Here is a 144,179-nt window from a genome sequence, read left to right as displayed (position 1 = left end):
TGCAGTAAAGCTGTTCTATGCAGCCATCCCTAAGTTTCTGGTGCCCTAGGCCATGGCCTATGTGGCCTTGCCAGAAATCCGGCCCTGCTGACTCATATATAAGCCGAGGGGAGAGAGTAACTGTTCGGCTCAATTTTTGTGCTGAAAAATTAGGCTTACTGTATATACTTGACTATAAGTCTAGAAATTTAGGTCTGACTTACTAAATAAAAGTATAGGGGTCGACTTCTACACGAGTCACGTGCAACAATGAGTAATGTGTGTACTAATAGTGACATTCCCATTTACAGCAATTTACGCTGTGGTAAGTGACTTTCTTGATAAAGGAAAGGCCATGAAAACACAGGTCTGAAAGTCCTGGCCACAACAATTAACAAGAAAAGGGGCATAGGTAAGAAACTGGGTGCAGGAAGGGGGGTGAATAATTGCTGCACCTGGGGGCCTGGAGGGGTTATTGGCTGCACTTGAGGAACAGGAGGAGTTAATGGCTGCAATACTCTATGCAGTGCAAGTGTTAACCCCTTCTGGTCCACAAGTGCAGCTATTCCTGGTACCAAGTGCAGCCATTAACGTTGCTGTGTAGACTTATACTTATGTCAATAAAAAATTCCAGCTTAAAGAGACTCTGAAGCGAGTCTAAATTCACTTTTTAACTTGTAGCCATGTTAAGACCTATAAAATGAGGGGTTTATACCCCCCCCCCCAATCCCCCCTGCAAAATCCACGACTTTCTGGGTCGTGGATTTTGCTGCTCATGGAGGCAGAGCTTTCAGGTGCAGCTCTGCCTCCATGTGTGTCAATCGCTGTGCGGATCTCCGCCTCTCCCCCTCCCTCTCTGTGAAGGAAGATTGAGAGGGGCGGGGAGAAGCGGCGATCAGCGGGGATTGGGGATTGACGCGCCAAGAGGCAGAGCTACAACCATAAGCTCTGTCTCTATGAGGAAGTGCTCTCCAAACACAGCAGAGGGTTGTGTGTTTTACAGAAAAGAGCCTGTCTACGGCAATTCCTCCCCCCATCTTCAAGTAATTTGACCTTTCAGTTGTCAGCACAGAAATTCAGCAGTCCTCTGCAGACACAGCTAATATGTAAACACAGGATGTTAAACCTTTGTCTGCTTTCATGAAAGCAGGAAGTAGACACACTGCAGATTTGAAATTGGTTTCAGTTTCCCAAGTTTAACACCTTATTGATTAAAGAGGAACTGTAATTAAAATAGCGTAACAAATACAAATGCTTATTTTGTTTATTTTTTTTTTTTCAATATTCATTTATAAATTATTTATTCTGTGTTTGTCTATTGTAAAATCTTTCCTCTCCCTGATTTACATTCTGACATTTATCATATGGTGACAACATTTTTAGTCCAGTCAGGTGCAGCTCTGTGGAATGTTTGGTTCCTGAGAGTTTTGAAGCCAGTATAAAATATATTTTGTCTCCCAGAATGGCCTCAGCATAAATTAGCATATTCACAAGAGAGCTACTCCAGATACATCCCATATCCCGAACCTTGCCGAACCAGGGACACAACACCCGTAACAAGTCTGTAGAGCTACTAGGCCACACCTTACTGTCACACGCCCCAGCATCATTCTGCAGCACTAGTCATATGTTTCCAATTCCCGCCAAAAAGAAAAAAAAAAGGATTTTACAAGTTTCTTATCTGATGATTTAGTAGCGTGTAGCTAGAAAGGGTTGTATTCCAGGCTGAATCGATCTGACTAGCATTTAACATTAAAGAAAAACTCCACAAACCTTAGGCAAACTAACCCCGACTTATCATCTACTGTTGATAAGAAGTTTTCTATTAAACAAAAATGTTCAATTTGCAGTCACGTGATCATGTGATCATTCTTCTGCCAACTCCCAGCTCTGGAGGAGTGTTAGCTGTGCCTTATGATCTGTGTGATGTAATACTCCATGAACTCCAGTAGAGCCAGGATGTGGGCGGGGCTGTGATCGCTGAAACAGGTGCTGATGGAGAGAGAACCAACTACAGCTTCTGAAAGCAGATTGGAGCTGTCACATGATCAAGTTTAAAAAAAAAAATGAAAGCAGAGCCCTAAGCATTTATCTCCAAACAATTTGAGTATAAAGTCAAAAATTGGGACATCACAGATAACTGTCCAAAATACCCACGCCCACAGTAAATGTGGTATATGTTTAAAGGTGCCCATTAACGGTACAATTATTTCATCAGATGCGATCTTTCAACTCAATTTTTACGATTAAAAATTTTTTAGAAAGCTGCACAGAATTGATGTAAAATGATTCTATGGTCGATTGGGAAAGAAAATGTAATCAATCCAAATGATGGATTTTACGATCGAATTGGAAGAGAGAAAATGCCAGAATTGACCCGTTTATGGGAACAATCGATTACTTTCGCCTGTAAAAAACGCGACGTAAGAACGCATCTGATTAAAAGATTGTACCGTTAATGGGCAGGTACTTTCTGTCAGTGAATGGCGGTACACTTAGGCGGTTTTTGCTTAGAAACAGATCCCTTTAAAACAAATTCCAGAGGTCACCTTGGACTTGAAGAAACCCCATCCAGCCATGAGCATCAGCACTGGGCAGCATCCCCCTGCAGCCAATCAGATGCCAGTTTACTCATTCCCTTCTAGTGAAAAGTGATTGATGATTGGCTGATGAGGGTTTTCTACACATCGTTCTTGGACTGTTTGCTGACCGCGTGAAATTGAAGCCATCGCACACAACGCAGCCTAAAATCAGGGCTATACTTACTTAATAGTTAGTTAAATAATCCCATAATCTCCTGATATAATCGTGAGCTGCAGCAAAGCAAGAATTTCACTTCAATAAAAGACCAGCAAAGGCAGAGGCCAAAATAGCAGAGACCCATCTGTACAAAATACCTGGAAATCAAACATGGAAGTTATCTAACACTGAAAGCAGATAACCAGCATGGTGTATTTATCACCAACAACACAATAATCCAACGCACACGCTTGGTAAAACACTAACAGTCTGCTAACAGGCACACATTCCTAAAGCTGAACATACATGTGTTGACTTTCAATGGGCTTTCCAATTTGATCGACTTGCTTGTTTGATTAAAAAAAAAACAACATCCTCAGTCAAAGGAAAACAAATCGCTCCCAGAAGCACATCTGACGATTGATTCTGTAGAAAGAAGCGCAGTGAAGATAAGCGTCTCTGCACTTGCGGCAGAATTTCGATCCAACGCAAAACGATCAAGAGGTCTCAAACCGCCGAATATAGATTTAGACAATCGGCATACATCCTTCTAACCTGACCGATTGAAATTCTTTGGACTCTACAACTTGATATTGATCATTTTTGGTCTGTCGCTTACAGAAATCGAGAATTCTGACGGTTAAGGTGGCCATACACTTATCGATTTTTACGGCCGATGTCCAGCCGACGCAAACACTCAGATCAATCTGCTAGAAATGAATGCAGCGGACAGCCGATTGATCGTTTTTCAGCCAATTCAATCAATCGCTCCAGATGGAAGATATTGATTAAATCGGCGGCAGTTTAATGCCTGGTGTGCACCTGGTATGCATCATGCAACTTTCCATCAGATTGATGGTCGAACCGATTATTTCTGACAGGTTCAATCCGATTTCCGATTGATTTTGCTATCACTTCTATACAAAATTGATCAGGGGAAAAAAATGATTGAAACTATGGCCGGATCTGTCTGCCGGACGATTGAAACTATGGCCGGATGCCTGGTACACAAGACGCAATGGAAAATTGCGTCTTGTGTACCAGGCATTGGAGCGGCGGCAGATTGATGGCCCATAGCTTTACATTGGATCTGATGCCTAGTACACACCATGCAATTTTCTGTAAGATTTACCTGCCAGATAGATAATTTCCAATATGTTGGAAATTATCTATCTAACCATCTATCTGCCTAGCAATTAGGCATTGTTCTACTCAGCAGGAGAGAACCAGAAGACAATGCACCAGAGATAATGACCGGTCTCTACCAGTACTTTACAGAAAATTATCTAATTACAGAAAATCTTACAGAAAATTTAACAGAAAAATCTTACAAAAAATTGTATGGTGTGTATTAGGCAAAACAGTGCAATGCTGTGGTTTGATAGATTTTTATTTCATACTGAAATCTATTTAAAAAAGAAATGTTTTTAGATATATACGGATCTATCTGTTGGTTGAATCTGGTTACCATCTATATATTGCCACCTTTAGATCATCTACCATGCAAAGGAACATGAACATATCATCTACTTTCCCTTCCCAGATGAACTATTATTGCCATGGACAAATCTCCACCAGCAGTGACTGGGAATCAGAAATACAGATTAGCCTAGGATGAGAAGCAGAGAATGCTATGGACCAGCTGAAATAGTAACATAGTAGCATAGTGTGACACCTGAAATAGTAACATAGTAGCATAGTGTGACACCTGAAATAGTAACATAGTAGCATAGTGTGACACCTGAAATAGTAACATAGTGTGACACCTGAAATAGTAACATAGTAGCATAGTGTGACACCTGAAATAGTAACATAGTATGACACCTGAAATAGTAACATAGTAGCATAGTGTGACACCTGAAATAGTAACATAGTATGACACCTGAAATAGTAACATAGTATGACACCTGAAATAGTAACATAGTAGCATAGTGTGACACCTGAAATAGTAACATAGTATGACACCTGAAATAGTAACATAGTGTGACACCTGAAATAGTAACATAGTATGACACCTGAAATAGTAACATAGTAGCATAGTGTGACACCTGAAATAGTAACATAGTAGCATAGTGTGACACCTGAAATAGTAACATAGTAGCATAGTGTGACACCTGAAATAGTAACATAGTAGCATAGTGTGACACCTGAAATAGTAACATAGTAGCATAGTGTGACACCTGAAATAGTAACATAGTAGCATAGTGTGACACCTGAAATAGTAACATAGTAGCATAGTGTGACACCTGAAATAGTAGCATAGTGTGACACCTGAAATAGTAGCATAGTGTGACACCTGAAATGGTAACCTAGTAGCATAGTGTGACACCTGAAATAGTAACATAGTGTGACACCTGAAATGGTAACCTAGTAGCATAGTGTGACACCTGAAATAGTAACATAGTAGCATAGTGTGACACCTGAAATAGTAACATAGTAGCATAGTGTGACACCTGAAATAGTAACATAGTAGCATAGTGTGACACCTGAAATAGAAGCATAGTGTGACACCTGAAATGGTAACACAGTAGCATAGTGTGAAGATTCTGTCCCACAAATGATCAAAGCCAAGGGATGAGCATCCCCAGGTGAGGCGTTTCCAGGGACGCCTCCCTAGAGCAGGACTGCCCCTGGACATGAAGATGCTCGCAGATCAGATTGCACCGATTAGTTAGGGAAGAAACTGGGGTACTCACGTATCTTCTCAACTTTTTCTCCGGAGGGGACTTTCTGAGCCATCCACAATAGACCACTTCTCCTTCACTCATCCTGCCTGATAAGAAAGGGAGCCTTGTGTCCAGATCTGTCATCCAAGGCTGCAGCCTCTATATGTCAATCCCAGAGCATCACCATGAGAATAGCAGATCAGTCCCCTGCAGCTCAGAGCCCATCAGGGGGAGCATGAGAATAGCAGATCTGTCCCCTGCAGCCCGCAGCCCATCAGGGGGAGCATGAGAATAGCAGATCTGTCCCCTGCAGCCCGCAGCCCATCAGGGGGAGCATGAGAATAGCAGATCTGTCCCCTGCAGCCCGCAGCCCATCAGGGGGAGCATGAGAATAGCAGATCTGTCCCCTGCAGCCCGCAGCCCATCAGGGGGAGCATGAGAATAGCAGATCTGTCCCCTGCAGCCCGCAGCCCATCACAGTGCCCCCTCTGTGCCGGGACACAGTGCACTCTCAGTTCCCGGTCACTGGCTGCTGCCTCCTCTCTTGTCTTCAGCTCCAGCTGCACTTGGGAAGCAGGAAACTGCCAGTGTCACAGTGTGTTTCCCTGAGCAGCGCACTGGCCTGGCCACACCCTTCTCCACCGATGGGCGTGGCCGCGTCTGACAGCCTCCAGCCGCTGCAGCGCAAAGTGGATACATAATAGCAAAAGTGGGGCTGTGATCAGCTGCGGGGGGCGGGGTCACAGCTGGTGCTGGCCGCTCTGTAGATAGTGACAGGCAGCAGGATGGAGCTGATAATAGTCACATTATAGGGCTGACTTACTAAACTCCTAGGAGTTCTTGCTCGGCAATCTGTAATGCTAGGTGCATGAGTTTTTCTGGCAGATTTACTGTTAGATCAATTATTTCCAACATGTCTGATTTGTTTTCTGATCGTTTTACGATCAATTTCCAATAGAAGTGGACGGAAAACAGACGGAAATCGAAATCTCTCCCCGATCAGATTTGATCATAACATGTCTCTTGGTCGAATCTGCCCATCATCACTAATTGTATGGCCATTGGCCACCTTACTAAAAATCTACTCAGCAGCATTGAAAAGGTTTGGTGTTTCTTTAACAGTTTCACAGCATCAGAACTTTGTTTTTCTTACACACGCCTCATTTTTAGCTGCACAGAAGAAAACTGCCTGGGCATTTTCCCCTGATGCTGTGCAAAGCATGATGGGATTTCTGATGTTGTTCTCATTCTGCTGTTTTGGTGCAAATTTGTTTTTTTTTCATTTGGAATTTGAGATTTGAAACCTAGCATGCGCAGCTGGGAGGGGTGATCAGGACACAGGACAGTTGGAACTGTGCCTCATGCTCCGTCACCTCCTTTTAATTAAAAAGATGGCTGCCCCCAAGAAATCCCAAACCTTTGCCTGTTCTTTTAAAACAGGGTGGGTAAAAGATTATATTAAATATCTATTTTAAATATCATAACTAATGTAATTTAATAACAGTATGTTTGTTCAGGCTGAAGTTCCCGAGTTTTGGTTCACCAGGGGCTGGCTGGGAAATCTGTTAGTTACTAAGAAGATTAGTGACACAGGCAACCTGGCCTCCATTCCTTCACCATCTGTGGCATCAACGAATGGTACCCGATAGAATTGCCTGCTGCATGGCTTTCAGTTTCTCTCATCGGAACTGACCGAATGTACAGGTCTGAACAGATCCTATTGCCTTGCATAGGATCCGTTCGCCTGCCAATCCGTTCTGTTCCAATTTGCTTTGGAATCTATTAAAAATCAACGTCCAGTGTGTGGCACTGATAGATCCCTATCTGATGAAATCTCGATCAGAGAGAAGGATCTATCTTTTGGGTCAGGGACGGATCTAGGGGGGGGGGGGGGGGGCAAGCGGGTATCTTGCCCCAGGCGCAGTTTGTTGAATTCTTAAAGAGACTCTGAAGCGAGAATAAATCTTGCTTCAGAGCTCATAGTTAGCAGGGGCATGTGTGCCCCTGCTAAACCGCCGCTATAGCGCCGCGAAACGGGGGTCCCTTCACCCCCAAACCCCCCACTGCGACACTTGGTCGTAGACTTGGTCGCTCCTAGAGGCAGGGCTAACGGCTGCAGCCCTGCCTCCAGTCACATCTATCAGCGGCGCATTGCCGCCTCTCCCCCGCCCCTCTCAGTGAAGGAAGACTGAGAGGGGCGGGGGAGAGGCGGAGATACACGCTGACAGACGCGCGTGGGGCAGGGCTGCGGCGGTTAGCCCTGCCCCAACCAGGAAGGCGGCAAAATTTGGATGGGGAATGGCAGTTTAGGCGCCAAAACCTGACCTTGCCCCAGGCGCAACTTGGTCTAGATCCGTTCCTGTTTTGGGTTCGTTGTGAGAAAGTCTGCCAGTGTATGGCAGGGCTTTGACACAGCAGCAAAAAGATCTCACACAGGCTGTCCTCTTCATGCTCTGTCCAGAATGACAACAAAGAGGGACTGTGGTGAAAATAACATAATGAATAAAATAGCTTATTTTTTACATTATTCATTTATATACTACTTAGTCAGTGTTTGCCCATTGTAAAATCTTCCCCCTTCCTTTAGTTCTGCCAGATGATCTGTACTGAATGTTCAAAGACAGGAAACTCTCAGGACCATGGTCATGACATCACACTGTGGGAGGGTTTTCACCATTTTAACATGCTGTTCAGCCCCGGTAACTGGTTTAGTCGAGTCCAGCCTGGGTTTTCTGCACATGTGCAGTAGAACCGGACTGACATGACTGAGCCAGTTACCGGGGCTTATCGCGGCTGAACGACAGACCACGGGAGGACGGCGAGTGACTCACAAGTGTTTATGCGGCTGGAGTAAGCCCTGGGTAAGTATTGATTCTTTGTATTTTCAGATCTTTGGTTTACTTTAAGCTCCTTTTTAAAATTCTGGTCAGTATATTATTTCATAAATATAAAAAGAAATAAATGATTCTAAACAACATTGAAGGTTACTGTATATAGGGGATATGATGACTGTACCTTTAATAGTGGAGAACAAAATGGTACAACCAATAACAATGGGATTTCTAGTCTACTTGTTTTAATTTGGGAGCTAGACTAGACTTTGGGAGGGCTCTGGTGGCTAAAATTGGTACTGCAGCTTAGTATTTGAAGGTATACAGTATCTGTCTGCACGTGTGCCATAATGCAAATGGGTCTGGATGTGCCTTTTCAGAGACATAAAACGGATTTGCATACTCACTCAGACTACTGAAGTGATGCATTATGGGAGTAACTTCTTGCCCATTTGTAGTTGAAAACTTTTAAATGTCTTTTGTTATAGGACAGCCAGATGTATTTTATTAAGGTCATGGTGACCTCCCACTCCCAGCTGAAAGAGGGATACCTTTTAATCTTTAGTCACTGGGGAAAAGCTCATCACCCAAACTCTAGTTTTTGTTTTTTTTCTTGAGGTTTTGGGGAGATTAGGCCCTGCCCCACTTGGGTTAATTAGTTGCTCTCTGTAGAGGAAACTGATCGGGTAACGCCTCTCCACCAGAGGTGGACTAGAATACTTGATTAGTTACATAGTTACATAGTTATTTTGGTTGAAAAAAGACATACGTCCATCGAGTTCAACCAGTACAAAGTACAACTCCAGCCTGCTCCCTCACATATCCCTGTTGATCCAGAGGAAGGCGAAAAAACCCTTACAAGGCATGGTCCAATTAGCCCCTAAAGGGAAAAATTCCTTCCCGACTCCAGATGGCAATCAGATAAAATCCCTGGATCAACATCATTAGGCATTACCTAGTAATTGTAGCCATGGATGTCTTTCAACGCAAGGAAAGCATCTAAGCCCCCTTTAAATGCAGGTATAGAGTTTGCCATAACGACTTCCTGTGGCAATGCATTCCACATCTTAATCACTCTTACTGTAAAGAACCCTTTCCTAAATAAATGGCTAAAACGTTTTTCCTCCATGCGCAGATCATGTCCTCTAGTCCTTTGAGAAGGCCTAGGGACAAAAAGCTCATCCGCCAAGGTATTATATTGCCCTCTGATGTATTTATACATGTTAATTAGATCCCCTCTAAGGCGTCTTTTCTCTAGACTAAATAAACCCAGTTTATCTAACCTTTCTCGATAAGTGAGACCTTCCATCCCACGCATCAATTTTGTTGCTCGTCTCTGCACCTGCTCTAAAACTGCAATATCTTTTTTGTAATGTGGTGCCCAGAACTGAATTCCATATTCCAGATGTGGCCTTACTAGAGAGTTAAACAGGGGCAATATTATGCTAGCATCTCGAGTTTTTATTTCCCTTTTAATGCATCCCAAAATTTTGTTAGCTTTAGCTGCAGCTGCTTGGCATTGAGTACGATTATTTAACTTGTTGTCAATGAGTACTCCTAAGTCCTTCTCCAAGTTTGATGTCCCCAACTGTATCCCATTTATTTTGTATGGTGCTAGACCATTAGTACGTCCAAAATGCATGACCTTACATTTGTCAACATTGAATTTCATCTGCCATGTATGTGCCCATATAGCCATCCTATCCAGATCCTGTTGCAATATGACACTATCTTCCTGAGAGTTAATGATTCTGCACAATTTTGTATCATCTGCAAAAATAGCAACATTGCTCACTACTGCATCTACTAGGTCATTAATAAATAAATTGAAGAGCACTGGACCCAGAACAGACCCCTGTGGGACCCCACTGCTAACAGTCTCGCATTTTGAGTATGATCCATTGACCACAACTCTTTGTTTTCTGTCCATTAGCCAGTTCCCTATCCATGAACACAGACTCTTCCCCAGTCCTTGCATCCTCAACTTTTGCACCAGACTTTTGTGGGGAACAGTGTCGAAGGCCAAGTATATCACATCTACAGCATTCCCAATATCCATATTAGCATTCACTACCTCATAAAAGCTGAGCATGTTAGTCAAACAGGACCTGTCTTTAGTAAACCCATGTTGATGCTGAGAAATAAGATTATTTTCTACTATGAAGTCATGTATAGTATCTCTTAGTAACCCCTCAAATAGTTTGCATACAACTGATGTTAAACTTACAGGTCTATAATTTCCTGGATCAGATTTTTTGCCCTTCTTAAATAATGGGAAAACGTGGGCTGTACGCCAATCCACTGGGACTCTGCCAGTTGCAAGAGAGTCACAAAAGATAAGATAAAGGGGTTTATCTATAACTGAACTTAATTCCCTTAGGACCCGAGGATGCATGCCATCCGGGCCAGGTGCCTTGTCTATTTTTAATTTATTTAGTCTTGCCTTCACTTCTTCCTGCGTTAAGTATTTAATATTACAGTTAGAAGATTGAGACTCTTCCGCCTCTGTAGTTTGCAACAGTGCTGTTTCTTTTGTGAAGACAGAAGCAAAGAAAGCATTTAATAACTCTGCCTTACCTTGGTCATCCACCATTGAGTTCCCATCCTCATCCTTTAGGAGTCCTATACAGTCAACCTTTCTTTTTTTAGAGTTAATGTACTTGTAAAACTTTTTTGGGTTAGATTTGATATCCTTAGCGATTTGTTTTTCAGCTTCAATCTTTGCCTGCCTAATTTCTTTTTTACAATTTTTATTGCACTCCTTATAATTGCTTAGTGCAGCCTCTGTCCCCTCCTGTTTTAAGACCTTATAGGCATTCTTTTTCCTCTTCATTTTATCTTTAACCTTTCTATTCATCCATAGAGGCCTTTTTTTATTCCTAGACATTTTGTTTCCATATGGGATATACATACTACAGTATTGATTGAGTATAAGTTTAAAAGCTTGCCATTTCCCTTCAGTGTCTTCCCCTTGTAGTACATTATCCCAGTTCACCAAACTTAGTGCCTGCCTAATTTGAGTGAACTTTGCTTTTCTAAAGTTCATAGTTTTAGTGGTCCCGCTGCCCCGTGGCCTATAAGTCACCAGCTCAAACGTTATCATGTTGTGATCGCTATTTCCCAAATGTTCTTGAACCTGCACATTTGATACATTATCTGGTCTATTAGAAATGATCAGATCCAGTAACGCATTCCCCCCTAGTTGGTTCAGTTACCATTTGAGTCAAGTAATTGTCCTGTAGTGCTGCCAGAAATCTGCTGCTTTTACCAGAATAGTAGTTATCGTACAGAGGTGCCAGAGTAGAGTAAAACATGTTAAAAAACAGTTTAATACAACAGTAAAATTGAAGGTGTGGTTAGAGTGACCAGATTTTTGAAGGCTCAACCTGGGACGGGGGGAATGGGGGGGGGGGGGGGCGGCTAAAAACAGGGGATGTGGCGCGCGCAGCGCGCCGTGGTGAAAAATGTGTTGTCTGCAGCGCGCGCGAAAAATGGGCATGGCCATGACATTCTATGGGCGGAGCTAACATAATGATGCAACAGCGAGGCATAAGAAAGCAGTGTTTACGCCGTGATGTGGTCAAACGTGGATTCACATCATAGGTGTGCAGAAACTGTGTGATGCTATTTAATAGTATGCCATAACCCCAAAGCAGCAAACACAGCCAACTATGACCATTAAATAATAAATGCAGCAACAGTTACCCCAGACACCACAAAATAAACGCAATGGGCAACATTTCAGCACAAAATAAACGCATTGCGGGCAACATGTCAGCACAAAATAAACGCATTGCGGGCAACATGTCAGCATAAAATAAACGCAATGGGGGCAAACATGTCAGTACAAAATAAACGCAATGGGGGCAAACATGTCAGTACAAAATAAACGCACTGCGGGCAACATGTTAATACAAAATGAACGCACGGCGGGCAAACATGTCAGTACAAGATAAACGCACTGCGGGCAAACATGTCAGTACAAGATAAACGCACTGCGGGCAAACATGTCAGTACAAGATAAACGCACTGCGGGCAAACATGTCAGTACAAGATTAACGCACTGCGGGCAAACATGTCAGTACAAGATAAACGCACTGCGGGCAAACATGTCAGTACAAGATAAACGCACTGCGGGCAAACATGTCAGTACAAGATAAACGCACTGCGGGCAAACATGTCAGTACAAGATAAACGCACTGCGGGCAAACATGTCAGTACAAGATAAACGCACTGCGGGCAAACATGTCAGTACAAGATAAACGCACTGCGGGCAAACATGTCAGTACAAGATAAACGCACGGCGGGCAAACATGTCAGTACAAGATAAACGCACTGCGGGCAAACGTCAGTACAAGATAAACGCACTGCGGGCAAACATGTCAGTACAAGATAAACGCACTGCGGGCAAACATGTCAGTACAAGATAAACGCACTGCGGGCAAACATGTCAGTACAAGATAAACGCACTGCGGGCAAACATGTCAGTACAAGATAAACGCACGGCGGGCAAACATTCAGTACAAGATAAACGCACTGCGGGCAAACATGTCAGTACAAGATAAACGCACTGCGGGCAAACATGTCAGTACAAGATAAACGCACTGCGGGCAAACATGTCAGTACAAGATAAACGCACTGCGGGCAAACATGTCAGTACAAGATAAACGCACTGCGGGCAAACATGTCAGTACAAGATAAACGCACTGCGGGCAAACATGTCAGTACAAGATAAACGCACTGCGGGCAAACATGTCAGTACAAGATAAACGCACTGCGGGCAAACATGTCAGTACAAGATAAACGCACTGCGGGCAAACATGTCAGTACAAGATAAACGCACGGCGGGCAAACATGTCAGTACAAGATAAACGCACTGCGGGCAAACATGTCAGTACAAGATAAACGCACTGCGGGCAAACATGTCAGTACAAGATAAACGCACTGCGGGCAAACATGTCAGTACAAGATAAACGCACTGCGGGCAAACATGTCAGTACAAGATTAACGCACTGCGGGCAAACATGTCAGTACAAGATAAACGCACTGCGGGCAAACATGTCAGTACAAGATAAACGCACTGCGGGCAAACATGTCAGTACAAGATAAACGCACTGCGGGCAAACATGTCAGTACAAGATAAACGCACTGCGGGCAAACATGTCAGTACAAGATAAACGCACGGCGGGCAAACATGTCAGTACAAGATAAACGCACGGCGGGCAAACATGTCAGTACAAGATAAACGCACTGCGGGCAAACATGTCAGTACAAGATTAACGCACTGCGGGCAAACATGTCAGTACAAGATAAACGCACTGCGGGCAAACATGTCAGTACAAGATAAACGCACTGCGGGCAAACATGTCAGTACAAGATAAACGCACTGCGGGCAAACATGTCAGTACAAGATAAACGCACTGCGGGCAAACATGTCAGTACAAGATAAACGCACTGCGGGCAAACATGTCAGTACAAGATAAACGCACTGCGGGCAAACATGTCAGTACAAGATAAACGCACTGCGGGCAAACATGTCAGTACAAGATAAACGCACTGCGGGCAAACATGTCAGTACAAGATAAACGCACGGCGGGCAAACATGTCAGTACAAGATAAACGCACTGCGGGCAAACATGTCAGTACAAGATAAACGCACTGCGGGCAAACATGTCAGTACAAGATAAACGCACTGCGGGCAAACATGTCAGTACAAGATAAACGCACTGCGGGCAAACATGTCAGTACAAGATAAACGCACTGCGGGCAAACATGTCAGTACAAGATAAACGCACTGCGGGCATACATGTCAGTACAAGATAAACGCACTGCGGGCAAACATGTCAGTACAAGATAAACGCACGGCGGGCAAACATGTCAGTACAAGATAAACGCACTGCGGGCAAACATGTCAGTACAAGATAAACGCACTGCGGGCAAACATGTCAGTACAAGATAAACGCACTGCGGGCAAACATGTCAGTACAAGATAAACGCACTGCGGGCAAACATGTCAGTACAAGATTAACGCACTGCGGGCAAACATGTCAGTACAAGATAAACGCACTGCGGGCAAACATGTCAGTACAAGATAAACGCACTGCGGGCAAACATGTCAGTACAAGATAAACGCACTGCGGGCAAACATGTCAGTACAAGATAAACGCACTGCGGGCAAACATGTCAGTACAAGATAAACGCACTGCGGGCAAACATGTCAGTACAAGATAAACGCACTGCGGGCATACATGTCAGTACAAGATAAACGCACTGCGGGCAAACATGTCAGTACAAGATAAACGCACTGCGGGCAAACATGTCAGTACAAGATAAACGCACTGCGGGCAAACATGTCAGTACAAGATAAACGCACTGCGGGCATACATGTCAGTACAAGATAAACGCACTGCGGGCATACATGTCAGTACAAGATAAACGCACTGCGGGCATACATGTCAGTACAAGATAAACGCACTGCGGGCAAACATGTCAGTACAAGATAAACGCACTGCGGGCAAACATGTCAGTACAAGATAAACGCACTGCGGGCAAACATGTCAGTACAAGATAAACGCAATGCGGGCAAACATGTCAGTACAAAATGAACACAATTTGGGCAAATATGTCAGTACAAAATGTGGGCAAACACTTCACCTGCAAGAAAAAGCATTTACTCACCTGGCAGAAGACGTCCCCTCACGCAGCCGGCCTCTGGTGTGTGCAGCTCCTCCTGGCCTGGACGATCTTCAATCTCCCGCTCAGCCTCTCACAGGCAGAGCAGGGCTACGGCAAGATGGCGTCCGGAGGCGGAGCCCTGTACTGGAGACAAATAGTCTCCAATACAGGGCTCCGCCTCCGGACGCCATCTTCCCGTAGCCCTGCTCTGCCTGTGCCTGCCGGAGGAGAACATTGCAGGCTGGAGCGGGGCTGCGGGGAATGAACTAGCGCAGCGTCTAGTAGACGCTGCGGCTAGTTCACTGTACGGTGGCCAGAGTCCCGAGGCCGGGACGTCCCGCTGCTAAAAGCGGGACGTTTCCCGGGACCTCATGCAGCCTGGGACAGCGCCCCCCGAAGGCGGGACGCGTCCCGGGTAAAGCGGGACGTATGGTCACCGTAGGTGTGGTGGACTTGCCTCCCCAAATAGACTCAAACAGTCAATAACAAGTTGAAAAATTATTTAATTGAACTCTCCAAAAATGCAACGCATTTCACGGGCATTCACCCGCTTCATCAGGCAATCAATAGGAGTCACTGTCAGCAAATCTCAGCCAGCAAATGTGCCTCCATGCTCTGTTTTTGCTGGCTGAGATTTGCTGGCAGTTACTCCTGTTGATTGCCTGATGAAGCAGGTTAAGGCCTGTGAAACGCGTTACATTTTGGCATGTACAATTTCAGAACTTTTTTTTGACTGAGTCTATTTGGGGATGTAAGTCCACTGCTTCCTCCCATTTTAAATGGTTTCTAACGTGTTTTACTCTACTCTGGCACCTCTGTTCAATAACTAATCAACTGTTTTTGGGTTGCTATTACTAATATTGTCCCTGTTTGAGACAATTCCCATTGTTTCAAATCTCACCGCTACCGCAGTGCACCACTGTAAAAGGACCCTTAACCTCCTTGGCGGTAATCCCGAGCTAGGGTCGGGGCGGAAAATGGCAGCTAAGAGCGGCGATCCCGACCTCTGCTCGAGGTAGCCGCCAGAGGCTGTGTGCAGGGTATAGCGCGCAGCTGGCGTTTCTACATACCTCCCGGGGGATCCCGACGCCATTCTTCTTCCTCTTTTCCAGGGGCTGTGCTTCCTGCTGGTGAAATCGCCAGCTGTCGTCATGATGACAACCGGCAATTTCTCTTTAGAGTTGCAGCGCCACCCGGAGGATGGAGGCATAACTGCAGCGCTGGAGCCTGGGAGGTGAGTGATTGAAAAACTGCTGCAGATCCCCCTGGCAGCATGATCTATTCCAGGTTTTAGGGTGTGAAAGGATGCAAACAAATTGCACCGCTTTTAGACTGCCAGACAAGTGCACAGCTTAAACACCAAAAATCACGATCAGAATCTCAAACGTGCTGCAATGCCGAGTGATTTTCACCATAAAAGTGAGTATGTTTTTAGCAGCAGTTTGTGGAGGATATTGAAAAGTCTAATACAGGCCAATCACACAGGAAATAAAGCATACAGCGCATTAGCTATTGGCCAAACAATGAAGCACGTTCATTGCGGTGCCCTTGCATTAAGCTAATTGCAACAATTCACAACAATCCAAAAACACAAAGGCAGCTGGTGAAAAAGGGGCCTTTAGAATACCTTGCACCTTAAATAGGAACTGTAGTGAAAATAAAATAATAAAATTGTTTAATTTTTACAATATTAATTTGTTGATTATTTAGTCAGGGTTTGGCCATTGTAAAATATTTCCCACTCCCTGATTTACATTCTGAATGTTATCACTGGTGGTGACAGCTTTAGTTCTGCCAGGTGATCTGTATGGAATGTTTGTTACTGAGAGTTCTATGCTGCTTGCAATGAGGTTCACAGATAGTGATGCTCGGATACCACTTTTCAAAATCCAGATCCGATTCGGATCCGGATACCCCGATATCCGATCCGGGTCGGATATCCGAGTTCAAAATTTTCTGATCCGAATGCAAATCGGATATCAGACCACAGTATCCGGGCTATCCGGGCAAATTCGGATATCCGGATAGAAAAACCAGAAGTGGCATTTAAATTGCTTTAAAAACGTTTTTAGGGTATATGAGGCATGTAGCATCATTATTTTGTAAAGGGGAACACTAATTGATGATGTGGGGACTTAAAATCCCCCCCCCCCCCCCCCCACAAAAAAAAATAGCTGAAAATTAACATCAGGCCTAGGTTCCAGACAGCAGTCGTGCAGCCCACATTGTGTCCAAAGTCCAACCGCACAACTGGGACATGACAGTTTTCACCCCAGACACCTCCAAACAATTACGCAGCAATTGTGTTTTGGGTTAAATATAGGTGGTATCAGTGGCCTGTGGCACCCTGGCGGTGGGAGCTGCACAGGCAGCAGGAGCAGGGCAATGCAGCAGCAGCAGCAGGTGTAACGTGTGCCAGGAGCATGCCGGACGTGGCACGTGCCAAGTGCCAGTCAGACAGCAGAGGAGAAGACACTAGTGCACACTAACTGTCACACTGGCACTGCTCACAGCACAGCAGTTCTGTAGAAAGCTAACACAGTAGTACTACTACTCTAACAACTACTAGCACTGACTGCAGTACTACAGTACTAACTAAACAATAGAAGAATCTAGCTAAACAATAGAACAGGCGTGACTAGATTACAGAGAGCAGATACAGGACAGGTATAGCAGTAAAGCTGGGCCTGCTAACTACAAAATAGTACAATAATCTATCTAACACAGAAGTAGTAGTACAGGAGTAGGACAGGTGAGAGCACAGGTAAGGTACAGACTAGAGCACAGAGCAGGGCAGGCTGCCTTGCCTAGGCACAGGGCCTAGCTGCTGGCTGCAGCAGTGACAGTCTCCCTCCCTAGTCCCTAATCACACAAACTAAACTGCCTAAAATACAATCTATCTACAATACAAAGCAATACAGGTGAATATCAAGTGTTGGAGTGTAAAAACGGTAGGTGTATTGAACAATATATGCACTTGCACAGACAAAAAGCACTGGAGCAGTCTCTCTCAGTACAATCAGTCAGTAAGTCGCAAGCAGGACGAGTAAGGCAAGATGGCGCCCGCTATTTATAGAGGGGGGCTTGGCCAGGCTCCCCCTCTGTGATTGGCTGCAGTCAGAGGGCTGGGAGCCCTCTGATTCGCTTGTGAGGACTCGAGGTGACGTCTGATGTGACGCTATCCGAGCGGATGACGCTATCCGAGCTCGGATAGCTAGGATATCTCCGGATAGCTGCTTGCTATCCGAGTGCGATCGGATAGCACAGCCCGGATAGCTAATACTATTCGAGCTCGGTATTCGAGCTCGAATAGTGAAAAAAGAGCTAGGATACCTGAGTATCTCGGCTATCCGAGCTCGGATGAGCATCACTGTTCACAGACAGCAAACGATCAGGACCATGGTCATGACATCACACTGTGGGAGGGGTTTCACCACAATATCAGTCATACAGACCCTCCTGAAGATCTATTCAAGGAAAGGTAAACATTTCTCATGGGAAAGGGGGAACTATTGGCAACTGATTGGGATGAAGCTCAATCCTTGGTTAAAGTTCCTCTTTAACTTTGGTGTTTCTTTACTTTGTGGTTTGCCCTTTATAATTGATGCAAAAAGTCAATTACTGAGTGGATTCTTGCTGAAGTAAGTCCTGTTATTATAGCTCTAGCACGTTTGTGGTGGTTATTGCGCTATATGACGAGTTCTCTCTCTGGGATCGGCGGGCCGGACGGCAGCTGTGTGCAGGAATAGGACCTGTTACATTCGCGGCTCGGCATTAAGTACATTTGTGCGGTTTAATTATGCAGCAGAGATGGAATAAAAGCTCTTAAGCAGAAAGCAAAGTATAACAGCTGCCTCCTAATGAGGATTTAATGCTGAATGCATTTTATAGGCAAGAGAGTCAATTATAAGTTATCACACATTACAGTGCGGTAGGTAAAACACTGCGCTCGCACGCCGGGGAGCTGTTCTCACCGAACGATAAAGGAAATCGCAGCATAAAACCTCACCCTGTGCAAGCTGAGTATCCACGCCGGATATATCTCAGACTCACCAGGCTGGCTCTGATTGGGTACCAACAGGGATGCGCTGAGCTCCCCAGAGACAACAAGCGCACTGTTCACTATCTCGGTTGGGGGGTTCAGAACACCTCTGTTGGTTCCAAAACAGAGGTGGCCTGGTGATGCACCGAGCTACCTTTTTTTTGCATGTTTAACGTGAACCAGAGACGAAGCACCCTCATGTATTTCACCATATATATCAGTGGGAACATTAGAGAAAACACCTACCCTGCTCTCGGCTTCATCCTTCACTGCTCAGCCTGCTTGTTAACAGCACTGATAAAATCCCCGACTGAGCATTCACTCTGGCTTTGCTCAGGAATTATTATAGCTAAGTCTGTCTTCTCTGATGTCTTTTCAAGCCCAAGCCTTCCCCCTTCTGGCTCTGCTGTAATGACTCAGCTATGATTCCTGAGCAAAGCCAGACTGAGTGCAGAGTCGGGGATATTATCAGGGCTGATAACAAGCAGGCTGAGCAGTGAAGGATAAAACAGAGAGCAGGGTAGGTGTTTTCTTCAATGTTCCCACTGATATATACTGTATGGTAAACTACATGAGGGTGCTTCGTCTCTGGTTTACTTTAAACTTTCACTTCTAGTCGCACCCAAGATATGCATATGCATACAATTTGCATGCAGACTAAAGTATTATGGAAACCAACATCCTCCATCAATGGTAATTTGGCGCATCGGATTTGAAAGCAGGGTGCTCATGTTGTCTATAAGTAGGCTCTGCACACGCAACCAGCCAGTTATTTGGGTGCACTGCCTTTCTCTGCTGTGTACAAAAAATATCTGACTCAGGCTACGTTCAGTGGGGCCTTGCATCGGACCCAGGGCTGTGGAGTCAGAGTCGGAGCAATTTTTGGGTACCTGTAGTCGGATTCAGTGGTTTCATAAACTGAGGAGTCAGATGATTCTTGCCAACTCCACAGCCCTGCTAAGTATTAGACTAAGGAGTCGGAGGAATTTTGGGTACCTGGAGTCAGAGTCGGTAGTTTCATAAACTAAGGAGTCAGAGTCGGATGATTTCTGCACCGACTACACAGCCCTGGTTGAACCGTGCAGCGACAGATCCATTGCCATTGGTAATCCCAAAAAATCACACTACAACATCCAGCAGAGGAGGTAAGTGCAGGACCAAGTAGCCAAAGTCCATACAAGTATCCAAAGAAGGTCCGCTGACCACTTTAACATTTTATTTATTGAGCCATCAACATATACACACAATCGATCATAAAACCAATGTTCATTTCGGGGCCACACAGGGTCCCTTTGTCAAGGCACAGTTATGGTCCTGTGGATCCTGTGTGGGCCCGAATCGATCAACGGTTTTATGATCGATCGTGTGTATATGGTGATTGAGCAATAAAAGTTCCTGTTAAAGAAGGTCCTTCTTTGGGTACTTGGATCCATTGGAATAATGTGATGCATGCAATACATGTGATGCATAGCGTGCACGTTAAAGGATACCTGTAGGGGAAAAAAGTGTGCATGAAAAAGAGGCACCATGAAATTTGGCCATCCAATTTTGGCAAGTAGAATATTGGTATATTTACCGATATTCTACATTTTTAAATTGGCCATTATGATAGTGAAGTATGTGTAAATTATACAGATATTTTACACCATAATCCCCTAGACCCTCCAGGCCCGATGTAGTCCGGTGCCAGCTGTGGTACCAGGAAGCTCCTGTGCCGTCATGAGACATGGGCAGATGAATGTTTATTCCAGCAGATCATCTCTCAGTGATGAGTGGACGCTGCCTGGAATGAGTTGCCACTTTGGAATTCTAATAAGTTTTCTGGCCAGATCCTGCCGGTAATCTTCAGCCAGAGGGCAGGACGAGTGGCCAGACGGGGCCGTCTGTAGGCATTCTTCTCATATCTTCTACCTGGAATGTGGCATCAGCCCAGGCATTCACATGTGACCGCTCTCTCCGGAGCTACAGCCGGGATCCGGGCAGCTATGACTGAAGGATGCGAAACAGCAAAATACCGCTCAATCCTCTGGTGCGATCGCCCACACAGGGAATATTCAATAGGGGTTGGTGGTGCAGGACGGGATGCCGCACACCTGTAGACTCAGACACCAATCTGCTGAAATGAAACCATCCATTTTATAGAAGCAAACTGAACGGATATAAAGCACAGAGCATCACTAGGACTGGTCACTATGCCACTGGAGGCTGACCTGTTTCCGACCCTGCTGGGATCTTATTTGTAGCCCCACTAAGGACCCATCAGGGTCAGAAGGGTGTCAGTAGTCCAGTGGCCAGTCCTACTGACACTCTGTGCTTTTATATCTGTCCAGTGTTCTACAATAAGATGGATCATTGCATTTCAGTGGATTAGCCCTGAGACACACTGCAGAGCATCTTTGCTGCAATTTTTACTACAGTAAAACCCCCATTATCCGCCACCAACGGGGATTGGCTGATGCCGGATAAGTGTAGTTTCTAGTTGCTTGAGAGTCAATGTTAAACATAGGCCTAGCTAAGAAACAGTCCTATACCACACACTGTATACTAACCATAAACTCTATTCATGGCGAAATACAGTGATTAAAAACAAATTTAGACAGAGGACAGATTTAATGTAAAAAAGGGGTTTATTTCTGAACTAGTCACCTTAGCCGGTTTGAAAAACAAACTAGGTCTGTCATTACTTCGGCGCGCGCGCCCCCGTGACGCCCGCCGCGCGCACACATACACACTGGTCCCATCCTCCAACTCTCGGCACCGTCGGCAGTGTCTCTGCGTCTTGTCCCTGCACATGCTCAGTGCTAAAAAGCACTGACACGGACAAAAACGGACGCAGAGACACTTGCCAATTATATATAGAGATAATAAAACCTAACTGTCCCTGCGTCATCCTTCCTGTCCCTGGCTGTGTATCCGTGGGTTTTTTGTTGGGACAGGAGGATGGGCCAGGGAGCAGGGCACACTGACTGGCGGCGGTGGTGGCGGCATGAAGAGACCTAGAGCCCGTTTTTAAACGAGCTTAGACAAGACAAGACAAATAACATTTATATCGCTCTTTTCTCCTGGCGGACTCAAAGCGCCAGAGCTGCAGCCTCTGGGACGCGCTCTATAGGCAGTAGCAGTGTTAGGGAGACTTGCCTAAGGTCTCCTACTGAATAGGTGCTGGCTTACTGAACAGGCAAAGCCGAGATTCGAACCCTGGTCTCCTGTGCCAGAGGCAGAGCCCTTAACCATTACACAATCCAGCCACTTAGGACAACTAGTTTCTGTATAAAGTGTAAAAGTAGATGTATGCATCCTGCAAGGCCAGGATTTTTTTTTCTGGGCGCTTGAGATTTCTGGTTGAGTTCTGGATAATAGGCGTTTTACTGTACCTAGGATATGTTCTGGGTGTCTTGCGCCCACAGCCCCGCCTCCGCCTGTGCAGGGGGCACACCTGGGACGGAGCTACAAACATCCAATCAGATTTCGTCCATTTATGTCAACAGAAAAAAATGTAGTCCCCAAACTTGGCTCAGTAGGTCACTTGGTAACCAAAATGAAAAATTCAGGTAAAGTGGGTGGAGGATAAAACAGCCAATCAAATTTCAGACATTCATTTTCAGTGGTAAAATGTAAACTGCAGCCATTGTTACACTGTTAGTGGCAGGGTTCCCAAACTTGCCACTGGGTGACTAGAATTAATATTCAGAAAAGTGGGTGGAGCCTACAACAACCAATAAAAATTCACCTATTGATTTTCAAGGGGAATATTTAAACTGCTGTTATTCTTACTGAATGGGGGTTCAAATTCACTAAAGGGAGCGGAACCACAAACAGCCAATCACATTTCTTTGCTTGATAAACTGCTTCTATTCTCACATTATTGAGTACAGGAAACCCAAAGCTCACAAACTTAGTCACTGAGTGACTATGTGTCAAAGTTACAAAAACTGGGCGGAGCAAAAAAACAACAAATTTTTTGACTAGGAAAATGTAAACTGCAGCCATTCTTACACCGTTAGTAGCAGGGTTCTCAAACTTGGCAAAGTTGGTCACTGGGTGACTGAAGGCTTATTCACAGTGGGATGTTCGTGGAGCTGTGTTATAAACGCTTATAACGCAGCTTACCCTACTGCAATGCTAATCCTATGGTACGTTCTCAGTGCGACGTTAGCGTGGCATTGTAACGTGTAGCGTTATGGTAACGCACTGCTGCAGTGTGTTACCTCTAAACGCACACACTACCAGGTACAGGAAAGCATACTTTTCATTGCCTGTATGCTTTACTGTACCTACTGTATGCAACAGTAACGCAGTGTTAATGTGCGTTACCACCTCTCTTTTTTTTTGCGTTGCATTGTAATCCTGTGTTGTGACTTTAACGTTGCATTACAAAGCAACATCCCAGTGTGATTGTAGCCTCAGATTAATATTCAGTAAAGTGGGTGGAGCCTACAACTAGCAATTAAAATGTACGTATTGATTTTCAAGGGGAATATTGAAATTGCTTAATGGCAGAGGCCTCAAACCTGGTACAGTTGGTCATTGGGCGACTGAGGTTCAAATTCACAAAAGGAGCGGAGACACAAAAAGCAAAATCAGATTTTTCATTTGAAAGGGAACATTTGAATTATTGATGCAAAGGACCCAAGCTTGGTCATGGAGTGACTGTGTATCAAAATTAGAAAAAGTGGGAGGGGCCAACAACCAAATACAGACCCGGGCAAAGCCGGGGCCATCAGCTAGTTGTATTATAACTGCATTACTGATCAGTAGACCATCCAGGGCTATTATGCATTTATATACACTGTCAGTTCAGTCTTCCTTTCGATTGAAGCCTTTCAGCATCTCTGTCGGGGCCGTTTTGTGGGTGCTGGAGGGGTGGCAGCATGAGGGGAAAGCCTTGCCCACAGTCGGCGGGGAGAGGGGTAGTTCCCCCCTCTCCCTCACCTCGGGGCTCTCCCCTCTGCGCTCCCCTCCAGCTCGTAAGTGTCTGTGGGGCTGTGGTGGGCAGCGAGCGGCGGGCAGATACATACCTGCTTCCGTGCGTTCCATCGAAGACTTCTCCCTCTAGCGGCTGACGTCACTTCCGGAAGTGACGTCAGCCGCTAGAGGGAGAAGTCTCCGATGGAACGCACGGAAGCAGGTATGTATCTGCCCGCCGCTGCCCGCTGCCCACCACAGCCCCACAGACACTTACGAGCTGGAGGGGAGCGCAGAGGGGAGAGCCCCGAGGTGAGGGAGAGGGGGGAACTACCCCTCTCCCCGCCGACTGTGGGCAAGGCTTTCCCCTCATGCTGCCACCCCTCCAGCACCCACAAAACGGCCGCGAGCGGGCCCCGGGGGGTGGGGGGGGGCCCGCTCATAAAATCTGCAGGGGGGCCCGGTGGGGCCTAGTTACGCCCCTGATCTCTGTACACTTCATGCATCAGTATAATGTCCATTGCCCCACAGGTTGGTATTCCACAGTCCTTCAGCATCATAGGAGGCATGAATAAGGATGTCTTGGGAATGGTATGACATCCTTTATATTGTCCACTCCCAGAATGCATTGCAGGTAGCGCTCAAACCCCATGCCAAACCCGCCGTGTGGAACAGACCCAAATCTACGCAAGTCCAGGTACCTAGAAATGAAAAAGAAAATTATTCAGCTCGGGTCTAGAGATGATGGGGAAAGAAAAAATACATGCGTTCAGTCTGACATCGATTTATTTCTGTATATATTATCTCTATATGCACCCCCTTTTTTTTTTTTTTTTCATTGCCTGGTCTGCTTGCTTTTGCCTAAATGCAAAAAAATGTGCAGTGTCAGCGGGATTGTGAAAAGTTTTTATTTTAGCTACAGTAACAAGCTGATCTCAGCATTCAAACAACAGGATGTTTCCTATTTGGGATAAGATTAGGACACTATGACCAGAAGGTAATTGAATCTGTGGCAGTAGGAAAAGAAAATGAACACTGAGCTGGGTTTAGGCTACTTGCACACCAAGACGTTGCGTTAGGTGCTACGTTAAGGTCGCATAACGTGCACCTAACACAACGTATGGTGCTGCAAGTGAGGACGGTAGAGTGAGCCGCGTTAGGCGGCTCGATTCCTATAAGGTCTCCCAGAGTGGCGCTGATTGGCCAGCGGGACCACGTGATGCGGAGCGAGACACTCCGCATCACGTGGTCCCGCCGGCCAATCAGCGGCCGCCAGTGCAGTGCATATTAAGTAGCCATGTGCGCGGCTACTGTAGCTGGCTCTCCCCGCCTCCTCTCCGCCCCCCACTGCGCATGTGCAAACAGTCTAACGCGGCTATAGCCGCTCTAACGCCGTAGCATGCTGCACTTTCCGGAGAACGTGCAGCATTACATGTAACGCAACGTGGGCTGTGTGAACAGCCCACTTGTGTTACATTGCTGTGCGTTGGGGGAGCGTTACAGGCGCACTAACGTGCGCCTGTAACGTCTTGGTGTGTAAGCAGCCTAAAGGATACTTTAGTGCTGTGAACAATTTAAAAAGGAGAGCTTCCTACATATGCCTGCCACCCACCCCATTTTTTTAAAATGTTTCCACAATGCTATGGTATTCTTAAAAAAAAGAAAAGGGCAGAAGTGATGTCTGTTTTAGCGTCACAGAGAAACATTAAAGATGGAAACCAGCAGAAATATTCTTTTATTGCCCATATCACATTTCTTCTAAATCTGACAGTGAACACTAAAAATAACAGGCTAGGTAAGCTAATTAAAGAGAACCCGAGGTGGATCTTCGGGGGGCAGATGGGACACAGAGCCATGTTCTCTGCCTAATGACATGCCTCTGTGTCTTCACACCGCCGCTCTCTGCCCCCCCCCCTCCACCGCCGTGTTATAGCCCCCCCCCCCCCCCCAGAGTTTAGCGACAAGATTAGACGCTAACTCGGAGGTAAACACGGGGAGAAGAATTCCCTGTTTAATACGCCCGCCAGAGGCGTTCCTGCAGGGCTTCCTGAGCTGCCATTGGGCAGCTCTCTCTCTCCCCTGGCCGCGCCCCCTGCCGCTCCCCGTCTCCCTGCACGCTATGAGAGACACACAGTCTCTCAGTGCAGCGTCGTGATCCAGAGGTCAGGAAAGTGAAAGTGGGCCATTGGCTCCCACGGGGGCTGCGGTTTTTGCGGCTACCTGATCCGCTCAGCCCCCCGGATCAGGTAGCCTACTTTTTTTTGCATTTTTTGAGCCCACCCTGGGCTCTTTAAGTAATTTCTTATTAGATGATTTTGTTTTTTTAGTTGATCAGGAGTCTAATCCCCTTTAACACTTGTTTATATGACAAAATAGTGCTGAAAGCATCACAACTGCTGCAGTTTCCAGCTTGCTTTCAGAAAGGAGTCCCGGCATGTCTATCCAACAATTCACGACCAATTCAATGCGTTTTTACTCTCTCCACTTACCACTGGTACGTCTCTGTCAGTCCTAACCTGTAAATAAGAAAATATATAATCAGAAAGCCATGAAAGGGTCAGTGCTCTGACAACTCACAGATGGGCTCAGTCACTCACAGAGGACACACTGGCTACGGCCTGTGCCAAAGCTCCGCCCCTTCTTGTAATCCACAAGGCTCTGAGAGAACCGGTGCCTGGCCGTTCCGGTGCCTTCACCGCTTTATGGATCGCAAGAGGTGAGGCAGAACATTAGAGACACACAGACCCTGAAGCAGTGGCGTAGCTAAGGAGCTGTGGGCCCCGATGCAAGTTTTACAATGGGGCCCCCCATGCACTCTATACATAACAATTGATACGGTGCACCAAAACCCCCAAAAAATGGCAACTACAGTGTCAGAGGTGCAAGAAGGGGATGGGGAATGGTTTGTTAATGATTACCACTGTTCAAAGCATCTATAAAAGTGATTATTATGAGCACAGGACCAATAGAGAGCAAATATTGCAATTGAGGGAGGGCCCACGGGGTCCAAGGGCCCAGATGCGGTTGCAACCTCTTCACCCCCTATTGCTACGCCCCTGCCCTAAAGTATAACTGTACTGTACCCCTGTACCCCGCCTTTGGGATACAGCAATCTGGGCACTGTAGTCAAGTGCAGTGTTTCTCAACATTATTTTTTATTTGTACCCCTTATGAAAGCATGCGTGACAAGTACCCTTTGTTACAGGCAAGATTATCTCAGGAATGCCTTAAAAAGGACCTGCAGTGAAAAGAACAATTACTAAAATTGCTTATTTTTTGCAATATTCATTTATAGATGATGTAATCATTGGTTTACCCGTTGTAAAATCTTTCCTCTCCCTGATTTACATTCTGAAATGTATCACTGGTGGTGACATCTTTAGTTCTGCCAGGGGATTTGTTGTTACTGAGAGTTCTATACATAGAGGAGGATATTGCTTGCTTGGCAGTTGGAAAAAGCCGTTATTTCCCACAATGCAACAAGATTCACAGACAGGAAACTGTAAGGACCATGGCCATGACATCACACTGTGGGAGGGGTTTCCCCACAAGATCAGCCATACAGACCCCCCTGATGATCTATGTGAGAGAAGGTAAAGATTTCTCATGGGAAGGGGGTATCAGCTACTTACTGGGATGAAGTTCAGTCCTGGGTTACAGTTCCTCTTTAAATACCCACGTACACATATATGTTTACTAATAGTACATTTCTACTGAGCATAAATGATTTACAAACATTCTCTAATGCCTTTAATCACCTGCATACATATTAACATTTGTTTGTATAATTTCACCTTTTCTAACACACAAAGAGACCAATCCAATACACTTTTTCTCTAAGTTTTGTCCTAGGTGATCGTTTCACACATTATTAATAAAATGCCTGTAAGCCTTTAGTAAGAAAATATTCAGAAAAATGTTGACAGTACTTTTTCACCAACTTTTGGTACTTTTTCGATGCAGAGTGCTGAAAAGTTATTTCAAACAGAAGATGGAAAATCTCGTAAGAGAAAAAGTGAATTGGATCGGACTTAAAATGTTTTATAAGTACTAAACTTCAAGTACTTCCTGAACCCATCAGATGTGCCCCCCAGGGCTCGCAAACCACATGTTGAGATCTTAGGGCCTACTATTCAATGAATCCATTCAGGCAGCTATATACAGTATTAACCTAAAGAAGCTAGGCGATAGACAGAAGGCCGGGCTTCTGCTGTTAGTGGGTGGGGCACATTTTGGAAACCCCACCCTGACTAGCATCCAAGGCAGCCAAAAGCTCCGCCTCCTATCTACCTTCTTTCGTAGACATGAGATGATGGCGCCACTGTTTACAACCTAAAGGGAACTAAGCAGCTCCTGGCTTCAAATAGCTGCAAGGGCTGCCATTGTTCAGAAGCGCAACCCCTGCTATTTTACAACTAGCATTGTCCAGGCTGAGTGTGAAATTCTTCAACTGCAACTGATGTTTTCTGTTTGAAGTACAATGGGGGTTTGTTTGTGGTCAATTAACCTCCCTGGCGGTAAGCCCGTGCTGAGCACGGGCTATGCTGCCGGGAGGCACCGCTCAGGCCCCGCTGGGCCGATTTGCATAATTTTTTTTTTGCTGCACTTTGCTAGCTGCGTGCAGTGCCCGATCGCCGCCGCTACCCGCCGATCCGCCGCTATACACGTCGCCGCAGCTGCCCCCCCCCCCCCCCCCCAGACCCCGTGCGCTGCCTGGCCAATCAGTGCCAGGCTGCGCTGCGGGGTGGATCGGAGTCCTCTTTGACGTCACGACGTCGGTGACGTCATCCTGCCCCGTCGCCATGGCGACGGGGGAAGCCCTCCAGGAGATCCCGTTCTTTGAACGGGATCTCCTGATCTCCGATCGCCGGCGGCGATCGGAGGGGCTGGGGGGATGCCGCTGAGCAGCGGCTATCATGTAGCGAGACCTCGTCTCACTACATGAAAAAAAAAAAAAAAAAAAAACAACGTATTTGCTGCCCCCTGGCGGATTTTGACAAACCGCCAGGAGGGTTAAGTCTAATGAGGTGATTTCTTATCTGTGTTCCACCATCTCCTGCTCAGGGACCACGGGTCCTTTAAGGATGGACAAAGTGGCTATTTTAACCCTTAGATGTAAAAAAAACATGGAGGTAAAATGAAAGTTTTTTTTTTAATAATAAACCACATTTTTAGAATGCATTTTTAATTTGCTATAGAGCTGTCCTGGGTGTTAAAAATGATGCTCGGTTCACTTTAAAGCTAGAGTTGGTGGGACGCTAGGCCGCAGTGGTCAGATCTCCGTATCTGGGCATCCTAGGCAGGTGGATCAGGTTAGGTTTTTGATGCAAAATAAATGCAGTTTTAAGTAGAAGTTCAGCTGCCCTTTAAAATGCACCCATTCATGTAACTGCTGAAACCTGATTGGTTGCTCTGGGCTTTCGCCATCTTTTCTGGGTAAATCAGTTTCCTCAAGCAAGACACTACTAAAAATGTTAGTACTATAGGACTATTGCAATATACTGCTTTGTGGACTACCAACTAACAAACTGGCACCGCCCCAATCTGTACTGAACTCTGCTGCTCGTCTCATTCATCTTTCTTCTCGCTCTTCCCCTCTGCCAAGATCTTCATTGGCTGCCAATTAGCGAGAGGATGCATTTGACACTCTTAACCCGAACCTACAAAGCTCTCCACAATCTCTCTCCTTTGTACATTTCCGCACTTGTTTTCAGATACCAACCCAACTGCAATCTCAGACTGCACGTGACCTACTTTTGTCCTCCTCGCATTCACGTATACAAGACTTTTCACGTTCTTCACCCCTTCTCTGGAATGCATTTCCACAGCACATCCGTCACTCCCCAACCTTTGATATTTTTCAACGCTCCCTTGAAACTCACTTTTTTCGACAAGCATAAGTCATTTCACCTCTGACCAAGTTATACACCTTACTAGATAACCTAAAAACACACTGCCTATATGAATACTGTACATATATCCCCACCCACCTCTTGTTCCTCTCCCCCCTTCCATTCCTTTAGATTGTAAGCTGGCAAGGGCAGGGCTCTCCCACCCTTTTGTGTCTTGGAATTTGTCATTCATTTTGTATCTTGCACTCTGTTATACATTTTATTCATAATGTTACATTTGTCATTGTAATCACCAGTTCTGTATTTTGTACCAGTGTCCATATTCGATGTATACCATTGTCTGTATAATTATGTACCCCATGTTTGTTTTTGTTTGTACAGTGCCACAGAATATGTTGGCGCTTTATAGATATATATATATATATATATATATATATATATATATTTGGATGTATGTATGTGTGTATGTATGTATGCGTGTCGGGCTCTTCTGCACTCCAAAGTGCGTCTCACTTGGTTGTGCTGACGTCATCGGACGTCCTCCAGGCTGTACTGCGCAGGCAAAGTAGTTCTGTGCCTGCGCAGTACAGCCTGGAGGACGTCCGATGACGTCAGCACAACCAAGTGAGACGCACTTTGAAGCGCAGAAGAGCCCGATCTGGAAACCGGCCTGGCCAGGTTGGGTGAGCCAGGGAAGATGACTGGGAGCCCGGGAGCCTTCGGAGCGGCGCCAAGGGCAAGTCCTGCCTGCCACAGCCTGGAGGAAGCCCCAGGTAAGTGGATTCGTATTTTTTTTTTTTTTTTATATGGACGTGACTGTGACTGGGGTTCAAATTCACTAAAGGGGCGGAGCCACAAACAGCCAATCAGATTTCTTTGCTGGATAAAATGCTTCCATTCACACCATTTTGATGCCAGGAACCCGAAAGCTCAAAACTTGGTCATTGTGTGTCAAGATTACAAAAAAGTGGATGGAGTCAAAAACAGATTTCCCTGCGAAAATGTAAACTGCAGCCCTTCTTCACTGTTAATGGCAGGGTTCTCAAACGTTGCACAGCTGGTTACTGGGTGACTGGGATTAATGTTCAGAAAAGTGGGTGGAGCGTAAAAAAGCCAATCAACATTCACCTGTTGTTTTCCAAGGGGAATATTGAAATTGCTGCCATTCTTGCACTGTTAATGGCAGAAGCCTCAAACCTGGTATAGTTGGTTATTGGGTGACTGGGGTTCAAATTCAGAAAAGGGAGCGGAGCCACAGCCAATCACATTTGTTTCATTTCACTGGGAAAATACAAACTATTGATGTCAAGGACCGTAAAGTTCACAAAATCGGTCATTGAGTGACTCTGTGTCCAGGTTACAAAAAAGTGGGCGGAGCCAAAAAACAAATTTTACTGGGAAAATGTAAACTGCAGCCATTCTTACACTGTAGATGGCAGGGTTCTCAAACTTTGCCCAGATGATCACTGGGTGACCGATTAATATTCAGGGAAGTGGGTGGAGCCTATAATAGCCAATCAAAATGCATTTGTTGATTTTCAAGTGGAATATCTGAATTGCTGCCATTTTTACACTGTTAATAGCAGATGTCTCAAACCTGCTACAGTTGGCCATTGGTTGACTAGGGTTCAAATGCTGGATAGGGGCGGAGCCACAAATAGCCTATCTGATTTGTTTGATTTCTATGGGAATATACAAATTATTGATGCCAAAGACCACAAAGCTCACAAACTTGGTCATTGAGTAATTGTGTGTTAGGGTTAGAAAAAGTGGATGGAACCAACACCAGCCAAATACATACCTGGGTAACGCCGAGTCATCAGCTAGTAGTAATAATAATAATAATGCATGTTTTATTGAGCTATTCGGCATAACTGTCCCAGAATGTGGGCCTTCCAATGAGAGCACGTTACCAGAATGTGGCTCCTGTGCTATTTTTATCTCCGATTCTGCTAACTCAATATGGATTTATTAACTTCCTAAATCAGAGCCAGCTGATGATCAGCGTCACATGATCCGCCAGTAGCACAGGAGGATTCGATTAGGAAGCAGCTGACAGGCAGTGCACAGATATTTCTGGATGTGTTTTATGAGAAAACTTGTGTCCCAAATCAGAGAGTCACATAACTATAATTAGGGGAGGATTTTTCAGTACCAGGGTGTGGGGGTTTATTTATAGGCCTAGGGGGACAACATGGCCCTCCAATCACGCATGTCCATCTGGAAACCTTATCTTGATCTGGGCTGGCAGGAGATAAGATCTGACCTACTATACAGTATCTCTCTTGCGCACACGGGATTTAAGATTCCCTTAGGGCTCATTTCCACTGGGCGCCGCATCACTTTCCGAACCGGTCGCAGCACCCATGCTGCTGCTCTGCACGGCTATAGAGATTTCAATGCGTGAAACAAGAAAAAACTACTTCCAGAATTGGACCGGCTTGCTATTGCTGGAATAGGCAGCATTTCCCATGCAACTCGGAAGTGAGGAAAAGCTGCGTATTCTGCTCAAGTGGAAACGAGCCCTTAAAGTGAACCATGCACCACATTTGTTTTCCTGGTTTCTAATAGCTAGAGGAGCTGCCATGTTCACCCTTCCCCTTCTACCTGCCCATTATTTATCCAGAAGAAGATGTGAAGATAGCATCTGTGACTTCTGTAAACCATTTGAAGCACAGTGTCCAATTTACCTACCGCTGCCCCCCTCCTCCCCCGCTGATGAAAGCTTTCTGTTTGCTCTGTTATCCACTCTGCGACCGCCTCACGCCAATTGGCGGCCGCAGAGTGTCTCTCCAGGATCACCTAACGCTGATTGGCATCAAGTCCGGGGGGGCGGAGATTAGCATGGAACGCGCATGCGCAATTGTTCCCTGCCGAGATATGGAGCAGAGATCCGTGAACAGCCTTGCCTGCCTGAGATCACAGCTGGCAGGCTGTTAATTTTTTTTCTTAAAAAAAGGCGTTACTTACTTTGCGATCTAGCACAGTGCTGTACTGGGGACAGCCCTGTCACTTACTGAATGAAGGAGTGGCAGGGAAACAGATCCCTCTCATAGGCTGATGCCTATGAGAGGTGATCATGCTGATTGGCTCTCGGGGGGGGATAAGAGGGAGGAAAAAAAAAACATTTTCATTTAACCACCTTAGCGGTATGGACGAGCTCAGCTCGTCCATAACCGCCAGAGGGTGCCGCTCAGGCCCTGCTGGGCCGATTTTCATCAAATAAAAAGCAGCACACGCAGCCGGCACTTTGCCAGCCGCGTGTGCTGCCTGATCGCCGCCGCGAGCAGCGGCGAAAGAGGGTCCCCCCAGCCGCCCGAGCCCTGCGCAGCCAGGACAAATAGTTCCGGCCAGCGCTAAGGGCTGGATCGGAGGCGGCTGACGTCAGGACGTCGGCTGACGTCCATGACGTCACTCCGCTCGTCGCCATGGCGACGAGGAAAGCCAAACAAGGAAGGCTGCTCATTGCAGCCTTCCTTGTTACCTATGCTTGCCGGAGGCGATCAGAAGAACGCCTCCGGAGCGCCCTCTAGTGGGCTTTCATGCAGCCAACTTTCAGTTGGCTGCATGAAATAGTTTTTTTTTAATTAAAAAAAAAACCCTCCCGCAGCCGCCCTGGCGATCTCAATAGAACGCCAGGGTGGTTAAAGAAAAATAACATTAAAATTAATTTAATAAAAAAATACAAATTACAGCAGTAATCAGATGCCACCAAGAGAAAGCTCTGTTGGTGGCAAGAAAAGGAGGCAAGATTCATTTGTGTGCTAAGTTGTATGGCCGTACAGTGAACTGTTAAAGCTGCAGAGTGCTGAATTGTGAAAAATTACCAGGCCACTAGGGTGGTGCAAGCCTGTGGTCCTCAAGAGGTTAATGTGCGCAATAAAATAATTACAGCAGTCCTTCGCTGCCTGAAATTTTTGCGGGTCGGGTAGGCCTAGGAAGTAGGAGTAAGTAGGATAATAAAGGACTCTACTAAGCTTTTAAAAGTATAGAGAAGAGGTAATATTTTTTTTATTTTTTATTAACCACCCTGACGTTCTATTAAGATCGCCAGGGCGGCTGCATGAGGGTTTTTTGTAAATAAAAAAAAAACTATTTCATGCAGCCAACTGAAAGTTGGCTGCATGAAAGCCCACTAGATGGCGCTCCGGAGGCGTTCTTCTGATCGCCTCCGGCGGCCAAAATTAACACGGAAGGCCGCAATGAGCAGCCTTCCGTGTTTGGCTTCTCCTGTCGCCATGGCGACGAGCGGAGTGACGTCATGGACGTCAGCCGACGTCCTGACGTCTGCCGCCTCCGATCCAGCCCTTAGCGCTGGCCGGAACTATTTGTTCCGGCTGCGCAGGGCTCAGGCGGCTGGGGGGACCCTCTTTCGCCGCTGCTCGCGGCGGATCGCCGCAGAGCGGCGGCGATCGGGCAGCACACGCGGCTGGCAAAGTGCCGGCTGCGTGTGCTGCTCTTTATTTCATCAAAATCGGCCCAGCAGGGCCTGAGCGGCAGCCATCGGCGGTGATGGACGAGCTGAGCTCGTCCATACCGCTAAGATGGTTAAAGGACCACTATGGTGAATAATTGTAAAATTGAAAATACTTGTAAACATACACAAATAAGAAGTAGGTTTCTCCCAGAGTAGAATGAGCCATAAATTACTTTTCTCCTATGTTGCTGTCACTTACAGTAGGTTGTAGAAATCAGACAGAACCGACAGGTTTTGGGCTAGCCCAATCATGCGGGATTCTCAGCAAGGCTTTTATACTTTATAAAGATATTCCCTGAACAGGATTTATACAATGATGCCTGCCAGCTTCCCTGCACCCTTTTTTTGACAGTTGGACAAAACAACTGCCATTCACTAAGTGCTTTTGAAAATAAACAAAACCCTGAGAATCCCCCATCAGGAGATGGGCTAGTCCAAAACCTGCCGGTTTTGTCAGAATTCAAAACAAAACAACAATGTTATTTATCCTCTTTAGTGTTTGAAGTTCGATCATTCAGGCGACATTTAGGGGAACGAGCGGTATATATAGACCAGGCATGGGCAAACTTGGCCCTCCAGCTGTTACGGAAGTACAAGTCCCACAATGCATTTGCCTTTATGAGTCATGACTGTGGCTGTCAGACTTCTGCAATGCATTGTGGGACTTGTAGTTCCTTAACAGCTGAAGGGCCAAGTTTGCCCATGCCTGATATAGACACATTGCTCGGCTACAGCTGGACTCAGCGTATGGTCAATGGAGAGAGGAAGTGGGGGATAAGATTTCAGATGTGGAGGAAAAAATTATATTAGGAATGTGTGCCCATATCAGCAAACGTGAAACATGAGCCCCCTGGTGTTACCTGTCAAGACGTGGCTGCAGTACGTGAAGTCTCTCCTCTCTCAGACTCCCCCCAAATAATTCTCCGACTCCCGGAACCAGCAGATCCACAGCCGCCACCTGGAGGAGAGAAAGAATATAGCATCATATTGAGATGCACCAAGGAAGCACAGCAAAGGCAAGAACCCAACAAAGCAAAGGCAAGAACCCCACAAAGCAAAGCAAAGGCAAGAACCCAACAAAACAAAGCAAAGGCAAGAACCCAACAAAGCAAAGCAAGGGCAAGAACCCAACAAAGCAAAGGCAAGAACCCAACAAAGCAAAGCAAAGGCAAGAACCCAACAAAGCAAATCAAGGGCAAGAACCCAGCAAAGCAAAGGCAAAAACCCAACAAAGCAAATGCAAGAACCCAGCAAAGCAAAGGCAAGAACCCAACAAAGCAAAGCAAGGGCAAGAACCAAACAATGATTGTAAGTTCATCACGTAAGCATGAGCAAGCAGACATCGCAATAGAAAATGAGCGTGCAACCCCCCCCCCCCCCCCACACACACACACACACACTAATTGCAATTAGACTAAGAGGTGCCCCAGGGCCCCCAAGCACCCTAACACCTTAATCTCTAGTTATCTGGCTTGCAGTGACTGTCATGTAACAATTTCCCACTATAGCCAATGGTTGTTTATGGTGGAGCCCAAACTTCCACAGTTCCTCCGACACCCAAATTTCTTTATTACCTAATCTCATGCGGATAGCCGCACCTGCTTGTCACATAATAACACACAATCTTTAACCAGTTCACACCTCTAATGGGTTTTTCCCCTCATGGACCAGAGCAATTTTCCCCTTTCAGTGCTCCTTCCATTCATTTGCCAATAACTTTAACACTATTTATCACACAGGATTATCTATATCTTTTTTTTTTTTGCCACCAATTAGGCCCGGTTCACATTAGCGGTCGCCGTCCGGAATCGCCGTGCCGGAGCCGGACCGCATGCGGAACGGACGGAACGGACGCACGGCATAGCAATGAAAGTCTATGCGTCCGTTCACATGCGTCCGTTTCGTCCGGACCGGATCCGGACTCCGGCATAAGATCCAACATGCGCTATTTTTTGGTCCGGCTCCTCCGGCAGACATATCCGGAGCGGAGCCGGACTGTTGCATCCGGCCAATACAAACCAATGAGAACTGGAGAGCGCACAACACACTGGCTATAAAAACCGGACGTTCTACCCCACTTCCTATGCTTTTTCTAGTGGCCATTTTGGATGGGGACCACATGGGCCCAGCGTTCACAGAGTGGAGCAGCAGGGATTTCATGCTAGAGCTCTTTGGCAGCAACATGTCTGATGATATGTCTGATAACGAGGAGGTGAGGCCTTCTCCCCACATAGTAGTAGGTGAACAACAGGAAGGAGAGAATTCCCAGGTACGAGTAAAAAATAACTGGATCCATGGTCCCAACTGCAGTCTCTGTATCCACCTGTCTCCAACAATGACCCCAGAGCTTCTGCTGACCTCCCAGACCCCAGGTATTTACAGGTTGTTATCTCTTTAAGAAACCGGATCCGGACCGCAACCGTGTTCATACCGCACGGAAAACGGATGCAAACGGACCGGATCCGGACCTGATCCGGATAGGAACCGTACGGATTAGGTCCGGTCCGGATCCGGTGCGGTCCGGACATCCGTTCCGGTTTTTACAAAACCGCAAGTGTGAACGGGGCCTTAGGCTTTCTTTGGGTGGTACTTTTTGCCAAGCATTATTTTATTCTAAATGCATTTTAAGGGGAATAATAAGAATTTTTTTTTTAAAAGGGTCAAGTACCCATTCAGTAAGAAGTCCTTGGGCAAGACTCCCCAACACTGCAGGGCGGCCCCTTGAGCGCGCTCTTAGTGGCTGCAGCTCTTGAGCTCTTTGAGTCTTATAGGAGAAAAGCGCTATACAAATGTTAGGATTATTATTTATTTATTATATGATTATAAAATAAAACATGCTACTGCGGATAAAATCCACACGTTTTATTTGCCCATTTGTCCCGGTTATTACAATATTTAAAGTATGTCCCTAGTACAATGTATGGCAAACATATTTTATTTGGAAATAAAGGTGTATTATTTCGTTTAGTCTATGGCCTCAATTCACCAGAGGAGAGTTAGTAACTGATAAAAGGTCGGTATTTTACCTCATGCGGTATTTTAACATTTTTTTTGCACTTTACTACTGTGAGAGGATAGAGAGAGGAGTGGTCGGTAGCAGGCGATAATGGTGCGATAATGGAGCGAAATAGATGCGAAAACCGAGCGAAAAATGGTCGGTAGTTATGCGGTGTTAATGATTTGCATGCAATACTTTGCCACTCTGGATGTTGGAAGTAAAGTATTGTGGGTAGGAGGAGGAGGTTATTATTAGCATGTGACCGCAGAGGGTTTCCCTCCCTGTTTTTTGACCCTCTCCTTCCATTACAAATCCCTCCCTCCGTTCTGCATATTAAGCATATTAAGCAATATTAAGCATTTACAGTATTAAGTGGATGGGTGAAACGGAGGAGGTATTTGGATACATTTTCGCACTCACTCCCGATGAAAAATCTAAATTCCTCCTTCGTTTCACTCATCCCCTTAATATTGTAAATGCTTAATATTGCTTAATATGCTTAATAGTGTGAATGGGCTGCTCTCTGGTGCCTGAAATATGTACAGTATAGGCTGTTACTGTGTGCTGCTAGTAAACTAGCTGCAGAGTGAGCTGCAGCAGCTGTGTGAAAAACCATATATCACCAGGTACATTCAGGTAATAGATCTAAAATAATGAATGGCCACACCCCCTTTTTCCCTGGTGAATTCTGATTTTGAGAAAAAATAAATAACTACCGACTATTTATCACACATTTATCGCACGAATTTCACACAAATTTTGACCTGTCGGTATTTCAGCCTATATTTCTGGAGAATTACTATTTTGAGTCATCACATGAGGTAAATTACCGACCATGTGATAAATAGTTCAGTAACCTCTGGTGAATTGATGCCTATATCACTAATTACAAGCCCTTATTTGCAAGAATAACAGTAATATACACTCACGAAATACATATTAAAAAAAAGTTGAGTCCCTAAGGTAACTAGTTATGTATTTTTTTTAAATGTCACTTTTTTATTACAAGTGTTTCATTTTGTTTTTTCTTTAGTAACTATAGCGGAGGGGGAGGTAAGGGGTTAATTAATGGGAGATTGTATTTGCTTTTATTTAATTTCATGTATTTAGGTGTAATTTTACTATTTGGCCACTAGATGCCACACACACACACACACACACACACACACTTTATACCTGGTACTGTGAACAGTACGCAGGGAATAGTGTCGGTTTCTACTTTCACTTTCTCAAAGACAACCGGTATCTCGTTGAGGCAGGTAATCATTGATCACAGACACTTTGATCAGTGAATGGGAACATGTATTCCCATTCACGGATAAGTCACTAATGGGCAGTGTCATAAACGCACGCAGTGGCGATCGTGGCGAGATACGTATATCTACGTCCCTGCAGCTAAGATGAAGTTTCCAGGGGCGTAGATATACTGTAGCAAAGCCAAAAAGGGGTTAAAGTTCACATACATTTTTTTTTTACAGATTGCATAGGTACTATGGCACCAGGTGAATTGGCTGAGGGGAGGATGCTGTCAGTTGGGCGGTGCAGAAGTGGCCTCCAATAATCTGGTGCAACAGGAAGTTTTCTATAAAGTGCAATTAGGAAAAAACATGAGGGAGAGGATTTTATATTTTAACGCCCCCATTGGACGGCCCTAGTAAATGGGGCGTGGCATGCCTGTGCTGCACACTGGCCAGTCCCATCAATGAAGGTCAGTGTGTGTGGATGAGGGTTACACCCGAGCATTTCTGTGACCTGCCTCCGCATTCCTTTCATTAGCTTTCATTTCTCTGCATTTAAGCAGTCCTAAAATAGACTGTGGAAAGTGCCTAAAGGGAAGTGTGTGCAGTCATTTCATCAGCGCTTTCATTCTGGTCACACTGGTGAAAGGCTGGCCTGAGAAAACAGGAGGAGGGGCGGGGTGGAGAGAACCTCAGGCCCAGCAGTCTATTGTCTTCAGCTTACGCAGCAGATAGTGGTGCCAAGTCACACGAGAAATTATGCCATCCAGTCCAATTTATGTTGTTCACTTTTCAACCATTTATGTACTTAAAGAGGAACTGTCGCGAAAATCTTAAAATTGAAAACACATACAAATAAGAAGTAAATTTCTTCCAGAGTAAAATGAGCCATAAATTACTTTTCTCCTATGTTGCTGGCATTTACAGTAAGTAGGAGAAATCTGACATTACCAACAGGTTTTGGGCTAGTCCATCTCTTCATGGGGGATTCTCAGCATGGCCTTTATTCTTTATAAAGACATTCCCTGAAAAAGGTTTACATAAAGATGCTGGCCAGCCTCCCTGCACACTATTTTGGCAGTTGGACGGAGCAACTGCCATTCACTAAGTGCTTTTAAAAATAAAGAAAACCATGAGAACCCCCTATGAGGAGATGGGCTAGTCCAAAATCTGTCACTTCTGTTAGATTTCTACTACTTACTGTAAGTGACAGCAGCATAGGGGAAAAGTAATTTATGGCTCATTTTTACTCTGGAAGAAATGTGCTTCTTATTTATATGCGTTTTACATTTTAAGATTTTTGCGACACTTCCTCTTTAAAGGGATACTTAAAGTTAACCAGAGCCGAAGGACCCTCATGTATTTTACCATATAGATCAGTGGGAACATTAGAAAAAACACCTACCATGCTTTCTGTTTCATTCTGCACTGCACAGCTTGTTTCTTATCAGACCTGATAAAATCCACGACTGAGCATTCAGTCTGGCTTTGCTATAATGACTCAGCTATAATGATTCCTGAGCAGAGCCAGCAGGGGGCAGGCTTGGACTTGAAAAGACATGAGAGAACACAGATTGAGCTATAAATATTCCTGAGCAAAGCCAGACTGAATGCTCATTAGGGGATTCTATCAGGGCTGATTAGAAGCAAGAAATGCAGAATGAAACAGAAAGCAAGGTAGGCGTTTTCTCTAATGTTCCCACTGATATATATGGTAAAATACATGAGGGTGCTTCGTCTCTGGTTCCCTTTAAGCCAACCCCCCCAAAAAAGCAGTTTTACTTACTTTAAATTATTTTATCTATTTTGGGCGGCCCCTAGTCATTGCCTCCTACATGTAGAGTAATGGCTTTCGTGAGATCTCGATGACATTTGAGATACAAATTGATCCTGACCCTTACGTGGCACTTTTTAGACAAACTCCCCCCCCCCCCCCCCAAACTACCCAAACACCAGAATATTTTGTCCTCTATGTTTCATGCAGCCACTAGATGTACAATCGCTAAACATCATAAGGGCCCCTCCCTCTGCATTGGGCACTACTGGATAGAACGTGGCAGATCTACCACACGGGACAAATATCTTTGGGCAGCCATACATCTAGCAATGATGGGCAGATTCGACCAAGAGACAAATCTCTCTCTAATCCAATCTAATCAGAGAGATCTGTCGGCTGCCAATTCACCGCAGGCCGATTCCCGATCGATTTCATGCTGAAATTGATCCGGAATCTGCCTTGTGACGCCGCATCTGCTGCTGTCCTTCTATAATTTCAAATGTGCCCCCCCAGTGCCCGATGCACTACTTGTCTGTGGCCGCTGCTGGCTTAAGGCTCCATCCGGAATACATGTACCCCACGTGGTTGCCGGCGTACATGTGGGCATGCGTGACGTCACACACACTCCCACAATACATACTTGGAGTTGTATATCTTAGAAAGGGTTTTAAGAGAACCCGAGGTGGGTTCTAAGAATCCGTCTTCGGTTCAAATCACGGCCAGGGCTCTATCTGCACAGAGTTTGTATGTTCTCCCCATATCTGCATGGGTTTCCTCCGGGCACTCCGGTTTCCTCCCACATCCCAAAACATACAGATAAGCTAATTGCTCCCCCCCCCCCCCCCGCCTCCTAAAATTGACCATAGACTACGATACATACACTGCACAATACATACATAGACATAGGACTATGGTGAGGATGACATTGTGAGCCCCTTTGAGGGACAGTTAAGCGACAAGACAATATACTCTGTACAGCGCTGCGGAAGATGTTGGCGCTATATAAATACTATATAATAATAATTGCAAGGTTCCAAACTTTCATGGTGGTCATGAAAAAAAAAAAGCCAGCTTCCCGACATCTTTGTGAGCATGAGCAGACTGCAGCCGCTGGTGCACATGGTGGCTCTACAGACTGTCTAACACGCCCCAGCTATACAGCCCCTTGCAAGGTCCTACACACGCACAATGCAGAAAACACGCACACACACTGCAGCTGCATGCACACGCACGCACACACACACGCAAGCACGCACACACACTGCAGCTGCAGGTATGCGCACACACACACAACACACACACACACACACACACACACAAGTTCTACAGCAGGCTTTCTCAACCAGGGTTCCTCGAGGACTCTGCAGGGGTTCCCTGGCATTTTCCCCCATTGTGGAGGAAGTATAATACAGCACATTATAATAGGGGCTACTTTAAAAAGAAGCACTAAATTGGGGGTCAGAATAATAATGAGCACAGTATAATGAGTGGCAGTTACATACATAGTTACATAGTTATTTTGATTGAAAAAAAGACATACGTCCATCGAGTTCAACCAGAGAACAAAGTACAACACCAGCCTGTTCCCTCACATATCCCTGTTGATCCAGAGGAAGGCGAAAAAACCCTTACAAGGCAAAAAAAATTCCTTCCCGACTCCAGATGGCAATCAGATAAAATCCCTGGATCAACATCATTAGGCATTACCTAGTAATTAATTCTATACCACACTATGCGCTGCCTCACAGTCCGCTAGAAATGAGGAAGTCCAGAGTCTCACAGTACTCAAAAACAGGTCCTCTTTAATCTTCAAATCATCAAACCTCATGCAAAGAAAGAAAAAAAACACAAAACATCTTTATCGCATAGGCTGCCAATTCAATCGAGAAGTCCTCCACCAGTTATGGCCCGTGCACAGTAACTACCAGTATCACCATCAGCCATGCACACCACCACCCGTGGTGACCGCTCTCACCTTGTGCTATGGCTGCCCAGACTCACAGACAGCTGTCACAGCATGTGATTTCAAAACGATCCTTTGACTCTTCTTATCCAATGCAATTATCAAGCAGATCTCCCAAAAAGAAAAAATGAAAACATCATTGCGCAGACTGTGTAACTGACATGGAGAAGGGACCACTCACCGGGATATGTCACTGTGTAAAGTTTATGGGGGCCACCATCAACACCGTGCCACCCCCACCTTCCGAGATTGTGCTCACCTGATATCTATGCTGCCCAGATCACAGACAGCTGCAACAGCGTGTATGCACGATCACTAAGTTCCCAGCAACCTCAATCAACTACCAAGCATATCATCAATTAAAAGTTCAGGACGTCTCCTTCTGCACTGCCGCTTCCTGCCCGTGGCGTGGCTGAAACGGGCAGGAAGCGGCAGTGCAGAAGGAGACGTCCTGAACTTTTAATTGATGATATGCTGGTAGTTGATTGAGGTTGCTGGGAACTTAGTGATCGTGCATACACGCTGTTGCAGCTGTCTGTGATCTGGGCAGCATAGATATCAGATGAGCACAATCTCGAAAGGTGGGGGTGGCACGGTGTTGATGGTGGCCCCCATAAACTTTACACGGTGACATATCCCGGCGAGTGGTCCCTTCTCCATGTCAGTTACACAGTCTGCGCAATGATGTTTTAATTTTTTCTTTTTGGGAGATCTGCTTGATAATTGCATTGGATAAGAAGAGTCAAAGGATCATTTTGAAATCACATGCTGTGACAGCTGTCTGTGAGTCTGGGCAGCCATAGCACAAGGTGAGAGCGGTCACCACGGGTGGTGGTGTGCATGGCTGATGGTGATACTGGTAGTTACTGTGCACGGGCCATAACTGGTGGAGGACTTCTGGATTGAATTTGCAGCCTATGCGATAAAGATGTTTTGTGTTTTTTTTTTTCTGTCTTTGCATGAGGCTTGATGATTTGAAGATTGAAGAGGACCTGTTTTTGAGTACTGTGAGACTCTGGACTTCCTCATTTCTAGCGGACTGTGAGGCAGCGCATAGTGTGGTATAGAATTAACGTATAATACATGTTGGTGCAACACTGGTGACTATTGCAGCATACCCACAGTATATTTAGGCTTAGCATAGTGAGTGGAGCTCGCTGGGTTTTTGTTTATTTATTACCTAGTAATTGTAGCCATGGATGTCTTTCAACGCAATGAAAGCATCTAAGCCCCCTTTAAATGCAGGTATAGAGTTTGCCATAACGACTTCCTGGGGCAATGCATTCCACATCTTAATCACGCTTACTGTAAAGAACCCTTTCCTAAATAAATGGCTAAAACGTTTTTCCTCCATGCGCAGATCATGTCCCTAGTCCTTTGAGAAGGACTAGGGACAAAAAGCTCATCCGCCAAGCTATTAAATTGCCCTCTGATGTATTTATACATGTTAATTACATCCCCTCTAAGGCGTCTTTTCTCTAGACTAAATGAACCCAGTTTATCTAACCTTTCTTGGAAAGTGAGACCGTCCATCCCACGTATCAATTTTGTAGCTCGTCTCTGCACCTGCTCTAAAACTGCAATATCTTTCCTGTAATGTGGTGCCCAGAACTGAATTCCATATTTCACATGTGGCCTTACTAGAGAGTTAAACAGGGGCAATAGGAGTTAGTGAAATTAACAGCCTCACCTACTTTTAAAGATCATGCCTCCGGAAAAATAAATGCTGGGGTTCCTCGAGACTCAAAAGTTATTTGCAGGGTTCCACCAGGATAAAAAGGTTGAGAAAGGCTGTTCTACACACTAACACGCCCCAGCTACACACACACACTGCAGAGAACACTCACATGGTAATAATTATATGCTTATGAAGCCACGATACATGTGATCTATGTCCTCAACCAAGGCAAGACCAAAATAACAAAGAATATAAACCCCATTGCTATTAATAGACACCAACACATCTTTTCTGAGGCTCTCTAAATAGGTGGCAGAGTAATTAAGTCCTTACATTAGGATGAGGAGCAAGTTCTAGATTTAAAGTGAAATTTCACTCACTGTAGAACCTGGACTGGTTTATAGACTTATCGCTAGCTAGGTGGATCTCAGCCGAGATGTAAGGACTGTAAAATGGTTAACCCTTTAGCAGCCAATTTATTTACAGGCTTGCAAGTGCTCCAGGCCAATCTATTTTAGCACTTTTTAATTTCTTCTTTGTTACATTTCCTTGCTTCTAATTAGTACTGCTGTAATGTGTATTTATGGCCACTTGTCACCAGGAGGCAGTGTGAGACAATAACAGAGGACTTCTGATTTCAGTTTCAATACTTTCTGCTAGCAGAGAGAGAGATCCAAACATTCCAAGAATTTAAATCACAACAAGTTCTGCCAACTGAAGTCAAAAGCAGTGTACGTCTCTAACGTTGTTAAAGTGAATGTTAAGCCTGAAAAAAATAAATAAAACAGATACACACCTATGGAGAGGGAAGGCTCTGCTGGTCCCCGTGTTTTAGCGATGTCACCGGGTTAGCAGTATCGAACCGATCGGTGGAATACTGCTCCTCTGCTACAGTGACAGGCTTCAGAAGTCTTCAGGAGTCTGAGTGCACCCAAATACAGGTGGCTCCATACTGCGCACGCACAAGTGTCCATTCTCACGCATGCTCAGTATAGAGCAGCATTTGGGCTCCCGAAGACTCTCGAGGCAAGGGATTCAAACCAGGGTGACATCACTGGAACGAGGGGACCGTGAGAGAAGCGGGAAGGAGCCAGAGCTTTCCCTCATTATAGGAGAGTATCTGTTTTATTTTTTTCAGGCTTAAAGAGGAACTTCAGCCTAAACAAACATATTGGGTATCATTCATAAAGCATTTCCGCATACGGAAATGCTTAAAACAGCTGACTTTACCGAACACTCTGCAAAGTCAGCATTCACAAAGGCTCTTTCCGCATGAAAAAATGACACTACCGAGCAGAGTGATAAATCACCGCCTTATGCGGTGATTATCGGAACAAATGTAGCAAAATGTTAATTCATAAAGATCACGGTCGGGAAGTCCCGCTTCCTCTGATGTAGCGATAACAATGTAAGTGAATGGAAACACACAGACCTCCCAGGCAGCTGCAGTAGAGCGGAACACGGAGAAATGTATCAACTCGGCAGCTTCCGTGTCTCCGCAAGCCTACCGCCTGCCTACCGCTAGTTTACTTCGGGGAATCTCCGCACTGCTTCCGCACATGGATACATCTTTATGAATGCCCACCCAGAAGTCTAAAATACCGGCAGTGGTGTTTTCCCGCATTGATTCCCCTTACCGACAGCTCCTTTATGAATGATAGCCATTGTCATTAAGTTACATTAGTTATGTTAAAGTAGATAGGTAATATAATATCTTAACCATCCTGTTTTAAATGAACAGGCACATGTTTGTGATTTCATGGGGGCAGCCATCTATTTGGTTGAAAGGAGTGACAGGGAGCATGAGACACAGTTCCAACTGTCCTGTGTCCTGATCACCCCTCCCAGCTGTGCGCGCTAGGCCACGAGAACAACAACATCAGAAATCCCATCATGCTTTGCACAGCATCAGGGGAATAATGCCCGGGCAGATTTCTTTGATGGGCGGAGCTTAGCTTCTGTGCAGCTATGAGGCTTGGGTGAGAAAAACAAAGTTCTGATGCTGTGAAACTGTTAAAAAAAAAAAAAACACCAAGCCTTTTCAGTGCTGCTGAGTAGATTTTTAGTCTGGAGGTTCACTTTAAAATGAGCAGTGTATTAGTTGCTCCATGTCTAGTTAGCCATGTATATAAAGCAAATAGGTTCTGCAGTAGAGGCATACAGACTTCATAGGATTATCTTGGTTAGATTGTGTTATCAATTTCAGATTGGGTACCATACGCTTTCCCATGTGGGCACAGCCCAGTCAGTGGGACTACTGAGGGGAATATGTGTCTTCCAAGATGGCTTTACCTGGCTGATTGGTACTCTATTCCCCTGCAGCAGAATGCCCTCACTTACATCCCACACCTCAGAAGTGAACCTGGGCAGAGGATGGTTTAGTAATGGTGGCAATAGGATCATGCTTTGTACAACCACCCTCCAGTGCCTGCATCCAGCTTTACTCACTGTGTGCTGAGGTCCGTCCTCGTTGTCACGCATGTAGAAAGGTTTGAGGTCATACGGATAGTTGATGACAAATATTGGGACATCTCCACAGTGCCTGACCAGATACTTCTCATGCTCCGTCTGCAGGTCACACCCCCACTGCAAGGGACACAGACAGTGAGAAACCTTTATTGTCCATACACTTACTCTACTTCCTTTTGTCCCAAAGTAATGTCATCTGTGTAAGAATCACAAGTCCTACAGCTCAGAGTACAGCAGAGCTGGGAACTACTTTTACAATGGATGTGTTATATCAAATTCAGAATATTTTTATGCTCAGTGCACACTATAGCTAATGTGCTGTACCTGCATACTTAGATCAGTTTTAAGAAGCACTGGACCCCATCCACAGTGCTACCCACCTCTGTGCTGTACTGGAATGTGTCTGGAGCTCTCTTCAGAATTTCAATAGCTTCTGTATAAGACATTCTGTAAGAGGAAAGCACAACATGTAAGTAATACAATTTGCACAAGAGAGAAATTAAATGGCTGTCCAACTGTACTACCCAGCTCTGACTGTAGGTACTATCCATCTCCAACTGTACTACCCATCTCCAGATGTAGCTACTACACACTATAAGGGATAACTATCGTGAAAAATTGTAACATTTAAAATGAATGTGTATGCATAGGCATAACATTTGTTCCAGAGTAAATTGCACTATTAATTATTTTCCAGTGTCGATTTCACAATAGATTGCAAATATTAGACAGATCTGACAGGTTTTGGACTAGTCCACCTACTCATAGGGGATTTAGATACTGGCCCCTCCCATTACCCTGATAATATCAGTTGTTGCAGAAGGGAATGTATTTGACAACACTGCAACTCCACAACCTAAAGAACTACAATGCAACACATATATAGAGGACACATAGGAAAGGTTTTAATTTTCTTAGTAGTCTGGAACAAGAAATCACAGTAGATTGTCACTTATCCAGAACAGGCAGGGATTGCCTGACGCCGGGTATGTGTGCTTGACTTCTTAAGCAACCGGCGTTAAATAGAACACTAAACGACGACCCCTCTGCGTCTCGCTCTGCTCCTGCAAAGATCCCGGCAATGTTAATTACTATTCCCCCTCCAGGTCACAGTGGATGGTGGGGAAATACGTAATTCGGCTTCCAGCTATTGCTGGCGGACGAAATTACGCTGTTTTACAGTTCTTTGCGCTTCGTCTTTTGACATCGCTCAAATGACTGTCTGAGCACCACTTTAGCCGTAATTCCTATTACAGCCTATGGAGATGCCGGCTGCGCTGAAATCTCCGGCGCTGCTTTTAATTGCTCCGACCCCGCCCCCCCTTGACTGAATTTGAATGCTCTGGGCGCCGGTCGTCTTCTCTCCTGTAGCTCCTGAAGCTTTGCGGCATCCTCTGTGCACGGCTCCGATGGTGACACGCTGGGATGCCGCAAAGCCTCTGGGAGCTACAGGAGAGAAGACCAGCGCCCAGAGCATTTGTGACTCGCTACTGCTGCACAATACTCTTGACTGCGGTAGGAACACTCTCATTCTCCCCCGCTAGGCATACCGGTTAGCAGGGTCGGATTTACATCACAGGAGCCTATAGGCACAGATGTTCTGGCACCCTAGACCTCAACCTCCATGAACCTACAAACACCCGCCGAACCGCACCCCAAGTATGCTGGCTGACCCAGCTGTCAACTCTTTCCTACTTCCCCTGCCCGGCGTAGGCAACCACAGGTGCCCTTTAGTATGAGGTGGCCAGAGTAACCTATCATTTATCCCCCGCTCAGGCCTAGGGAAGGAGGAAGTGAGGCGCTCAGGGACAGGAGTGAGCTGCCTCTCTAACATCAGGTGCAAGAAGGCATGCGCCTACAGTGCCTTATGGAAAATCCGGCCAATTCCAGTTAACTGGGAATCTACTGTAAAATTTCCCTTTAAACTCAGTACATGTGACATTGCCCTAAATGGCAAGAAGACTTGCCCCTGGGTGAGGGAGAAAAAAAGTGAAAAATGTAAACACACCCGAAAAAAAGAGACACAGGAAGTGAGTGATATCAGATCAGACAGGGATATATTCTGTGGGGAAGGGGGGGGGGGAATTATTTGTCAACAAAACGAGATCCTTTTCTGTTTTTAGCATATTAATTTCCCTATAACAAGCCCCAATTTGCTCAGCCACAATTACCCTACTTAGGGAAGTCTTAACTGTTCCTGATTGCAGGTTTAATTGTGGCTCAATTACACTCATGAACCAAACAGCCTGCTATTTCAAACAGCTCCTTGACGGAGATAATGCTACTGTGTAATGGATAGGAATAGCCACAGGACATCGGCCCAGCCAATTATTCCCGCTACTCAACTTGTGCTGCAGAGCGGACACAGGAGGCCTTCAGGTAAGCTGGGACTTCTAGTTCACCAGACAGGACAGCAGGACTGAGAGGGGTATGGAGGCTGACCTATTTATTACCCTTTTAGCAATACCAATTGCCTGGTTGTCCTGCTGCTCCTCTGTCTCTTATGCTATGAGCCATGGACCCTCAACAGGCATGCAGATCAGGTGTTCTGACTGAAGTCAGATTATTAGTTGCATGATTGTTTCTGGTGTGCGATTCAGACACTACTGCAGCCAAAGAGATGAGCAGGACAGCCAGGCAACTGGTATTGTTTAATAAGAAAAAAATCCGAAAGCTTCCATATCTCTCTCAGTTCAGATGTTGCTTAAAGGGATCCTGAGCAGTGGCGTGAATTAAAAATCTGGACTTAAAACCATAGAGAACGCTGCGCTTGGGTGGAAGGAGTTAATGTTAGGCTGCAAAGAGAAAACGGGCTAGTGTTCAATAGCTCGTCAAACAGTGAAAAACAAGGGATAATTTGATACTCCTGCGCCTGAATAAATTTCATAGTTTATATGAAATTTATTCAGGCGCAGGAGTATCAAAAATCTGGACTTACCGTACCTAGGGCTTCCTGAAGTTGTGCATGCGCACCCCCGGCATGCCGTTCACCGTAAGCTCCCTAAGCATGCGTGGTTCTCTAAAGACTGAAAAGCATGTGCGCAAGACGCTTACGGCGCCCGGTGTGATGACCCGCCAGGGGAGCGCATGCACAACGTCATCTGAAGTCGCCAGATTACCGGAGCTTCAAGCGTGACCATGGAATGGAGAAAGAGGGTGCTGTGGGACCTCGGGGGTTACAGAGGGGCTGGAGGAAGCCCCAGGTAAGTCCAGATTTTAAATTTATGCCACTTCTCAGGGTGCCTTTAAAGGACGACTGAAGCAAAAGGGATATGGAGGCTGCCATATTTATGTACTTTTGAAAGCGGTCCTGGGACTCAGTACTTCCTCTATGTTCTTAAATATACGCAAAAGCATAATAACCTTTAAAAAAGAACATTTCTTTGTTACAGTTGATACAAATCCTGCAATGAATCTGCAGTGTGTCTACTTCCTGTATTCATGGAAGTAGACATATTGTTAACATCCTGGTGTTTACAAAGTAGCAGCTCTGCTGTGGCAGGTGTTAACACAGCTGAGGAGATGAAATTAAAACTTGTGATTCATCACGGATGAGGCTAAATTCTCAAAATACATACAGGGTGCATTGCTCTGTTTTCCTTCTAACCTGTGCAAGAGTACGGTTCTTCTTTAAACAATGACAGTAGCCTGGCTGTCCTGCTGATCCTCTGCCTTGAATACCTTTAGCCATAGACCCTGAACAAGCATGCAGCAGATCAGGTGTTTCTGACAAAGAGCTGGCAAAATTAGCTGCGTGCTTATTACTGGTGTGATTCAGACACTACTGCAGCCAAATAGATCAGCAGGGCTACCAGGAGACGGGTATTGTTTAAAATTAAATAAAAATGGGAGCCTCCATCTACTTCTCAGTTCAGTTTTCCTTTAATACAGTAATCCCATTACTGCAAGGGAACCGTTTCATCTGGCATATGCTTCCTATGCAATACCAACACAAAGCAAGAAGGAAATGCAGTGGAAACAGGAACAATGACTTACACTATAAACTTGTCCTTCAGTAGCTTCTCGCTTCTCTCCTGGAAAGATTGGGGAAGCAGGAGATAAATTAATGGGAACTAACAAATGATCCGCCATGTGATTACAATGGGTCTGGTTCACTGAAAGCCATGTTCACTTTTAGTGAAGTCAGTCTTAGTTTCCTTAAAGCGGTATTAAACTTCTGACAAAATATTCAATAAAAATGGGTTTTCCTACTTTTTATATCCCATACAGTCATCATATTTGCTTTTGTGCATAAGTATTATTATTAACCACTTCAGCCTACAGCGTCGAAAATCTTAAGCATCCGAGCAATGTTCACCTCCCATTCATTCGCCAATAACTTTATCGCTACTTATCACTATTAATTGATCTATATCTTGTTTTTTCCGCCACTAATTAGGCTTTCTTTGGGTAGTACATTTTGCTAAGAGCCACTTTACTGTAAATGCATTTTAACAGGAAGATTAAGATAGAAATGGAAAAAAATCATTATTCCTCAGATTTTGGCCATTATAGTTTAAAATTAATACATGCTACAGTAATTAAAATCCATGCATTTTATATGCCCATTTGTCCCGCTTATTACACCGTTTAAATTACGTCCCTATCACAATTTATGGCGCCGATATTTTATTTAGAAATAAAGGTGCATTTTTTCAATTTGCGTCCATCACTATTTATAAGCTTATAATTTAAAAAAATTTAATAAGATACTCTCTTGACATGTATATTTAAAAAGTTCAGACCCTTAGGTAACTATTTATGTAGTTTTTTTTTTTTAATTGTAATTTTTTTTATTTTTTTTTAAATACAAAAATGTATTTGGGTAATTTTAGTTTGGTAGGTAAATAGCTAATTTTAGATGTAATATAATGTATTTTTTTATTTAATTTAGGTATGTGGGTGCAGTTTACTATTTGGCCACAAGATGGCCACATTCAAAAAATTCCTAGATGCGAACGATCTCGCATCTAGGAACTATAAGAAGAAGGTGATGTTTCCTGGGGGCAGAAATACCGCGCTCTCTGATGAGAAAGCGTCGGCATTTCTGCCGGAGACTTAGATCGGTGAATGGGAATTATATTCCCATTCACTGATCGGGGGGGCAGCGGGAGGCAGCGGGAGCACGCGCGGGCGCGCGCCCGATCGCGCGCACCACACGGCTGCAGCAGCAGTGCCCATCTGGACGGATATATCCGTCCAGATAGGGCGAAGTGGTTAATTTAGAAATTACCCAAGGTACAGTTTTATTTGCTCTGAAAGCTGCCATTGCATTTTATTCATAACTGGTATATTTATATTGTAATGTACCCAGTAATGATTTCTGAGCAGTGTATCTGTGCAGAAAGTTCTTCTAATGTGTCCAGAACTGTCAGGGAATGTTAACATTCCTCTCTGCTACAATTAAGTAAACACAACATAATGTTATCACCAGTTTGGATGCGGATCTCCCATAGCTCACCTTAAAGCGCCCCCCCCCCCCCCCCGATCCTCTTCCAACTGGCAGGGTTGGGACTTATTGCACAGGCATCGGCCAGGCTGCTTGCATGCTACAGCGCGCGCCTGTGGCCGGGAGCGTCCTGCATATGACGTTATGAGCATGACGCAGTGACATCATACGCATGCTCTCTCGGCCAGCGCCTGCGCAGTAAGTCCTGACCCTGCCAACCGGAAGAGGATCCTGGGGGACTTTAAGGTGAGCTACGGGGGATAGAGAGGAGAACAGGGGGGAGCGGTGGACATAAGGACAGTTAGCAGTATATGCCTGCTTCCCCAGTTTCTCCAAACTTTTTGAGCTCTGGTATCCTTTAAAGGATGCCTGACCCGAAGCAAAGCTGCCGAAGATAAGCACAGAGGTATATTCATGTCGGGTCCTCATACCTCTGTGTGTTGTCCATCCGTCTCCTCATTCTCTCTGGTCTCCTTTGCCACTTCAGCCTTCAGTCGTTTTTTCACCTTATGCATCCAAGCAATTTTCACCTCCCATTCATTCGCAAATAACATTATCACTACTTATCACAATGAATTGATCTATATCTTGTTTTTTCCGCCACCAATTAGGCTTTCTTTGGGTGGTACTTTTTGCTAAGAATTATATTTTTCTAAATGCATTTTAAATGGGAATATACGGGGGCGTTGCTAGGATTCTAAGAGATCCAGGGCACTTCAAAGAGACTCTGTAACTTCAAAAAGATCCCCTGGGGGGTACTCACCTCGGGTGGGGGAAGCCTCCGGATCCTAATGAGGCTTCCCACGCCGTCGTCTATCCCACGGGGGTCTCGCTGCAGCCCTCCGAACAGCCGGCGACAGGCCCGACTGTAATTTCAATATTTACCTTTGCTGGCTCTAGCGGGGGCGCTGTGGCTGCTTTCGGCTCGGAAATAGACGGAAATACCCGATCTCCGTCGGGTCCGCTCTACTGCGCAGGCGCCGGAGACTTGCGCCTGCGCAGTACAGCGGTCCCGACGGCGATCGGGTATTTCCGCCTACTTCGGAGCCGACAGCCGTCAGAGCGCCTGCGCAGGAGCCAGGAAGGTAAATATTACGTCACGGCTGTACGGAGGGTTGCAGCGAGAGCCCCGAGGGACGGAGGACGGCGTGGGAAGCCTCATTAGGATCCGGAGGCTTCCCCCACCCGAGGTGAGTACCCCCCAGGGGACGTTTTGCTGTTACAGTTCCTCTCTAAGGCACCCCAGCCAGAAAATGGGTGTGGCTACGCACCAGAATATGGGTGTAGACAAAATTTACCTAAACTTAACAGGGGTCTAAATAAGTAGGCTGCCCAGCAAAATGTTGGCTGAAGCCCCTCCCCCCCCTCCATTAATTAAAAAGAAAAGCATCATATCACATAAATAGGCAGTGTTACTTAAAGGAATTATGAGGCAAAAATAGCCCAAATGGGCTTTACACACTTGGGGCTTTCTCCAGCCCCTTGCAGCGGACTTTCCTGCGCCGACCGCTACGCTCCCCACCGCTGTCCTGGTCTCCGGTGTCCGTATTCAGGCCCCAGGTGAGTAAAGCCCATTTGGGCTATTTTTTTTCCTGATAACTCCTTTAAACATAACTAGGCAGAGTTACCTGGCTTCTGTGCTGGCTGGTCTGGCTTTCTGCTGAGTGGGCTGGTCTGCTGACAGGTTATCTGGCAGTTCCCCCATAGCATTCCCTGACCTTCTAGTGGACCCCTCCCATGCTTCTATGGGCCTCCCATTGAGGCACCACAACTCCCAGCATGCCCCTATAAAAGAACCACAGCTCCCTCTTCCTGGATCCTTACGCTGCTCGTCATCACGGCGGCCAGCGTGACAGGTCTGCGCATGCACGGTTTTCCGCGCATGCGCAGACCTGTCACGCCGGCCACCGTGATGACGAGCAGCGTAAGGATCCAGGAAGAGCCGGCTCAGGTGTCGCCAGTAATGGGGGCCGGCAGAGGCACACGAAGAGGAGCCAGGAGGACGCCGGGGGACCTCGTGGCCTGCGGTTGGCTGAAGGAAGCCCCAGGTAAGTGACATTTTTTAATTCGGGCACTACTCAGGGTCCCTTTAAAGGAAACCAGAGATTAATGCTTTGGCACAAAATAAACATAGCCCCCAATAGATTTTACAAAATAAATACTATGCCTGGTATTTTCACAGCTCTGGTGTGCTGTTTGTGTTTTTTTTCTACAATAACTCCATACAAAACACAGTTCAACAGAAAAACATATTATTTAGTGGGCTTTGAGCAAAATGAAATCACCATTTCTAAAAACCTCTAATGACTAACAAATATAGATTAAAAAAACAACACGTTTTTCAATATACCCTTACATTAGCAGCTCCTCCCATCTCATCACAGCTCTCTGTGATGCTGCAAGTATACAGAAAGGGGAAAGCGGAGCCAGAAGGGGGCAGGCTTGGGCTTGAAAAGACATCAGAGAAGACTGACTATAATGATTCCTGAGCGAAGCCAGACTGAGTGCTCAGTTGGGGATTTTATCGGGGCTGATTAGAAGCAGGCTGAGCAGTGCAGAATGAAACAGAGAGCAGGGTAGGTGTTTTCTCTAATGTTCCCACTGATATATATGGTAAAATACATGAGGGTGCTTCGTCTCTGGTTCACTTTAAACCTGGTACACACTTTCAATTATAATTGGCCAATCACAGACCAATTTTAGCACCTCCCTGTAGTATGAGGGCCAATAGATTTTGAATGCTATGAGCAGATTGTGTAGATATGCTCTCATGCTGCATGGAGGAGGCAAAATTGGTCAGTAATTTGCCAATTAAAGTTAAAGGTGTGTACCAGGTTTTAGTTGTACCATGAAATCCATAAGAAAAAAACCATGCGCGCCAATCCTGGTTTCCGAAAGTTCCACCAATCTTTGCAGCCTTTATGATCCTAATGCACAGCTCAGCTCCAATACCCTGGGGTGTATGCAACATTAACTTTCTTGAGTTTCTCCCATGACTGGCTATAGGGATGCGGGTTCCTGCTGCAGGAAACTGCAGCATGGCATCCACAATCACACTGCATTGCAATTCGGATTGCAATCCATTGCAGGATAAGGCAGAAACCCACACAGACACGGGGAGAACATTCAAACTCCATACAGATAGTGCCCTGGCTGCGAATTGAACCGGGGCTGCAAGGCGGAAGCACTAACCACTACGCCACTGCACTGCTCATCATACACACGTCAGATTCCAAGCTCTGCTGCTGTGATATCAAACTTACTTCCTGCTGTGACATCACACTTACTTCCTGTCCTGGAGAGACGTACTTGAAGAAGAGGCTCAAGTCTTCAGCACACTTGTTCAGCAATGACGATGTGGCACTTTTGAAAAGGTTCTCCATTACCTAAGAAGGAAGCACAAGAAAGGCCCATTTATTATACACCTTAAAGTAACACAGTGCCAAATCCATGAATAATGATACGCTCCTTAATCGGATATGGAGCCAGTGCAGGGATTTAGAGAGGGGAGATATGTATGCAGAGCGGTGAGAAGAATGGATGAGTCTAGCAGCCGTGTTCATAACTGATTGAAGGGGAGGCAATGCGGTTCAAGTGGAGGCCAGACAGAAGGGAGTTGCAGTAATCAAGCTGGGAGATGATGAGGGCATGGATGAGCAGCTAGGTAGTGTCCTGGGTCAGGAAGGGGCTCTGGTGACGTTTTGGCTGTGTTGTGGATGAAGGAAAGGGCTGAGTCCAGGGATGAATTTTCCAATGTAAGAAGTGTATATTGAGAACAGAAGCAACGCCGACTGAGGGCAGAGTAGGGGTTGAGGAGGAGCTGTTGAAGGAGGTCATGAAGAAGCAAAAACTGTATGACATGGATTAAAACTTACACTCGGGCCCGAACCACATGAACCCGATTTGCTGATAAGGCGTTTATTAATGGATACAGGGCATCATCATCGCTCACACATCCACCACTCCCAACCGGTTTCACTAATCAATGGCTTCCTCAGGGGCTCTGTGGTGGTGGGTGCAAAGACGGTGCACTAAGACCGGGATGCGCGAGTGCTACTACGTCACTTCCGGCTTTTCAGAGTCTGCCTCACTTCTGTCCTCACTTCACCTGGACCTCCATCTTAATTATTGGTAGGAACAACAGGCAAAAATAGGGGAAAGGAGGGCAGCATAAAAAACACCAAACATTAAAAAAAAGCTACTGAGCCCAACTTTTTATTTAAAGAGAGAACTTGAGAAGTAGGATATAAAAAAAACTGCTATAATTATTTTTGGGACTTTCATTCTTAAAATTGTCCACAAGATGGCATTTTAAATATTTTGTGGATGTACTGTTCATAAGTTGTTTCCTTCTATTCTCTTTTTAAATAACTTGAGTAACAGCAGTCTCTGGCCCCTTAAGGACCAGAGACTGCTGGTACAAAAAAAGTGGTTCACCAACGTCTCGCCACACGGCCCCGCCGCTCTTTCCGTGACTGGCTCACAGTGACCACAAGGCACAGGGTGAGGAGTCAATGAAATAGGCTTCTGACTGGCTCACGGAGCTCTGCTGTCACCGCGGTAGCCGTGGGTCCATACGGCGCTTATTGAAATCTACGCCCTGGCAGGGATAAGAGCTCCCAAACAGGTCGCCGATTTCAATCAGCGTGGTCCGGAAGCAGTTGAATAAAAGGTTTGGCTTAATAGCCTTTTTTAATATTTGACAATTTTTATTCTGCCCTCCTTTCCCCTATACTCACCTGTTGTGGCTACAAATAAGTAAGATGGAGGTCCGGGTGAGGGCGGAAGTGAGGCAGACTCTGGAAGACTGGGAGTGACGTAGCAGCACTCACGCATCCCAGTCTTACCGGAAATGAATGGGCGTACTAAAGGCTCATTAGGTAGGCTATTTATAGCACTGTCTTCAAACCTGCTGCCATGCAGGCCCTGAGGAAGCTATTGAAACTGGTCGAGCGTGGCAGACACGTGTGCTGTGGCAGTGCCCTGCATACATTGATAAATGCCTTATCTGCATATCGGGGACCTTTGATACAGGCTCGGAAGGAAGGTTTAACCCATGTCATATGGTTTTAATCTGTAATAAATCCTTATAGTTTACACTTAGAGGAGACTCTTGTTTTATCATTTGTTGAAGTGATGGATTTCCTGAATTTTATGACTACTTTGATGCGAAGGTCGATGTTGTGAATAGGGACGTAGGAGCTGCTAAGCGTATTCGCTAATTTTGGTGTGATGGTGGAACTTGGAAAACAACAACCTGCGCTGAAGTCAAATTAGATATTGTTTGAAAAGTTTGTGTGTGAAAACTGAACTTTAGCTGTGGAATTATTTTTCATTTATTTTTTGTTGTTACGTAGATTTTTTTTTGTGTGTAATTTATGTCTATATAGAAGGTGCACTTGACTACAGCCGCCTGTAGGGTACCTGCATGATGTCCTCCAGACTCTCAGTAAAAGACATCTCGGTCTCCACCATGTAGAATTCCGCCAGATGTCGCCGACTTTGTGAATTCTCCGCTCTGAAGGTGGGGCCGAAGGTGAACACTCGCGTGAAGGCTCTGAACGGGCAAAGAAACACACAGTAAAGTAGGATTCTCAGCCACAAAATCAAAATCCATTTACCCACTGCTCTGTGTTCATTATGTAGTCTACATGCAGTCTGCATTGCAAGCATAAATGTTTCTCTGTAATGAATCTTATCTCAGTCAGCCTAGCTCTATTCTGGTACATTGCCGAGGAGAGGGAAGCTGGTTATCTCCCCTCCCATATTCCTGCTCCTCACTGATTGGCTGAGGGCAGTTTAGTGTGACACGAGGCTGAGAAGGGATATACACCTCATTCCTCTGCAGAAGCTGCTGAAATACGATCTATGCGGTTCTCACACATGTTTACAAAGCAAGCTAGATATGACAGTGCAGTTTCTAGCAGAAAAAAAAACAAGAGTAAGGCAGGAAATGACATTGGGATTGGCTTCAGTCAGAGGCAGTAAAGATGGAAAATGTCTGGAACAGTTTTTTCTTTATTTACTATATAAAATTCACCAAAATCAAAACGTGGACAATATAATACACATATTTTGTAAGTAGAACCAGTATTTATCTACTTAATGGAAGTGTTCCATGATTTAAAAAAAAAATGAAATCTACTTACCTGGGGGTTCCTCCAGCCCCTGGCAGCCGATATGTCCCTTGCCGCAGCTCCGGTGTCCCGGGATCCCCTCGGTTGGCGATGCTGACCTCGCCTGCGCAGAACGCTTGATACCACGTGAACGCGGTCACCAGCAGCACTCGGACAGGCGCAGTACGTCGGCATCTCCAACGGAGGGGATCCTGGGACACCAGAGCAGCGGCAAGGGACATATCTGCTGCCAGGGGCTGGAGGAAGCCCCAGGTAAGTAGATTTTTTATTTTTTTTTTAATCCTCGGACATTCCCTTTAAATATGTGTTAGTATAGCTGTCCCTTCTGCTTTAATAGTGACAAAGGGAAACTGGGTCAGTTTTATGGTTCATGTACTTTAGATAAAGAGGAAAAAATCAATTTCACCCAGCAAATAATTGCTGCCTCCAATGTGCCTTTATGTATCTGCTGCCTTAAACTGGTTCCTAACTGCAGCTAATCAGCTTCCTCTGTAGCAGGACCTTCACATCTCTGTTATTCAAACATCCTTCCTAGATTCTAATGCCTGGCTACCCATCTCTCTGTCTATGGGGCTGCACATGGAAGAGGGGATGTATATAAAAGAGGAGCCGTATATGGAAGAAAGGGCTGCACATGGAAGAGGGGATGTATATCCCTGGGAAGCCAGGGAACTATCCGCAATACGTTTGGATGTTCTCCCCATGTCTGCGTGGGTTTCCTCCAGGCACTACAGTTTCCTCCCACATGCCAAACACATACAGATAAGTGAACTGGCTTGCCCCTAAATTGGCCCTAGACTGCGATGGCTAGGTGACTATGGTAGGATTAGATTGTGAGCCCCTCTAAAGGGACAGTTAAGAGGAACTGTAACCCAGGATTGAACTTCATCCCAATCAGTAGCTGATTACCCCCTTTCCCATGAGAAATCTTCACCTTTTCTTGAATAGATCATAAAAATTTATATTGAAAAAAATAAGCAATGTTATGCTTTATTTTATTTTCCTTACAGTTCGTCTTTAAATGTACTTTGTACAACGTTGCGGAAAATGTCAGTTACAGAAATACTAAATAATAATCAAATACGGAAAAAGGAACTGCATATGGAAGAAAGCACTGCACATGGATAAGGGGCTGTATATAGCAAAAAAGGGATTCAAACTAGGGAGAGGCTGCACATGGTAGAGGGGCTGTATATATAAGAGAGGCTGTATACTGAATTATAGGCTGAATGTGGAATAAGGCACTGCTAATTGTGGAGGGGCTGCACATGTGAGAGGGGTTCTTTATGGAAGCAACAACTGCAACTGGAAGAACAAGGTGCATATGGTGGAGGAGCTGTGTATGCAAAAAGGGCTGCAAATTTATTAGGCGCTGCGCATGGAAGATGTGTACGAAGGGCTGCACATGGAAGAGGTGGAGACTCAATGTGGAATCTCACTTTAATTCAATTTTATACACACAGCCTTACCCTGACATAACTTCAAGATGCAGCTGGCCGGAGACTGTGAGGAACGCTGGGACCCCAAAAAATCCACGATGGTCACCTGCAGCGGGGACTCTGCTTGTGGCCTGCAAGACACCATCAATAGTCCTGCTAAACATAACAGTAATAAAAAGCATTTCGTCTAGTCACTGCTTTCATGCATGGCATAGAAAGAGCACCCTCTACTGGTCAGTACAAAGAATCACTATAATGTAGTCTTAAAGCAGTACTGTAGGGGGGTCAGGGGAAAATGAGTTGAACTTACCCGGGGGCTTCTAATGGTCCCCCACAGACATCCTGTGCCCGTGCAGCCACTCCCCAATGCTCCGGCCCCGCCTCCGGTTCACTTCTAGAATTTCAGACTTTAAAGTCTGAAAACCACTGCGCCTGCGTTGCCGTGTCCTCACTCCCGCTGGGGTCACCAGGAGTGTATTCCGCAGGCCCAGTACAGTCTGCACCTGCACAATATGCTCCTGGTGACGTCAATGGGAGCGAGGAAACGAATCAGGCGCAGTGGTTTTCCAGTCGCAAATTCCAGAAGTGAACCGGAGGCGGGGCCGGAGCATCGGTGAGTGGCTGCGCGGGCACAGGACGTCTGCGGGGGACCATTAGAAGCCCGGGTAAGTTCAACTCATTTTCCCCCAACCGCCCTACAGTACTCCTTTAAAGCGGACTTAAACTCAGAACTTCCTCTGCTCTCATAAACAACAGCATAACCACCTTTAAAGAAAAACTTTCTTTGTTACAGCTGATACAAATCCTGCAATAAATCTGCAGTGTGTCTACCTCCTGTTTTCATGGAAGCAGACATATTGTTAATATCCTCTGGTTACAAATTAGCTGCTCTGCCGAGGCAGCCAGCTGACAGTTACAATTGTGATTAGTCACTGGTGAGGGGGGATTAGACGACAGGCTAAACTCTCTAAATACATTTCTCTCTGTTTTCCTTCTGTCTTGTGCAAGAGTTCAGGTCCACTTTAAGCTTCCTCTCTACTTAGGAGCGTAAGTATAGGGGATCAGACCCTGCGACCGCATGGGGGTCCAGAGCTGTAAGGGGCCCTAACTACTACTTCCTTCAGATCTGACATGTTGGAAATAATCACTAGATTCCCATCAATTGGACGGATATTGAATTGTGTGTACCTAGCATTAAGCCTACATAGATAGGTGCACAGCTCCAGCAAGCATGGCTACAAATGGGTTTTTGAATCTGGAAACTTTACTCTCAAACGCAAACACTTGACACTAGTCAACATGGCTGCTTTGAGAATTTGTCTAGTGCAGTTTTTGGTTTCGCTGGGCTATAAAGTAAACCTGAGACACATAAAACTTACTTGGGGTCTTCCTCCAGCCCCCTGTAGTTCCTCTGCTCCCTCAATGTTCTTACAATGCCCTCTGTTGTGCTGCTGTAAAGTCCACGATCCAGCTGGGTTGCAAACTTCTGCACAGGAACGGTGCCAGCTGCACGCACCATACCTGAGAGCATTCTGCCTAAGCACAGTTACAAGCAAACTGTGCTTGCGCAGAACACTCTCGTCCATTTAGTGGTGTGCGCGGTCAGGACCTCCATTGGCAAGGTTATCTCCTCCATGGGTTTTAACTATCATCTGTATGCAGATGATACCCAGATCTACCTCCACACCCCTGACATATCCACCACTACCATGGACAAGGTCTCCTCCTGCCTATCAGCCATCTCCTCCTGGACGTCCGCTAGGTTCCTGAAACTAAATCTAGACAAAACGGAATTTATGATCTTCCCACCCCGGCCATCCATGAACCTCCCAGATGTGCATGTCACTGTTAACCACACTACCATTCGCCCTACCTCTCAAGCCCGCTGTCTGGGTGTCACCCTGGACTCCACAATCTCCTTCACTCCCCACATCCAAAACCTCACAAAGTCCTGCAACTTCCACCTTCGTAACATCTGTAAGATTCGCCGTTTCCTGACCTCTACCACCACCAAACTCCTAATCCATGCCCTCATAATTTCCCGCCCTGCTGTCTGGTCTCCCTATGACCCGAACAGCCCCGCTGCAGTCCATCATGAATGCGGCAGCCAGAATAAATACACTGCTCCCATCGCTCCACCATGGCGGCTCCCCTCTGTGAATCCCTCCACTGGCTTCCTATCCAGTCCAGAATCAGATTCAAGATACTGTGTCTGACCTACAAATCTGTCCACAAAACCTGTCCAACCTACATTTCCGATCTTACTCAGAGGTACTCACCTAGCCGCTCACTCCGCTCTTCCAATGAGCTTCGCCTAACCGCCCTCTGCATCACCCAGTCCCATGCACGCCTCCAGGACTTCTCAAGAGCTGCTCCAACACTATGGAACTCCCTACCTTCACCCATTAGGGCAGCCCCCTCCTTCAACATCTTCAAGAAAGCCCTCAAAACTCACCTTTTCACTCTGGCCTACTACCCCTCACAAGTGCTCTAAACCTACAGCTGAACTCTGGTCCCCTACCTTTCATGTCCTTACCTCTCCCTCTAGATTGTAAGCCTTTGGGCAGGGTTCTCCTTTTGTGTCCTACCTGATCATGCACCTCCATTACTGTGAACCCATGCTATGCATCTGAGTGAACCTAACTTGCCTAATCTCCAAGCTCCATCCAGTGACTAAGCATTGCCTTGTACTCATACTGTGCTGCATGATCTGGTCTTTCTTGTATTCATGTATTGTCATTTTACTGTATGTCACCCTTAAATATTGTCTGTAATATGTTGGCGCTTTATAAGTACAATAAATAAATAAAATGCACAGTAGTCCACAACTTTACGGGGCAGACATTAGCACAACGGAGAGGGCCGGGAGGACGGCAAGGAAGCAGATGGACTACAGTGGGCTTTAGGAAGCCCCAGGTAAGTATAAAGCCTTTTGACCCATCCATCTCAGGTACAGTTTAAAGAGAAAAACCGTAACCAAGAATTGAGCTTCATCCCAATCAGTAGCTCTTATACCCTTTCCCATGATAAATCTATTCCTTTTCACAAACTGATCATCAGGGGGCGCTGTATGGCTGATAGTGTGGTGAAACCCCTCCCACAGTGTAATGTAGTTTCCTGTCTGTGAACCTCATTGCATTGTGGGAAATAACAGGTATTTACAGCTGGGTCCAACTGCCAAAAAAGCAAGCAGCATCTCCTTTCATTGACATCACCTTCCAGCAGTAAAAATGTCACCATGTGGTAAATGTCAGAATGTAAATCAGGGAGAGGAAAGATTTTACAATGAGCAAACGCTGACTAAATCATTTATACATAATTATTGTAAAAAATTAAGCACTTTTTTATCACATTATTTTCACTGGAGTTCCTCTTTAAGTATGAGGTTTGCTTCCACAGTGCAGTACCTACCTCCACCTGGAAGAGCTCCCCAGCTCCCTCGCAGTCATTAGAGGTAATTATGGGGGTGTGGATGTGAAGAAATCCATTGTTCTACAAGCAGAAAAATATCACATTACACTTCTGCAACACTGCCACTGGCACAGCGACATTCTCCCAAATTTCCAAACAGGCATTAACACTGGCACCTCACTGTAACAACACAGAACTGATGACGGTTCAAAAGAAATGGTAACGGAATAACGGGAGTCATTTAAAGTGGCCCTGCAGTGAGAGAGTTATGGAGGCTGCCATATTTAATTCCTTTAAAAGAAACTCTGTAACAAAAAAAAAGTTCCCCTGGGGGGTACTCACCTCGGGTGGGGGAAGCCTCCGCATCCTATTGAGGCTTCCCCCGTCCTCCTGCGTCCCACGGCGGTCTCGCTGTGCCCCTCTGAACAGCGGTGATGCAAATATTGACCTTCCTGGCTCCAGCGCAGTATCAGGTCTCCGCTCGGAGATAGGCGGAAATAGCCCATCGCTGTCGGTCCGCTCTACTGCGCAGGCGCAAGTCTCCTACGCAGCAGAGCAGACCCGACAGAGATCATCTATTTCCGAGCGGAGAGCCGCAACAGCGCCCCCACTGGAGCCAGGGAAGGTAAATATTGCACAGCCTGACAAATTGTCGGCTATGCGTTCCGTGGGCTGCAGCGAGACCGCCAGAGGAGGACGGGGGAAGCCTCTATAGGATCCAGAGGCTTCCCCCACCCGAGGTGAGTACCCCCCAGGGGAACATTTTTTACAGAGTCTCTTTGAAAACAAACCCGAGATATTACTGTGTTACAAAAACACATCAATGCCTTTGTCTGGAACGGCGAGGCGGGTTGCCACTGCCAAATTTAATGAAGTATTATAAGGCGACTCAATTGGTCATTATTCCCACTATATACGGTGATTTACATGCTCCCAGGTGGTCTAAATTGGAATTGAGTTCTTACATTAGTTTATAAGAAAAACAGAAGGTACGATTATTTAGGTTGGAGTAAGCATATGAGGTGCCCCACAATGCATCACTGCAGAATATGCAAATTATCCCTTTGTGGTCCCTGAAAGCTAAACACACATCCAGAACCACTGCTAATTGTACAGAGCCATACTTATCCAACATGCATCCAGACTGTTTCAAACTGGTTGGCTCTCATCAGTGCATGGCACGGTTTGATATGGCTCCATGGGGTGGGACTTGAAACACCCAGAGTTACAGACTACCCAGCAAGCTCATGGTGAACCAGAACTCCTAGGAGCTTGTAAGGGGCTACAAAGGACCAAAAAAGCACTCCTAATAAAATTGTAAGCAAAACAAAAGTCCCCCCTCTGAAAACAGGAGGTGTTTTTAGCTTTCAGGGGCAACAAAGATGATCTGCATATTCAGCAGCAATGCATTGTGGGACACTTCCTATACTCACTCCCACCTCAATAATCTCAAAGACCTTCTGTTTTAAGAAGGCACAATTCCGTTAAAGTTAGGGCTTTTTGGTCCTTTTAAGCCCCTTACACACTACTTGGAGTTCTGGTTCACCATGTACCATTAGTTTATAAGCAAAGTCTGCCATCTACTGGTGGCAATTATGAAGTGCATTGCTTACTGAAAACGACCTTTAAGTACAGATAGAAACACTTCATCTATAGCTTCTTTTTTTTTTTTTTATTCTGTGCTATGTCCATGTTCAAGAAAGCATTGGACTGCTGGGAAGCGGAATATTAGGTGCTGCAGTATATAAATGCAGGATAAGGCACACCTAAATTGTTTGCGCAGCAAGGTGGCGTAGTGTGGAAGAGGTCAGCGCTATATAATTACTAAATGATTAAATAGATTTGCAGAAGAGGGAATTCAGTCTGCAATATCAGGTAACTAACCATTCACAATCATAGTATGCTTCTGTGCTGCACTCTGGGTGGGCAGGCAGAGGGAAGAGAAAACGGAATATTTTAGGCTGCACTTTGCTATGAATGGGGGGGGGGGGGGGGAGGTTGTGGGGGGTCTGGAGTACTCTGTAACTTCCAGTACACATGTAAGTGAAAACAAACTACAGGTATTGCCCAGTTAACAAACGAGATAGGGCCTGTAGATACGTTCTTAACCTGAATCCATTATTACGTCAGAACACTGAGCCATCTCTGTCCCCGTAACTCCTCTATGCCCACCTGTGTTCAGTGTCCCCCTCTGTGTCACCTCTGTTCCCCTGTGCCTTCAGTGTTCCCCCTCTGTCCCCTGTGCCGTCAGTGTCACCTCTATTCCCCTGTGCCTTCAGTGTCCCCTCTGTTCCCCCCGCGTATCCTTTGTCCCCTTGTGCCTTCAGTGTTCCCCCTGTGTCACCTCTGTTCCCCTGTGCCTTCAGTGTCCCCTCTGTTCCCCCTGCGTATCCTTTGTCCCCTTGTGCCTTCAGTGTTCCCCCTCTGTGTCACCTCTCTTCCCCTTGTGCCTTCAGTGTTCCCCGTCTGTGTCACCTCTCTTCCCCTTGTGCCTTCAGTGTCCCCCCTCTGTGTCACCTCTCTTCCCCTTGTGCCTTCAGTGTTCCCCCTCTGTGTCACCTCTCTTCCCCTGTGCCTTCAGTGTTCCCCCTCTGTGTTACCTCTCTTCCCCTGTGCCTTCAGTGTTCCCCCTCTGTGTCACCTCTGTTCCCCTGTGCCTTCAGTGTTCCCCCTCTGTCACCTCTCTTCCCCTGTGCCTTCAGTGTTCCCCCTGTGTCACCTCTCTTCCCCTGTGCCTTCAGTGTTCCCCCTGTGTCACCTCTCTTCCCCTGTGCCTTCAGTGTTCTCCCTCTGTGTCACCCCTCTTCCCCTGTGCCTTCAGTGTCCCCCTCTGTCCCCTGTGCCTTCAGTGTCACCTCTGTTCCCCTGTGCCTTCAGTGTCCCCTCTGTTCCCCCCGCGTATCCTTTGTCCCCTTGTGCCTTCAGTGTTCCCCCTCTGTGTCACCGCTCTTCCCCTGTGCCTTCAGTGTTCCCCCTCTGTGTCACCGCTCTTCCCCTGTGCCTTCAGTGTTCCCCCTCTGTGTCACCTCTCTTCCCCTGTGCCTTCAGTGTTCCCCCTCTGTGTCACCTCTCTTCCCCTGTGCCTTCAGTGTCCCCCTCTGTCCCCTGTGCCTTCAGTGTCACCTCTGTTCCCCTGTGCCTTCAGTGTCACCTCTGTTCCTCCCGCGTATCCTTTGTCCCCTTGTGCCTTCAGTGTCCCCCCTGTGTCACCGCTCTTCCCCTGTGCCTTCAGTGTTCCCCCTCTGTGTCACCTCTCTTCCCCTGTCCCTTCAGTGTTCCCCCTCTGTGTCACCTCTCTTCCCCCTGGGCCTTTAGTGTCCCCCTCTGTCCCCTGTGCCTTCAGTGTTCCCCCTCTGTGTCACCTCTCTTCCCCTTGTGCCTTCAGTGTTCCCCCTCTGTGTCACCTCTCTTCCCCTGTGCCTTCAGCGTTCCCCCTCTGTGTCACCTCTCTTTCCCTGTGCCTTCAGTGTCCTCCTCTGTTCCCTGTGCCTTCAGTGTCCCAGTGTCACCTCTGTTCCCCTGTGCCTTCAGTGTCCCCTCTGTTCCCCCCGCGTATCCTTTGTCCCCTTGTGCCTTCAGTGTTCCCTCTCTGTGTCACCGCTCTTCCCCTGTGCCTTCAGTGTTACCCCTCTGTGTCACTTCTCTTCCCCTGTGCCTTCAGTGTTCCCCCTCTGTGTCACCTCTCTTCCCCTGTGCCTTCAGTGTTCCCCCTCTGTGTCACCTCTCTTCCCCTGTGCCTTCAGTGTTCCCCCTCTGTGTCACCTCTCTTCCCCTGTGCCTTCAGTGTTCCCCCTCTGTGTCACCTCTCTTCCCCTTGTGCCTTCAGTGTTCCCCCTCTGTGTCACCTCTCTTCCCCTTGTGCCTTCAGTGTTCCCCCTCTGTGTCACCTCTCTTCCCCTTGTGCCTTCAGTGTTCCCCCTCTGTGTCAACTCTCTTCCCCTGTGCCTTCAGTGTTCCCCTCTGTGTCACCGCTCTTCCCCTGTGCCTTCAGTGTGTCCCCTCTCTTCCCCTGTGCTTTTAGTGTCCCCCTCTGTCCCATGCCTTCAGTGTCCTAGTGTCACCTCTGTTCCCTTGTGCCTTCAGTGTTCCCCCTCTGTGTCACCGCTCTTCCCCTGTGCCTTCAGTGTTCCCCCTCTGTGTTACCTCTGTTCCCTTGTGCCTTCAGTGTTCCCCCTCTGTGTCACCTCCCTTCCCCTGTGCCTTCAGTGTTCCCCTTGTGTCACCTCTCTTCCCCTGTGCCTTCAGTGTTCCCCCTGTGTCACCTCTCTTCCCGTGCCTTCAGTGTTCCCCCTTTGTGTCACCTCTCTTCTCCTGTGCCTTCAGTGTTCCCCCTGTGTCACCTCTCTTTACCTGTGCCTTCAGCGTTTCCCCTGTGTCAGCTCTCTTCCCCTGTGCCTTCAGTGTTCCCCCTCTGTGTCACCTCTCTTCCCCTGTGCCTTTAGTGTCCCCTCTCTGTCCCCTGTGCCTTCAGTGTTCCCCCTCTGTGTCACCTCTCTTCTCCTGTGTCTTTAGTGTCCCCCTCTGTCCCCTGTGCATTCAGCGTTCCCCCTGTGTCAGTTCTCTTCCCGTCCCTTCAATGTTCCCCCTCTGTGTCACCTCTCTTCCCCTGGGCCTTCAGTGTCCCCATCTGTCCCCTGTGCATTCAGTGTTCCCCCTCTGTGTCACCTCTCTTCCCCTGTGTCTTTAGTGTCCCCCTCTGTCCCCTGTGCATTCAGCGTTCCCCCTGTGTCAGCTCTCTTCCCGTCCCTTCAATGTTCCCCCTCTGTGTCACCTCTCTTCCCCTGGGCCTTCAGTGTCCCCCTCTGTCCCCTGTGCATTCAGCGTTCCCCCTCTGTGTCAGCTCTCTTCCCGTCCCTTCAATGTTCCCCCTCTGTGTCACCTCTCTTCCCCTGGGCCTTCAGTGTCCCCCTCTGTCCCCTCTACCTTCAGTGCCCCCCCATCCCCGATTTGTGCAACCCCCCCCCCCCCCCCCAAAAAAAAAACACACACACAGTGTCACCTCTCATCCCTTCTGCCCTCCGTGTACTGGAGCACAAGGTCACTTTATAAAGTTTAAAAGACATTTTTCTTTAATTTTTTATTAAGTTGATTTTACTCATAAACTACAAGGTCCTTTTGAGAGAAAAAAATATTTGACTTGTTCCCACAGAATCAAAATTTACTGTTTTCAGGTAGGTTCATATAGGCTTGTAAGTCAGGTGTTTGTAAGCCGGGACGAGCTGTATTATTGAGTAATACAGACAGCTGTAGGATTGAAGGGAAGCCATTAGGAGCAGACATTACCTGGAAATACTCTTGTATTGCGGCAGTGGCTTCACTGCGGATTCTGAGTAAGGATCCGAACATGTTGGTTCTGCAGCGGAGGTGGGGAAACTGGCGCGTGTATTCTGACGGGTGGCGCTCTTTTATCTTGAAGGGAAAATCCTGCACAAGACAAAAGACACCTGTTGGTACCTCCCTACCGTGTTTCCCCTAAAGTAAGACATCCCCTGAGAATAAGCCCTAGCAGGAATTCCTAGCATGCTTGAAATATAAGCCCTCCCCCTGAATGTAAGCCCTAGCAGCAGCCCACATGACACCAGCAAGTCACACTCAATACAAAGCCTGAATACAGGAGAGCAGCAGTATAATGAGACTTCTACAGTCCTGTATATGTGTGTCAGGCAATTTGTGTTTTTGTTGGAGCCAGCCCCCTTGACCTGCCGTGATAAGCATCAGCAGCACTTCACCTCTTCACCTTTTCCCAGGACACACAGCTTATCCTATCATAGCTCAGTGGAGCCTGACAGAGTTCTCTGCCTGCAAGAAATAAACTCTTACCCACATGATCAGCAGAATCAATTTCTTGTAAGTGAGAGCCCAATATCTGCAAACCACTAGCTCTGTGTTTCATCATGGCATACAGTATATACATTTTGTATAGGAAAACTACCAGTGTTTCCCCCAAAATAAGACATCCTCTGAAAATAAGCCCTAGCATATCTTTTGGAGCAAAAATTAATATAAAACCGTGTGCTACTTTGGGGGAAACACGGTACATACATATACTGTGGCTGCCTGAAAGCAACCTTGACTTGTGAGTAGCCACTCGTTAGACACTACTCTCTACTCCTACTTAGGATGCCTACACACAACCAAGTAGCGGGGGCGGTCAGTGACATGCGGATAATTCTGAGCAAATGCAAATTTATGCAGATTGAAAAAGAACCAACTGAATTCTAACTTGGCAAGATTTGACTGGTCCATTTTCAAGTCCATTTTCTGTGGGAAGGTTGCATCAGATATGAACATTGTGTGAGTAATGTCCTAGACTCCTGTTCTCCTTTACTGAAAAATACAGGCAGGTGAACTAAGGCTTGAATTCTATTTGCCTGCGAAGGGTTAATCCTCCATTCCTGCATTGTGTAATGAGTATTTGGCGTAGCAAATGGCACTCTTACCTTTGTGTTGCACTCCCCAATCACTCTTATATCTTCTGCCTTCACCTCCATGTTCTGCTTCTTCCCCAGACTCTTCACCAGCGTCCCGGACACTTCCACTGCAGCGCCGAAACTGATGGCACTACCCGCAAGCAAAGAAAACAAGTATATACATTTATCAACAAACAAACTTGCACATAAAAAAAAATAAAAACTGAACTTCACACAGTTAAATATTTATATGCAAACTGTACATGGATACCTATGTTTTGCTTCGGTGTACAAACATGTGACTTTTTAAAAAAATAAACAAATCGTGAAGTCCCGTTTTCCTGTTTAGCTTTCACTTCCTGTTTCCTGCAGTGACCACTACCTGTTATTAAGGCTGGGCTCCGCCACAATCTGCAGGTTCTGCAGGGAGGATCCATCATTGATGTGCAAGAATAAGACTTCTTTCTGGGCTCGGACAGAGCGCACCCAGCCCTGCGGGAAGACAGATATGTACCACAATTAGGTGTGGATGAGGAGGAAAGAGGCAATAGTACCTGAACACATTTTTAAAAACATTTCATGCCTGCTGGTACTTAAAGGGAACATGAAACAAGAGGGATATGGAAGCTGACATATTTATTTCCTTTTAAACAATGCAGATTGCCTGGCAGTCCTGCTGATCCTCTGCCTTTAATACTTTAAAATAGCATGCAGATTAGATGTTTCTGACTCACGTCTGACTGGATTAGCACATGCTTGTTTCAGGTCTGTGATTCAGATACTACTGTAGCCAAGCCAAAGAGATCAACAGAACAGCCAGGCAACTGGTATTGTTTAAAAGGAAATAACTATGGCAGCCTCCATATACCTGTCACTTCAGGTTCCATTTAAAGTACGCCCTGCTATTAAAGGTAACGTGACATGATGAGATAAGACATGTGTATGTACAGTGCCAAGCATACAAGTAACTAGGCTGTGTTTCTTTGTCTGCCTGAAAGAGTTAACCTTCAGGTATGCAAGTGACATTTTCTGTCTTGTCAGACCCTTGTCCGATTATAGTGTAACCCTCACTGATAAGGAATTACAGCCATAAAACACTTTCCTGCAGAGAACAGCTTCTGAGTGCAGAGGATAAATAAAAAAGTCAATACAGTGGAACCTTGGTTTACGAGTGCAATTCTTTCCAATAACATGCTTGTTATCCAAAGCACTCTTAGGGCCCTTTTCCACTAGCGCGTTTGCGCTGGCCGAATCATGAATTCGCAAACCGCTAGCGATTTTACAATCGCTACGGTTTGCTTTTTAACATAGGAATCGCGGTAGGTCATTTCCACTACCGCAATTCGTTTTTGACGGGAACGCGAACGCGCGGCGGAGCGATATTTGCCGCGATTTTGCTATGCAGTGCATAGCAAAATCGCGGCCGCAAACGTCGGGAAATCGCCGGAATTGCGATTCAGCAATCGCTAGCGTTCAGCGTGAACGCTAGCGACTGCTAGTGGAAAAGGGCCCTTATATGAAAAGCAAATTTTCCTTTAAGGATGAATGGAAGCTCAGATGATTCATTCCACAATCCAAAAACATTTATAGAAAATATATCAAATATGAAGTACTGTATAAAGTTAAAAAGTAAAAAAGATTTTCACTATAAGAGAATCATTGCTATCTGTTGGCTCACCGCAACCTGTTTTTGTGGCTTTAACAAGGAACTTTTTTTTTTATTGTATTTATAGCACCAACATATTACGCAGCGCTGGCCATTAGTTATGGTTACAGACAATATTTAGGGGTGACATACAGCAATATGACCATACAGGAATACAAGAAAACCAGATCACGCAGCACAGTATGAGTACACGGTATTGCTTAGTCACTGAATGGGAGCACGGAGATTAGGCAAGTTAGGTTCACTCAGATGCATAGCATGGGTGCACAATAATGGAGGTTCATGATCAGGTAGGACACAAAAGGAGGAGCACCCTGCCCAAAGGCTTACAATCTAGAGAATCTAGAGGGCGAGGTAAGGACACGAAAGGTAGGGGACCAGAGTTCAGCTGTGGGTTTAGAGCACTTGTGAGGGGTGAAAAGGTTAGTTTTGAGGGTCTTCTTGAAGATGTTGAAGGAGGGGGCTTCCCTAATGGGTGGAGGTAGGAACTTTTGAGAACCTTAAGTGACATGTGACATGTTGAAATACACTCACCTAGAGGATTATTAGGAACACCATACTAATACGGTGTTTGACCCCCTTTCGCCTTCAGAACTGCCTTAATTCTACGTGTCAATGAGTAGACGTGTATGTACAGTGCCAAGCTCACAAATAAATATGCTGTGTTGCTTTTCTTCTTTTTCTGACTGAAAGAGTTAATATTCAGCTATGCAACTGACAGTTTTTCTCCAGTAGGGACCATCCTGTCGCTCACTGATAAGGATTACAGCCATAAAATACTTTCCTAACAGAGAACTGGGCTTCTAAAGAGCAGTGGATAGATAAAAAGGGTAATAGTTCATATATTTTAGTACTCTAGTATTCTGAGACAGGGGACACACAGTTTCGTTGAGCTGAGACAAAACAATAAATCTTTTTAAAGTGTAACTGTCGGGCATAAAATCAAAAATCAATTATTTATTTTTATCTGGTAAACAAGTAATAGGGATGCTAACCAGGCAATCCAAAAGGTAAAATTCTCTATTACTTTTCTTGTTTATAAATGATCATTCCCCAGTTTACCTGACTCTTATTTGGTACAGTGGTACGTTGCCGCACAAAGGAAGTTGCAGGGTATGCTGGGTTGTCTTTTTTTGCTTCTTTATTTCCCCGTAGACTTAAATAATGTACAGAAGCAAAAAAAGTACAACCCAGCATGCCCTGTAACGTAAAAAATAAATCAGGTAAACTGGGGAATGATCATTTATAAACAAGAAAAGTAATAGAGATTTTAACTTTTGGGTTACCTGATTAGCATCCTTATTACTTGTTTACTAGATAAAAATAAAGAATTGATTTTTTATTTTATGCCCGACAGTTAAACTTTAAGTTTTCAAACATAACATAACATAAAACTGTGGGATATCTAAAAGTGAATTTTTAGGAGGAGGGGATTAGATAGAATTGTTTATCCGTTTATTTTCACTTTAAAGTGATCCTTAACCCTGGCAAGGAAAATAAGTTTCACGTACCCATCAAGTGCAGTACGCCTGCACAGGATGCGCTTTACAGCGGCAAGGCGGAGAAGAATACGCATGGGAAAACGAAACTAATCCGCGGCGGGGACCGGGGGACACACGAGGAGCGGCGAGGGCACAGGATGGCTGCAGGGGGCTTGGGGGAGCCCTGGGTAAGTGAAACTGTTTTCCCTTGCCAGGGTTAAGGATCACTTTAAGTACAATTTTGTACATTCTTGTATATCAAGACTTTGCTTCTTTATCAAGTCAAAATTTCATAAAATGTTTTGCCACGTGTTAGATTGCCGCACATGCAGTATTACCGGTAGTTCTGTAATGTGCCATTGTGGTAATGTGCAGGAGTGGTCCCCAACCTTTTTCGGCCCGGGGACCACTTTCCAGTCCAAACATTTCTCCGGGGACTGGGGGGGGGGGGGGATGCAGGGAGCAGGGCTATGGTGCAGTCGAATGGAAAACCATTGGGCCTCAAAATAACCTCACACAGGCACAGATGTTCCCCTAGTATTAGGTAGCCCCCTCCCCAGTTTAGATAGCCAGATGTGCCCCCAGTGTTATGTAGCTCCCTCCCAAGTATATATAGCTAGATGTACCCCATGGGTTATGCAGCCCCCTTCCAGTTAGCTACATGTGTCACCAGTGTTCTGTATCCCCCCTCCCCCTCACAGGTTAGGTAGTTAGATGTGCCCCTAGTGTTCTGTGTCCCCCCTTCCAGATTAGGTAGCTAGATGGGCCGCTAGTGTTCTGTGTCCCCCCTCCCAGGTTAAGTAGATAGGAAAAAATAAATGTAAAAAAACATAGTAACATTTCTTGAAAAAAAAATCTAAATAAATAAAAAATAAACATCCCTGCAGCAATCAGAGCCCACCAACAGAAAGCTCTGTTGGTGGGCAGAAAAGGGGGGAGGGGGAAATCACTTGTGTGCCGAGTTGTACAGCCCTGCAGCGAGCACTTAAAGCAGCAGTGGCCTAAATTGTAAAAAATAGCCTGGTCACTAGGGGGTTGTAAACCTATGGTCCTTAAGAGGTTAATAAACTTTATAAGGCCTCTTGCACACTGCAAGCAATTCAGATTCAGATTCCGCTTTTTAATCTGTTTTTACTTCCGATTCAGATTCAGATTTGCAGTTTGCTCCCTGCACACTGCAAATCTGAATCAAAAACTGATTAACCACCCTGGCGTTCTGATTAAATCGCCAGGGTGGCTGCGGGAGGGTTTTTTTTAAATAAAAAAAAAACTATTTCATGCAGCCAACTGAAAGTTGGCTGCATGAAAGCCCACTAGAGGGCGCTCCGGAGGCGATCTTCCGATCGCCTCCGGCGCCCAGAATAAACAAGGAAGGCCGCAATGAGCGGCCTTCCTTGTTTTGCTTATATCGTCGCCATAGCGACGAGCGGAGTGACGTCATCGACGTCAGCCGACGTCCTGACGTCAGCCGCCTCCGATCCAGCCCTTAGCGCTGGCCGGAACTTTTTGTTCCGGCTACGCTGGGCTCAGGCGGCTGGGGGGACCCTCTTTCGCCGCTGCTCGCGGCGAATCGCCGCAGAGCGGCGGCGATCAGGCAGCACACGCGGCTGGCAAAGTGCCGGCTGCGTGTGCTGCTTTTTATTTCATTAAAATCGGCCCAGCAGGGCCTGAGCGGCAGCCGCTGGCGGTGTTGGACGAGCTGAGCTCGTCCAGACCGCTCAGCTGGTTAAAAAGTGGAATCTGAATCGGAATCGCTTGCAGTGTGCAAGAAGCCTAATGCTTACCAATTGTCCCGATGTCCGGCTTCCGTCCATAGCCCCACCATTTTATGGAAGAAGTCTTAGATGCTACACTAGGACCAATCAGAGAAACACCTGTGACCTTTTCTGCTAGGGGGCGGGGCTACAAGCAGAAGCTGGACATCAGGACACTCGGTAAATATAATTAACTTTATATAAAATGCTCGGCTCCCAATTCACTTCAAATTCGCTTTTCAATTCGATTTTGCAGCGCTACTATACATAGCATTGACCGCAAATGCGCACAAAATGCTGCATGTTCTGCGATTAACCCCAATGGCAATCGCACTAATGGGTTCACCACCATTTAAAGACATTGGCAAAGCGTTTGTCGGCAATCCAAAAATGCTGCTGAAATCAACCTAGTGGGTACCAGCCCTAATTCTCGAATTGAAAAGAAATATGATTTTTTTTCAACAATATTTGTATTAAACAAACATACAGCACAACTGTCAGAGCTGCGTACATTCGACCCAGTCAAAACATCTCATGCAGGAGATAAAGAAAGTGCCCTTATGTTACAGAAAGTTTCCAGCAGCATATTAGCTTCATATGCAGGAAAAACTATGTATGAAAAATTGTATTGTGTGTAGCCACCTCTAGCTGCATCACTCTCCTGTTCAGGGCCGGGCCGAGGCTGGAGAGGCTCCAGCCTCAGGGCGCAGTGTAGGAGGGGGCGCAGAATTCATTCACCTGTCATTCCTAATTGTGTTTGAAGCAGAAAGAAATAAGAAAAAGGGGATACATGGCAGTGACTGCAAGCCAGATAACTAGATATTAAGGTGTTGGGGGCCCTGTGGCCCTCTTAGTCTAATAGCAATCAGTGTGTGACAGTTGGGGTGGGAGGGATGGAGGGGCGCACTTTGGTGTCTCAGCCTTGGGTGCTGGAGGACCTTGTGCCGGCTCTGCTCCTGTTACTATTGAGGAATGTGAGTTTCCATTTCTCTGTGTAATATTAACTGACACACCCATGTCTTTTCTTTGTGTTCACTAGTTTTGCTTTCATTTTCCTACTCTGCTGTCAGCGATGGCATCTGCTGGTTTGAGAGAGCAGCTGGAGTGTTCTATCTGTCTGGGCATTTATTCCGAACCCTTAAACCTGACCTGTGGACACAACTTCTGCCGGGAGTGTATTGATCGTGTGCTGGATGTGCAGAAAGCATCTGGAGTTTACTCCTGTCCTGAGTGCAGAAAAACTTTCCAGGAGCGGCCTGCCCTGCAGAAGAACATAGCTTTGCGTAACATAGTGGAGAATTTCTTGTCTCAGAAAGCAGGTCACGAGGACTCTGTGATCTTTTGTTCGCACTGTGTGGATTCTCCTGCACCAGCTGTTAAATCTTGCCTGCACTGTGAGGTCTCTCTGTGCGACAAACACCTGAGTGTCCACAAAAAGTCTCCAGCTCACATTCTGACTGATCCCACCACGTCTTTGATGAAGAGAAAATGCCCTGTCCATAAGGATAAGTTCCTAGAATACTTTTGTAATCAGGATGCTGTCTGCATCTGTGTGTCCTGCTGCCTGATCGGCATACACAAAGGTCATGAGATAGAGTCACTGGATGAGGCCTCTGAGAAGAAGAAGAAGAAGCTGAGGCAGGCATTGGAAGAAGTGATAAAAGAAACAGAGGAGACGGGGAAAAGAGTCAAGAGTCTGCAGGGACAAAGGAGAAAAGCACAAGATGAAGCAGATGGTGAAATAGAGGAAGTGAATGTCCTGGTTGGAGACCTCAGGACACGTCTGGATGACCTGAAAAAGACGGTCCTGAATGAGTTCTCCAAGCAGGCAAAGAAGGTGTCGCTTTTCTATGATAGTGCTCTTCAGCAGCTGGAAGTGAAGAAGAATGAACTGTCCAGGAGGAAGTGCCACATTGAGGAGCTGTGTAATATGACCGATTCACTGAGTGTCTTACAAGACTCAGAAATGGGTGACACGTGTCGTTCTGAGGAAGGAACCAAGGAAATTATAGAAACGCTAGATAAACCACTCTGTGACGGAATGGGCGTGGATAGAGCTTGCATCACACAAGCATTACACTCAATAACTGATGTAGTAGTGGGGGTAAAGGCAAATCTTTGCTTCTACACACAGGAACCTGCGGATATAACTTTGGACGTACACACGGCTCACAATGATCTGCTTATATCAGATGACAGGAGGTCTGTGTCCTATTCACAAAACCAGAATCGTCCACGATTTCCAGAGAGGTTTCAGGATTACATCCAAGTAATAAGCAGCGAAAATTTCTCCAGGGGTCAGCATTATTGGGAAATGGATGTCAGAAAACCAGGTGACTGGTGTGTTGGGATGTGCTACCCCAGCATAGCCCGAAGAAAGAAGACACAGTCAAAGACCGGTTATAATAACAAATTGTGGTGTGTGTACAGGTCTGGTAGGCAGTACTGGGCCATACATGACAATGATAAGATGCAGTTATCTGACACGACCCCCATCGATAGAGTCAGGATATATCTGGATTATGAGGCTGGACAGATCTCTTTTTATGCCTTGTGTGACCCCATCAAACACCTCCACACCTTCACTGCTGCCTTCACGGAGCCCCTTCATGCTGCACTGAGTGCAGGGAAAGATGCTTTTATAATGATATCTGGTGGGAGCAAGAGATGTGAGAAACAGTTGCAATGTGTCTAGATCAACCTGCTGCCTGAGGATTGGTAGGTTTATGGAAAATACAAAGCATGGCATTGGTCATGGATTGGCTAATCAAAATTAGATGTGTGTATGCACTCTTAAACCTGGTACACACTTTCAATTATGATTGGCCAATCACTGACCAATTATACCACCTCTTTGTAGTAGGAGGGTCAACAGGTATTGAATTCTGTGAGCAGATTGTGTAGGTAAACTCTCGTAGTACATGGAGATAAAATTGATCAGTGATTGGCCGGTCATAATTGAAAGTGTGTACCAGGCTTTAGTCAAAGCTAGACCTAGTACACACATCCAATTTTCATTGGCAACTGTTACCACTTCCATGGAGTATGAGAGCTTACTTACACAATCTGCTCACAGTATAAACAATCTGTTGGACCTCACACTACACGGAAGTGGTAAAATTGTCAATAAAAATTGGACGTGTGGACGCACCTTAAAGTGAACCAGAGACGAAGCACCCTTGTGTATTTTACCATATATATCAGTAAGAACATTAGAGAAAACAATTACCATGCTCTCTGTTTCATCCTCACTGCTAAAAGTGTCTGTTATCAGCTGTGATAAGAATCCCGGACTGAGCATTCAGTCTGGCTTTGCTGGGAATGATTATTGCTGAGTCATTATAGCAGAGCCACAAGGGGGCAGGCTTGGGCTTGAAAAGACACCAGAGAAGACAGACTCAGCTATAATCTTTCCGTAGCAAAGCTAGACTGAGTGCTCAGTCGGGGATTCTTATCAGAAGTGATAACAGTCAGATTTAACAGAGAACAATGAAACAAAGAGCAGATTAGGTGTTTACTGTCATGTTCCCACTGATTTATAAGGTAAAATACAAGAGGGTGCTTCATCTCTGGTTCTCTTTAACGCCTGGTACAAATTTTCAATTACGATTGGCCAATCATGTAGTTTGAGGGTCAACAGTGTGACAAAGTCGATACCCAGGAGGTAATCGATTTGTCCCAGGTTGTGTTGGATGGGAGGTACATTCCACCTGGGATCAGACGCTACATCCAGTAGCAGCTCCGGAATAAAAAGGTTTTGGCTGTCTGACACATGGACAGAGGTTAAAAACCTTACTTGGGTCCGGAGCTGACCAGATGCAGAGTGGGCAGGCGCATCTGGTCGCCAGATCCTGGGTGGATCGATTGCTCTGTGTATGTGGGCTTCTGCTGAAGTCAGGCTCACACAGGGTTAACAGAGCAGCTTTGAAAGGCTGGAGTAGGAGGAGAGAGAGTGGGTGTGACCAGCAAGGTCTGACAGTCTGCTGAGTAAAAAGACTTCACGTTTGATTTCAGGAAGTTGGTTTTGCTCTGGAGAGAAAGTGCAGGCTGCACCTGGAGTTTGGTGTGTTCCTGATAGTGAAAGCTGAATGTAAGCTGCTGGCCTGGACTGGCCTTTTGTTTTTCATTTGAACTGTACTTTACAAACTGCCAAAAGACTGCTGTTTAAAGGTCCATACTCACGGGGGACGGCCGTCGCCGCAACCGCGTGGCACGCGCGTGTTGCGGCGACAGTTCGCCCGTGTGTATGACGCGCGCGCCCCGAACCGTCGCCCGTCGGAGCTGTCGCCAGGCGATTGACATGTTCAATCGCCGGCTACAGCCGTCGCCGCAACCTCGCCGGAACTGTCGCTAGCCCCGCATGTGTATGCGGGCTAGCGACAGCTACCCACACACAGCACACGGAGCTTCCGGCGGGGGGGGGAGGAACCTCGGCGACAGCTTCCGCCGCATCGCTAATCCCTCTGCTGCCGTGTGGATGCAGAGGGACTTGGCGACGAGCTGTCGCCGAACTGTCGCGCACACGCTCCCGTGCAAGGGCGTAGCAATAGAGGGTGCAGAGGTAGCGACCGCATCAGGGCCCTTGGGCCAGAGGGGCCTCGTAGGGCCCTCCCTGAACTTCAGCATTAGCTCTATATTGGTCCTGTGCTCATAATAATCAGTTGTATAGATACTTTGAATAGTGGTAATCATTAACAAACTGTTCCCCATCCCCCTCTTGCACCTCTGACACTGTAGTTGCCATTGGCAGGTTTTGGCACGCCATATCAATTGTTATGTATAGAGTGCTTGGGGGGCCCCATGTAAAACTTGCATCGGGGCCCACAGCTCCTAAGCTACACCACTGCTCCCGTGTGCTAGCGACAGCTACAATTGTCCCCCTGTGAGTACTTAGCTTTAGAAGCCTGCTGTCCAATAAACTATTGTTTGTTTTGGAGACTACACCTGTCTGTGCTGCTATCTCCCGCTGAGTACTCACCATTTGCAGCTGATCCCTCACAACAGATATTAAAAATTTCAGCCTGCGGGGATTTTTCACCGTATGCAACAGAGCAATTTTCACCTCCCATTCATTCGCTAATAACTTTATCACTAATTATCACAATTAATTGATCTAGATCTTGTTTTTTTTCCGCCACCAACTAGGCTTTCTTTTGGTGGTACATTTTGCTAAGAATTATTTTTGTCTAAATGCATTTTCACAGGAGTATTAAGAAAAAATGGAAATAAAAATCATAATTTCTCAGTTTTCAGCCATTATAGCTTTAAAATAATACATGCTTCCATAATTAAAACCCACGTATTTTATTTGCCCATTTGTCCCGGTTATTACAGCATTTAATTTATGTCCCTATCACAATGTATGGCGCCAATATTTTATTTGGAAATAAAAGGTGCATTTTTTCAGTTTTGCGTCCATCACTATTTACAAGCTTATAATTTAAAAAATATTCGTAATATACTTTCTTCACATGTATATTTAAAAGTTCAGACCCTTAGGTAACTATTTTTTTTTTTTTTCCATTAAAAATGTTATTAAATGAAGTTAATTTTAAATGCAATAATGTGTATTTTATGTAATAAAAAAAATGTATGTAGATGTAGTTTTACTATTTGGCCACAAGATGGCCACATTGAGATTTTTTTTTTTTTTTTTGGGGGGGGGGGGGGGTCTTTCTCACTTCCAGGAAGCGAGAAGAAGACAGGATTTTTTTTTTCAGAAAGACTGCGGCCTCTGATAAGAGACTGTTGGTTTTTCTGCCGGGGACATAGATCAATGAACGGGAACCAGGTTCCCATTCATTGATCTCCGGGCTACTGGGGGGTGGCACAGGGGCGTGCGGGCGCACCCGTGGGAGCACGCATCAGCAGCTGCCTGGACCTGAGAATCACGTCCAGGAGGCATAAATGGTTAAATAGTATGAACAGATTGTGTAAGTAAGCTCTCATACTACATGGAAGTGGTAACATTGTTTAGCAATTGGCCATTCAAAATTGAAAGTGTGTACCAGCCTTCATTGATAAGGGGAAGAAGATGTGTAAACTCTATGGTTCCCACTGATGCCATTTTCAGATAGCAACTGTTGTGTGTTTTCCAGTAGGATTAAAGACTGGTGCTCTTCCAATTTTGATTGGACAATGACTGGACAATTTTTCCCCCTCCATGTAGTATGACGGCTAACAAATATTGAATACTATGACCAGATTGTGCCGGTAAGCTCTCATACCACATGAAGGTGATAAAATTGGTCAATCAAAATTGAAGGTGTGTACCAGCTTTAAATGGATACACAGAAGACCTGGTCAGTGAGATGCTAATACGTTTGTATTGGGTCAAGCAAAAGTACTTTCACTGATTTTGATGGGCTGAGTTTCAAGCTGCATATACAATTTGCTTTAAATTAGCGTGGAAACGTTATCAACTCGCTGACCATCTCTAAACAGCAGGATGTCACAAACATGCCTGTTATTAAGAATGAGTGAGAACAATTTTACGATTTTGAGAAACCGTAACCCTGTGTGCGCGAGGAGGGAGCCATGGCAGAGAGGGTTAATTCTTGCCACTGCGCTGCATGCCGCCATTCCATTTGCCCCAGCACTCCTTCACAGCAGGAGCTTCCACTGTGATGGAGGGAGTGACGGCAAGATGGAGCGCAGCATGCAGCGCAGCAACAAATGGAGGTGATACAGTAATTCAACAGTGATCGCCAATGCACGGCATTGCAGGGTCCAGTGTACCAAATACAACACAGTAATGTGCATTGATTGGCAGCTGGTGGAACTACATTTTCCAAAATCTCCAGCAGTGCCCCATTTTAAAGGGAACCAGAGACGGAGCAAACTAAAAAATAGGAAAAGCTACTATACATACCTGGGGCTTCCTCCAGCCTCATAAGCCTGGATCGCTCACACGTCGCCGTCCTCCGCAGCCTCTATCGCCGGTACCAGGTCCCGTCACTTCGGGCAGATGCGGCCAATTTTCCGCATCACAGGGGCTCCCTCCATATTCGTACCCATGCGCCTGCGCAGTATGGAGGCGCAAGCGTTTGTACATGGAGGGAGTCCCTGTGATGCGGACAATTGGCCGCGACCGCCGGCAGTGACGCAGTGCGCTTGCCTCGACTGGCTCGACTGGCCGGGAGTACGGGACCTGGTGCCGGCGGATAGAGGCAGCGGAGGACGGCGGCGTGGAAGCAATCCAGGCTTATGGGGCTGGAGGAAGCCCCAGGTATGTATAAAAAAAAATATGTTTCTACATCTCTGGTTCTCTTTAAGAAGAGTTTGGCAGAAAGATTTTATTGACAAGAAGGTAGTGGCTTTTGGTTTTATTAAAAGGCTTTTGTGTGGGGGAGTTGGGTTGGTTTGAGAGTTGGCAGTCTTATGTGTATAGGTAATGGCCACTGGTGTCAGAAAATCTCATATTAATAGAGAAATTATGATCTCCATCTTGCTTCAACTTGATTATATAGGTTTTAAAATGTTGTGCAGATTACATGAGTGAATTTCAAGATTTTATGATTATAAGCAGAGTTATTCTTTAATCAGAGTTAGATTGTTGGTTAGAGTAACCCTTTATGTTATTTTCTGCCGTAAGCTGTCTGTTCCCTGTACAAGGTTATTTATATTAAAGAGGATCCGAGATGAAAAACTAACTATAACAAGTAACTTGTCTATATATATATCTTATCTAAAGTTTAGATAGTTTACACAGCAAATCTACCTGCAAACAGCCTCAATAGAATACGATTATTTCTTCCTGTGATACAATGACAGCAGCCATGTTGTTTGTAAACATTACACACAAGCAAGCTTATCTGCATCCCACATATTGTAGATGGCACAAGGTGTAAGAAATAACATAAATGACGTACTTGGTATCGCAATTCACATACTGTTTGATGGAGAGACTGTTGCCAGTGGCAAAGGAAACAATGGACGATCCCTTTTTATGGCAGTGACAATAATGACAGGTTGTAAACCCACAGGGATAAGAACCCACCGTTGCAAGCCAGGTAGGTCGTCCCCCTACCTAGAAAAGGGATCGTCCATTGTTTCCTTTGCCACTGGCAACAGTCTCTCCATCAAACATTATGTGAATTGCGATACCAAGTACGTCATTTATGTTATTTCTTGCACCTTGTGCCATCTACAATATGTGGGGTGCACCACCCGCAATTTGAGAGCCCGCATCGCTGAACATTATTGCGGTACAAATTGGAACACCTTCAAAAAGTCGGTGGTTTCCAAACATTTTCAAAACGTACACAAAGGTGATCTTTCCTCTTTTGTTTTTCAAGGGGTGGAGTGGGTGGTGAGTCCCAGGAGAGGTGGTGACACTTACAAATTGCTTTTGAGGCGAGAGGCATATTGGATCCACAAGATGGACACTCGCATCCCGAAGGGTCTCAACACACGTTGGGATCTGAGTTTAGTTTATGATTACTAATTTTGCTTCCTCCCACTTTTCCACCCTCTCATGGGACCTACATTTTCTCTTCTCTCCCCTCCAGTGTTGCCAACTCATCCCTTTAATTACTGACACATATGAATTATACAGGTTTTGTGGCTAGGTAGATGCAGTTATGGCACTGATTATGTGCAAATAGCCCCAGAACCTGTATAACTTAAATGTGTCAGTAATTAAAGGGATGAGTTGGCAACACTGCTCCCCTCCGATCTATAATATGTTGTGAGTTATTTGAGGCACAATGTTCCCTCCAGCGGTGATTTTTTACATAGATAACTTTTTAATCTTAATACACTTAATATTCTCTTATGTATTTATGTACAATGTATATTTGTAATGTCTCCTTTAAGGTGAAGGCTGGTTGAGGTATGGGGTGGAGCATGTCCTTCTCCCACCTACATAAAGCCTTCCCATTGCAGGTTCACTTTTAACTATGACTAAGGGCAGATTGTAAGCCCGACACGCGTCAGTTGAACCTTGTGGTTTTATTGTCATTGCCATGTGGAATTTTTGAATAAAGAACATCAGCTTTCCTGATCCTGCACCTACCGGTTGGAACTGAGGGGGGGGGTAGAGCGTTTTGAACTTTTCTATTGCTTATCTGCATCATCAGCACTCAGCCTGTGAAAAAAAAACCTAATCTCCCCTCCTCCTCCCTCCTCCCCTCTGCCTCTGAAATCTCTGGCTAGTAATACCTCCACCTCCTCCTGCCCAGACTGAGCTCCCATGAGCGCTTGCTACTGTCTGAAAATGCCTTGGCTCTCTGAAAACCTGTGGGCGAGGCTTGTTTAGTTTATAGGAAATTAGAGTATTAAAACAAAAACAAAAAAGTAATAGGCTTGAAGAATGCCATATAAACAATAGGAATGGAACACAATTATGCAATGACTAAAAGTTAATCTCGGATCCACTTTAAGATAGCACTGGAGAAATGTTCTGACTTTACTTTACGCAGATCTGGCTATAATGCCTGCTAAGCAAGGCTTGCCCATCAGAGATACACCGCAGAAGCTAAGCCTGCTATACGCTGATATATGTTAATCATGTATAGTGATCATAGAATTATTACCGTAATTAATGAGTTGCTCAATAATAGGTCTAAATATTAAAGGTAAATAAGTTTGCTTTCTATATAATTTAGCATGTATTAACCACTTCACAACTGAGCGGATTTTACACCTTGAGCACCAGAGCAATTTTCACCTTTCAGTGCTCCTTCCATTCATTCGTCTATAACTTTATCATTACTTATCGCAATGAAATGAACTATATCTTGTTTTTTTCGCCACCAATTAGGCTTTGTTTAGGTGGGACATTATGTCAAGAATTATTTTATAAATAAATGTGTTTTAATGGGAAAATAGGAAAAAATGTGGGAAAAAATCATTATTTTTCAGTTTTCGGCCATTATAGTTTTTAAATAATGCATGCTACAGTAATTAAAACCCATGAAATGTATTTGCCCATTTGTCCCGGTTATTAAACCGTTTAAATTATGTCCCTATCACAATGTTTGGCGCCAATATTTTATATGGAAATAAAGGTGCATGTTTTTCAGTTTTGCGTCCATCCCTAATTACAAGCCCATAGTTTACCGTATTTTTCGGACCATAAGACGCACCTAGGTTTAGAGGATAAAAACCAGGGGGAAAAAAATACTAAACCTGGTGCATCCATGGTGCAGGGGCATCTTATGGATCTTCTCCCCTCCCCAATTAATATGCCCCCTTGTACCTCCTGTGTCCCCTAAGTGTACGATTAGTGTCTCCCTTATGTTCTCCTCTGTCCCTGTGTCTTCATATGTGCTCCTTGTGTCCACTTAAATGCCCCCGTGTACTCTTATGTGCCCCTGTGTTATCTAAAGTGCCCCCCTGTGTGCTCTCAGTTGCCCCCTGTGTGCTCTTAGTGGCCCCCTGTGTGCTCTCAGTTGCCCCCTGTGTGCTCTCAGTTGCCCCCTGTGTGCTCTCAGTTGCCCCCTGTGTGCTCTCAGTGGCCCCCTGTGTGCTCTTAGTGGCCCCCTGTGTGCTCTTAGTGGCCCCCTGTGTGCTCTTAGTGGCCCCCTGTGTGCTCTTAGTGGCCCCCTGTGTGCTCTTAGTGGCCCCCTGTGTGCTCTTAGTGGCTCCCTGTGTGCTCTTAGTTGCTCCCGGTGTGCTCTGAGTGGCCCCTTGTGTGCTCTGAGTGGCCCCCTGTGTGCTCTGAGTGGCCCCCTGTGTGCTCTGAGTGGCCCCCTGTGTGCTCTGAGTGGCCCCCTGTGTGCTCTGAGTGGCCCCCTGTGATACCTCTTCTTACCCCTTCTGTCTCAGGCACCTGTGGGGGGTTTGCAGTCTGTGGAGGGGCTTGCAGGATCCTAATCTGTTTGTTATCCCGCGGCTGTCCCGGCCCTCTGCATAGGCGTGTTCCCGCCCCCAAACGCCGCCCCCCGCCTGGGTCTTCCTCTGCCCGGTCCCCTCTGACGCCTTTCCCCGGCTCTCTAAATGTTATGTGGGGAGTGGGAAGGCTGCCGCTTACCGCCGGATGATAGCGATGTCCTCGGTGAACAGCGGTATCCTCGCTGTTAACAGCCGCTGGGTGGTCCGGGCACAATGAGGAAGCCTCTCTGCCTTCACTTCTGCTTACATCACCAAAGCGGAAGTGAAGGCAGAGAGGCTTCCGCATTGTGCCCGGACCACCCAGCGGCTGTTAACAGCGAGGATACCGCTGTTCACCGAGGACATCGCTATCATCCGGCGGTAAGCGGCAGCCTTCCCACTCCCCACACAACATTTAGAGAGCCGGGGAAAGGCATCAGAGGGGACCGGGCAGAGGAGGACCCGGGTGGGGGGCGGCATTTGGGGGCAGGAACACGCCTATACAGAGGGCCAGGACAGCCACGGGATAACAAACAGATTAGGATCCTGCAAGCCCCTCCACAGACTGCAAACCCCCCACAGTTGCATAGATAGACGGGAGGATAGGACCAGTGGCGGACACAGGCAGCAGTGGGCCCCTGTGCAAAATATCAATTGTGGGCCCCCCTGACCTGCGGCGCGCGAAGCGCGCCGCGCCAAAAAATGGGCGTGGCTATAACCTACGACGCGCGAAGCACGCCGCAGCAAAAAATGGGTGTGGATAGAACCTGCGGCGCGTAGCGCCGCGGCAAAAAATGGGCGTGGCAATGACCGGATAAGGGCAGAGCTAACTGTAATTTAAAGTGATCCCGGGGTGAGAGTGATATGGAGGCTGCCATATTTATTTCCTTTTAAACAATACTAGTTGCCTGGCGGCCCTGCTGATCTATTTGGCTGCAGTAATAAACTGAATTACACCAGCAACAAGCATGCAGCTTAATCTTCTCAGTTCTGACAATATTGTCAGAAACCCCTGACCTGCTGCATGCTTGTTCAGGGTCTATGGTTGAAAGAATAAGAGGCAGAGGACCAGAACGGCAACCAGGCAACTGGTATTGCTTAAAAGGAGAGAAATATGGCAGCCTCAATATTATTCTCACCTCAGGTTCCCTTGAAAAGTGCAACGCAAAGACAGTGGGCCCAGGTTTTGGTGACCCTTTCCCCAGAAAATTCACATAATTGTGCAGGTTTTCTCATGAAAATACACATAATGTGAGCAGATTTGCCCAGAAAATACGTGCAATCATGTCGGCAGATATGCCCAGAAAATACGTGCAATCATGTCGGCAGATATGCCCAGAAAATACGCGCAATCATGTCGGCAGATATGCCCAGAAAATACGCGCAATCATGTCGGCAGATATGCCCAGAAAATACGCGCAATCATGTCGGCAGATATGCCCAGAAAATACGCGCAATCATGTCGGCAGATATGCCCAGAAAATACGCGCAATCATGTCGGCAGATATGCCCAGAAAATACGCGCAATCATGTCGGCAGATATGCCCAGAAAATACGCGCAATCATGTCGGCAGATATGCCCAGAAAATACGCGCAATCATGTCGGCAGATATGCCCAGAAAATACGCGCAATCATGTCGGCAGATATGCCCAGAAAATACGCGCAATCATGTCGGCAGATATGCCCAGAAAATACGCGCAATCATGTCGGCAGATATGCCCAGAAAATACGTGCAATCATGTCGGCAGATATGCCCAGAAAATACGTGCAATCATGTCGGCAGATATGCCCAGAAAATACGTGCAATCATGTCGGCAGATTTGCCCAGAAAACACATGCAATCATGTAGCAAATTTGCCCAGAACATACATGCAATCATGTGGCAGACCTGCCCAGAACATACACGCAATCATGTGGCAGACCTGCCCAGAACATACACCTGCTAAAATAAATAATAAAAAAAACCATTTACTCACCTGCAGCAGCAGACCTCCTGTCCCAGCCTCCATCCAGCGCGCAGCTCCCATGGGTGGTTGGGTGGATAGGTAGCCTGGTGGGTAGGTAGGTAGGCAGCCCTTAGCCGGGTGGGTAAGTAGCCTGGTGGGTGGCTGGGTAGCCGGGTGGGTGGGTAGCCTGGTGGGTGGGTAGGTGGGTGGTTAGGTAGCTGGGTGGGTGGGTAGGTAGCCTGGTGGGTCTTTAGGTAGGTAGCCTGGTGGGTTGGTAGGTAGCCGGGTGGGTAGGTAGGTAGGTAGCCTGGTGGGTGGGTAGGTAGCCGGGTGGGTGTGTAGGTAGCCGGGTGGGTGGTTAGGTAGCCGGGTGGGTGGTTAGGTAGCCGGGTGAGTGGTTGGGTAGCCGGGTGGGTGGGTAGCCAGGTGGGTAGGTAGCCGGGTGGGTAGGTAGCCGGGTGGGTAGGTAGGTAGCCGGGTGGGTAGGTAGCCGGCAGGGTGGTTAGGTAGCTGGGTGGGTAGGTAGACGGGTGGGTGGTTAGGTAGCCGGGTGGGTAGGTAGCCGGGTGGGTGGTTAGGTAGCCGGGTGGGTGGGTAGATGTGTGGGTGGTTAGGTAGCCGGGTGGGTAGCCGGGTGGGTGGTTAGGTAGCCGGGTAGGTAGCTGGGTGGGTAGGTAGCCGGGTGGGTGGGTAGGTATCCGGGTGGGTGGGTAGGTAGCCGGCAGGGTGGTTAGGTAGCTGGGTGGGTAGGTAGCCGGGTGGGTAGACGGGTGGGTGGTTAGGTAGCCGGGTGGGTAGGTAGCCGGGTGAGTGCGTAGATGTGTGGGTGGTTAGGTAGCCGGGTGGGTGGGTAGCCGGGTGGGTAGGTAGTCGGGTGGGTGGTTAGGTAGCCGGGTAGGTAGCCGGGTGGGTAGGTAGCCGGGTGGGTGGTTAGGTAGCCGGGTGGGTAGGTAGCCGGGTGGGTGGGTAGGTAGCCGGCAGGGTGGTTAGGTAGCCGGGTAGGTAGCCGGGTGGGTGGGTGGGTAGGTAGCCGGCAGGGTGGTTAGGTAGCCGGGTAGGTAGGTAGCCGGGTGGGTGGTTAGGTAGCCGGGTAGGTAGCCGGGTGGGTGTGTGGGTATCCGGGTGGGTAGGTAGCCGGGTGGGTGGGTAGGTAGCCGGCAGGGTGGTTAGGTAGCCGGGTAGGTAGCCGGGTGGGTAGGTAGCCGGGTGGGTGGTTAGGTAGCCGGGTAGGTAGCCGGGTGGGTGTGTGGGTATCCGGGTGGGTAGGTAGCCGGGTGGGTAGGTAGTCGGCAGGGTGGTTAGGTAGCCGGGTAGGTAGCTGGGTGGGTGGTTAGGTAGCCGGGTGGGTGTGTGGGTATCCGGGTGGGTAGGTAGCCGGGTGAGTGTGCGGGTATCCGGGTGGGTAGTTAGCCGGGTGGATGGGTGTGTAGCTATCCGGGTGGGGGGCCCGACTCCTATCCTCCCTCACTCACCTCGGGGCCCCCCTCCCGGTATGCGCGGCGGCGGCGGGCGGGAGAGCAGAAAATCCAGGAAGTCTCCGCCGGGGCTGCAGCAGACACTAGAGGCTGCTGCCGCTTGGTCTCCCGTGTCTCCAACTTTGTACACTGCTCGCTACTAAACCAGGAAGTAGCGAGCAGTGTACAAAGTTGGAGACACGGGAGACCAAGCGGCAGCAGCCTCTAGTGTCTGCTGCAGCCCCGGCGGAGACTTCCTGTATTTTCTGCTCTCCCGCCGCATCGCATGAGGGGGAGGGGGGGGCCGATGTGAGGGGGGAGGACAGGAGTCGGGGCCCCCCAGGTTAAAATAAAAGGTAAAATTAAAAAAAAAAAAACCTGCAATACTTAATGGGCCCCTGAAGCAGCGGAACTTCAGGGGCCCTCGTGCGGCGGCACGGCCTGCACGGCCGTATGTCCGCCACTGGATAGGACAACCGCGGGGACTTATGATTTTAAGGCGGGGGACAATTTGCGGCTGGGCAGAATTTGCAACATTCGGACCATAAGACGCAGGCACTTTCCCCCCCCATGTTTGGGGAAGAAAAAGTGCGTCTTATGGTCCGAAAAATACGGTATAAAGTAACAGTGTTATACCCTCTTGACATAAATACTTCAGTCCCTAAGGTACCTATTTATGTATTTTTTTTATTGTAATTTTTTTTTTTTTATTACAAAAAAAAAAAAATTGGGGGAGTGTGGGAGGTAATGAGTTAATTTTTAGTGTAAACCTAATGTATTTGTATATGAAAGATGCTTTAGGGTGTAGTTTTACTATTTGGCCACAAGATCGCCACAGTAACTTTTTGTTTATGCGACCTGCAAGCGTAGGAAGTACGCTTGCAGGAAGTCTCTTATGAGGCTGGGAAACTTTTTTTTTTCACAATGATCGCTGCTTCTCATAGAAGCAGCCGATCATTGCGGGGGGCTTAGATCAACGAACGGGAACGTTTTTTCCCGTTCATTGATCTCCGGGCGAGCGGGCGGCGGCGTGCGCGAGAGCACGCGCACGAGCGAGCGGGAGCGCAAGCAGCGGCAGGAGCGTGGGAGGTGCGGATATCTCCGTCCCTGGGGGGTGAAAGGATGGAAATAGGGACGGAGATATCCGCACCTATGGGGGTAAAGTGGTTAAAACAGACGGCTGTTTGTTATGAAAGCAAAGCATGTGATCAATACATATAAGTACAACATGTGACCACAGGGGCATTCAGAAAATTCCTGTTAATTAATGATGTACCAAAGAACATGCCAATTTCTTAGACTAAGATAAGAACATACCTGATATATTTTGGTTTACCTCACTCCATTTAGGAGTATCAGATCTAGAAAGATGTCATAAAAACACCACTTGGATAATAAGATTGAATTAAAACTAGCTGATGGCCCAGCGTTGCCCGGGTATGTATTTAGCTGGTGTTGGCTCCACCCACTTTTTCTAACCCTAACACACAATTACTCAATGACCTAGTTTGTGAGCTTTGCGGTCTTTGGCATCAATAATTTGCGTTGGAATGAAACAAAATGGATTGGCTGTTTGTGGCTCCACCCCTTTTTCTGAATGTACCAGGTTTGAGGCTTGTGCCATTTTGCAGGCTCCACCCACTTTTCTGAATATTAACTCCAGTCACCCAGTGACCTACTGTGCAAAGTTTGAGAACCCTACCATTAAAAGTGTAAGAATGGCTGCAGTTTACATTTGTCTCCGCCCACTTTTTGGTTATGGGGATAAAAAGTATCCTATATGTTATTCCAGGTAATGTACTATGTTTTCAAGTCCGTTCAGCCATTTTTACGTGATTTCCCATTTATAATATTAGTGGGATGTTGTTGATGTAATTTTGATTAGAAAAGACGTTGATTGCTTACATTAACCACTTAAGGACCACAGTCTTTTCGCCCCTTAAAGGACCAGAGTCTTTTTCTCCATTCAGACCACTGCAGCTTTCACAGTTTATTGCTCGGTCATACAACTTACCACCTAAATGAATTTTACCTCCTTTTCTTGTCACTAATACAGCTTTCTTTTGGTGCTATTTGATTGCTGCTGCGAGTTTTAGTTTTTATTATATTCATCAAAAAAGACATGAATTTTGTCAAAAAATTGATTTATTTTTTTTTACTTTCTGTGCTGACATTTTTCAAATAAAGTAAAATTTCTGTATACATTTTTGTCCAAATTTATTGTGCTACATGTCTTTGATAAAAAAAAAAAAAAAAAAAATCTGCCACAGACTCACTATGCTCCTCTCCGAATACCTTGAAGTGTCTACTTTCCAAAATGGGGTCATTTGTGGGGTGTGTTTACTGTCCTGGCATTTTGGGGGATGCCTAATTGTAAGCACCCCTGTAAAGCCTAAAGGTGCTCATTGGACTTTGGGCCCCTTAGCGCAGTTAGGCTGCAAAAAAGTGCCACACATGTGGTATTGCCGTACTCAGGAGAAGTAGTATAATGTGTTTTGGGGTGTATTTTTACACATACCCATGCTGGGTGGGAGAAAGATCTCTGTGTGTAAAAAAAAAAAAAAAAAAAATCTAAAATTTGTCATTTACAATTGTCCATTTACAGAGATATTTCTCCCACTTAGCATGAGTATGTGTAAAAATAGAATAAAACACTTCAGCGCGGGCTCACTTATGTCCACCACCGAGAACACCATAAAAAAGTGTTTCACCAAAATAGAAGCATGCAAAAAACAATGCACATCTAAGCGTATCTGTAGCAATTTTAATGTAGCGCAATAAAAAACAGCACTATCGAAGTTTCATCATGAGCTCCTGATGAAACTTCGATAGTGAAACCGGTCGAGTGAGGCGGACGTGTGGCTGGACGGCGTCCTATGATCTATGTGCTGTCTTCTCTGTGGGTCCCTGTAACAAGGACCCTGATGTGAGTGACCCCTTTTAAAACTTTTTATGCTGTTTTTTATTGCGCTACATTAAAATTGCTACAGATACGCTTAGATGTGCATTGTTTTTTGCATGCTTCTATTTTGGTGAAACACTGCATATGAGGATTTGAGTTATTCTGTCCAAACTGGAGAGGAGGCCGGCTGTGAAGACACCTGCTGCTGACCTCATAAAGCTATATTACAGACCCTGTAGTTAAGGTCTGTAAGGATCTGGTAAGCGCATCCGTTTTTATGGTGTTCCCGGTGGTGGACATAAGTGAGCCCGCGCTGAAGTGTTTTATTCTATACTGACTCAAACGCTGTACTGAAGTGTTGGACTTTGGCTGCGACACATATACTGTTCCACAAATTTATGATTGTTTGGCTGCGCTGATAATTTGTTTTGATTTATGTGTAAAAATACACCGCAAAACACATTATACTCCTTGCCGGATATCCCGAGCTTAGCTCGGGGTAGCCTGCGCAGGAGGATTTCTCAGGCCCCGCTGAGCCGAGTTTCCCAATTTTTTTTATTGCACGCAGCTAGCACTTTGCTAGCTGCATGCATATTTCGATCGCCGCCGCTCGACGTTGATTCGCCGCTACCCGCTGCACCACCCCCCCCCCCCCCCAGACACCTTGCGCAACCTGGTCAATCAGTGCCAGGCAGCGCTGAGGGTTGGATCGGGATTCCCTCTGACGTCCCAATGTCCATGACGTCTCCGACGTCATCCCATCCCGTCACCATGGCGACGGGGGAAGCCGAGCAGGAAATCCGATTCTGAACGGGTTTTCCTGCTTGCAGAGAGCGCCGGCGGCGATCGGTATAGGTAGGGGGATGCCGCTTGTCAGCTGCTATCATGTAGCTAGCGCTAGGCTGGCTACATGAATGAAAAAAAAAAAGTGCTGCGCCGCCCCCTTGCCGACACAATTGGAACGGCAAGGGGGTTAAACTACTTCTCCTGAGTACAGCGATACCACATGTGTGGCACATTTTTGCACCCTAACTGCGCTAAGGGGCCCAAAGTCCAATGAGTACCTTTAGGATTTCACAGGTCATTTTGAGACATTTGGTTTCAAGACTACTCCTCACGGTTTAGGGCCTCTAAAATGCCAGGGCAGTATAGGAACCCCACAAATGACCCCATTTTAGAAAGAAGACACCCCAAGGTATTCCGTTAGGAGTATGGTGAGTTCATAGAAGATTTTTTTTTTTTGTCACAAGTTAGCGGAAATTGACACTTCGTGAAAAAAAAAAACAATAACAATCAATTTCTCCAATTCATCAGCCGGGATACCCTCTTGAGTGAGTGCCACGCCCCCTCACTGCGGAAACACAAGCAAAAAAGCATAAAAGAGCTCCCACCCCCCTCTAACCTCAGTTCATTTGTGTTTCCGCCCAGGAAACACCAGAAGAGCTTTGCTCCCAGTTTTTTATTTTTTCTATCCTCACCAGAGGGTGAGCGTAATGGCGGCAGGTTACCTGGAGGAACGCAACGTGGTCTCGGAGGTCCTGCTGCCTTAGCTGTCGGAGCCCACGGAGGTAGGGTAGGACAACGGACGCCTTCCTCCTGCGCAAGACGTGCGCCGCCCTATGTAGCGGTGGAGCGCACGCGTCATTTCTGGCGGAAGGGGGCGTTCCAGCGAGGCAGATCCCGGAAACGAAGGTGGGATTGCGCTCATAAGCCAGGCAGTGGCGTGCGGCGGTGGCGGCAATATGGAGAAGCAGGAGGCAAATCCGGCTGCTGCCGCTGCAGCGTCTGCAACAACATCGGCTTCCACTTCCACCGCTTCTACACCCGCTGAGGGGCATGGGCAAGCTGATGGTGGGGTGAGTGGGAGATGTTAATCTCCCTTAAGAGAAAAGGTCACCTGATTAAATGATGTTAATGGTGTTCTCTTTCTCTCTGTCTCTCTCACTTTCCCTCTCCTCCCTCCTTTTGTTTTTGCTGCAGGCTAGAGTGGAGTCTAGATCTGGAGGCTCTAGCACTAGTAGTAAATCTAGGTCTAGGAAGTGTTGTCAATGTGGCATTAAACTTTCCTCTTCCTATGCAAAATCCCTATGCCAGACTTGCATAGATGCTGTCATTTCTTCTGAGTCCTCCTCTATTCTTAAAAGTGTTTTAAAAACTGTTAAAAAGGATATGTCGATTGCTTTTGAAAGATTTAGAGAGTCCATGCAGCCCGCAAATGTTGAGGCTATTCCCGGTCCCTCCTCAACTCCAGAGATACCGAGGGAAAGTCCTGCTCAGGGGGTTGATCCGGAGATTCCTCCAGAACCATTTGGATCAGGGGTGGAGGCGGAGGAAGAAGAGGAGGAAGATTTAGAGGGGAGAGAGGAGTTTTCCGATATGGAGGAGGGGGAGAATATTAATTCAGAGTTGGAATCCGAGAAGGATTTAGGGAAGGCAGCCAGGTTTCTCTTTAACACGGAGGAGACTAACGAGTTGTTAAAGGCTGTTTATTCCACCGAGCAGATCCCGGAGATCCAAAGGGAATTATCAGCTCAGGATCAGGTTTATTCAGGTCTATCTCAGCAGAAGGGACGTGTCTTTCCTTTTCATCAATCTCTCAAGGATATTATTGCTTCCCAGTGGAAGGAACCTGAGAGAAAAGTTTTTATTCCTAAATCTGCTAAAAAGAAGTATCCGTTTGCTGACACTGACATGGACCAATTTACTAAATGTCCCAGATTGGATGCGGCTTTGTCCAAGCATTCTAACCTGTCCTTCGAGGACGCGGGGGTTTTAAGGGATGCAATGGATAAAAAGATTGATATTTTGCTCAAAAAGGCGTGGGAGTCTGCTTCCTTTGCATTTCTCCCGGGTGTTGCGGCCACTTGCATCTCACGAAACCTTTGTGTCTGGATGGATAACTTGCTTTCTCATGTCAAAGCAGGTTCTGATATAAATAAATACATTAAGTCCCTACCTGTTGTTTTGAGGTCGGTTGCCTTCCTGGCTGATGCGGCAGTTGAGATTGTTCGCATTTCTGCCCGCACGACTGCTTTAGTTAACTCAGCCAGGAGGGCACTCTGGCTGAAGACGTGGGAGGGGGATTTGATGTCCAAAAATAGATTGTGTGCAATTCCATTTTCAGGCAATTTGCTTTTTGGCAAGGATTTGGATGAAGTGCTTTCCAGATCTGCTGAAAAGGGGAAGCAGTTCCCGAGCAAACGTAGAGTTTTCAAAGGGAAACCTCAAGGCGTATTCAGAAAACCAGTACAAGAGCAGCCTAAACCTCAGAACCAGCAAAGGAAATGGTCCTTTCCGACGGGGAGAGGTCGGGGAGGTTTCGCCCTTGCAAAGCCCAACACTACAAAAGAAAACAAATGACTCTTTGCCAGTGGGGGGAAGGCTCCAATTTTTTCTATCCCAGTGGGATTCGATCAAACCAGATCCATTTATTTTAAAAATTATAAAAGAGGGATATCGACCTCAATTTTTTGTTCCGCCTCCCCCCAGGGTATTTATAAACAGTCTGCCGCGAGATCCTACCAAAGCCAAGGGGCTACGATTAGAGATAGAGAAGCTGGTGTTAAAGAGGGTAATTATTCCGGTTCCAAAGGGTCAGGAACTTCAGGGATATTATTCCCACATTTTTTTGGTAACCAAGGCGAACGGCGAGTTCAGGTTCATTCTGAATTTAAAAAGTCTGAACCCTTTTTTAGTTTACAAAAAGTTCAAAATGGAGAACATTTTTTCTGTAAGGTCCCTCCTTCAGGGGGAGGAATATTTTGTATCAATCGATTTAAGCGACGCTTATCTCCACATACCGATTGCGAGGTCCCACCAAAGATTTTTAAGATTTGCAATTCGGGTGGAGAACCAGACTTGGCATTACCAATTTCAGGCCCTGCCCTTCGGAATAGCCTCAGCACCTCGGATCTTTACCAAGGTGCTTGCAGAGGTTATGAAAATGTTGAGACAGCAGGGAATTTCCATTGTACCTTATTTAGACGATCTGCTAATTTTTGCCAAAACTCGAGAAGAGATCATTCTTTACAGAGATTTGGTAATTCAGAAACTGACACATTTGGGTTGGATGTTAAATTACCAGAAGTCGAATCTCAGTCCAACTCAGTCCATAGTATTTTTAGGTTATGTAATAGATTCCAGAAGTCAGAGGATTTTGTTGACTTCAGAAAAAGTAACAAGACTTCAGGAGGAGATAGGATATCTTCTTCCAGGCCAAGACAGTTCCTTAAGAGAACTCATGAGAGTTCTGGGTTTGATGACAGCCGCTATTCCGGCAGTGATGTGGGCACAGTTCCACAGCCGTCCGTTACAAAATTGATTCTAGAGACCTGGGACAGGTCAAGGGAATCGCTAGATGTGAGGTTTCAAATCCCAGAGCTAGTAAAGCAGAGTCTTCACTGGTGGTTGGAGTCCCCAAACCTGGTACGAGGGAGAATTTGGAGACAGGAGAATCCAATCAGAATTCATACGGACGCAAGCGCCTGGGGATGGGGAGCCATGGCCATAGGGCTTCATTCTCAGGGGAGGTGGTCCAGGGCGAATGCCAGAAAATCGTCCAATTTCAGAGAACTTCTGGCCGTGAGAGAGGCACTTCTTTCATTCAGAGACATGATTTTTCACAATCATGTTCTGGTTTCTTCAGACAACGCTACAACAATTGCGTATCTGAACAAACAAGGCGGTACCAGAGCCCTGGCACTGCTGAGACTAACGTCGGAGATTTTTTCCTGGGCAGAGGACAATCTTCTGTCGATACAGGCAATTCACATCAAGGGAATATTAAATTGCGAGGCGGACTTTTTGAGCCGCCACGAGATAGACCACTCAGAATGGGAATTAAACCAGGGGGTCTTCGAATGGATCACAGAGATAATGGGAGAACCGGACGTCGACCTTTTTGCGTCGCCGGACAATGCAAAGATTCCTCAGTTTTTTTCCGTTCACTACAGTCAGAAGTCTCTGGGATTGGATGCCCTATCGGTCTCTTGGACTTTCAACCTCGGGTACGCATTTCCCCCTCTAAAACTGATACCACAGGTCCTGGAGAAAGTTCGGAGGGAGGGAGTAACTCTAATCCTAGTGGCACCTGCCTGGCCCAAGAGAATTTGGTATTCTACAATTTTGAGACTAGCGGTAGCACCTGCTTTAAAACTTCCGGTCAGGCCGGATCTATTACGACAGGGACCTCTAGTCCATCCCAGACCGGAGATTTTCAATCTCTCAGCATGGATCCTGAAAGGGTAATTTTGAAAAACAAGGGGGTATCAGAAAAGGTAATTGATACCCTTCTAAAATGCAGAAAGCCGATTACACATGGTATCTATAGAAAGGTCTGGAAGGTGTTCTTGTCCTGGTGTTCCTCACGTCAAAGAGACAAGTCAAAAATTGGTTCTATTTTGGATTTTTTCCAAGATGGGGTGGATAAAGGTTTAGCGTTGAGCACACTAAAGGTGCAATGTTCAGCTTTATCAGTTTTACTAGATAAGTCTTTGGCACAGGAAAAGTTGATTAGAGATTTTTTCCGGGCTATCCAGAGATCAACACCCGTAAGACAAAAGGTGTTGCCCCCATGGGATCTGTCCCTAGTGCTTGGAGTACTAACCAAGCCCCCCTTCGAGCCTATTAATGAAATTGATTTAAAATACCTTACGCTTAAAGTGGCGTTTCTTGTTGCAATTACGTCGGCAAGGAGATTGGGTGATCTCCATGCACTCTCCATTAAGGACCCTTTTCTTTCGGTTTTTCCGGATAGAGTGGTGTTACGGTTAGATCCTATGCACTTACCCAAAGTTGCGTCGGATTTTCATAGGTCCCAAAATATTGTCCTTCCTTCCTTTTGTGACAACCCTTCCTGTGCTAAGGAGGCCGAATTTAATTGTCTAGATGTAAGAAGGGCAATTTTAGCCTATTTGGATAGGACGAGACAGTTCAGATGTTCTTCTCATTTATTTGTACTTTTTATGGGGAAAAGGAAGGGTCAGCAAGCCTCTAGACAGACAATTGCTAGGTGGATCTGTGATATGATTGCTTCAGCATACCAGATGTCTGACTCCACTCCTCCATCGAGTATCAGGGCACATTCTACCCGTTCGATTTCTTCATCATGGGCAGAGAGAGCGGGCGCTACGGTCCAGCAGATCTGCCAGGCGGCCACTTGGGCAAGTCCGTCTACTTTTGTTAAACATTATAGAGTGGACGTACTTTCCCAGCAAGATTTGTCGTTTGGCCGGAAAGTGCTCCAGGCTGTAGTCCCTCCCTAGGTGGGTATTTACTTGGGTATCACTCAAGAGGGTATCCTGGCTGATGAATTGGAGAAAGCACCAGTTAGTCTTACCGGTAACGGTGTTTCTGTTCAGCAGCCGGGATACCGTCTACTACCCAGCCCATATTTTTCCTCTGTTGCATTTCCTTTTGACTTTTCTTTATAAGATTGGTTTCACCAGGAGGTGCGTCGCCCCTCTTCTACCTGGTGTTGGTCTTTTACTTTATATGCACTGAGGTTAGAGGGGAGTGGGAGCTCTTTTATGCTTTTTTGCTTGTGTTTCCGCAGTGAGGGGGCATGGCCCTCACTCAAGAGGGTATCCCGGCTGCTGAACAGAAACACCGTTACCGGTAAGACTAACTGGTGCTTTCCGCTAACTTGTGACAAAAAATAAAATCTTCTATGAACTCGTCATACACCTAACGGAATACCTTGGGGTGTCTTCTTTCTAAAATGGGGTCACTTGTGGGGTTCCTATACTGCCCTGGCATTTTAGGGGCCCTAAACTGTGAGGAGTAGTCTTGAACCCAAATGTCTCAAAATGACCTGTGAATCCTAAAGGTACTCATTGGACTTTGGGCCCCTTAGCGCAGTTAGGCTGCAAAAAAGTGTCACACATGTGGCACTGCCGTATGGATATGTGTAAAAATACACCCCAAAACACATTATACTACTTCTCCTGAGTACGACGATACCACATCTATGACACTCTTTTGCAGCCTAGGTGCGCAACGTCCTATTCACAGGTCATTTTGAGGCATTTGTTTTCTAGACTACTCCTCACGGTTTAGGGCCCCTAAAATGCCAGGGCAATAAGTGTATTGAGTTCATAGAAGATTTTATTTTTTGTCACAAGTTAGTGGAAAATGATACTTTGTGAAGAAAAAAAAAAAACAATAAAAATCAATTTCCGCTAACTTTTGACAAAAAATAAAAACTTCTATGAACTCGTCATATACCTAACGGAAAACCTTGGGGTGTCTTTTTTTCTAAAATGGGGTCACTTGTGGGGTTCCTATACTGCCCTGGCATTTTAGGGGCGCAAAACTGTGAGTAGTCTGGAAACCAAATGTCTCAAAATGACTGTTCAGGGGTATAAACATCTGCAAATTTTGATGACAGGTGGTCTATGAGGGGGCGAATTTTGTGGAATTGGTCATAAGCAGGGTGGCCTCTTAGATGACAGGTTGTATTGGGCCTGATCTGATGGATAAGAGTGCTAGGGGGGGTGACAGGAGGTGATTGATGGGTGTCTCAGGGGGTGGTTAGAGGGGAAAATAGATGCAATCAATGCACTGGGGAGGTGATCGGAAGGGGGTCTGAGGGTTTGGCCGAGTGATCAGGAGCCCACACGGGGCAAATTAGGGCCTGATCTGATGGGTAGGTGTGCTAGGGGGTGACAGGTGGTGACAGGAGGTGATTGATGGGTGTCTCAAGGTGTGATTAGAGGGGGGAATAGATGCAAGCAATGCACTGGCGAGGTGATCAGGGCTGGGGTCTGAGGGCGTTCTGAGGGTGTGGGCGGGTGATTGGGTGCCTTAGGGGCAGATAGGGAGTCTAATCTGATGGGTAGCAGTGACAGGTGGTGACAGGGGGTGATTGATGGGTGATCAGTGGGTGATTAGGTGGCAGAACAGATGTAAACAATGCACTTTGGAGGTGATCTGAGGGTAGGTCTGCGGGCGATCTGATGGTGTGGGAGGGTGATCAGGGTGATCAGATGCCCGTAAGAGGCAGGTTAGGGTTAGGGTCTTATCTGATTGGAGGCAGTGACAGGTGATGTACGGGTGATTACAGATGTATACAGTACACAGGGGGGGGGCTGGGGAGGATCTGAGAGTGGGGGGGGGTGATCAGGAGCCCCCAGCGGGCAGTATAGGGACCAATCTAAAAAATAGTGTTGACAGATAGTGACAGGGAGTGATTGATGGGTGATTAGGGGGGCGATTCGGTGCAAACAGGTGTCTGGGGGGTGGGCAGGGGGGGGTCTGAGGTGTGCTGTGGGCGATCAGAGGGAAGGGGGGGGCAGATCAGTGTGCTTGGGTGCTTACCTGGGGGGCTGCAGCCTGCCCTGGTGGTCCCTCGATCACTGGTACCACCAGGGCAGGAGGCAGCTTGTATAATATGCTTTGTATACATTACAAAGCGTATTATACGCTTTGCATGCGGCGATCTGAAGGCTAGTAACCCGCCGGCGCTTCCGAATGGCTGTGCCATCGGCTGTGGGCGGTCGGCAAGTGGTTAATAAGCCAAGTAGCGTCATATATGTACGCAACTGCTCAGATTACCATATAGCTTAAAATATCACAAAATGTCCCAGTTAAAAATAAGTTTGAATAAAATTTCTCATTCAAATTCTGCAAACTGCCCCAGGTGTGGCACTGATCTCAGAACCTATTTCAACATGATTTGGGGGTGCCCTATGGTGTATAGATTCTGGTCAAAGATTAGTGATCTAATTAATAAAATTCTTCAAACACAATTGGTATTAGCCCCTAGGGTGCTCTTACTGGGTTTATTAGATGACACCCCACCAAGCAAGCATTCTCCATACATGATTAGAATACTGTTCTTTTATGCACGCAAAGAAATCTTACGCACTTGGAAATCAGATAGACCTCCCTCTTTCAACTTCTGGAAATCTGCTATTATGAAGGCCTTGACACTATCGTTTAACATATAAGAGTCGCAATTGCCCTCAAAGGTTTGATAAAATGTGGGCCCCTTGGTACAACAATGTGGAAGCCCTTCCTTTTGGTCCAGAAGAATAACTACCAATCCCTCTTCGCCTCCCACATACTTTTACACAAGAACCAATGCGATAACCCTTTGGCTACTTCAGCTGACAGAGTCAGGCATCAGAGGCTCTTCTCTCTTTCTCCCCCTCTTCTCCATTTCCTTTCTCTCCTTCCTCCTCTTCCTTCTCAAACGCATCTACTTCCTAAGCATTGATACGGCTCGGGTAGTTGTTCACTTTTCAAGTTTATACACACTGTTTTGTGCTGATCCTGCTTTATACGAATACTATCTATTATACTTCATATTCTCAACGATTATGCACTTTTCTATGATTGTTGTATTGTGCACGATTTTGTGATACTTTTCATGTGTGTATTCTTGACGCATAAGCTGTTCCAATGCTACTTACCTTAAGTGCCACTCAGTTTGAGTGACACTCTGTTGTAATTGTCCTTGTTATAAACTCAATAAAAATTGAATTGTTAAAAAAAAAAAAAAGTTTGAATTTTGTGTGTAACCATAAAATCCCCTAATAGACTCCATCTTAGAAACTTTCATTATAAAAAGGCCTACCAGGCTGCATATCTATTCTATTGAGCCTGAAACTCTACTGAGATCGACTGAGGCCTAGAGACTACCTACCTTCCAATGTGATTCTAGAACCCAAGAGAGGTAATATGCATTATTCCTGGTGAATTTATTGACAATACCTTATATACACGTTAAAGACTTGTCATCTCAAACTTCAGCAGTTTTAAGTTTCTAGATAACTTTTTAATGTCATTTTTTTGTACTACACATACACATCATTCATTATCTCATACGTTTATTTTCACTTCAGATTCCCTTTAAAGGGATACTGTAGGGGGGGGTCGGGGGAAAATGAGCTGAACTTACCCGGGGCTTCTAATGGTCCCCCGCAGACATCCTGTGTTGGCGCAGCCACTCCCCAATGCTCCGGCCCCGCCTCCGGTTTACTTCTGGAATTTCTGACTTTAAAGTCAGAAAACCACTGCGCCTGCGTTGCCGTGGCCTCACTCCCGCTGATGTCACCAGGAGTGTACTGCGCAGACACAGACCATACTGGGCCTGAGCTGTGCGCTCTTGATGACATCAGCCGGATCGAGGACACGGCAACACAGGCGCAGTGGTTTTCTGACTTTAAAGTCAGAAATTCCAGAAGTGAACCGGAGGCGGGGCCGGAGCATCGGTGAGTGTCTGCTCGGGCACAGGATGTCTGCGGGGGACCATTAGAAGCCCCGGGTAACTTCAACTCATTTTCCCCCGACCCCCCTACAGTATCCCTTTAAGAAACATCATTGTGCTTGTGTCACATGGCCTGTCTATTTCATCATAAGGGTCCTAATTCAATAAACTTTACATAATGCCCTGTAAATGCGAGACATGAATTTCTCACAAACCTGAATTCTGACTTGCTTTGTGCTTCCGTCATCACTGGAGAGAGCTTTGTTTACGCTGACCCTGGCGATCCTTCGGTGATAATGTCGCCAGGGGCAACGTGCCAGGAGCCTGGTGACAAGTTTGCCCGGTGCAAACATGCTTCAGGCAGGAGGAAAGAGGTGGCCAAACCAGGGAAGTGCATCAATACCAGCTACAGGCTGGACTCCTAGAATACAAAGTGTAGGATCAGTGCATAAACATATACTCTCAGGCCTTGTTCACATCTAAAATCGCAATCGCTGACGCCAGTGTTTTGCGATTTTGTGCGTGATGTTTTTCAGCGCCTCCCATCGCTTACCTGCGCGCTGCGATTTTTTTATAAAGCGATTTTTTTAAGCACTTTCGCAGAGCGATTTGTTTTTTCACTTCCTGACGCAAATGAAAAAAAAAATGCAGTGATTTTTCTGCAGTTTTTACCACAATTTTAATGAAAGTGAATGGGAGAAATTTTGTACAAAGCCCTCAGAAAACGCTAATCAATCACAAAGCGCTTAGAAAAGCGCTTATAGTGTGGATCTGGCCTTAGGGCCCTTTTCCACAAGCAATCTCTAGCGCTTGCGATTCAGCAAGTCCCTAATTTTTTTCTGCGATTGCGATCTTGCTATGCAGTGCATAGCATAGCAAAATCGCGGTAATAATCACTCCGCATTGCGATTGCGCTTAGGTGAAAATCAAACCGTGGTAGTGGAAAATACCTACCGCGATTCCTATGTTATTTAGCAAACCCTAGCGATTTACAAATAGCTAGCGATTTGCGATTCAGCATCACAAACGCTCCTAGTGGAAATGGGCCCTAAGAGTGTGCTGTCCCAGGGCAGGATTTTCCAAAAGGCCCTACAGGCACCTGATGGAAAGACAGCTCACTTCCCTCCCCAAGTGCTTCCCTATGCAGAGTCCTGATGAGAGTGTTAATGAGTTTTCTCACTTGGCTCTCTGCGTTCCACTGACAAGATCTCCCTTCAGCTGGCGGCATCTCTAGCTATGTAAAACTTAGGGGCACCTGTGGCTACCTAAAGTAAACCTGAGACAGGGTATATAAAAAATGTATACATACCTTGGGCTTCCTTCAGCTCCCTCCAGCCTGATTGCTCCCTCGCCGCCATCCTCCGCTGCCTGCAGCCTCCACAAATTGCCCCGGAAACCTGCGCAATCCAGTCGCGCGCACCCTTGTCACACTCCCGTTGCCGGGACAGTGCTGCGCAGCAGTACTGCGCAGGCGCAAAACGCTCCCCGGCACGGGGTTCGACGGGGGAGCGCACAGAGCCGGACTGTGCCTGCACTGACTGGATGACTTACCGGGGCAAGTTGCGGAGGCTGCAGGCAGCGGAGGATGGCAATGAGGGAGCGATCAGGCCGAAGGGGGCTGGAGGAAGCCCCAGGTAAGCAGGGCTGTGGAGTCGGTCCAAAAATCCACCGACTCCGACTCCTCAGTTTAGGATTCCACCGACTCCGAATCCGACTCCGACTCCTCTAATTTGCATATTACAATTTTGTTGATTAAAAGTATGTAACATGAAATTCGTCTCTTAACTGCCAACGCTTAGGAATTTTACAAGACAACTGAAGTGAGAAGGATATGTAGACTACTATATTTATTCCCTTTAGACTAAAACTAGTCCTTGGTAAGAGTACTTGTAAAAGGTACAAACCGGAACAAAGAACATCTATCAGGCCCTAGGCAATGTAAGTGTGGGTACATGTAAGAGTGATGTGCAGGTACTCTGCAGGGGAATGAGGAGATTGTAAACAGACAACACCTCTGTGTTCAATGTGCACAGCATTCTCAGTGGATTCCCTGCAGCTCTGTGGGGAGTGCATATGTAAAGTATAGTACTACTGTGTAACAAAGTAAACCTGAGACAGATGAAATTAAAGTTTTATACATACCTGGGGCTTCCTCCAGCCGCCTTCAGGATAATCAGTCCCTCGTTGTCCTCCTCCACCACCTGGATCTTCTGCTATGAGTCCAGGTACTTGAGTCAGTCGGGTGTAGTGCGCATGCACACACTCCGCCGCCAGGAGCATACTACATCTGTGCAGCACTATTGCGCAGGTGCAGAATGTTCCTGGCTGTGAGAGCGGCATGCGGCCGGACAGCGCTGACTGGCTGAATTACCAGGACTCATAGCAGAAGATCCGGGTGGTGGAGGACAGCGAGGGACTGATTAGCCTGAAGGGGGCTGGAGGAAGCCCCAGGTATGTATAAAACTTTACTTTTCATCCGTCTCAGTTACCCTTTAATTTGTAGTCACCAAACCAAATTTTAACAACATATCAAATTATTTGATTTCATCAGCAAAGGGAGTGCATACATTTGCATAAATCAGCATCAATGCAGAATTATTTCCATCTCATTGACCATCTCTATTAGTGACACAGCTACACATCAGGCTTTATTCTTACAGCATAGATGTTATTTAGTATATATGAGATTCCTGTGTACACATCATATATACAGTCACAATCAGATATCTCCGACTCCAGGCACCCAAAATTGCCCGACTCCACGACTCCGACTCCACAGCCCTGCAGGTAAGTATACATTTTTTTTTATATCCTCTCATCTTAGGTACACTTTAATGTTGGGGGTAATTCTGGCTACCTAATACTAAGGGGAACATGTGGCTACCTATGCTGGGCAAAGGAAGTAGGGGAGAGGTAACAGTTGGACCAGCCAGTACACTGGGTTCGTGGAGGGCGAAGTCTAGAGTGCCTATAGGCTCCTGTGATGTAAATCCAGGCCTGGCCTGTCCACCCAATCACATCAGCAGAATTTCCTTAGGAAGTTTCCTGCTGGGTTCTCTAAACTAGACTAGCGTCCAATACTCTCATCAGCCAATCATGTGGCAGCAGCACAGTTCATAAGGTCATGCAGATACGAATCAGGTGCTGCAGGTAATGCCCACATCAAACACCAGGAAAGAGAAATCATGTTATGAGTGTGACTGGGATTCGATGGTTGGAGCCAGGCGAGCTGATCTAATGCCCCATCTACACCATACGATTCTTTGTCAGATTCGTTTCAGTTCGATTCATCGATTCGATTCGATTCAATCCGACATGTCGATTCATGATTTGATTCAATTTCTAATTCAAAACAATGGCAAATTGTATCAAATTGAATGGAATCATGAATTGGACATGTCGGATTGCATCGAATCAATGAATCGAATCGGACAAAGAATCGTATGGTGTAGATGGGGCTTAAGTATTTGGCTAGGTTCACAGTGGCCATATGCATTCCGTGCAATGCTGGGTACACACGTTACGATTTCCCGCTCGATCAGCGGGATCAATCTATTATTTCTGACAAGTTCGATTGTGTTTCGATCAATACAGCCGTTGATTTTGCATGTTAAGTATGCAAAATCAACGGCTGTATTGTTCAAAGCGCGATCGAACATGTCAGAAATGATCAAACAATCCCGCTCATCGAGCGGGAAATCGCAACGTGTGTACCCAGCATGACAGCAGGCAACAGATCAGGAAAGCAGCGCTGCAGGTTGCATCACATACAGTTGCTGTAAAATATGATTCGCTGTCACCGGTAGCGTGAACGTTTTGTGGTAACGCGCTGCATGCAGTTACGATGCCGCACGTTGTTACAGCACAACACATTTGCCACACTGTGAACTTCACATAGGTGGTGCATTGCAGTGCGGCAAATGTATAGAGTCCATTATGTCACACCGCACAAAACATTATGGCGCACAACACACAACTGTGAACGTTGCTTTTCTGCAACTGCTGCACTCCTAAAATTCTCAATCGCAACAATGTCTACAGTTTACAAAGAATGGTGTGAAGAAAACAACTTATCTCCATCAGGTTTGCAGACGGAAACACTGATAAAGGAAGTCGGGGAATAACAGCCAGACAGGTTTAAGCTGACAGAAAGACAATAGCAGTGATGGCTAACCTTGACACTCCTGTTGTGGTGGAACTACAAGTCCCATGAGGCATTGCAATACTTTGACAGCGCTAAGCATAACTCGGGGAGGCAGAGGCATGATGGGATTTGTAGTTTTCTCACAGATGGAGTGCCAAGGTTAGCCATCACTGGACTAGAGTAACGCCTATTTACCACTGTGGTGAGCACACAAGCGATGTCAGGATGCACCCCTGTAAGCGGCGACCAGGAAGGTGAGGCTTCCATGGGCACAGGCTCAGCAAAACTGGACAGCTGAAGGCTCCATAACCATAACCTTCATACAGAAGCTATATTATATCTGGGTGAGATGACCCCAAACAGCCAACTCAGCTGAGAATCCAGTCTATATACAGATGTCTCCAAGGCACTAGTCTAGTTTAGGGGACCCAGTAGGAAACCTCATAGGGAACAGTTCTCCAATCACAGCACCCTCTACAGCACAAAGCGTTGTGATTGGCCGAAGTGCACACTGATCTTTAAATGCCACGAACCCCCGAGTACATTGTTCCCCTTCTTACCCTGCCTGCTGGAAGGCACTCCATCATGCACTGCGCCATCCCCCTTCCTCCCCTACCCGTAACAACAACAGGTAGCACTCTGCTATACTTAGCTGCACATATTCAGGGCTCATTCACACTAGGGGTGTTTTCGGCCTTTTTTCAAGCACAGGCGATTTTTTAAAATCACCCACAAAACGCTTGTGCAATGAATCTCTATAAAAAGGTTCATATCAGTGCAGTTCGTGTGCTGTGCGTGCAGCAAAGCGGTGCCTGGACCATTTTGGGGGCGATTTTGCCTCAATGGAAGGTATAGGAAAAACGCAAACGTCCACAAAAGCGATTTGTGCTGCGATCGCAATTGCATTTTTAAGAATAAATACATTGTATTTATTATTTTCCGGGTCAATGAGTTCACTTCCGGAGTGAATTACAAAATGCTCTGAAAAAGCATGTAGAAAAGCGCTTTTACCAGAAACGCAGCGCGCAGTGGAGCGCTGGGAGGGGGAGCGCACAAAAACACAAAACGCTTTAGGTGTGCATGAGGCCTCAGAGCTTATTCCCTACAATGCTGCCAACAGGATCGCACTAAATCCTGACAGGCGACACTAATGGTACCTACACTGCATAATATGTTACCGTTATATAAATCCAATCCTATATAATAATGAGCCTGTGTCGCTGCGTCCAGCTGTTATGCAGCGTCCCTGTTATTTTGTTACTACGCACATACGCAGTAACGGACAGCTGGACGGACCAGGGAGCGAGGTGAGTGGGCGGGCAGTTGCGGGCGCACATGTGCAGTGACTGGCGGTGGTGGTAAAAAAAAAAAGACCTAGAGCCCGTTTTCAAACAGGCTTGGGTCTACTAGTAAATAATAATACACAATCTGTTCATAGTATTCAGAATATGCATACTATATGGAGATGGTAAAACTGGATGTGTGTACCGAGCATTAATCCTGATGATTAAGCCCCTTGCTTATCTCAGCTCTTCCTGTTCAGTAAGCCAGCACCTATTCAGTATGGAGACTTTGGGCAAGATTCCTTAACACAGCTATTGGCTATAGAGCGCGTCCTAGTGACTGCAGCTCTGGCGCTTTGAGTCCACCAGGAGAAAAGCACAATTTAAATGTCATTTGTCTTGTCTAATTTTGGTTATTTAATTGCAGAAGAAGAAAAAAGAAAAACAGCCTTTAGTAAAAATTGCTCTGCAGCCAGATAAAGTCAAGGCAAGCTAGGAAAGGGGAAAAAATAGCTTGCTGTTCTGGTGGAGGAAACAGACGTTACTGTGAGCTGCACAGGATTTCCAAGGACAAAGCCAAACTTTGCAGACCTGTCCAGGAACCGTGCCCCTCCCTGCTGCACATTATGCAGTCTCATCATTCATCTCATTCATACATGATACACACACACCCCATGTCCCCCCATATACCTGTCCCGGGTCATCTCCTGCACATGTCCCCGGCTCTGCTTCTGTCGGGGAACAGGAACGTACCACAAACCACTAAGAGCAACGGGGAAGCCATCTTTAAGAAGCCAGCCTTTCCATAGCATGCAATGTGCTGGCTACAACAACATGGCGTCCACAAAGGAGACATTTCAGAAGTCCGTTCTCCTAGAAGGGCGGAAGTGCTGAGAGCAGATGGAAGCGAGGCATTGTGGGGAATGTAGGCAATTGCAGGAGACTTCTGCTGCGTAATGTGGTTGCTGGTAAAGACCTTTTATCCTGTATTTATTTCCAAACAAAATCATACAGGCTTGTTAGATGGCCATCTCTTATTTCAGACGTGTTGTAGAGACTGTTATACATTAGTGGGCGATCATGGTGTAGTACTTACAGTACTTTGGAATACAAACCTAGATAGGTTAAACTTGATGCTCCAGCCCAGTGGAAGATTCAGCTATGGAGTACACTGACTAGCATAGCTCCCAACTGTCCCTCTTTGGGAGCCCTGTCCTTCTGTCCTCATTTTTTCCCCTCTTTCAGGACTTTGTCCCTCTTTCTATATATATATATATATATATATATATATATATATATATATATATATATATATATATATTTCTCTACTAAAAACGTGTTTGATTCATGCTAAACTTTATTCCCATCCTTTAAATTGATATAATTTCTAATTTTCAAATGTTACCATGAAGGAAAATGAACCAGGACAGAAAAACAACATATTTATAAAACATATTTTTCTGATGAAATCTTTATGGTATGCGTGACTGGGGGTGTGAGCGTCGTGGCTTAAGTGTCCCTCTTTCTCATCTCAAAAGTTGGGAGGTATGCACTAGGGCTTATTACCAATGGGTGCCGGCGTCTGTTTCCAAATGACTTTTGATGCAACTAGAAAGCGTCCTGCGTGCTGCAACTTTTTTCTGTTTTTTTTTTCTTCTTGTGTTGCCAGCATCCAATGCAAATCGGAACTGTGATTTGCAGTGTTAAAGAAGCCTGAATGCGGTTTTCCCATGCAGAATATCAAGGCGTCACCATTGTGATCAGTGCTGGATTACCCACAAGGCAACCAAACCAATTGCCTTGGGCACTAAGGGAAACATCCCATGAAAGGAAGGCCCTCTGAATAGCAGAGTGAGTTGTGAGTCAAGCAGAGAGGCGTCTCACCTCTTCAGGATCTAGTGCTGCATCTCCTCACTTCAGCGGCTTAGCGTGCTGTTTCCATGGCTCCAGTGGTGTCTCATCACATGACCCGCTGGCATGTACTAGCCCCTTACATGTTGAGAGGTGCTGGTGGAACCGGCTAATAATACTTTTATGTGTATGCTTAGGACTACTTTATATTTTATCTTATAGTTGCTCCAAACTGTTTTGTTCTCACCTACAGACACTTTATTGACCTGTGAAAGTCGGGTACACACATGAAACGGGTCGTCCTTTTAGTGTACAATTAACTATATATATATATATATATATATATATATATATATATATATATATATATATATATATATATATATATATATTTTCTCTATATGGTTGTCCTTAATTAATTGGGATAAGCCATATTATATTTTTATCAATTTATAGTTTTTTCTTATTTGTATATTTTTGGGGCGCCACCTCCCTTTAGCTATATTATCCTCCCCTCCCAGGGGATCCCTTTTGGATAGCCCCTCATACATATCCGGGTTTTTTATTTACATGAACTTTAATTTCACTAATATAACTGCTGCCTACGTAGTTTTCATTGGTGTAATCCATTGCTGGCAGGAATCGCCATTACAGCTGGTATAATAATGGCTCTGTATGTGTTTACATTGTTGCCTGGCAATGATACTCCTGGTCTGTGCAGAGAGTCAGTCTGTGCAGAGAGTCATCTGTTATCAGCTGCTGGGAGAATCAGCCAGAATCAGCCCCATCTACACCATACGATTCTTTGTCCCATTCGATTCAATTCGATTCGATACATTGATTCGATTATATCTGACATGTCCGATTCATGATTCGATTCAATTTGAATCGAATTGAATCGAATCATAAATTGGACAAGTCAGATTGAATCAAATCAATGAATCGAATCAAATTGAATCAAATCGGACAAAGATTCGTATGGTGTATATGGGGCTGATTCTGGCTGATTCTCCCAGCAGCTGATAACAGATGACTCTCTGCACAGACTGACTCTCTGCACAGACCAGGAGTCTGGTTGCCAGGCAACAATGTAAACACATACAGAGTGGTTATTATAACAGCTGTAGCAGCGATTCCTGCCAGTAATGGATTACACCAATGAAAACTAGGTAGGCAGCAGTTATATTAGTGATATTAAAGTAAAAAAAAAAACAAAAAAAAAAAAACACCCCTAACAAATGGATCAGCCTCACAGTCTGTCATCCGTCACTGTTACACTACATGTTGTATTGATGTAACCACTCATTTAAAAACAAAAACTTTTTACTCTATTTTAGAAGGATGTTTAACCACTTGCCGACCGCGCACTCATACCGTGCGTCGGCAAAGTGGCAGCTGCAGGACCAGCGACGCAGTTCTGCGTCGCCAGCTGCAGGCTAATTAATCAGGAAGCAGCTGCTCGCGCGAGCGGCTGCTTCCTGTCAATTCACGGCGGGGGGCTCCGTGAATAGCCTGCGGGCCGCCGATCGCGGCTCGCAGGCTAAATGTAAACACAAGCGGAAGTAATCCGCTTTGTTTACGTTGTACGGCGCTGCTGCGCAGCAGCGCCGTAAGGCAGATCGGCGATCCCCGGCCAATCAGCGGCCGGGGATCGCCTCCATGTGACAGGGGACGTCCTGTCACTGGCTGCACAGGACGGACAGCGTCCTGTGCAGCCCAGATCACCAGGGGCGACAGGGAGGAGAGGGAGGGGGGGAATCTCGCCGCGGAGGGGGGCTTTGAGGTTCCCCCCCCCCCCCCCCCCCGCAACACCCATCAGGCAGGAGCGATCAGACCCCCCCAGCACATCATCCCCCTAGTGGGGAAAAAAGGGAGGCGATCTGGTCGCTCTGTCTGCACCCTGATCTGTGCTGGGGGCTGTAGAGCCCACCCAGCACAGATCAGGTAAAACAACGCTGGTCCTTAAGGGGGGGGTAAAGAGTGGGTCCTCAAGTGGTTAATAGTTTATGTATAAACCACTTTTTTTTTTTTTCCTCATTCGCGAAAGAGGTCCTTTAAGGAGACACTTTAACAAAAAAAAAGTGCCACTGGAGAGTAATTAAATCGGGAGGGGGAAAGCCTCTGGATCGTAATGAAGCTTCCCCCATCCTCCTAATGGCTCATACACACTGGGCACAACTGTCGCCACAAACATGTGGCACGCGCATGTTGCGGCGTCAGGTCCCCCGTGTGTATGAGGCGCGTACCCCGAACTGTTGCTAGTGAGAGCTGTCACCAGGCAATTGACTTGGCCAATCGCCGGCAACAGCTGTCGCAGCAACTGTCGCTAGTCCACCATGCGTACTGCGTGTGTATGTGCGGACTAACGACAGCTACCCACAGCCAGAAGGGAGCTTCCGGCGGGGGGAGGAAACTTTCGGCAACAGCTTTCACCGCATCTCTGTCCCTCTGTGCAAGTTGTGTACAGCTGCCGCACAGAGGGACCTGACGACGAACTGTTGCTGCTGCTTTTTTTTTTTTCTCTTGTCTACAGCATTTGTGCCTCGTGTGTATGAGGCTTAACCTCCTTAGCGGTAACCCCGTGTGTGACACGGGGTAAGCCGCCGGAGGGTGCCGCTCAGGCCCTGCTGGGCCGATTTTCATAATTTTTTTTTTTGCTGGACGCAGCTAGCACTTTGCTAGCTGTGCCAGCACCCCGATCGCCGCCGCCGCGCGCCCGATCGCCGCTATCCGGTGCGGCGCGCGGCCCCCCCCCCCCCCAGACCCCTGCGCTGCCTGGCCAATCAGTGCCAGGCAGCGACAAGGGGTGGATCGGGTCTCCCAATGACGTCCCGACGTCGCTGACGTCGGTGACGTCATCCCGCCCCGTCGCCATGGCGACGGGGGAAGCCCTCCAGGAAATCCCGTTCTTTGAACGGGATTTCCTGATCGCCTATCGCCGGAGGCGATCGGCGGGGCTGGGGGGATGCCGCTGAGCCCTGGGCTCGCTACATGATTTAAAAAAAATTAAAAATAAAAAAAAAACTGCTGCGCTGCCCCCTGGCGGTATTTTTCATACCGCCAAGGGGGTTAAGCCTTAGGCCAGCTTCACACTGCAGATTGGCTGTGTCGTGTGGTAACAAAAAGAGGGATTATATCCACGCATAAGCTATACACTTCCACACGCTGCCCGGAAGTAAAAGTCCTCAGACTCCATAGATGTGTGAAAAAGTTAACTTCAGCACTGCATGGCAATTCACATGTTACTCCATCACCAACACCCTTTACAGTGCATGCTTACCGATATCAAGAGAGACCCAAATTATAAGGTCTAGGCATATATCAGATCACTACATCGATCACAGATTCCGACGATCCTCATCAGCCTCCAGGAGTGCCAGCTGTCCTCTTTCAACCAGTACTGATGCTCCCAGCATATAAATAATATTGCCAAAAGAAACACATATCTAGGCGTTCTCCGTTTAAAAAATAAAACACCTTTTATTTGTGCATAAAAAAACAGTATCCAATACTCACTTCAGGGCCCTTACAACAGGGACCCTCAGCAGAACAAAGCGTAGTACATATATCAATGGGGTACCGCTCTTCCATCCGCCATCCGTTCACCCTCGCCCGACCAGATTTCGCTACTGCGTCATCAGGGACTTCTAAACAGAATGGCATTGGAACCGGCACTTAACCACTTCAGGACCACAGTGCTAAACCACCCTAAAGACCAGGCTATTTTTTTCAAAATAGGCCACTGCAGCTTTAAAGCCAAGCCCCAGGGCCGCACAAAAGCACACTAGTGATTCCCCCCCCCCTTTTCTCCCCACCAACAGAGCTTTCTGTTGGTGGGGTCTAATCACCCCCCAGTTGTTTATTTATTTTCTTTACATGTATATATTGTATTATATTTTCAATAAATTAACATATTTTATTTTTCCCCTCTGCCTCCCTCCCACCCCCCGCCAGCCAACCATAGTGATCGGCTGTCATAGGCTTCAGCCTATGAGAGCTGATCGCTCTCTTGTGCCCCAGGGGGACAGCCGTGTCACACAGCTGTCCCCAGTACAGCGCTGCTGCAGATTGCAGCTCTGTACACAGTAAAAAGACGGCGGTGTCGCCATCTAACAGTCTCTAAGCGGCAATTGCCGCTGGGAGACAGCCAAGCGGAGATGCACTCACATCCGTGCGCGCAATCTCCTGCAATAGCCGGTTTCAGGACGTTAGGCGATCCTGGGGCTCCCGCAGCGATCACGCCCATTGGCATGACGCGGTCTTGAGGTAGTTAAATAAAGTCCTCCTCTAAAATGCTGCCGCTATTAGTGAACTCGCAAGGATGCAACGTCATTTCTGCCGCGTCATATCCGGACTTCCGCCGTATGGAACGCATGGAAGGTAATATATTCCAACCGCACTTAGCCTTTTTACAGAACAAAGCGTGGAGCGCAAGGGAGATTTATATATATTTATGCTCCTCCTTAAGCGAACTATCAATTCAATATATTAAAAAAGGGGAATGGGCAGATGTGAAACGCCACCCCATTGATTTACAATATACAAATAAAACTCATAAAAATAATAAATTTAGACGTTACTACCTATCAATATAACACTGATATGCCATCTAGTGGCTAAACAGTATATTGTTCCTTTCCTCATTAAATCATCATAAATGCATTAATACTGTAATCAAAAATTGTATATGATTGTATAAGACCATAATTATAACCCTCAATTATAAAAACATACAACATTTATTCACTCCTATTATCACTCATCTGTAATAAAACAGTTTAAATCAAGCTCTATATTCAATCCATTGCGTTCCATACAATTCAAAGTAAAAATCCATTTTGTCTCTGCCTTAGATATATCTCTACTCTATGTGTACCCCTCCAATTACCTACATTTCTCTCTATCCCACAACATTTTAAACCCGACGGATCCTGCTGATGTGTGGTTTTAAAAAGCTCTGATACAGAGTGTTCCCTAAAACCATTTTTTATATTGGTAATATGGCCACACCACACCGCCACCGGGGATTAATGCGTTAGTTAGCGGTAATCCCCTTCCTCAGGCAAATGATGACATGCATGAAAAGCTTGTTTCTAAAATACTCTTCCGCGCATGCGTGATGCTGAAAACTGCAACAGGGTTTTGAACCACTTAAGCCCAACTGGACGAACATTTTCATCCAGTTGGGCTGCGTGCCCTCCCGCGGGCCACGCGCTCCTGCCGACGGCCATTAGCCCAGCGATCAATGAATGGGATTAGAGATCCCATTCAGTGACCGAAGCCCCCCGCAGAAAAGCCGACAGCGTCTCATCAGAGGCTGCGGTTTTTCTGTGTAACAAAAGGGTTCCCGTCCTCCTAATGCGTCCTGGAAGCGTGATCATATGCTTCCAGGATTTTTTCACTGTGGCCATCTTGTGGACAAATATTAAAACTACATCCACATCTATTTTTTATTAAACAAACACATTATTTTACATTTAAAATTAGCTGTTTACCTCCCACACCAAAAATTACCCAAATAAAAAATTTTATCAAAAAAAACAAAAAACAAAAAAACAACATAGATAGTTATATATTTAAATATGCATGTCAAAGGAGTATATTAATATAACTTTTTAAATTATAAGCTTGTAAATAGTGATGGACGCAAATTGAAAAAATGCACCTTTATTTCCAAATACAATATCGGCGCCATACATTGTGATAGGGACATAATTTAAATGGTGTAATAACCGGGACAAATGGGCAAATAAAATACATGGGTTTTAATTACGGTAGCATGTATTAATTTCAAACTATAATGGCCAAAAGCTGAGAAATAATGATTTTTTTTCCATTTCTTTCTTGATATACCTGTTAAAATGGATTTAGAATAAATACATTCATAGCAAAATGTATCACCCAAAGAAAGCCTAATTGGTGACGGAAAAAACAAGATATAGATCAATTCATTGTGATGAGTAGTGATAAAGTTATTGGAAAATGAATGGGAGGTAAAAGTTGCTCAGATGCAAAAAAATAAACAACCCTTTGGGCTTAAGTGGTTAAAGACAGGCGCGTTGCCATAGACTTACATGACTTCTGGTCCAATGTAGATCGCTGCAGGAGCCGCACGGTAACGTAAGATTGGAAGCCCGTTAGATAGCGCACCTCCAGCGCAGTGTACCGCATCGTGGAGAGTGTGTACTCCCCCATAGACTTTCATTAGGCTGCGGTGGGGTGCGGTAAATTTACTTTAATTCGGCTGTGGTTATCCACAATGCAGGCAGGAGGCGAGGCAGTGTCAAATGATCTGCAGTGCTATTGCTACCACATTTCCTATGCTTTGCAGCCATACATCACAGCAGAGGTGACTGGATGACAAAAGGCCAGCTTTGTTCATACAAATCACAATGCAGGAGAAGCAGTGCCAGCAATGGGTGTTTAGCTATGCATAAGATCTGTGGCCTGTCTCTGTCCTCTGTAATGCGGCTCTTCCTCAGGCCTGATGTCTCATTTGTATAGTCAGCAGTAACAGAAGCGCTGTCCTGTGTCAGCCACTTTATTTATGAGCGCCGACATGAGAGTCATATTGGAATATACATCTCGGGGATGTACAGAGCAGCTCACCGAGTGATCGATAATGTATTGGAAGTGACAGGTCTGATAATGTATGGCTGGTGTGGAACGTGTGACCTGCTTACACCCATAGGAATGAGCTCACTGCAAGGATGTCACTCACCAGATATCGGGTCAAAGATCTTCCACATCAAATTAATTTTCACCAACTTCTATAGGAGGGAATAAAAGATAGGCTTGTGTCTCCTCTGTGTTATACTTACCAGAACCTAGGAATACATTTAGGGGTAGATAACAGATGCTCTAAAGGTGGCCGTACATCAGGCGACTTGGCGAACGATCAACCATCAGATTCAATCATTTTTATCAATTGGAATGCAAATAAATGTGATTAATTTTGGCCAAATTCGGTCGAATGTATCAATCGAACACGCTGCTAGATGTTGGCACGCTCGATTGGATGCGTGGTGATAAATGCGTGCGACAATCGAACGATGAACGTGATGAAAACCCCCGGCTGATGTCCCTCTTATGGTGCCCATACATGGTACAATTTTTTTTTTTTTTTCGATTAGATAATTTTGTTTCGATTATTCCGTTAGATCGAATATAAGGATTTTTCCAACATGTACAATCCGATTTTTATTGAAAAAAACGGATTAATCAATTATTTATTTATTTCAGATTTTTAATTTTAAAAAGTTTTTCAAAAAGAGCATATACAGATATAAGTACAGTCAACATCCAACCCAAATGCAGCTATACATAATAGATGACATACATGGATGAGCAATTGCCTGGGTAAAATAGATCCACCAAATGCTAAAGAATGCCGCATCAATTCTTTTTGTATTGATCGAAAAAAAGATTATTTTAAACTTTCATTCGATTCAATAGTTTTGGTTGAAGAAATAGGAAAATGAAAATTTTTATTGTACCCGTGTATGGCCTCCTTTAGTGTACATGTACCCCCCTTCACCCCAGTGCCCCTGCATTAATACCTTACCTCTCCCCCGCCCACCGCTGTGTCCAGACTCCTCCTCCCGGTTTGCACCTGGGGTACAAAGCCAGAAATGGAGTCTGAACACAGCAGCAGAGAGGTGAAGGATTAATAATAATAATAATTCCTTTTTTTGTATAGCGCCTTTCTCCTGTCGGACTCAAAGCGCTTGCGAGGCAGCCACTAGAGCGCACTCAGTAGGCAGTAGCAGTATTAGGGAGACTTGCCCAATGAACTCCTTACTGAATAGGTGCTGGCTTACCGAGTCGGAAGAGCCAGGATTTGAACCCAGGACTCCTATATCAGAGGCAGAGCCCTTAACCATTACACTATCCAGCCACTAATGCAGGAGCATGGGGGGTAAATGTACATTAGAGGGTACAGCGGCCGAGGGTGGTAAAGAGGCGTCACTAGGCTGATTCCCAAGAGATTTTGTGCTTAAATTGATTGGGAATCGGCCTGCGGTATATGGGCAGGCTGCCCATTTAGTCTACAGTCTCTGTAGCACTGTGCATGCGCAGAAGGCTTCTGGGAGCGCAATCAAGAGAGGTGCATGTTTACGCATGCATAGTAGCTGCCGACCCAGAGTGTTGGCGGTCACTACAGGACACGAGTGTTCATTATGTGTCCCCAGCCCGCTGCACTGAAGTTCTGTTCTGCAATGTTGAGCACAGGCGTAGAGCCTGAGGATAGGGTGAGAGGGGTCAGCCCCCCTTCTTCCGCTGCTTCCCTGTCCTGCACTGTGCCACGGGTGGACAGCTCTCTTGGCCACCCCTAGAAACTGCATCAGGTGCTAGACTCCACTACAGCTCATTGGAGATTTTACTTTCTTTATATGCCTGAATAAGCGGAAACCTGGTCCCGAGAAATGGTTTGAAAGCTATCAGAGTTTTGCTTATTTGGATCAAAATAATTACAATTCTTAACCTCTTGAGGACTGCAGGGCTAAACCCCCTAGTGACCAGGCCATTTTTAGTAAAATTGGCCCTTGCAGCTTTAAGGCCAAGCTGCAGGGCACACACAGCACACAAGTGATTCCCCCGCCCCCCTTTTCTCCCCACCAACAGAGCTCTCTGTTGGTGGGGTCTGATCGCTCCCCCCATGTTTGTTTGTTTTTATAATAAATAATATAGTTTTTTTGTTTTTTTATAAAAATCCCTGTTTCTTTAAAACCCTTCCCTCCCTCCCTCCCCGCAGCCAGCCAATTACGGCGATCGGCTGTCATAGGCTTCTGCCTATTAGAGCCGATCGCTCTCTTGTCCCCCAGGGGGACAGCCGTATCACACAGCTGTCCCCAGTGCAGCGCTGCTGCTGATCGCAGCGCTGCACAGTGTAAATAGACGGCGTAACAGTCTCCCGAGCGGCAATAGCCGCTCGGAGACTGAAGAGGGGGCGGAGTTCCGCCCTCCGAGCATGAGATGCGCGTGCAGCGTGCGCGCGATCTCATGCAAATTAGAGCCCCAGGACTTTACGCCAATCGGCGTTAGGCGGTCCTGGGGCTGCCGCCGCAGCCACGCCCATCGGCGTGACGCGGTCGGAAATAGGTTAAAGAAACTCTGCAACAACAAAAAACCTCCCCTGGGGCGTACTCACCTCGGGTGGGGGAAGCCTCCGTATCCTATCAAGGCTTCCCCCGTCCTTCTGTGTCCCACGGCGGTCTCGCTGGGCCCCTCCGAACAGCGGGGATGTAAATAATATTTACCTTCCCGGCTCCAGTGCAGGCGCAGCATCGGCTCTCCGCTCGGAGATAGGCGGAAATAGCCGATCGCAGTCAGCCCGCTCTACTGCGCAGGGGCAAGTCTCCTGTGCCTGCGTAGTAGAGCGGACCCAACGGAGATCGGCTATTTCCACCTATTTCCAAGCGGAGAGCCGCAACAGCGCCCCCACTGGAGCCAGGAAAGGTAAATATTGCACAGCCTGACAAATTGTCGCCTGTGCATTCCGTGGGCTGCAGCGAGACCGCCGTGGGACACAGGAGGACGGGGGAAGTCTGGATAGGATCCGGAGGCTTCCCCCTACTGAGGTGACTACCCCACCCCCCCACCCCCCCCCCCCCCCCCCAGGGGAACTTTTTTTTTTGTTACAGAGTCTATTTAACCTCACCATTAAGTTTTTTTTCCCTGAAAAGAGGTGAGACTTTCAGGGGCTGGAAGAAGCCCCAGGTAAGTAAAGCTGGATATACTTTCATCGCCTCCTAATTTCTTTCATCATTTTATTTCACTCTCTAAACCACAAACATAATCATACAACCTCCTATTGAGGGTATATTCATGTTTTGTTTTGTCCATAATTGTAGAGAGCAAATTTTTTTTTTAACCTGAAGGGTCGGGGTTACCGCCCCACTCCCCACCTTCCTCCTGTCGTGCCACTCCCCTTTTTCCTTCAGTAATGTTGTCAGTAATTTTGTCACATTTTATTTAAGAAAACCTGTAATATAAAAAACACACCCTCTGTGGGGTACTTACCTCAGGAGGGGGAAGCCTCTGGATACTAATGAGGCTTCCCCTGTCCTCCTCTCTCCCACGGAGGGAAGACCCCGAGCAGCAGGCATGTAAGTACTGTATATACCGTCCCAAATCCAGTGCAGGAACAGTAGCGGCTCTCTGGTCAGGCTTAGGTGCAAATAGCCGAGTCCAATTAGGTCCACTCTACTTAGCAGGCAGGAGTCACCTGCTTAGTAGAGCAGACCCGGTGAGCTTGGCTATTTCCGCCTGAGCCCATCGGTAAGTCGCTACTGTACCTGCACTGGAGCAGAGGAAGGTAAGTATTGCAGGCGCTACTGCGGCACAGCCGACTTTGCTTGTCAGCTGGGGTTTCGGGGGAGCCAGCGCTGCCACTGTGGGACGAAGGAGGACGGGGAAGCCTCATTAGGAGGCAGAGGCTTCCCCCTCCCCGTGGTAAGTACCCACCAGGGGATGTTTTCTCCATTCAAGATTCTCTTTAAAGTTTTTCTTTTCTTTAAAGTTTTTACTTTGGTAAACAAGTCCTTAGACTGATGAATATCCATACCATAATTCTTCTACTAGGACATACATGTCAAACTCCAGCCGACGGGCCAAATCTGGCCCTCAGTGCCATGCAATTTGGCCCTCAAGTGGTTTCCCCACTTTGCAGTATGTTTGGCTCACTCTAGACCACCAGGGAAGCTATACTGGAGGTGAAGCCCTTGAACACCAGGAAAGCCATATGGGGAAGGTAGGGGAAAGTACTAAACACTAGGGAACTGTATAGGGGAGGGTGATGACCATTAGATACCAGGAAACTGTATAGGGGAGAGAAGAGGACCACTAGACACCAGAGAACTGTACAGGGGAGGGAGGAGGACCACTAGACACCAGGGAACTGTGGAGGGGTGGGAGGACCACTAGACACTAGGGATCTACATGGGGGTTGGAGGGGGGACCACTAAAGACCAGGGAACTTTATAAGGTGGCCAGTAGACATTGAGGTTGGCCTGCGACTAGGTTCCACTGTTCAATTTCGGCCCACTTTGTATTTGAGTTTGACACCCCTGTACTAGGACAATGTAAAATTGCTGCAAATGTGCCAGATGATATAGTAATGAAAAGGGTGGAGATTTTCAGGAGTCTTAGGTTGAGGCCCCATTTACAATCAGTTGCTCTCAGTTATAACTGAAAGGACAACTGATACTCAAAGTAACGCCCATGTTTCCCAATGGCTCCGTTCACACTATACGCGTTACTAAAAGATTTTTCACAATGCAATGCTATGGAGAAGGAAAAAAAGCGCATACCAACTGATTAAGTGTAAATGGGGCCTAATGTTGGGTACACACGGTACGATTTTCCGTGCGATAGATGGATCAGATAGATAAAAATCCTTCATATCCGATATTGCTTCCGATCGTTTCCGCACTCGATTTCTCATAGCGGTGAATGGAAAAAGATAAGAAAAAAAACGAATAAAGAGAAAAGAATCGAGCATGGAATCGAGTGTGGAATCGTGCCGAAAAACGATCGGGTCGCAAAATCGCACGAAAAAACGTAATGTGTGTACCCAGCAGTCTTGTTTACCGACATACATTTCCGTTCTTACTGAATTGCCACAGAGAAGGTGTGATGTTAGGGAGGGACTCTGTCCAGGGTGCTGAACCTATGCTTGCTAAGTGTGTATTCTCTTGTCCTGCCTGCCAGCACAGCAGCTTGCATGCCTTTCAGTATTCCGGTATTCAGTATTGAACAGTGCTGTCCAGCATCACACTGCTCCCGTCAGTCTGCACATGTGCGGCGTGTCGTAGCGCGCTCCTGTCCTTTACATTTACTGCATCGCTTATTGACTTGCATTGTTATATAATCCGCACAGTGGCATGGATCATGTGGCAACGCGCTGCAGACTTTGCATCGGGAATGCTGCGATTTGGATATTTCTGGTACACCACGTCACATCGTTAAAGTGTACCTGTGATGGCGTGTGTGGGCCAATTTATACTTACCTAGGGCTACCTCCAGCCAGAGCTCCCGGTAGACTGGTCAGTCGTGGTATTTCTGTGTGGCTCAGTGCCGCGGACACCCTGCCATGCTCCCGCTGCCAGGCACAGATCACTTCTGGGCACGGAAGCGCCACGCATGTGCAGAAACTCCACGGCTGGCCGTGACTAACCAGTCTACCGGGAACAGGTCTAAGAGAACGGAGCAGCCGGGGATGGTGGCGAGGGACTCAAGGCAGCTCATGGATGGGACTGAAGGAAGCCCCAGGTAAGTATAAATTGGCCCTAACATGACATCTCAGGTTCCCTTTAAATGTGCAAGACTTGCATTGCCCTTACGGCGGGGAAGCCTAACACGGGGCAACACAAGCCACGGGGGCAAAAGAAGCCTCAAAGCCACTGGTTTGCTTTACAAGTGAGAAAAAAAAGGAACAGAGCCTAGTTCTAAGCCAGGGGTAGGGAACCTATGGCTCGGGAGCCAGATGTGGCTCTTTTGATGGCTACATCTGGCTTACATACAAATCAGTAGGGGGTTGATTCACTAAGCTACACTGATCAAGCAGCACAACTTAGTGTGGCAGCGCAAGTAACATTTTCAAATATTGCACGCTACTGCTGTAGCATAAACTACTAACTTACTCGCACTACCCCAAAATGAACAGCTGCTTCAATTGTCCCACTCTGGACCCTGTCAGGTCTAGTCACTTTGAAGAACGAGATCCTTGTACTTTGATTGGCCCAATAGGCTGCCTGTCACTTGACAGGCCGCCTATTGGGCCAAAGTGCAGGGATCTCGTCCTACAAAGTGAATCGACCCCCAAGTCAGCTAGCTAATTGTACAAGCTGTTAGTCGGTATTTCTCCTGTCTCGCTCTTGAGGAAATTGCTGATGTTGCTGAAATCCAAGAGAAGCCGAAGACGTGTCTGACACTACCACTGCCCGGTGGATCAACTGTGTACATATCACCATGGCAACAGGAAAGTGAGCCCTACTGTCCCAGTTTGAAACATTGTATGACTCTCATGGAATTACATTTTAAAGAGACTCCGAGCAGTGCAGAAACTATGGAAAGATGCCTACCATTTTGAAGCTCTCTTTCTCCTCTTTCCAACGACATATAAACTGCCGCCCTACGCCTTTTAGTTTTCAATACTTTCGCGATCGACATTGCAGTGGCCGTGATTTCGATCGCGAAAATAGCGAAAACTAAAAGGCGTAGGGCGGCAGTTTATATGTCGTTGGAAAGAGGAGAAAGAGAGCTTCAAAATGGTAGGCATCTTTCCATAGTTTCTGCACTGCTCGGAGTCCCTTTAAAATATGTGGCGTTTATGGCTCTCTCAGCCAAAAAGGTTCCTGACCCCTGATCTAAGTAGTATTGGGACTACATACACGTTTATCTTACCAAGTCACATGTCACTTCAGGTTCTCTTTAAAGATTGATCCTGGGGGTGTAATCTACAGAAAATGAATTATAAGTCTGCGCATCCAGTTCATAGAAAATTAAAAATACAAGAATCCAATTCTAATTCATAGAAAACGAAATAAAAGAGTGCAATTCCAAACCAGTTCAAAGAGCCGGCTAAGATGATTAGTTTGCAGAATGCCTCCAATTAAGACAGACAGCAAAGCAACAATTCTCCTCCTAATTCTCAGCTTGTAATTAGAAGATAGAAAAATCTACTCGTACTACTTCGCCTTCAGTGTTATTAAGAAGCCTGGTCAGCGTGCTGCAGCCTGCACTGTGCAGTGATGGACTCGCATGTTATCTGCTCAGACACATGCCGTGTTTTAGCTGTTGGGCTCCGTTTAGGGCCGCCGCTGCACTACAATGATATCGGCAGCCTCGCGATGGAGCAGGCTGCAGCGCTGATAACATGACGGCTGTGGTGCTGCAAGGGGGGCAGCTGAGCCTCCGGCGGACGCACAAATCCTGCGGTATCGCCTCTTCTCCATCATCAGTGCTGCCGATGGTAAAATGTGCGAGAGAAGCTAAAGGAGCCGCTAAATGCCACCGGCGATTTATAGAAGAAAAAAGAAAGGCGTAACCCGGGGCAAAGCGGAAGGGGATATATGCTTTCAAAGGCTGCGTGAGGTTTTCTAAACATTTTGTACAATGGAACGCATGGCGCAGTCATGATAAAAAAAAAAAAAAGGCTTGTTTCAAGTGGTCTCATGGCGAAGTTAGCTGGATGGACAACTTATTTCTTAGGCCGGCGTTTGGCATTACATTTATCTTAAAGTGTACCTGAGGTGATATGACATGATGAGATAAACACGTGTATGTACAGTGCAAAACCTATTAATAACCAGGCTGATTTACTTGTTTTATTTTGCTGACGGGGAACAGAGGCGCCAGCAGGGTAAAAGTGGATAAAACCTTTAAAATTTGCTGGGAGGAAGCGGTGACCTTACCTCCATAAAGCAGACACGAAAGACTATTTGTATAATAGCAATCACATTTATTATATAGTACCCCAAAAGTGCAACACGTTTCGCAGGCCACGCCCGTTTCATCAGGCAATAAACGTGGGGACAAACAGAATTTCACTGGCGCTACTCCTGCTACTGCTGAAATTCTGTTTGTCCCCACGTTTATAGCCTGGTGAAGCGGGCGTGGCCTGCGAAACGTGTTGCACTTTTGGGGTACTATATAATAAATGTGATTGCTATTATACAGACAGTCTTTCGTGTCTGCTTTATGGAGGTAAGTCCACCACTTCCTCCTAGCAAATTTTAAAGTTTTTATCCACTTTTACCCTGCTGGCGCCTCTGTTCCCCATCTGCTGTACCGGGTCCACTCCTGGTGGAGGGGTGATCTACCCCTTTTTCTGATCTACAGAGAGCGACTTCTTATCCCTGAGTGAGGACAGGTCTAATCTCGTCACCTGCCTATACAGTGGTTGCCTGTGTGGTAACCCATGTTTGTGAGTATACTCTTCTCACTGACTATCTTTACTAATTTTATGCTGAACATACTACACTATATTGGGCTCTCGGTTTCTCTAACCTTATGTCTTATTTTGCTGTTAATTTTTAGGCATGGAAGTGACAGCTTCTGTCTGGTGGGCACCTTGTCAGGTATATAGTAAACCTCACTGATAAGCAAGTCATTTTCTTGGCAGAATACAACTTCTGAGGGCAGGGGAGAGATAGAAAAAGCTCAATAGTTCATGTATTTTAGCTCTGGGACTGCCATTGAGCAGAGACAATAAAACATTCAATCTACTTTGTAACAGGACTGTGGAGTCGGAGCAATTTTATGGTACCTGGAGTCGGAGTCAGAAGTTTCAATAAACGTAGGAGTCGGTGGTTTCATAAACTGAGAAGTCGGATGATTTTTGTACTGACTCCACAGCCCTGCTTTGTAAATGTTTAAATCTAAAATAAAACCATGGAATATAGTAAAAAACAATGTCAGTTTTGGCAGTAGGAGGGTAAATACAATTGTTTATCTCATCAGTTTATTTGCACCTCGGGTTCACTTTAAAGTGTACCCAAGCCGTAGCTCGGTTATAAAATCACAAACTTACCGAAAAAGATGGACTTCTGGATCCTATGGAGGTTTCTAACTGCATCTTCCAGTTCCCCGTAGCTGAGCGTGGACCCCCAAAGATTACTGACAAGGGCTTGTCGTCATTAATCCAGGTATGTTAAACGCCAGTCCTGGAGGGCCGAGGTCCTTGCACATTTTTGGCAAAGCTCAAATTCATTGATGGGACTGAATCAGGAAAGGCGTGGTCCATCAAGTAGAGCTCATTGCTCCAATTTTCAGTCCATCCTAAACACTGGCCTGGATATGGCTCTCGAAGGATGGAGTTTGACCAATACCTGGTTAAGCTATATTGGGGTCACCTATAACTGGCTAAGCTATACTGGGGTCACCTATAACTGGCTAAGCTATACTGGGGTCATCTATAACTGGCTAAGCTATACTGGGGGCACCTATAACTGGCTAAGATATACTGGGGTCACCTATAACTGGCTAAGCTATACTGGGGGCACCTATAACTGTCTAAGATATACTGGGGGCACCCATAACTGGCTAAGATATACTGGGGGCACCTTTACCTAGCTAAGCTATACTGGAGTCACCTAAAACTGGCTAAGCTGTCCTGGGGGCACCTATACCTGGCTAACCTATACTGGGGGCACGGATATCTTGCTAACCAATACTGGAGGCATCCATGTCTGGCTACCTATACTGGGAACACCTATACCTGCCAACCTTTACTGGGGGGCTAAATACCACATTGCAAATAACATTCTTGAGCCCACGGGAGGGGGCACAATTTTAACACCCTCACCCTGGGAGCAATTTAGCCTAGAAACTGCCCCGGAAAAGGTATAGATTTCTTGTGGGAAAGGGGATATCAGCTACTGGTTGGGAAGAAGTTCAATCCTTGGTTAAAGTTTCTCTTTAAAGCATATAGCCTAGATTAATTAACGTTTATGTTATAGCCATTACCTAGCCCCACCGTCAGTCTCTTATGAATATGCCCATGTTTTGCTGCATATTCTCCCTCTATGCCCACATCCACTTTTGCCCATGGTTGGGGTTGCGTTAGAGGAGACATTTATACTTCCTGCTGTATTTAGTAGAGTGTCGTGGAGCCTCCCGTTAATACGGCTGTATTCAGCATTGCAGGCCCTTGCTAGAACCTCAGCGACCCAGCAGTCATTTGGCTACAGCCGGAGTTGCCAGATAGCCAGGAGAGGTCTTGCTTGATGCCGCTGCCTGTGCCACGGACAGAGGAGCAGTTCAGCTCTGTGTTTTTCATGCTGTCTGCGGAGATAAAAGGGTAAGGGATTCTGTAGCAGGTATAAATTATGCAGAGTGTAATAAACATTTGCAGAGTACATTACTGCGCAGATAATGGTAATGAGCATTCTGTGGTTTTGTCGCTTCTCCCAGATAACCCAACCAAAGGCCAATTCTCTTATTTATTCCTATTCTTATCTCTTCCTCTTCATTTTTATAAGCTCAGGATGCTGTAAATTAGAAACCCTTAACTAGAAACCTAGAGGCACAAGAGCCAGGCTATCTCCTGCTGGACCAGGAAAGCAAAAAACTTAAGGAGGAACCCCGATCTTATTACCAAAATGTATGGAGGCTACAATGAAGGAGCTGTTAAAGTGGACCTGAACTCTTGCACAGGACAGAAGGAAAAGAGAAATGCACCCTGTATGTATTTAGAGAGTTTAGCCGGTCTGGCAAGATGCACTTGGGGATTGGCAGAGGACACTGAAGTCTGCCACTGTGTAAACTCGCTAGTCTAGCGTGGCTTGTCAGGTCTAGGGGCAGGGCCAATGCATTAAGGCAAAGCAGCAATTGCCTCAGGGCCCCAAACCACTGCCACTGGACCCCCTGTGTTGTTCCACCACCATCCCCCCACCCCGCCGACTGCTCCCGAGTCCTCAGGGCCCCTGTATGATGTATAGCTGCGTTGTAATAACTCTCCTGTCCATGCTCCACGCTGTTCTGTCCATGCTCCGTCTTCATCCCCGCTGCCTGCCTGTTCTCTACCTGGCGCGAGTTTTTTACACATAAAATGTGCCGCATTGAGAAGAGGCAAGTGGCAGGGCTGAATACAGAGTATGGACGGAGCAGCACGCCGGGACGGGTGAGTTATAATGCAGTCACATACAGTGCAGGGGCCCCGAGGAGCAGCCGGGAGGGGTTGTTATTGGCAGCTGGCTCAGAGGCTGATTTTGCGGGGTAGGGTTCCCGCAGGGTCCCCAAGCCACAGCCCTGTATGGGTGGGGGGGGCCATCTGTCTCTGCACTCTACTGCACTAATAATACACTTGGTTAAGCCTGTTTATATTTCTCTCTTTACTATGTCAGCTTGAGGCCTGGAACCCACTAGAGTACTTTTTTTAGCGTTTTGGGAGCGCTTTAACTCGCCAGCGATTTCCCTAAACGCTCTGCCAATGTAAATCAATGTAACTCCACAGTAGCGAATGCGATTATCAAAATCGCAATCGCAGGACATGCAGCATTTTGGGGGCGTTTGCGCTTCAATGTAAAGTATTGAAGCCCTGGCAAATCGCTCATGAATCGCTATAGTGAGCGATTTTAAATTACCGCAAACTGTAAAAAAAATTAAAATAAATTGAAAAGCGTCAATCAGAATTAAAATCGCAAATCGCTATTACAATCGCTGGCAAAAAGCTTACGCTTTTTAAAATCGCTACTAAAATCGACAGAAAACGCTCATGAAATCGCTTACAAAACGCTAATTGAAAACGCTAGTGATTGCGCTAGCGATTTGTGAATTGTAGTGGGTTTCAGGCCTGATTCCTTTTTTTAATTGCAGCTACATCTATTCCTATCAGGAAGTACTCTCTTATTAGAATTATTTATTATCAAACCTGCACTATTTTGTATATCCCTTCTGGTTGTAACTGGCACATTATTATCGTTTTGATTGCTGCACTTTGCACTTTATATTAGTGATTGTTTATAATTAATTAGATATGAATCATTGACTTATTGTGTATATTGTGTAATAATGTGCAAAATTGCTGAATGAGGGCTGGTGCACACCGAGCGGCTTTTTCAGAGTTTCTGCAGCCGCTTGCGGCTGCGGATACGCTTGGTCAATGTATCTCAATGGGGTGGTGCACACCAGAGCGGGAGGCATTTTGCAGAAGCGCATACTCCCGGGGTGAGGCATTTTTTGGATTGCGGAGGCGTTTCTGCCTCAATGTTAAAGAGACTCTGTAACATGAAAAAGATCCCCTGGGGGTACTCACCTCGGGTGGGGGAAGCCTCCGGGTCCTAATGAGGCTTCCCACGCCGTCCTCTGTCCCACGGGGGTCTCGCTGCAGCCCTCCGAACAGCCAGCGACAGACCCAACTGTCAGTTCAATATTTACCTTTGCTGGTTCCAGCGGGGGCGCTGTGGCTGCTTTCGGCTCCGAACTACACGGAAATACCCGATCTCAGTCGGGTCCGCTCTACTGCGCAGGCACCGGAAACTTGCGCCTGCGCAGTAGAGCAGACCCGACGGCGATCGGGTATTTCCGTGTAGTTCGGAGCCGACAGCCGCCAGAGCGCCTGCGCAGGAGCCAGGAAGGTAAATATTGACGTCATCTTTCACGGAGGGCTGCAGCGAGACCCCTGTGGGACAGAGGACGGCGTGGGAAGCCTCATTAGGATCCGGAGGCTTCCCCCACCCGAGGTGAGTACCCCCAGGGGATCTTTTGACGTTACAGATCCTCTTTAAGTATAGGAAAAACGCAAACCGCTCTGAAAAACGGCAGTTCAGAGCGGTTTTGCAGGCGTTTTTGTTACAGAAGCTGTTGAGTAACAGCTTTACTGTAATAATATCTGAAATCTACTACACCAAAAACGCTTCACAAAACCGCAAAATGCTAGCTGAAGCGCTGCAGAAAAATAACAAAAAGCGTTTCAAAATCTGCTAGCATTTTGCGGATCTGCTAGCGGGTTTTGGTATGCACCAGGCCTGAATTAATTAATTGATTTATTGATTAGCTTGATAGTGTTTTTTAATTGTTGAATCAGCTTGGTAGCAAATAATTATGGAATATACATCACATTTCGGCTTACTGATCATTTGTATTGATTTATTGATTAGCTTGATAGTGTTTTTTAATTGTTGAATCAGCTTGGTAGCAAATAATTATGGAATATACATCACATTTCGGCTTACTGATCATTTGTATGAATTATTTTTGTCTGTATTTCTCAGTGTATCATAGTTGATTAATGTTGCGTGTGTTTTTAATAAACTTTGTATTTCCCAATAAAATGTGATTATCTCATTGATTGAGCTTACTGTCTACATGGGTATTTTTGTGTTGGCAATAGTCGTGAAGCATCCATGACGTATTTTGTGTTAGGGCTCCTAGTTTAGTTCATTTATAGAAGAAAACACATCCTTATTACAGTATTATTATTAATATTATTATAATGGAATCTATATAGCACCAACAATTTCTTTAGCACTACTCAAGATAAAGAACAGAGGCTATATGGCAGGGGTGCCCATGCTTTTTCAGCTCGTGAGCTACTTTAAAAATTATGGGGGGGGGGGGTTTAGAGTGATCTACTCCTGCAGGGCCGCCTTCAGGGCACCAGAGGTGGGACTGCTGTTTGGGGCCCGGCTACTAGTCTGTCAGTGTGGCTCTGTTAACCTCACCCGGCCGATTTTGCATTGTGATTCTTTTTTGTGATTTTGCCATGCTTGTGCTTTGCCATTCTCATTTCAGTGAATGAGAATCGCATCGCAGTTACTGGGAAATTTGCTCCGTGCAGCGTGTTCGCGATTTTCACAAATCGCAAGTGCTGCTCAAGCGTAATCCCATAGGATTACGGGTCAGTGCTTTTCTGATTGCCGCTGATCACCCTAAAGAAAACCTGTAATGAGAAAAACCTCCCCTGGGGGGTACTCACCTCGGGTGGGGGAAGCCTCCGTCCTCCTCGGTACCACGGCGGCGGAGATAAAGCTCCCCGAATAACAGGGATGTAAATATTTACCTACCCAGCACCAGCGCAGGCGCAGTATCGGCTCCCCGCTCGGACATAGGCGGAAATAGCCGATCACTGTTCGTCCGCTCTACTGCGCAGGCGCAAGTCTCCTGCGCTTACACAGTAGAGCGGACCCGACAGAGATCGGCTATTTTCACCCAGGATGGGGCCCAGAAATTTCTGATGGCAGCCCTGATTTACCCCGCCCCCCCGCCCCCCCTACACACACACACACACACACACACACACACACACACACACACACACACACACACACACACACACACACACACACACACACACACACACACACACACACACACACACACACACACACACACACACACACACACACACACACACACACACACACACACACACACACACACACACACACACACCTCTCCACTGGCGCGTGTAATTAGAGTCACCACTAGATGGCAGAGCTGAGGGAGGATCCCGGCAGCGCTAATAGGTGATGCACATCCACTCACTCACTCGCTTCACTTCTGTGGTTTAGTTGCTTGACATCCAGCACAACTTCGGCATTCTCGTCGGTATGCGCGATCGTGATCTACCAAGCAGTCCAATAGATTGCGATCAACGCATTGGGCACCCCTGATATACAAATCAATGATGGGACACACACACACACACATATAAACAATAGGCAGGATGGGGTTACTGGATCTCGTTAAAGCACACATGCTGTTCTTCCCATGGCGGCTCTGTTAGAGTGGCGACTTCAGCCGAAGTTGCGCACAACTGGGCTCATCCGCAGGCCAGTCTTCCTTGCGCGCACACTGCCGTGAGTGTTCTGCGAACACGCGGCTCTTGAAATAATAAACCACACGTGCGCAGAATGCTTACGCCGACGTGAGCGCAAGCAAGACTTGAATGTCGGTAGCCTGGAGGATGCTGGGGGACCTCACGGTCTACAAGGGGCTGTAGGAAGCTCCAAGTAAGTTCATTTGGTCATTTTAGATCACTGCTCAGGTTCCCTTTAAAGAGACTCTGTACTCTAAAATTCTTTCAATAAAAAGCATACCATTCTATTCATTATGTTCTCCTGGGCCCCTGTGTGCTGTTTCTGCCACTCCCTGCTGCAATCCTGGCTTGTAATTGCCAATTTTATGCAGTGTTTACAAACAAAAGACATAGCAAGTGATAGGCTGAGAGTAGCTCTGTGTGTGAGTCATACAGAGTGTGCAGGGGACCTGGAGAGGGTGTGTATAGCTTCTATCCAATCACAAGCAGCACAGCAGAGCAGATTAGATCATATAACAGCAATAATACAGCCATTGCGCAACTAGAAAATGCTGCAGTTAGACAGAGCACATTAGAACAGCTATAGGAACTTATAGGATAGAAGAAATAAGGATGAACATTTTGTTACAGAGTCTCTTTAAAGATGGGTATCCTGAATAATAGATTGCACTCTATTGCATGTCATTCCTCTTATAATCAGTAGTAGTGGTGACCTATGAAAATGCATTATTTATACCGGGGGCAGTTTAAGATTCCAGTGTTTCTTAGATATACATGGGAAAGAAAAATAATCCTGAGAGCGCTATCACAAAGTTCCAAAGATGCTCTATGAGCTCAGATTCCCTGCTGATTGATAAATCATAGGTCCCTACTCTATTTACAAGAACAGCTACTTTTTTGGGGGAATTAAAGGATACCCGAGGTGACATGTGACATGATGAGATAGACATGGGTATGTACAGTGCCTAGCACACAAATAACTATGCTGTGTTCCTTTTTTTTCTTTCTCTGCCTGAAAGAGTTAAACATCAGGTATGTAAGTGACAGTTCCTGTCTGAGTCAGGACTGGGTCAGACTACAGTGTGACGCTCACTGATAAGAAATGACAACTATAAAACACTTTCCTAGCAGAAAATGGCTTCTGAGAGCAGGAACGAGATAAAAAGGGTCAAGCGTTCATAGATTTTAGCTCTGGCATACTTCAATGAATGTGTCATTGACCAAGAACAATAAAGCAGTAAAAAAAAGTAGATTTAAATATAAAATAATACTGTGGAATATCTTAAAAAGTCATTTTAAAGAGAACCCGAGGCAGGGTTCTGGGAATGAAATCCCCATGCAGAGCCTGGGTCTGTCTATAGAGCCCAGCCTCTGTTGCTATATAGATCGCTCCTAAGCCCCCCCCCCCCCCCCCGTGCTCTGTAATCCCCCCATAACTCACAGCCGCGCTGTGCGGCTGTGTTTACCTCTCCTCTGTCAGTCTCGGCTGCTCTCCCGCCTCCTGCATCGCTCCGGTCCCGCCCGCGTCCCTTCCCTCCAATCAGCGGCGAGGGAAGGGATGTGGGCGGGGACCGGAGTGATGCAGGAGGCGGGGAGCGGCGAGACTGACAGAGGAGAGGTAAACACAGCGCGCTCTGACAAGCTGCGTGTCAGCAGCGCGACTGTGTTTTATGGGGGGATTACAGAGCGCAGGGGGGGCTTAGGGGCGATCTATATAGCAACAGAGGCTGGGCTATATAGACAGACCCAGCCTCTGTATGGGGATTTTATTCTCAGAACCCCGCCTCGGGTTCTCTTTAAGGAGAAGGAGGATAGATACAATTCTTTATTTCATTAGTTTATTTTCACCTCGGGTGTCCTTTAAAGTGGATCCGAGGTGAACTTTTACTCATTGCATAATTGTGTTCCTTTCCTATGGTTTATAGGGCATTCCTCAAGCCAAATACTTTTTTGTTTTAATACTCTAATTCCCTATAAATTAAACAAGCCACGCCCACATCTAAACTTTAGATAAGATATATAGACAAGTTACTTGTTATAGTTAGTTTTTCATCTCGGATCCGCTTTAAGGGACTGAGGTATTGTGTAAAAAAAAAAGGCATCTGGAAAAAAAAAAAAAGAGCACAGGATATTACCATTAGTAGGATATCGGTAAAATGACTGATATTCTACTACTTCATTCCTATAGTGTACACGCTAGATAGGTCTTGGCTGAGATTACTGGTGGGGGCCATCTGTGGTGATAATCTAGTGTGAGTACATCGACACCGGATCATTTTGGTCGAGCCGAGGGCGTTGTTCTTCTTCCTTCCCTCCTCCTGCTCCAGAGCAATAGAATGTGTCGCTAGCCTGTAGGCTAGTCTGTATTTAGTAGTGACTAGATTGTGAGCTCCTTCGAGGGACAGTTAGTGACAAGACTATATATACTCTGTACAGCGCTGTGGAAGATGTCGGTGCTATATAAATACTAAATAATAATAATACTCAGTACTTGGCTGCAAAGTGTCCTCTAAGGAATCGAGTCCCTGTGGGCGACACTGTAGGTGTCAGGACATTAAAGCACACCTGAACTGAGAGGGATATGTAGGGTTCGAATGCGATATGTATTTCCTTTTAAACAATACCAGTTGCCTGGCTGTCCTGCTGAGCTCTTTGGCTGCAGTTGTGTCTGAATCACACACCTGAAACAAGCATGCAGCTAATCTGACTGACTTCAGTCAGAGCACCTGATCTGCATGCTCGTTCGGGGTCTAATGCTAGGTACACACAATGCAATTTCCTGACAAAATAACCATCAGATCGACTATTTCCAACAGGTCCGATCTGATTTACAAGTGATTTTCTAATCAATTTTCTGTTCACCTCTATGGAAAATTGGAAATCAGATCAGACATGCTGGAAATAGTCGATCTGACAGTAAATCTGTCAGAAAATTGCATCGTCTGTTCCTAGCATATGGCTAAAGCTACCCATACACTACATCGATTTTCTGATATACAGCAGATTCGATCACTGTGATGGGATCTGCTGTGAAATCGTTAACGCAAATGTTGACGGATCGATTTTCATCTGAAATCGATCGATTCAGTCTATCTTTCCCGGCGGAAAATTTTGCTGGAACGCAGGCGGGTTGGGAGCACGTCGTTAGCGGTGGTCGATTCAGCGTCAACTGACGCTGCATAGCGGCAGCGATACATTACCTGTCCGCTGGCGTGAGTCCCCTCGCTGTGCTGACACTTTCTCCAGCTGGCCTGTCTCATTACTTCCTGTCTCCTCCTGGGACAAGCCGAAGTTCAAACAGTAGAGCGCCCTCTGCTGGTTCTACTTCTGCTCGTCACAGGACGGGACAGGAAGTGAAGAGGAGACAGGCCAGATGTGAAAATTGCTCTGGTTTTGAAGTGGGAAACCTGTGGTACTGAAGTGGTTAATCTTCAGTTCAGGCTTGCTTTAAGAGTAGTTACTGAAATGCTAGTATAATCCCACTTTAAGAAGAAATTTACTTTGCAGCCATGGGGCAGTTAGAAAGAAACAACAGTACCAGTACATAGAGGGCGCACTTCTCCTGCGTAGACTGGCTGAAGTGATGGGACCCGGTTCCCGAAGCTGCGGGCAGCGGAGGCTGGCGGTATGGGAGCGATTTGAGCGGATGGGGCTGGAGGAAGCCCCAGGTATGTATAAAACTTTTTATTGTTTTCAGCTCTGATACACTTTAATACATTCTCGTTAATACATTGTCTTCCTACAAGACTGGAAATGTACAGACTTACCTTATATACTAACGTATAAGCATAATTTTATAATAATAAAGGGCTTAATTCACTATTGTGTGATAACTGCTATCACAGCAGTTTTCACGCAAGGCACCGTGCGCAAAGGTTTGCACGTGAACAGCGTTACTTTGCGTGATAAGCGAAGGTTTGCGCGCGATCACGGTTCTTTTCACGTGAAAAGCACCCGTGATCGCACGCAAACCTTCGCTTATCACGCAAAGTAACGCTGTTTGTGCGCAAACCTTTGCATGCGGCGGCTTGCGTGATAACTGCTGTGATAGCAGTTATCACACAATAGTGAATCAAGCCCAAAATGTGCTGGAAAGTTACCCCCTCGGCTTATATGCGAGTTATTGGAACAGAACGGATGGTGGAGCAGGTTTCGATACTGGCAGAGGAGCGTAAGGATCTTGTACTAGTGATCTTTTGCCATCTAGTGGCATCTTGAGACATAGCTGTATCATCCTTGGGACACATCTGGCTATGAAGAGGGGGGCTGATTTGTACTGGGAGCACATCTGGCTACTGTGGAGGGGGCTTATACATGAGTCAATCACTTTTTCCTGGTTTCTGAGGGAAACTGGGTGTCTCGGCTTATACGCAGGTCGGCTTATATGCGAGTATATACGGTATGTGTGAAACCATCCATAGAAACACATGCAAAACTGATGCCAACTGTCAAAAACTGAGAGGACAGGACTGGACACCATTTTATGTGTGAACGCAGCCTGACCCTGGATTGCATTGTTACCTTTGTATAGTGTATGGAGACAAGATCTTATGAACCAGTGAAGTTCACTTTTAATTAAGTCTGGAAGTGCTCAGAATGTTCCCTGCTATTATCACGATAGCGTTTGTATCCAGCGTCCCCGAGGACAGCCAGTACTGCCTAGGTAAGAGTTTTTAGCCTGGGCGAATAATTTGACTTCATTATCATACACTATTAAAAAGTCATTTCCTGTAGTCTCATATCCAAATGAACGGCGTGTTGTAAAGAATCAGCGGGCAATGCTTGGCTAGTTTGGAACGCTGGCTTCTTACCATCAGAGACATCTCTAAAAAAAAGAGGAACAGGGTGGTGAAAGCTCTGTACTGTGAGGAATGCTAAGGCCTATAGCAAACCCAGAAATAAGGGAGCTGCCATTGGTTTTTTTTTTGTTTGTTTGTTTTCTGTACCATTAGGTTACTCAAGGGGCCCATACACTAGTCAATTTCAACCATCGATATAGAATCGTTCGTAAATCGATTATTTCAAATCGATTTGTGATTGATTTTGATCAATTTGATCTATCTGACAGGATGGAAAATCTAGGTCGATCTTCTGCTGGCAGCAGATCGATGGCCCACAGAGTTGCATTGGCTCTAATGGTGCTATAATGCATTTCGATCAATTTTTAATAGATTTCCAATAGATTTCGTTCTGAAATCTATTGGAACTCTGTTCCTAGTGTGTGGCACACATCAGATTCCTGTCAGATTCGACTTGACAGGCATCTGACAGAAATCTATATGATGGTCGAATCTGCTGCAAATCTGTAAGTGTATGGCCACCTTTAGGCCTCTTTCACAGTGCGACGTTAAAGTCGCACGTTAGAAAAAGTTTTAACGTGTACTAACGCACAGCAATACTAAGCAATACTAAGTCTGTGCGACATTGTGTGTAACGTGTAGCATTATTAGAAAGTGCTGCATGCTGTGCGTTATACACGTTATTAGCTGCGGTGGACTGTTTGCACATGCTCAGTAATGACCTGGAAGCATACTTTTCATTGCCTGTATGCGACGATAACAAGGCATAGAGTTGCGTTGTGACATTTTTGGGACGTTGCGTTGTTAGTTTGCGTTGCGATTTTAACGTTGCATCAAAACGCAACGTCCCACTGTGAAAGAGGCCTTAGTTTATTGCTGTCTGTGCTCCCACTGAAGAGTGCTTCCCTCACTTCCTCTGTCATCGATAAGTGTCAGACGTATCACGATTGACAGCAGCCACTGAAACAGCAAGGAGTCCTAGGGACATTAGGTTGATTCATGAAAGATAACTTGCTCAAGCACCGTGGGTTACAGGGAGTTCACACTATGCGCAGTCCTGGCAGCGTAGCATGCGCTCTAAAGGCCCATACACACGGGGTACGGCCGTCGCCGCAACCACGTGGCACGAACCGTCGCCCGTCGGAGCTGTCGCCAGGCGATTGACATGTTCAATCGCCGGCTACAGCTGTCTCCGCAACTTCGCCGGAACTGTCGCTAGTCCCGCGTGAGTACGTGGACTAGCGACAGGAGACCTACGCGAGTGAATGGAGCATCCGGCCGGGGGATGCTCCATTCACAAACAGCTTCCGCCGCGTCTCTGCCTTTCTGGTGAGACGTGTGGACAGCTGTCGCCGGCAGAGAGCTGTCGCTCCCTGTTCGCGTGCGCGCATGCAACGGGGGACAATTGTCCCCCGTGAGTATGTGGCTTTAAGCTACACACACTCCTTTGAAGTGCTATGTGATGTGAAGGAGTGTGCATAGCTAAAGAGTATGTAGCGTGCAGGGGCGTAGCAATAGGGGTTGCAGAGGTAGCGACCGCACCGGGGCCCTTGGGCCAGAGGGGCCCCGAAGGCCCTTCCTCAACTACAGTATTAGCTCTCTATTGGTCCTGTGCTCATAATAATCACTTCTATAGATACTTTGAATAGTGGTAATCATTAACAAACTGTTCCCCATCCTCTTCTTGCACTTCTGACACTGTAGTTGCCATTGGCCAGTTTTGGTGCGCCGTATTAATTGTTATGTATAGAGTGCATGGGGGGCCCCATTGTAAAACTTGCATCGGGGCCCACATCTCCTTAGCTACGCCACTGGTAGCGTGCACTTGCTGGTTTAACCCACGCTGCTTGAGTATCTTATCTTTCATGAATCAACCTAATGGGGAGAGGGTGGGAGGAGGCTGCATCTATGTGTCGTTACTGTGAGAGCAGGGAGTCCCAGGACCATAGTGGGAGGATGGGAGAGGGCCACATCCAGGTGTTACTACAATGAGAGCAGCTCCTGCAGCTGCAGGGAGTCCCAGGACCATAGTGGGAGGATGGGAGGGGGCCACATCCAGGTGTTACTACAATGAGAGCAGCTCCTGCAGCTGCAGGGAGTCCCGGGGCCATAGGGGGACGGTGAGAGGGGGTTATATCTAGGTGTTATTATTGTTAGAGCAGCTCCTGCAGCCACAGGGAGTCCCAATATCATGGTAGGAGGGGGCCCAGATCTAGGTGGCACTATTGTGAGAGCAGCTTCTGCAAACTGCAGGAAGTCCCAGGGCCATGGTGGGAGGGGCCACATCCAGGTGCTTGTATTGTGAGAGCAGCTGCAGGGTATCCTCCCGGAGGGGGGGCAAGTCTTATCCTCCCTCCAATACAGGACCCCCTGCAGAGCAGGTGTTGAGTCTTGTTTTGAGGGACTAATAGTAAATGCACTGTTATAGGGGGGTCGGGGGTCATGCTTGTTATATAATACTGGGCAGATGAACCCCGCAGCTGTGGGAGTCACAACAGCGGGTGAACATGGGGGTTTACCCTACCGTATTTTTCAGGAACACAAAGAGGGTGACTCACTAAATAATGCAAGGCTAGGAATGCTAAAAACTGGCTTTCACTAGGGATGCTCGCTGAATTCCGCGGAATTGTAAATTCCGTGATTCCGGCCGGTATTAGGTAATTTCCGATTCCGATAGTCGGAACGGAATCGCTAAACCTCTCAAACGGAATTCCGCGGAAATTTTATTATTTCTGCGGAATTTTCCGGTATAACACAAAAAATCTCTCTCTCTCTCCCTTCATCCCTCCATCATCTTGGAGGGAATTGCAGTTTTTCAAAACAGCTTACATACCTTTGCCAGGATTTGAACCCAGGTATCAGTGTGTAGTAGGTATCTGTCTTACCCTCTAGACCACCAACCACACTACATGCTAAAGCTGGCCTAGCATGTACCATTATGATCACTTCAATAGAAAAATTAGCATGATTAAGGATTTGTACTTTTTTAAAAGTCAGCTCACATACCTTTACCAGGATTTGAACCCAGGTATCAGTGTGTATTAGGTATCTGCCTTAAGGCCCATACACACGTCGGATTTCCGTGAACGACGGGTCGTTTGAACGTCCCGTCGTTCAGTTGTTCGCCCGCTAAATCGGGCGTGTGTACAGACTGTCGTTCGCTTGATAAGAGTGAGTTTGAGCAATCCGCTGGGCGGATCGCTCAAACTCACTCTTATCAAGCGAACGACCGTCTGTACATACGCCCGATTTAGCGGGCGAACGACGGGACGTTCAAACGACCCGTCGTTTACGGAAATCCGACGTGTGTATGGGCCTTTACCCTCTAGACCACCAACCACACTACATGCTAAAGCTTGCCTAGCATGTACCATTATGATCAATTCAATAGAAAAAGTAGCATGATTAAGGATTTGTACTTTTTTAAAAGCCAGCTTACATACCTTTTGCCAGGATTTGAACCCAGGTATCAGTGTGTAGTAGGTATCTGTCTTACCCTCTAGACCACCACTAAAGCCGGCCATACACTAGCCGATTACCCGCCGATCGACAGCAGATTCGATCACTGGGATCGAATCTGCTGTCACATCGGTCACGCTCAACACTAAATTTCGATCTATTTCGTCCCGAAATAGATTGATCCCGTCGATCGCCCGCGGGTAGGGAGCGCGTCGCTAGCGGTGTACGATCGACGCAGGTATACATTACCTGAAGCTGGCTCCCGGCATCTTCTCTGCATCGGCTCCCGGCTGGCATCTTCTCTGCATCACCTTCCGCATCCCAGCATCCGTGTATAACTACCTGTGTCACTGTAGTGACAGTGGAAGTACACATAGAGGGCGCTCCATTTGAACTTCCGCTGTCACTGGAGTGACAGAAAGTTATACGCGGATGCTGGATGCCGTGATGCGGAAGGTGATGGGAGAAGATGCCAGCCGGGAACCGATGCGGAGAAGATGCCCGGGACCAGACTTCAGGTAATGGGGGGGGGGGGGGGGACAGGCGGCAGCTCAGCAGATGGTGAATTGGTGAATCGGTTTCAGGCTGAAATCGATTCACACTCTGTTTGCAGTAAAGGCAGCCATACGATCCCTCTCTGATCAGATTCGATCAGAGAGGGATCTATCTGTTGGTTGAATCTGATGGCAAATCGACCAGTGTAACAATAACAATAACAATAATATTTCTATAGCGCTTTTCTCCCTGGGGACTCAAAGCGCTGTGACCCTGCATTATGCAGTCTCAAAGGCTCGGGAAAAGAGGTGAGTTTTTAGCCTTTTTTTAAAGCTGTCCAGAGAAGGAGCCTCTCGTACTGATTGTGTAAGTGAGTTCCATAGAGTAGGGGCTGCATAGGAAAAGGCCCGAGCACCAAATGTTAAGTGTATCCTGGGAATAACCAGCTTCATCTTGTTGGCAGAGCGGAGGGTGCGTGAAGGGGCATAAAGTTCCAATAGATCCGCTATGTATTTGGGTCCCATGTGGTGTAGAGCCTTGAATGTCAGCAGGCAGATCTTAAAATTGATTCTCCATTTTACTGGCAACCAGTGAAGAGTTTGCAGTACTGGGGTGATGTGTGAGCTGCGGGGGGCATTGGCTAGGAGTCTGGCTGCAGCATTCTGTACTAGCTGTAAGGGGCGCAGAACCTTATCTGTAGATCCGATTAACAGGACGTTGCAGTAGTCTAGGCGGGAGGATACAAATGCGTGAACCAGGGCAGGTAGGTCTTCAGCTGGGATAAGGTGTTTTATTTTCGCTATATTTCTTAGATGGAAGAAGGAAGACTTGACGACAGCTGATACCTGCTGTCTGAGTTTTAGATTTCCATCCAGGATCACCCCAAGGTTTCGCACAGAGTCTTTATACTGTACAGTATCTCCCCCAATTGCTAGTTTGAGGTGGTGAGCGTTTTGAACTTTATCCATCATATGTGGACCACCTACCACCAGTGGCGTAGCTAAGGAGATGTGGGCCCCGATGCAAGTTTTACAATGGGGCCCCCCATGCACTCTATACATAACAATTAATACGGCGCACCAAAACTGGCCAATGGCAACTACAGTGTCAGAAGTGCAAGAAGAGGATGGGGAACAGTTTGTTAATGATTACCACTATTCAAAGTATCTATAGAAGTGATTATTATGAGCACAGGACCAATAGAGAGCTAATACTGTAGTTGAGGAAGGGCCTTCGGGGCCCCTCTGGCCCAAGGGCCCCGGTGCGGTCGCTACCTCTGCAACCCCTATTGCTACGCCCCTGCCTACCACCAACACCTCTGTTTTGTCAGAGTTCAGCCTCAGCCAGCTGGTGTTCATCCAATTTTGTAAATCCACTAGACACGCATTTATGGATGCTGATGGGTCTTGGGTGCCAGGCTTGAAGGACAGATACAGTTGTGTGTCATCTGCATAACAATGGTATCCTAAACCATAGTTCTGGATTATTTTGCCCAGTGGGAGCATGTAGACTGCAAAGAGTAATGGTGATAGTACAGAACCCTGTGGAACTCCATAGGCAAGTGGCACTGGATTAGAGTAGTGTGTGCCCAGACATACTTGCTGTGTCCTGCCAGATAGGAAGGTCTGAAACCAGCTAAGAACAGTACCCCTTAGGCCACAGTAATTCTTCAGTCGCTGGATTAGTATTTCATGGTCCACAGTATCAAATGCTGCTGACAAATCAAGAAGAATCAGAATTGAGCAATCACCCTTGTCCCTTGCAGTAAGTAGATCCTGGTTGTAACACGCAGCGCGCATATATTTGTCTATGGATGTCTTCTAAATAGACCTTAGATCAGTGTATCTTTAAAGGTGGCCATACACTCGTTAGATTAGCAGCAGATAGATCATCAGATAGATTTTCTGATCTATCTGATGTGTTTAGGAACATTTTTTACTAGGAACAGATTTCCAATAGATTTCAGTATGAAATCTATTGAAAACCGATCTGATGGCATTTTTTTGCCATCAGATTTCGGCCGCAAATCGATCGATCGGGCAATCGATTTGCGATCGGCCGCTAATCGGCTAAGTGTATGGGCCTCTTAGTAGTGTGTAGATATTGACAATGGGGTTAAGGCTAAGGGAGAGAAAGGTTAATATACTGTCACCTGATCTGCTCCTCCTTGCTGTCTGATCACAGCACTGAACCAAGCTGATAAAGTAGTCGGAGTTCAGAGATGATAAGGATTTTGGCAGGACAGGGAGACAGTCATTGAGGGATACTGCTGTGTGTGATGTATGCAGATGTATGGAGTATGTGTCAGGCAGCAGTGACAAGAGAGTTGCATCCTGGCCCCCTCCCTCCCAACGGTTGCAGCTCGTTTTACCTTCTGAGTAGGCGGCCAACTCCCCTATGACAGTCCCCGGTCCCCCCCCCCAATCCCCAATAGACCTCAATGGCGACCTGTAGCGCTGCAGTGATGAAGACACAGGAGCAGCTCTTGTACTGGTGCATTAGCAGGAAATAAGTACTTCCTGTATATGCGCCGTTCCCAGGGAAACCGCTCTCCTGTTTCTTCATTAATGCAGCGCTGCATGTCGCCACTGATCTAAGGTCTATTTAGAAGACATCCATAGACAAATATATGCGCGCTGCGTGTTACAACCAGGACTAAAGCATATTATGTCCAACAAAGTTAATCAGTTCTCCAATGCCAGTGTCAGACAATAAAAGGAGCAAAGGTAGCATCCAGTGCAGCTTTCTCAGCGGTGGGATTTGACAAGTGTCTGTATCAGAAAAAGTAGAGAGAAGAAATGGTGCAATACCTTTAATTCAGTTTGCAAATTGCAAAAGAAATGCACGTACAAGGTCGCATAAATTTGTAAGCATATCTCACGTGCCCAATGTTCCACTCCTCGGACAACAACTGTGGCCAGTGGAGGGCATCAACAAGGGTACATTGTAGGTCTGGAGTCCAGGCAAGCTCCATGTGCTGGGTGATAATTACGGCGCGTTTCGACACACCAGTGTGTCTTTATCAAGTCAGTATTGACAAAGATTGACAAAGACACACTGGTGTTGAAATGCGTCGTCATTATCGCCCGGCACACGGAGCTTGCCTGGACTCCAGACCTACACACGGACCTTTTGTTGATATCCCCCGCTGGCCACGGTCGACGTCCGAGGAGTGGAACATTGGGCATGTGAGAAATGCTTGCAAATTTATGCGATCTTGGACGTGCATTTCTTTTGCAATTTGCTAACTGAATTAAAGGTATTGCACCACAGAGGCGCTCTCTTCTCTTTCCTTTTTCTTAAAAGACATCCATATTGGAGAAAAATACAATGCAACAATAGAAGCCAGCCAGCAATTAGAAATAATATTCAATGCTTTATTAGGGACCCAATATAAAAACACCTAAAACAAAACAGCAGGTGGGGGACCACACAAGTAGGCCATATAAAAAAAAGTGTATACAGTAAATTTGCATAGCAATACAGGTTATATGTCAACACTATAGAGGATTGCAACTGCCATGATAGACACAAAGTGAAAACAGTAGCACCAATCCTAGCAACTAAACGATCAGATGAACCTCTGAATAATATATAATATTGCTTTCAGATACGCCAAGTCAACGCTCATAGAAAGATATGATATGCAAGCCAGTGTGACCTGTAAAGCAAAGGTAGAGTGCCCGGGGCCCCCACACACTTCCTCACGTGTTCGGCAGTCACCCGCTTCTCCAGAGGTGAGCGCCCCAGGGGGCGCTGTTACTATCAGTTGAAATGCGAGACAGGAAGTACATCATGCCGTGCTGGATCCCGCCAACGTAAGTGTATTAACACACTCTGGCTCTGCATGCGCCCTCGGCAATGCCCAATTCCTCCCTTAGTAGGGATGATCAAAGTGATGCAAAATTATGTACATTTTTATGCTGATGTATGCAGTTTGAAAATGGACCAATAAATTTAAACCCAGCTTTAAATTGATTGGTCCTTTTTCAATCTGCATATTTTTGCATACAAATTTGCATAATTTCAGAAGTATTTGCATCTCATTGATAATCCCTAACCCTTAGCACACTGATAACACCAGCATTCCAGCCCACCACAGTACTGATTCTATCAGGGTGCTGGTAAGAATTCAGGGGGCGCTACAGCCCCCGCAAGCCCCCTTCCCCCGGGCGTCCCCACTGTACGCCATGAACTGAGTCAATAATTAAATATGCTGAAGATTAAAAAAAACAACAATATGCATTCTCTTTGCAACTACCACTTGGTCATTTCTCAGTAGAGCAGTAGGTGGCAGCATCACCCCACAATGAAATCTTAGCAGGATTATTGTTTATTATGCTCTGTTATTGCCAGCATGTTGTTTCCTCCACTGCCTTTCTGTAAGTATTAAGTAATCGCAGTGTTTGAAGAAACGTTACTTTAGTCATTTCACCGGTGCACTATTCCTGACTACATGAAACCATTTCTTGGTATTTTGTTACTTTGAATGCTATTTATATTCTGTTCATATCTACTGTTATCTCAGCGTAATCTAAAGAAAATGTTTGAACAAATAAAGTTATTCATCATTTTAACGAGTATCTTGCAATTAAGAAGACCTTTGCTTTGTGTACTGTCACTGTGAGTGATTCTTTTTATATATATTTTTATTTACTTATTGTTTTACCTAAAATATACATGTTGTTTTCTCTTGAAATCATCATTATGTATTTATATCACAAAGACACATTTTCTGCAGGTCTTCATAGAGAACAGGAAACCCTTTATGATACTGTCTCTCAGAAAGACTTAAAATTTGATATATCTACCACTGTTTAGAGCTAGTTGGAAGCAGAGATGTTTTTGACCAAAGACATTCCAGGCAATGGCCTGGAGCGCCTTTTTGTCTCAGGAGTGCCACTGTACTTGTCTCTGGCAAGCCAGTAAGCTTATCAGTATGTTTTGGGGTTATGGGAGGAAGGACGTGCTTCAAGGAAACTTACACATTTATGGGGTTAATGTAATAATCTGTGAGGTTCTTCCCATGTAAATCCTCTTCCATTTAGAACCAATATTTCATCAAGAATGCTATGTGCAGAGTTCTCCCAAGAGTTCTCCTTTAGAGATATTCCAGAGAAATTCAGACTAATGAAATTGTGTCTTGATCAGTGAGTTAAAGGACAGGTCAGAGGAAAAAAAAAAACCAGATCTACTTACCTGGGGCTTTCTCCAGCCACTGGCAGCCTATCTGTCCATCGCCGCAGCTCCAGTGTCCCGGAGTCCTCTCCGTTGCAGATGCCAACCTCGCCAGGTCGGCATCTCCTGCGCAAGGGGCACCGCTCACGATCGCGCTCACCGGCTGGACTGGAGTGCTCTGTGCAGGCGCGGTAGCGGGAGTGTGACCGCGAGTGGCGTGGCCACATGCAGGAGATGCCGACCTGGCGAGGTCGACCTGCAACGGAGGGGCGCTGATCTGTTCTACTCAAGGATATCTGACTGCAACCAATTCCAGTCTGGCTCTATTTAGACTGGGTTTT

At 46.3% G+C, this 144,179-nt stretch overlaps 1 protein-coding gene across 2 annotated transcripts; it reads right to left on the bottom strand.

The window, feature by feature from the left end:
* Positions 1-24,269: 24,269 nt before the first annotated feature.
* Positions 24,270-109,349, bottom strand: NARS2 (asparaginyl-tRNA synthetase 2, mitochondrial). 2 transcript variants are annotated; one of them, XM_068264800.1, is made up of 15 exons: positions 109,249-109,349; positions 101,580-101,785; positions 69,518-69,627; positions 69,166-69,286; positions 68,009-68,149; positions 62,726-62,806; positions 59,345-59,445; positions 57,163-57,295; positions 55,026-55,124; positions 50,286-50,323; positions 46,670-46,736; positions 46,269-46,406; positions 35,027-35,124; positions 26,327-26,353; positions 24,270-24,538 (listed from the first exon to the last, which is right to left on the bottom strand). In XM_068264800.1, exons 2-15 carry the CDS (start codon positions 101,715-101,717, stop codon positions 24,394-24,396), a joined length of 1,437 nt encoding a protein of 478 aa, XP_068120901.1. In that variant the 5' UTR covers positions 101,718-101,785; positions 109,249-109,349; the 3' UTR covers positions 24,270-24,393. The 2 variants fall into 2 exon arrangements, with proteins under 2 accessions (XP_068120901.1, XP_068120900.1); XM_068264799.1 differs by lacking the exon at positions 109,249-109,349 and adding an exon at positions 107,482-107,615.
* Positions 109,350-144,179: the final 34,830 nt, after the last annotated feature.

Source organism: Hyperolius riggenbachi, chromosome 2, assembly GCF_040937935.1.
Source record: "Hyperolius riggenbachi isolate aHypRig1 chromosome 2, aHypRig1.pri, whole genome shotgun sequence".
NCBI classification, from domain to species: Eukaryota; Metazoa; Chordata; class Amphibia; order Anura; family Hyperoliidae; genus Hyperolius; species Hyperolius riggenbachi.
The sequence above is the reverse complement of the archived record's forward strand: the minus strand, read 5'-3'. Positions and strand labels throughout refer to the sequence as shown.

Bases quoted from the DNA above. Each gene is read 5' to 3' on its own strand.
- NARS2 (XM_068264800.1), bottom strand. From the start codon at position 101,717: ATGTTTGCACCGGGCAAACTTGTCACCAGGCTCCTGGCACGTTGCCCC. The intron at 69,628-101,579 runs GTTTGTGAGAAA...GTCTTCCCGCAG, and splicing joins CAAAGCAAGTCAGAATTCAG to GGCTGGGTGCGCTCTGTCCG. The intron at 69,287-69,517 runs GTAGTGGTCACT...GCTTGCGGGTAG, and splicing joins GAGCCCAGCCTTAATAACAG to TGCCATCAGTTTCGGCGCTG.